This window comes from Lytechinus pictus, chromosome 16, assembly GCF_037042905.1.
Source record: "Lytechinus pictus isolate F3 Inbred chromosome 16, Lp3.0, whole genome shotgun sequence".
NCBI lineage: Eukaryota > Metazoa > Echinodermata > Echinoidea > Temnopleuroida > Toxopneustidae > Lytechinus > Lytechinus pictus.
The window spans coordinates 9,752,172-9,896,350 of NC_087260.1; the positions used below are offsets into that span (position 1 = coordinate 9,752,172).

Genomic DNA, 144,179 nt, shown 5'->3' on the forward strand with positions numbered 1-144,179 from the left:
ATATGCTGTATTATTTACCTCAGACATGTAATCATTATTTGTTATGTATTTTGAAATGACGTTTTTCATTAACGTTTTTCACTAATTATTCAATTCACTTATTTACCATATAAAAATATTTAAATACAATGTAAAATAACATAATATATAAATGCATACATGTAACAAGACTAACAACAAATAAATATACAACAAATAAATATAATTTATACATTCATGTAAAAGAAAAATCAACATATGTTCTCCTAATGTCGATGTATATATGTCTATTTGCTTTTATGTTTGCAAATCTGTAATTCGGCCTTTCAGCCACGAATGATTTTTGTTCAAAACACATTTCTATTTCTCTTTCGATTAATCCAAGGCAATTAATCAATACGGATGCTCCTGTCTTTGATGCATAAAATACATATATACATTACCAGACAATCTCATTTTTGATAACACTGTTCTTGAAAACGTTTCAGAGACAAGATCCTTCGATGTTATTGACAATAAACTATATTATGGAAACCACACATCGATAATATATGCAAAACAATTCCAAGAAACATTGGAATCATCAACAAACTCAAATTTTTCTTCAAGCTCGCACTTTACTTCCACTATATCATACCATACATTAATCATGCCATTTTGGCGTGGGGTTGTGCAATCCAAACACAATTACAAAGGATACTGTTGTTGCAGAAAATGGCCCTTAGAACATGTAAAATAATTTTTCAAATTCAATTCAGAGCACACACGGATATCCTATTTTTACGAAAATAATATTCTTGAAGTGAACGATTTTTACCTTTTCCAACTCGCCCAATTTATGTATAAACTAAGTACAGATGATCTCCCCACAATTTTAACTCTAACTAACTACCAATAAGTTTGTCAAATATTATATATATATTCTAAATAATGACATTACAATGCTCAATGACTTGTGCACCTGTCATGTTCCCCTTTTCATTTTAAGTTTTATTTGCACCACCCTTCTCTCCATCCCTCTTTCCTTTGCCTCTTTTTTTCTCCTTATTATAATTTTATACTTCGAATTTATCATTATTATTATTGTTATCATTTAAATCACTTTCTCTTATTTTTTGTAATCGCTTTATTTTAATTTGTTTTTGTAGATTACTTGTTTTTACCGTCTCCATTATTGCATATAGCTTTGTTAATTAGTATTGAAACTAAATTTAGGGACTTTCCTTTTATACAAGCATTGCTTTCTTGGCAAGTCAGTTAATTAATCTTGTATATTTGTATATATTTGTTATAAATTGTCATTGAACTGTCTACACTGTAAAAACGCTGTTTAAAATTTTAAGCACGTTGTTTAAGCCCGTAACTCTAATAACTATTGTTTAAACTTTTTAAGCAATTTAAACAAGTTGGTTAAAAGTTTAAACTATTAAAAAAAGTTTAAACAACTTGTTGTTAGAGTGACAGGCTTAAACAACGTACTATTTTTTTTTTACTGTGCATATTGTTTGAATATGTTCTATTACTTCGATTATATCTGTTTATTTTGTTGAACGGAAATAAATAAATCTAAAATCTTACCGGATCTTAAATGTTATAAATGAACACAACATAATTGTGTTGCAATCAATTCGGATTTAGACCACAACATTCAACTTTATCTGCCCTTATTGAATTTATTCATTATGTTTAATTATGTATCTAATGCTATTGACACCAAACAAACAACTATTAGCTTATTTCTCGATTTATCAAAAGCTTTTGACTACCTTGACCATAAATTATTATTGTATTGCTATGGAATAAGAGGTACAGCATTAAAATGGGTTAACAGCTATCTGTCGGGGCGTAAACAATATACTATTTATAAAAAAACCATAATTCTGAATTTAAGATCATAATGCATGGTGTTCCTCAAGGGCCAATCTTAGGTCCCCTTCTATTTCTAATGTATATAGATTTACTGCCAAAAAGTCGCATTATACAATATTTGCTGACAATACAACAATTTCCTTGTCGAATGATAATGTAAATAACTTATGTGAAAATCTCTACTAAGAATTAGTTCATGTAGAAAAACTGTTAGTCGAGAATAAACTCATAATAAATATTTCTAAGACAACATCAATTATATTTTCAAATCGCCACTTCAATCCAAATGATGATAAGATATACCTCAGCAGTAAGGAAATTCAACACACATCTTATACAACATTTCTTGGCTTATTTCAAGAAATATAGGTGTAATTAACAAATTAAATTTCCCTCCCCAAATAATATTACTCAACCGTTATTATACAATGGTTTAACCATATCTAAGTTGTAATGTTGTATGGGCCCCCGCAGCCAATAATAACCTAAATATGTTAAGATTATTTAAGTTACAGAAAAGAGCAGTAAGAATAATATGTAAAACTTAATTTTATGCCCACACTAGTGTCCCTTTTAAAAGATTAACAGTCCCAAGTGTATTTGACCTTTATAAACTATCCCTTGGATCATTGATGTATTCTTGTCACAAAAAGATATTTCCTGAATCATTAAGCAGATATTTTTGTCTCAATTCTACTACCCATTCTTACCAAACTCGCAGACAATCTGATTTTCACATGCCCTCCGTCCGCACTACTTTTACTCAAAAAAACAACTAATGTATTTAGGTCCCAAATTATGGAACTATCTTCCCCCTACACTTAAAAATAGCTTATCCCTTAATAGTTGTCTACGTCAGTACAAAGAAATTCTGTTAACGTTCCTATCCAATACCAACTAAGTAACATGACTATATAATTTCGGTGCTTGCCCTTCTACACTTATTCTCACTAATTTCACCTGTCGATTTTCTGTGACCCTCCACATACGCTAGTCCTTTACATTTTTTCAATCATTTTCCTAGAAAGGCAAACACTTCATTTTAACTTTGTTAATATTTGTTTTTCCCTCGTTTGCTTTTGTCTTCGTATGTTCATTTTGTATCCCTTCTTTTTCTTTTTTTTATTGGGCTGGAATTTCTAAGATCCAACAGATCTTTAATGCCAGTCCACACTCGAAGCCTGTTTTGTACACTATTTACTATATTATCATTTTCGTTACTTTGTTTTATTCTTTCTTGACATTATGTATTTCTTATTTACCTGTATATATTTTATTTCTATCGAGTGAAATAAAATGAATTGAATTGAATATAGATGGCACAAAATATTACTAAAAAAAGATCTGTGATGGGGGTGGGGCTTTCACGACCAAGAAAAAAAGAAAAAGAAAAAGAGGTAGGGAGAGGAGCAAAGGGGAAATATCCTCCTGAATATTATGTCAAGATCAATCACGAAAATTAGATTATGTATTAAAAAGGTAAACATTTTGGCTCATTGCGCTCCTTGGCCCCGTAACACAAAAGTTATAGCGATGATCGTAGAACACATTTTGCATTGACTACAATGTACAATCAATCGTAAAAATCAAGCGTACGATCAATCGTTATGCTTTGTGTTACGGAGCCCTGGTTATACTTTCAGTTTGAGGTAGATATCAATAGGCCTACTGTGCTTTTACCCTTGCATTTATCATTATTGTGAATGGTTTCCGATCCTCTCAAAATCAATTTGTAATTTCTTACCATTACAAAACACGTAATATTTTCTTCATGATTTAAATATTATGCATTGATTTTTATCCTTTTTATTATCACCCTTATTATATTTTTTTGAAAATCTTCATATTTAATAGGCAAGCCAAACCCCGCACAATAAGTTGATTTCAATAGAAAAAAAATCAAAAGCCTGTCATGACGTTAAAATCCTATCAAAATCGGATGAAAAAAAGAAAACTTACAGTATGATATCTTAAGTTTTGCTTATTTTTCACAAAACATTTATATACTTATCTCAGTGATGCTCAAAACGAAAGAGTCGGTGAGGTCACTGTCTATTTATATTGTATTTTATTCCATATTATGAAATATTTTGATTTTCTCCTTACTGTACACGTGAAATAAAGGTTTATTGTTCCACAAACATATGAAATTGCCATTAATTGTTTCATTGAACATTGTAAGGTAATGAAATGTATCCTTATTTTCCAATCTGTATATTAGTAATTTGAAATGTTGAAAGTATTCAAACGGTAAAAGCAAAATAAATAGTGAGTAAGTGCATACAGGCTGTTATGTGAATAAAATAAGTCAAACTTTGAAATGTCGTCACCTTCCTATTTTACATCAAATCTTGAAGACATATTTAGTCTGTCTTGTTCAATTTGTCTCCATTGATACAAATCAACCTTTTCTGAGGTGGACTTGACTTGTATAGTTGTATTATGTATGGATGCAAAGGGTAACAATAAAGACCACATGCTAAAATTATAATAAACCATTTTTGTTGATTGCAATAGATAAACCGATGGAATGTTCTTCAGAGCTCTCGTATTCTCCTGGCGGACAAAATGCATCCGGACTGGCTGGTGTTAACATATTTATTAATCTAACCGATCTCCTGGCTCCAAACTACCCGGATAACCGGCAAGATCTTGAAGTGACCAGTTCTTCAATAGGGACCTTCAACGTTTCACGTGCCTCGAGTGATGGTCCCCTAAACTCTGGCCGATCGGCTGGAATTCACTCCCCCGTTTGCATCTCATTAAAAGCTCTTGAGAACAACGATTTTAATTTCACCGCATCGTGCTATCAACCCTATAATCAGCATTGTAAGCATAGAACAAAGAATATTGTTTTTGCGTGTTTTAGGACTATCAGTCTAACTTTATACTGGATAAACTTTAACCATACACCAAATAGTATAAGAGTAACAAGTAGAGGTGTTATAAAACCATGAGTATTAAAATAACATCACACACGCACACAAAATACAGTAAATGTACACCGGTTAGTATAGGACATTTCGTGTTTGCTATGATTGTTCTTTGGTTTTGCTAAAACTGATATGACCAAAATAGTGGTTTTCAAACTTTGTCAAAAAAATTCCCTTTAACCTCTTCAAACCTATTCGTCGTGGTTCTCACCGTTTTCTTAATTGCACCAAGTTGCACTGATCCATATACCAAAACTATAGAATATGGGAAATTGTCAGATTTTACGCCTCCTGCGATGCGTAAAATTGGCTAGAATCGAAAAAGTAGTTGTATTCCAATAATGTCCAAAAATGCCCCCCAAATTCCCTACAAAAATATCCGTTTCAAATATTTAGTATAGGAAATAACTTTATGATGATTTTTAAAGGAAATACGAATCAGCAGCTCTATCTATAACAGCCCCATCTCAATACCGCAACTAGGCCTAAATCATAGCTGGCCAGGTTAATTACCCATAGTGCAACATTTTGAGCGGTGTAGTCTTGTATTTTTATAGGCCCATTTGAATGATAACACACTAATTCACTATATATACACCCATGCATGTCGTAGGCCTATTAAATGTTCCAAACACTATAAAAAAATATTGGATAAAAATGCTCCATGAGGGTTATTATGTGTCCAACCAACATTGGGCATTTCTTTCGGGCATTTTTATTTATCCAGTGTGCTGGAAATTATGCCCATTCTAAAGTAATTGCTGCTTATTCTTTAACCTTACTGGACAATATGCTTCCCGCATTGGTTAAAATACTATCCTCAAATCGGTTGGACACATAATTACCCTCGTGCTGGTTCAAATTTTACCCAATATTCTTTTACAGTGAAATAGCAAAGCAGGTACCTACTTCTTCTGAAAATAAATACCTTTTACAATTTCTTGATATAAATGAAATTATAGGCTAATTTTTTTTATAAGACTAGTAATTCATAACACACAGTCAAAGAAAGATAACACACATTACTGGTCACTGATTAGCTGTTTACCTTGACTTTATTTTCCAGCGGACCTAATAGCAGCTCGGTTACGTCATATCGTCACCCCTCCTGAACTTCAGCTATCGGTTAACGGCTCAGAATGGATGAATGTGTGTCATGAGGAAGACCAAGACCACGATACAGTTATGGCAATGATCTGCAAAGACTTAGGTTACCACGACGCGGCTGAATTTGAATCCATTCTGCGTGAAAGTAACAATCTCGACAGTCTAACCTTATATTGCCCAATTGGTGAGTTGATCACAACGCAATGGTCCGTATTCTGGTGTGTTGGCTCAATATATTTGGTAGAGCGTCCGTCTCACAACCGGGAGGTCGGGGGTTCAAACCCCGGCCGCGTCAGACCAAAAGACGTTAAAAGACGAGAGTTGCTGCTACCCTGTTTGGCGTTCAACGATTAAAGGGATAGAGCCTCGTCGATCTGGCGCTGCACTGCGGCTGCCGGGCCCACGATCAATTCGACAATGCACATTTTCGGAGTATTTTATTTCATGTAGTCTATTTCGAACAATAACAAAAAAAAAATATGGATTCTGAAGTCGGGTTTAATTTAAACTCTGATTTAAAGTTCCGATTTAATAACTATGGAAAGCTAGTTGTGACAAAGATCTCTATTTAGGAAATAATTGAAAAACTATCTGAAAGTAAAAACTAAAACAGTTTATTCTTCTTTAAAGCATGACGAATGAGAAGAGCAGGCCTGGAGAAGAGTAAATATATGCAAACAAAGCTATGAACTTTTGGCTTCCCATAATTTTCCCACAGTTAGACCATGACCCGAATTAAACCTGACTTCAGAATACAGGCCTCTCCATGCAACTCTTTGAAAATAGAAATGAGAAAATTGCATTTTGTATCCTATGGTTTGAAATATGTAACGTTTCTTACTCATTATAATGTAAACAAGTTTTATTTCTCCTAACATGTGCATTGGCTTGCCACTTTTATGAATAGTTTCTTTTGTCAAATCTACAAAAACGAAATATTGTATAATTAGAATGAAATACAAAAATAAATTAATATTTCTCGGTAATATCAATCGATTGTCAACCGTTTTATCTGGAAATACCATCCAACCTTCAATATACACATACGGTTGCCATAACTACGATAGCATTGAATTGAAAAAACAGTGAATGATTGACCCACTCTCTCACTCACATACCACGGTGTTGTGCATGTGTTTTGTGAAAAATAGCACAATTTTGAAATGTCATCACTTCCTCATTTTGCATCTGATTTTGTTAAAATTTTCAGCGCTAGGCTTGTTTCATATTTATTCATTCAATTCAAATCAAATCTTTGTCTGGGTCTACTTCCCCTTCATCATATTCAAGTTGATATTTTGTTTAGTTATTAATCTTATCCTACTTTGATTCATAGGTTCGTCCAGGATAACAGACTGCACTGCTGAGAGGATAGGAAGGTGTAAATCAAATAAAGTCATTTCTCTTACATGTGATGGTGAGTTGTGCCCTCTCATTCTATCTTTTAATTTTCCATATCTAATAATAATAATAATAATAATAATAATAATGATAATGAAAATATTAATACTAATGATGATTATAATAGTTTAGTCATAACAATTATAACAAAATAGCAATAGTAATTACAATTAATAATTAATAATGATACTAAACAATAATATAAATAATGTAACATTTGTATAGCACACGTATCGTATCCACCTTGCTAGGTGCTCAAGGTGCTCCTATATTAGGCCTACCCCGGCTAAGCTAGTCTACCGATTCCGGTGCGCAAAGGTTTTGAGGAATTACTTCCTGCCGGTACCCATTTACCTCACCTGGGTTGAGTGCAGCACAATATGGGCAAATTTCTTGTTGAAGGAAAATACACCATAGCTTTGAATCGAACCCACGTCCTTCAGATTGAAAGACGAGAGTCTTAACCACTAGATGACGACGTAATAGTAGTAGTAATAATAATAATAATAATAATGATAATAATTACAATTGTAATTGAGATGTCAATTTAGGTTGAAACCGTTAATGGTAGTAAATTGAAATAGCTGTAAGATTGGTGTAATCAATTAACGTAATAATAAAAAAAATGTATAAACCCTCATTGCCATTATGCGAATCAGAGAAGAAACTGTTCAATATATTTAGAAAATTAGTAATAAGCGTTTGGGTTAGACCAGGGCCCCGTCTTACAAAGAGTTGCGATTGATCCGATCGATCGCAACTATGGACGGCCAGAAATGTCAACATCTATTATGAATGTTTGTTCAAAATATTTTCTAGCTATGATGTATATTCATGCATTCATCGTTGTCTTGAAAATGCACTGTGCTTCTCTTTGTTTACAAAGGATATTGTGCACAGTTCCTGTAGAAAACATTATGACACTGATGGCTTTCCATAGAGATCCGATTGATTGGATAAATCGTAACTCTTTGTAAGACGGGACCCTGATGGTTATTAGGTGATCATGGCTATACAACCATGTGGATTACCATATCCCCTAACTGTGATTGTTTATTCTAGAAGGTTACACGGGCCTAATTACAACTGGCAATCAAAAGATATTCATTCGAGCCAACCCATTTTCAATTTTTAAATTCGATATTCTGATTGAGAAAAATGAATGAATATGACTGACAATCTAACAATGATTCTTGGGAGGGTACCTACTGAACTTCCTTTTCCAACTTGGAAAGATATATCACCACTTTGGAACTATTTTTTTTACTGTCGGAAGAATTAGGGCCATTTTACTCTCTCAAGCGATGAATTTGATCCTGTCAGGGGTAGTCTTCATAAATGCCGATTTATTTTTAAAATGAGCCGGTCGAGGTACCCTTTTCTGGTCAGATATGGCATGTCAGACATATATCCTATCCAATGGTAGTAAACATTCAACCCTCGAATTTCCTCCTTATTTTTATGAATATTTTAAAGTGCCACTTTAACACACGAGTCTATAGGAAATTATATAGGCCTGTGTTACCTCAAATATTATCCTGAGAAAAATCATAACAAAATGAAGCTGATGGCGCACTATCCTAGAATATCACTCAAATAATGCCAATTTTCACGAGCAATATTACAAATGTCAACCATCATGAGCAGGGGCGGCACCAAAGTACTAAAGGAGGGGGGGGGGGTGGCAACATAATCGTCATTTTCTTCATCAATTCAATAACAGGGGTAGTATATCGTCAAAACCTGATACCTCTTCTTTAAACCATTCTTTCCCATCTTTATTCATTTTAAAAGAAAATATATATATATAGAGGGGTCACCTCTCGCCTCATATTTCGTTGCCCCTGAGCATCGGCATATTCTCAACTATATCTCGCACGATAAGAATGATCGATAAATTTCTTTTCATAATCCAATTGTTCGTAACGACGTGTGATTATGGCTATCTGTTATGAAACACACCCGGTTCAAAAATACAATTTCCCTCTTAATTCGGCCTATCCAATTTCGTTTCGATTTCTAAGATTACTTTGGTATTTCCTTCTGGCTACATGGCTATGATTACATAGCCATGTAATCATTCTCGGGATAAAAAAAATGTTTAAAACTTTTTATGTGAAATTCGCTGCTTTACTAGCTGCTAGTAAGTTATGAAAAAGTAAAAGTAGATTTTGCAGGTAATATATATCATATGCGACACATCGACATTGATCGTTTCGTGTTTTCTTTTCGGGGGCGAAATTCGTCTTACACCTCAACCCCATTAATAATCAGCACATTATACATCTTTCCCATGACAGGTGCTGATATATATTGATGGGGGTGGGGGAAGGGGTTAGGACTGGTGGAATGTGACATCATTTTATTCTAAATAAAATAATAGTGGTATTATAATGTCCAAAAACCTCTCTTTTATTCTCTTCTTTCTACCATTTTCGTCATCTTTTCCCCCCTCTGTACCTAAACGATAGTGTTGGAGGGGTGGGGAGGCATACCTGGGGCCCATTTCATAAAACTTGTTACAATAACAAATTTGCAATAAAGATAAAAGCTACTGAAATCCCTTCTACAATCTGATTGACCTAATGATAGATTTGTTATGGATATTGTGCATTTGTTATCATAACAAGTCTTTATGAAACGGGGCCCTGTCCCCTTTGGAACAGCCTTCGATTCCACTATAATGTCCCTTAAACTCAGAGGCGTAATGACCCCCCCCCCAAATGAGGGGCACAGTATGGCGCATTTCTTTTAAGAAATGTCACCCTGGTCACGGGCGAGCAAAAATTTAATACATTCTTCTTTTTTTTTTTTTTGGGGGGGGGGGGGGGCAGAGCTCCTATCCCCCATCCCCTTATATGTACACCAGCAATTAAAATATTAAGAACATATTGTGACGGAATCGCTGGCGGGGATGGTCCGTGGTCCGCCGGCAGCTCGCTCTTGTCAGGATGCCTGCCGCCGGCGGGTGTCTTGCCACGTCGATTTCCAAACTTTAGTCGCGGATCCGTTTGGCAGAGATATACTGCCGCAGTTGACACTTGCACAAGCCTCTAACCAGCCAGTTCCACCACCAGGCCACCTCCAGACAGCTACACTCTTTATTGACAGCTCAAACAGCTCGCCCGACCATATGCATCTGATTCCTGTAGTTTAAGATCTCTCGACCATAGGTATGGGTTCCTCTGTAGTCAAGCTCCCATGACCATATATGGACTCTGCTCTACATATAATTTCCTCCGTCGTCTGCTCCAGACTTCCTTCTGTCTGCTTCAGACCAGTAACTACGTCAGTTCAGTACAGCAACCACGTCTGCTCCGTACTGCAACCACGTCTGAATTCCGTACTGCAACCACGTCTGTTCAGTACCGCAACCACGTCTGATACCGTACTGCAACTACTGACATCTGTTCAGTACAGCAACCATGCACGTCTGATTCCGTACCGCAACCACGTCTGGTCAGTACCGCAACCACGTCTGATACCGTACTGCAACTACTGCCATCTGTTCAGTACCGGAAACTACGTGTGGTTCTTCGACCATATGTATGGGTCCTTCTGCAGTCAGACTCTCACGACCATACCCATTGGCTCTGCTCTACTTGTAGTTTCCACCGTTGTCTGCTCCAGACCTCCGACCGTCTGCTACAGACCAGCAACCATCCGCTTCAGACCAACCCGTCTGCTCCGGACCACCAGCCGTCTGCTCCAGACTCTGAACCGTCTGCTTCCAGACCAACCAGACTACCAAAAGAGCGAGCCCTGGTATAGTCTCTTGCTGGCGAGCAAAAGACCGAACACACAAGGAAATCTCACCACAGTCGTCGCCTAGGACTAGAAGTCTATCTTATGTTTTCCCGTGGAAAGACATGCGAACAAAATTCATTTCGATCGCATCTAGCTTTATTTATCGGATAGCAAATCCAAATCAATCTGCATACTTTACGTGCAATGCACCCCGTGGGCGCCGTATTTCAACAGATTATCGGCAAAGCCTCACGAATTTACAAACTTAACGTACTTGAGCATTAATTATACAATTTTTGGTACAGTTAACTTCTGGTACAATCTTAGATCAGCTATAAATTTGCTCTCCGAAATCGGATATGCATGGATGACATATCAAATAAAAATATTTATTTAGATCAAGCTAGTGATAACCAAATTAACCAGCTAAACATCTTCAGAAAAAAAAATTATTCCACAAAAACTGTACAAAACATGCATAACCTTCATGTAACTATCTACATCATTATTAATAATAATAATAATAATATAGGGTATTTATATTGCGCACATATCCACCTTATTAGGTGCTCAAGGCGCTCCTATATTACCCGGCTAAGCTAGGCGTTCAAAGCGCACACAGCTTTTTAAGGAATTACTTCCTACCGGAATCCATTTACCTCACCTGGGTTGAGTGCAGCACATTGTGGATCAGTTTCTTGCCGAAGGAAATTACGCCATGGCTGGGATTCGAACCCACGACCCTCCGTTTCAAAGTCCGAAGACTTAATCCACTGGGCCACAACGCTCCACAGTTATTAGTGTAGAAGCTTGCATGTAATATCGCCAGCTACGACAAAATCATTATAAACCAACCAAAGATAATTTTCTAACACGAAATAAAACCCATTTCGTGACAATATATTCTCAAGATGATCAACAGGAAATGTAGTTTTGAAAAGACAGTTTTTATTGTTGTGTTTAACTTCTTATGTGTATACAAAATGAATTATTTATGTCAATATATCAATGTACTGTGTAATTACATTTATCAAATTTCACTGCTTTAGTTTTGACGAGCGGTCATTGTTTTAATTACTAATAAATAAAAGAAACTATATCAACAAGGCAATAAATTATGTCCTCAAGCTCAGATGAAAACAATTACAAATGACATTGAACTAATACCAACGAAACCCATATTCGATTAATCTAATTATCTCAATCAGTTAATTTAAGTGCCAAGAATCAGAGACGGTGCAAAGGTGTTTTGAAGAGGGGGTGGGGAAGGAGTGCAAAACGACAAATAGGAGACATTATAAATTTCTTTTTCAACATAAAAAACTTTTATCTCAACATAAAAAGGGGTATTTTATATGATTTACATCAAAAGAAAAAGAGAACCCCCCGGAAAAAACATGCAACTGCCGAGTGAAGGAAGACTGCCCTCTACGGGGAAATTGCCTGACCAAGTCGATAATATACAAAGCATCTGTCACACACGGCCAAAGAGATACAATCACCAAAGTGTATTTCGGCCTAGCAGGGGGAACTTTTAAAGAAAGATTCAGAAATCACACAAAATCTTTCCGAAACGAGAAATATCAAAACGAAACAGAACTATCTTAATACATATGGGATCTACAAAAGAAAGGGGAACAATACAATTTAAAATGGGCAATAATGAAAAAATCCAACTTGGCTATGCGGGGAAGTGGAATCTGCAACCTATGCCTAGACGAAAAACTCATTATCGCAACTCGAAGGTCCGAACTAATCAGTACATGCCGCCATAAAAGAAGGAACAAAGAACCACCGGACCGTGAAATGCATCCATTGCCCCAACCGAGGGCCCCCACCAAATCCAACTAGCTTCAGTGTCCTGATGAGCCGCCTGTGACCGAGGCGCGAAACCATTGGTAGACCAGAGGTGAGGAAAATTCCTATAACGCTCTGCTTCAGTTGAAACATCGAGCACTTCCCTGAACTTGATACATTTCAATTTAATTTGTATATATATATATATATATATATATATATATATATATATATATATGCAGCAATGGAGATACACACCTGAAAGTTGACCCTGAGTCAACCGACTTGAAGTCAATTTACTCAGAGTCATGTTCAGGACTTAGAATTTTTCGAGCTTAGAGAGTGTACTGCGGGCGGCAACGGAGTGCTATATCACGATTGTAGTTTCTTTCAGTTGATTTTTCTAACATGTTGTCTGTTTTCTTGATAACTGTTCAACTGGTTTGAGTTATTGCTTGGTTATTCATCTCTATTTGCGTTTCCTGTATTAATTATAATGCCTTAATAACAAAATAATGAGTCTAGATTTGTCATTGTAATGTTCCACGCAGAGCGATTAATGTGGGGTTGTGGTCGCTTATTAGAACAGCCACTATACGTACGTGCATAGACCTACTGCGTACTCTGCGGGGCGAGAGCCGATTTTGAGTAATTGTGTAGTCTTATTTCAGGAATAAATAAATAAGTAAAATAATAATTATAACAATGCTCTAAAATTGTTTGTTTTTGTTTTTGTTGTTCAAACTGTGGTGTGATATTATGGTTCGACGCTTCTTTTCCAAGATTCGTCAATTTGACATCCAATAAAGTGTACTGACAGTGGCGTAGGCCTACTTCTGATAGGGTTTGTGTCTTTGTGGGGCGCGCTGCTGTTCCCCCATCCCCCCGCCCATCCCCCTTATTTTCTTCAAAAGGTTTGTGTGTGAGTGTGTGTGAGTGTGTGTGTGTGTGTGTGCGCGCATGTATGAAAATATCGATTAATTTGATTTGATTTGATTTGTCAAGTTGAAAATGTAGATCTAGGCCGGATGAGGCAATTCTTGGTAGATCTATTGACATTGAATTGTACTTTTTCCAACATAATTAAAATACCAGATCTAGATCTATATGGTAACTATGTCAGATTTCGATACATATCACCCCGCAACGCTAAAAAAATCCACAAAGAGAGTCATAACAACTTGAGGTAAGATGAATACCACCATTATTGCCCTCAAGTCAGCAAACTAAAACATATCATCACTTTGAGTCGATTTTAATGAGGGATATCTTACTTTAGATACTTTATATATTTTAGGTCAGTTTCACGCTAAAGTAAGATACCAACTGCTCCACCCCCCCAAAATAAAAAAAAAATAAAAAAAACTATTATATTAAGATATGGACAGGATATAGGAAGAACGTAATGTTATCTTTTCCTGAAAATCCACAAAGAGAGTCATAACAACTTCAGGTAAGATGAATACCACCATTATTGACCTCAAGTCAGCTAAGTAAAATATATCATAACTTTGAGTCGATTGTATTAAGGGATATAAGGTAATGTTATCTATTCCTGAAAATCCACAAATAGAGTCATAACAACTTCAGGTAAGATGAATACCACCATTATTGACCTCAAGTCAGCAAACTAAAACATATATTCTCTTTGAGTTGATTATATTAAGGGATATAAGGTAATGTTATCTAGTCCTGAAAATCCACAAAGAGAGTCATAACAACACACAGTCCCATTCGCACGAAATCGCGTGGGCATTGCTGCGTTAAGTCTCCATTCTGCAGAACTACTGGCGAGGAATGTGCGTCTTTAAATATCAACTCCCCCCCCAAATAATAAATAAATAAATAAATAAATGAATAAATGGGAAAAAATAGTATGAGTAGGTATGATACGTGGATGTCGGACATGCCGGGATAAATTAAATGTCTCTAGACAATGTACACACATGAAAACCATAAAGTGACCCAAAACTTCAAGTAAAGTTAATACTACCCACAAAACCCTCAAGTCATCTAATAAAAAAACATGTCATCACTTTTAGTCAGTTACCTGAAGGAATATAATCACACGACTGAGGTTGTTTTATTAACAGTTTTATGCAAAATCATGATATCAATCCCCCCCCCCCCCCGCTGGAAAAAAAAAGTCATAGACAGGGTATGGGATGAGGTAATGTTATCTAAACATGAAAATCCATCAAGTTAGCATTAAAAGCATGAAAATAAGTACATCGCACAGTGACCTCAAGTCACCAAGCATATCACTTTTAGTCGATTACATGAATGAATATTATCACTGCTGTTTTATTTTTAGTTTAATGTTAAATTAACATATCAACTGCCCCCCCCCAGAAATAAAAATTAAGACATGGTCAGGATATGGGATAAGATTGTGTTATCTATTTCTATGGAAAACCATCAAGTGAACCAGAACAACTTCAAGTAAACTAAACACCAGTAATACTAACCTCAAGTTATTAACAATAGCACGTCCTGACTGATAGTCAACCCACTTTGGTTTTCATTTTTAGGGTGAATTTAAATATCAACTGCCCCCACCCCCCACCCCAAATGAATGAATAGATAAAGGGAGACATAACAAATGACCTGAGGCCGTATGATACACGGATCTCCGATAATTTAACTATCTAGTATAAATGGAAACCCATTATAGCGAGCTATAACATCAAGTAAAGTCAATAAGTCATCTTACAAAACCATGTCATCACTTTCAGTCGATTATATGAAGGACACTTCTGGGGTTGTTTTATTTTCAGTTTTATGCAAAATCATTGACTGCCCCCCCCCCTGAAAAAAATATAATTAGACACAGACAGGGATATGGGATGAGGTAATGTTATCTCAACATGAAAATCCATGAAGTGAGGCATAACAACATCAAGTTAAGTGAATACTACAGACAGTGACCTCCAGTCACCGTACAAAAACATTCCATTACTTTTAGTCCATTATATCAAGAAATATAATCATAATACTGAGTATTATGCTATATTAATATATCAACTGCACCCCCCAAAAAAAAAATTGAGACATGGACAGGATCTATGATATGTTATGTATACATCGAAATCAAGTCGATCTACCTTTGTTTTCATTTTTATTGTTAATTCAAATATCAACTGCCCCCAACTGCAGCCCTGGAAACTCTACTAATCTAGGCCTCAGTACACTTAATTGGATGTAATCCAAATTGAATTGAATGAACAAATATTTTGGTGATTAATCTTGGAACCATATTATTCAACTACAAAAAAAAAAAAAAAAATCAAAATTTTACTCTTTTTTTATAGTTATTTATTCGTTCCTGGAATAAGACTACACTATTTCACGAAATCAGCTCTCGCTCCGCAGAACACACAGCAGGTCTATGAATGTACGTAGTGGCTGTTCTAAGAAGCGATCACACCCCAACTGTGTTTCCCATCGTGAAAGCACTCCATTGCCGCCCGTAGTACACTCTTCTGGGCTCAAAAAATTTTATAAGTTCTGAACATGACCCTGAGTAAATTGACTTCAAGTCGGTTGACTCAGGGTCAACTTTCAGGTGTGTATCTCCATTGATGCATATATATATATATATATATATATATGTATATATATATATATACACACACACACATTTATATACATGTATATATATTATACGTATATACATCCTATTTTCTATTTTTTTTCTATTGCAGCTAATACACTCGGAGCGTTTGGCATTTCATGGTCCATATTCACCATATCACTAACCAGTGCCACGGCATTCCTTTTCTTCATGTTAATGGTGTCTCTTTCGGTTCATATCTGCAAATGCTGTAGGTGGAAAGGGCATTCAGAGGTATATTTTATATTGTAATTTAAAAAAACTTTCTTTACACCTGCTCAAGAATGGGTCAAATCAGTAGATAAGAATGATCCCCAGTAGCAATCAGATAAAAACAACAAAATTTAGCTGGCCGATGACACAAAAGTACCCCCAAAATAGAATACAATGAAAAATGGAATCAATAAATGAATAAAAATGATCAATGGATTACAGAACTAAGTAAAAAAACAAACATATAAAAGAATAAATAAAATGGAGGAGGCATTGATAGATCTCTGTATTGTACTCCCTGAGCCCATCATTCAAGTAAAAAAAACCCTGCTATTTGTTGTTTTCATTTAATAGTTAAAATGCAAATTAAGAATGATATTCAATAAATCGAAATATTCCCATTTTCATGAATGATGGATGGAACTGAAGAAAGTAAAGTTGTAATTACATTTCTATTACTTGATTTGTACAGGTACTTGTAACCTATGTCAATAAAGACAAGTCGTCTTTTCGAAGAGGTCAGTCAAGTAGAAGTCGAACAGCAGACGCCGATATCTTGTCGCAGCTTCCGACGATATCCTACGACGACGTCGATAAAGAGAGTCCCGGCGGCGACTCCCGTCGGGAGAAAGAATTCAGGAGTTCCGCGGAAGGACTTTACATGGATATCCCAGATTGCACGTTTATTCAATCAAAGGGCAAATCTGACGTGTCTGCTGATCAGATGTACCAGGTGGACGAAGACGGATACGCGAAGCCGCGCAATGTGATTGGAGGAACGACATCGGTGTTGATACCCGAGATTGGTCCAATCACAGACTCCCTTATCGGTCACGTGGACAGACCGGTGAAGAAGCCAAAGCCGACACCGATTCCCCGCTCTCGGAAGGACGGCCAATCTTCAACGGATAACGTCAAGTGAATAAATGCCCCAGTCACTCCGATGCGTCGCGACGCCAAACCAACCGATAATATGCCATTGGTACTAACGTTGTAACTTTTATCGGTCTGGAGTCGACTTAACCGATGTGACTGAGTACAGGGGACACGATGTTAAGGAGGCTTCAAAGACATGTCTTACAACTCAAGAACCCACTTTCCAACAGTGACTTTTGCAATGGTTGATTTATAGGTTGATATCGTCTCTGATAGATGAAACGCAATTTCTAGAAGAATTATGACACTTCAATGACATTGCTTGAGATTAACCGTATATACAGTCGGAGACCCTTGCTCAAAATTGTCAAAATGACTTTTTAACCATTAAATTGTCTTTGTAATTTTTGTATATTAAAGATACATGAAAGAACAATAACAGTCGTACTCGCTATTACCCACACTCACTTTTTGTTATGGTTTAGTTTTAGGTTGAACATGAAGACATTCAAAAATTCTATATCACTTTATTATTAACTTTGCTTAGTCTCGTTCTTACAACTGTTAAGACTGGTTAATCTAGTCACTTTACACACCGGAACATACAGATCCATACAAAGATATCAAAGTTTATAAACATCTTCTCTAGTAAGTATCATTTGAATGTACAAATATCTTTTCTTTTATATTTAAAGTTTTCAACCTCATCCTTGTTTGTTACGTAATGGCAAACTATGAATGATCTTCCCAACACCATGAAAACGAATTCCAAGAATTAAACAATGCATATTAAAGTTTCGATACTCTTTCTAGCACTTTAAATAGTAAGTCTCTCCATAAGATCCGTTCATCGTCAGAGCAGTCATAGACGGGCCAATATAATGGTTTAACCCGGAACAATTGCAACAAAGGGTTTTTGTTTCAACTTTTTCTGGCAGTATTTGACCAAAGGAGTAACAGAATAAAAATCTACCAAATTCGCATCAGGGAAAGTGGTTATTTTCAAGATGGCGTCCAAGATGGCCGCCATTCACTGAAAATGAATACAACTCACTCATTTTCCACCCTAGAATCTTATATCAGTTGACATTTCATGGTCCAGGGGTAAAAGAATTTGTTGATACAAGTTAGAGTGAATAAGACTCCAATGTACCTGGAAAATCCAAGACGGCGCCCAATGGGCTGCATTAGGCTAAAAATCCACAATTCATCTATTACTTATTTAAGGCACCAACTTATTTCTCACAGGTCGATATTGTACGAACTATGTCCACATTTATGTAACAACAGTAATTTTATAACCATTTTTGGAAGCCAACTTCGATTTTAAGACAAAATTGATAACTGCATATCACTGTACCCAGTCCCAAAGTGTTTTTGACCATTGAAACCCTAGTGTAGACACTAAAATATTATCCCCAGGTGTATTTTTAATGTTCTTTATCCACTTTAAAGTAGCAGCAGTCATTGAAGACCCCATTTTTAAGCCATCTTAGATTTTTGGACATACTTGGGCTATTCTCGGTCACGTGTGTGACCAAAATTATGAAAAAATCTTGACTTAAATTTGTTATAACTCTCAAAAGTTTATAAACTTAGCAAAGCAATTCGATGTTTATATGGCAGTAACATAATTGGTCAACTATCATTTGGAAATATTTCTTGGTGACAACAATATGCATGTTCAAGGTCAGAGGTCAAAAGGAGTGGGTCACGTGTGTGACTTCAAAGTGTCACACAAAGGGTCATATCCCCAAGGTGCATTTATAATGAACTATGACACAGCCAATTTAGACCACATTTATGGAAGCCATCTTGGATTTTTTAACATACGAGACCTCTGACTATTCTTGTAACTTGCCCTGGTGCATTACTGACCCTTTAAACCATAGTTTAGACATCAAACTCATATTCCCCAGACAGGTACTGAAGAAACCATATCCATTAACATCAGATAATTTTTACTCCATTTTTGAAAGCCATCTCGGAATTTTGGACATACTAGTCCACTGACTGCCATTGTATGTTATCCTCATGTATAATTTAACCCTTGAAACCATTACAGTTTAGACATCAAAATCATGGTTACACTTCGTAATTCCGAAGGTTCTTTATTCCGAAGGTTCGTAATTCCGAAACACGTAAATTGCCTATACCTCGATGTTCGTTAATCCGAAAACGAAAAAGGGTTCGTTAATCCGAACATTTGTGGCGTTATTCCGAAAACGAAATAAGGTTCGTTGTTCCGAAGGTTCGTTAATCCGAAAACGAAATAAGGTTCGTTGTTCCGAAGATTCGTTAATCCGAAAACGAAATAAGGTTCGTTGTTCCGAAGGTTCGTTAATCCGAAAAAGAAATAAGGTTCGTTGTTCCGGAGGTTCGTTACTCCGAAAACGAAATAAGATTCGTTATTCCGAAGGTTCGCTAATCCGAAAACGAAATAAGGTTCTTTATTCCGAAGGTTCGTTAATCCGAAAAATGAAAACTGGGTACAGTCAGACGGCAGGTCCCAAGAAAGTGGCTTCTTTCATCCAAGTGATATTCATGACTTGAGATGTTTTGCATATTTAATGAGCTTAATGCGGACCAAAACACCTCTTTTCATTCGGTCATTGCTGCTCTAATTGTGCATCGAATTTCATGAATTTGGTATCATTGTAAAGAAGAAGGATTTTTTCTTTCAGGTCATGTGTTTGAATTTATTCAACGATTTTGTAATATAGGTTAAAATTTTGATCTAAAATATGCTACAAATTTTTTTTTCACCTGACAAAAGCTGCTATTTTCACTCTTTATTTTTGTTTGAGTCCAACTGATTTTTAGATCATGATAAAGCTGAATATGTATGCTTTAAAATGATATAGGTTTCAAAATAAGAATTGGTTTAATCGGGTCAAGATCACACTTTTCATTTGCCAAGTACATAAAGCAGCTTAAAAACAAGAATACTGCACTCTGATTGGTCAAAGAGACCACACACTGGCAAATTCCAACGGTTCCAGTGCCTGGGTTCATGGGAAGGTCACACTTCCCATGTGGTAATCTCCTCAAATACCCCGCGCCTGTTGTTCTGTGAACCTTATCCAGCCAATCAGAACTCTGGATTTCATGCAAGTACAAAATTTCAGAATTCTCGTCTTGTACCTTGGTGGGAAAAGTGTGATCTTGACCCGATTAAAAGGTGCGCATATAAAAAGTGGCATTGTGAGAAACTACAGAAGTTCAGCTTTATGGTGATATATACACAACAAAAAAAGTAAGTCCCCCCTTAAACAAACATCAATAATTTCCGAACTAATGCGAGTTTTTGATATATTTTTACATGAGCGTGTAGGTAATTTTTATAAGCTACCCTCTGAGTAAACGTTATGGATCTATTTCACTTCATGCTTCAGTAGGCACAGTCAGAAGGCAAAAATGTCACTTTTCAAAAGTCACAAGCGAAATATCATGACTTTGCTTCCATTTTATTGGAACTAATTCCACGTTCTCATCATAAAAAATAGTCAGAAGGCTTGTAAAATGTACTCTCTAAAGGACGATACAACTTTTTTTGCTAAATTTCACGGTTGAATAAACACAAGTCCAAATTTGCTATAATTGGATTTTTACACATTTATATCAATAAAAATGATAGAATATGATGACAGTTATTTTTGGAAGAGTTTCTTCAACAATATTCATCGTTTCACGGTTCAATGAACATTTATTGAAAACAAAAAATACGATTTTCGAATATCTTAGGCAAGTATTGGTTCATTTTGGGAACTGAAAATGATCTTTTCTCAACTCTTTCGTTATGTTCACGACCAATTAACATGCTTCAATGATTCAAAGGCGTTTAATTAAACATTCACGCTTGAATAAACATGTGGAATGCGATTAGCTCTTTTTTACGTTATTGGAAAAAATGCAATTTGCTACAATGGATATCTGTCACAAACCTCCTTGCATAGTTCATTTGATTTGATTTTTATGAAAATCCCGATGTTTAATGCATCAGTGAGCACACAATATTCGAAAATTATGCAAATGAGAAGAAAGTTCAAGGCCTTGGCCACACTCTGTGTCGTATCGAATGGTTATTTTGGTGTGCGCGCCTTTTGGATAGTGTTACTTTGAAGCCATGTACGAAGTTTCATGAAATAACTATTGGCAGAAGTAACAAAAACCGTCCATGAAACAAACCCTCATTTCATATTTGTTAAAATTTTGACTTCGTCTCTCATAGACTTGTGTACATTATGGGTGCACATGTTTAAGAATAAGTAACCCCTTATTCAATATGGTGGAACTTTTTTTCACGGCAGTCCTTAGCAATGTCATTTGGCAGTAATGTTTATCAACCTATGGGCAGAATTCTGTGCAAAAATGAAATCGATTTGTCTATTTATGGATGAGTGAGCACGCATCAAAATGGAAAAATTTGTATTTTCAATGTCACAGACTCATTTTAAAGGGTAATAAAGTGAATATTGGGGGCAAATTCGGTTTCAAATACGACTTTAATTGCTATTGTTTTTATCATCCATCATTTTTATCACCACATACTTTCCGAACTTTAAACATTTTCATGGTTGAGCGAGCACATTCGAAAACTTAGGAATAAATACTCTTTATACTGCATAAATGTATTCTTTTCCTAACAATTTATCATGATCAGTTTAATTTATGGATAAATCAGTGATGGGTCCAGAATTTTAAAATGGGGGAGGGGTCTATAATTGGGGGAGCCACCAACATTTTAAAATTTTAACATGTTCTAACAAGTTGTAGAAGATACTACCATAAACCCTTATGATGATACATCACAATACAGGGGCCGGGGAAGGGTTTTCAAAGGGGGGGGGGGGGGCTGACCATGCAAAAAATCACAATTGTATGGTCATTTTTACATTTTTGTACATGCTTTTGGAAAAAAAGTGGGGGGATGAAGCTCCCCGCCCAGCCCCCCCCCCGCTTCCGCGGCCCCTGCAATACATTGTGCTCACTCAACCATGAATATATGATATCAAAATTGTGTGTGGAGTGGCTAAATGATGGATAGTAAAACAGCATAACACCATAAAATTCACCTAAAGACAACATTTGCCCAACTTTGTATGTGCACAATCTGAAAAACGACTCTTGTGACTTTCAAAAATGTTCATTTTTATTTCAATCTTTAATAACTCATGCATGACTCAACCGATCAATCTTATTTTTCTCCGGGAGTTGCCTAATGAGTGTAGAAAACCACCTACGGAATATCATATCTCAAAATAATTCCGTTCAAAAGTTACAGCAATTTGATTTAGGGGGGACTTACTTTTTTGTTGTGTATATATAGATATCATTGAGGCTCAAAATAAAAAGTTTTGCACAATTTGCAAAAGAAAACAGAGGAGGAAAATTTAGTTTTGAGGCACATTTTCAGGCCAGAAATTTACTTATTTAACAAAATATTGTATACAAAATAAAGGACCAATATGAAAGAATAACATTTACTCTATCTGATGGTGCAATAATATTTCATTTAACTTTAGGTTAAAACAGGTAAATTCTTAGAGAAAGAAAATCTCACGAATCACGAGATTTTGCAAGGAGGAGGATTCAGCCACGAGATGATTTGGATGAATCTGGCCTTTTTCAAGCAGGGGCGGCGGAAAGTATTTTCCTTTGGGGGTGGGGGGTGGGGGCAAAGCCAAAAAAGTTGCACTTTTATGACAAAACGGGCATTTTGGTGCAAACGGATATTTTCACCATGAGATTATCATCTGTGTAAAGTTGTATGTTTTGTAGTAATTAAGTTGAGCAACGTTTTTTTAATTGATTTTTGATTGATTAGATATATATTCAGGTTTTATTTTCGCGAGCAAGCGGTTTAGAAAAAAATCAAATCTGAAGTTGTAAAATTCGCTTTTTGGTCAATTTATTATGGACCTAATTACTGTTTAAAGGGCATCCTTGTGAGATATTGCGAGCGAATCACGAGCTCAAACTTTGGAAATATCATGTAGGCCTAATAAGACATAATAATAATAATAATGATAACAACAATAATAATAATAATATTGGTATTATCTACCAAGGGAAGCCATTTCAGTTTCGATAACTGTTCTCCCAGCGGGCCCTAGTTACCCCGGCTTTAGCTGGGCTGCCTAGGCGCCCAAATGAAGGCATTTAATTAATTTCTTCCTACCGGGTACCCATTCGACTCAACCGAGTTGAGTGCAGCAGAGTGTGAATAAATTTCTTGTTGAAGGAAATTACGCCACGGCTGGGATTCGAACCTACGACCCTATGTTTAATAGTCAGAAGACTAATCCACTGGTCCACAACGCCCCACATAAAAAGTAAACATTCCGAGCATTTTTTGTAATCATGAAAAAAGGATTAACATTGTTAACACTAGGCGTAACGATCAATAAAATTTATTATCATTTATATTCTTTATCACCACTTTTATTATGATCATCGTTTGGGATTATCATGATCATCATTAGTATTATTTTTATTTCCAGCAGAAGCTCTTATTAAAAATGACATCCCCTCCAATACAAATCCTATTATCTGGATGTTACTCGCACGCGACCGACACACTTAATCCCCTGCATCTTTAAACCATTTGCTTGGGCAGCAATTGCTCAGATAAAATCGAAATTAAGCGTATGCTTGATCCGGCCGCCTATTCTTAATGCAATACATGCTTTGGCCACAACACACACATGTTTCATCGTTCGTTATTTTATTATTGCATAATATCATGTTATATTGTAAGGACAACACCGTTCTTGTTACCAAAATGAATTAATTTCATTTTCGGAAATACAAACCTTATGTAATTTTCGGATTAACGAACCTTATTTCGTTTTCAGACTAACGAACCTTCGGAATTACGAGCCTCATTTCGTTTTCAGACTAACGAACCTTCGGAATTACGAACCTCATTTCGTTTTCGGATTAACGAACCTTCGGAATTACGAACCTCATTTCGCTTTCAGAATAACGCGCATGTTATTCCGAAGGTTCGTTATTCCGAAGGTTCGTATTTCCGAAGGTTTGTAATTCCGAGGGTTCGTTAGTCCGAAAACGAAGTGAGGTTCGTAATTCCGAAGTTTCGTTAATCCGAAAACGAAATGAGGTTCGAAATTCCGAAGGTTCGTTAGTCCGAAAACGAAATGATTTTCGGATTAAAGAACCTTCGGAACAACGAACTTTATTTCGTTTTCGGATTATCGAACCTTCGGAATAACGAACCTTCGGAATAACGCCACAAATGTTCGGATTAACGAACCCTTTTACGTTTTCGGATTAACGAACATCGAGGTATAGGCAATTTACATGTTTCGGAATTACGAACCTTCGGAATTACGAAGTGTAACCGAATAACGAAGCTTCGGAATTACGAATGTATGCGAAAATGGTTTCTCACAGGCGGATACAAAATGAGCTATGCCATTTTTAAGTGTCAGCAGCCATTTTAGATTCAATTTTGGAAGCCATATTGGATCTTTGGACATACTAGACCACTGACTGTCCGTATAACTTGTCCTAATGTGTTATTTGATTTTTGAAACCAGTGGCTTAGATACCAAAAGCACATATCTCTGGCCGATATGAAATGAGCTCTGTCCACTTTAAGTATTAGGAACCATTTCTGAATCAATTTTTTTGAAGCCATCGTGGATTTTTTTTGACATACCAGACCACTGACTTTCCTTGTAACTTGTCCCAATGTATTATTTGACTCCATGATATAGACACAAAAAGCATATTCCCGGATATTGAACAAATTATGTCGGGGCTTTTTAAGTAGCAACAGCAATTTCAGACTCCATCTTTTGGAAGCCAACTTGGATTTTTGAACATACTGGACCACTTACTGTCCTTTTAACTTGTTACAATGTACTAATTCACCATCAAAACCATTGATTAAAAGCCAGTTCAGCCACTTCAGTAAGTAATAGATGAATTGTGGATTTTTAGCCTACGACAGCCATTTTGGGTGCCATCTTGGATTTTCCAGGAAACCTGGTGTGATTATATTTACTCTGGCCTGAATGAAAACAAATATTTTACCCCATAAAATCAATATGAACCGAATTAGGATTGTAGGGTGGATTAGTGAGTTGTGTCCATTTTCAGTGAATGGCGGCCATCTTGGACGCCATTTTGAAAATAACCACTTTTCCGTTTACAGATTATTGTAGATTTTTAGTATGTTATTTCTGAGGTCAAATAGTACCAAAAACTGTTGAAAAAACATTAGTTGCAATTTGTCCCGGGTAAGGGTATTTTTGGTCGTATATTGACCCGTCTATCATTAAAAAACAAGCTTAAAACCTTTTCATTTTCTCAACGACATCTACTTTATATGTTGTTAGTAGTTCGGGAGTAAAGAACTGTTGATGGTTATTCAACATTGTAAAGCGATTAATTGACCATAATGCAGAAAAACGCTGTACAATTGTTAAAATGTATGAATGCATGTAAATGAATGGTGAATAAAAAAAAAAAAAAAATCAAAGCAAACTGTTCCAAGGAGTGTTCTTTGATCACTGACCTCACGCAGAGAAATCCACCAACCTCAATGACGTAAATCCTACAACCAAACGCACATAAGCCAACACCCTCACGCACATATATCCGCCACTCTCATATGCGCATAAATCCAACACCCTCGTGCACGTAAATCAAATATTGTCAGGCATATAAATCCGACACCCACAAGGACAGACCCCCCCTCATGCAGACGAATCAAACGCCCTAACGCATATAAAATCAACCACCCTTACGCACACAAATCAATTACCCTCACGCATATAGATCCACCACCCCATGCATGTAAATCCAGCAACCACACGCACATAAACCAACACCCTCACGCATATAAATCCACCATCCTCATGCGTATAGATCGAACACCTATATGCACATAAATCCATCATCATGCACATAAATCCATCACCCCACGCACATATATCAACCCAACCAACATCATGTACATACAGAGGCGTCGATCCGGGGGGGGGGGGGGGGGGGGGCGATCGCCCCACCAATGAAAATATTTTGGGGGAGGGCAAACATATCATTTTGCCCCCCAATAATTCCGGATGTGCAGAAATAAAATAAGATTGTAATGTTACACAGAAATTGGAAAGCGAGATTGACATACACAACTCGTTCTTTATTTAAAATCGTGCTCAAGATGTCCGCTTTTCAGATTGGAATATAAAAGTTTTCAGCTCGCACTTCGCGCTCGCATCATTTCTATAGCAAAACCCATACTTTTCATGATTAAATAGGTGAATAGAATGTTCCGTTTTCAGTTCTAAACCTCCCAAAAAACTCCCGCTTGATTTGCGATAATCGTTTATTAGATATATCTTTTTATTTTTTTTTAGTCTTTCAAACTGAACTTTAACATATCGAAATTTTCAGCTCGCGCGCTTCGCGCTCGCATCTATTGTTCTTTTTAGATACCCATCTTAATTATTGGTACCAAAATGCGTAGAATATCAAGCTCTGCAGGTCAGAATATAAAGAAATTTCAGCTTGCTCTCGGCACTCGCATTATCTGTGTAATGAGATATGTATCCTCCCCATGAGTCCCTACAAACAGTCCTAAACAGGTTCCCTTTTTCCTGTTTCAGGTCAGTATACTAAAAGATTTCAGCTCGCGCTTCGCGCTCGCATTGATTTGTTGGTGAGATATGTGTCTCTTTCTCACGAGTCATATATATCCATATATGTATATATGTGTGTGTGTATATATAGGCCTACGTATGTGTGGGTTAGTGTGTGTATTTGTTTGCTTGGTGTGATCGAGCGCCTTTGGAACGTTGATTCATGAATTTGCCCCCCCCCCCATCCGAAAAATGGATCGACGCCCCTGTGTACATAAATCCAACATCCTCGGGAACATATATCCAACATCCTCATGCACATAAATCCACCACTCACACGCGCACAAAAATAAACGCCCTCAAGCACATACATCCGACATTCTCAAGCACATAAATCCACCATCCTCACGCACAAAGATCAAACGCTCTAACGCGTATAAATCAACTCCATCACGCACATAAATCCATTACCCTCACACACCTAAATCAACCACCCTCATGCACGTAAATCCATCATCCCACGCATATTAAGCAAACACCTTCACGCGCATAAATCCACCACCCTCATGCTAGAAAATCCGACACCCTTATAGACATGTATCCAACATCCTCACGCACAAAAATTCAACACCCTCACGCACATAAATCCGACACCCACAAGCACAGAAATCCATCCCTCACGCACACAAGTCAAACGCCCTCACGCATATAAACTAGCCACCTTCACGCAAATAATCAATTACCCTCACGCACATAGGTCCACGACCCTCATGCACGTAAATACAACAACCCCACGCACATAAGCCAACATCCTTACGCACATAGATACACCACTCTCAAGCATATGAATACATCATTACGCACGTAAATCAAACAGCCTCAGGCACATAAAATCCAGCCCCCTTATACACAGAAATCCAGCCTCACGCACGCAAATCCACCATCCTCGTGCACAAATCCACCACCCTCATTGAAATAATTCATACAGGACCACGCACATAAACCAAACAACCCCGTGCACGAACCACCCCCACTCACATGAAATTCATATCCCCATAACTCCCCCCTTACACACACACACACACACACACACACACACTCACACACACCCTCCCTTGCATGCAAATATTCAGTGCAAATACCCTCTTACGCACGTACATTTCCCAAAATATCCCATATTGTTGACGCTTTTTGTACCCAAACACACACTCGTATATACCCGTTCATCCATACAAATACACCCACACACACCAACGCACACACAAATTAATATAGGTTACGTTTTCGTCACGGACAATGATATTTGCTTTCATGAAAATAAAGTATAATCTAGTTTATTGATTTGATTTATTATATATATTAAACAGATAAATGCACCATACCCGACACCACAGCAGCTACCCTTGGAAATGGACAAACGTCGGGATCAGTCGTAGATCATGAAACAATGATTGACTTTCAATGCAACGAAGGGCGGTACTACAATGATATCCAATATATGTCTTGCAGATCTATACATTAAAATCAATGTGTGAGCCAACTTTTATAAGAATTGGTTGATAACTAATAAAGGGGTTCAAACCACAAGATTTTCACATAATTTCATTAATATAATATGTTGTTACCTTGGCAACACGATTTCTGATACAGACAAAAATAGTCTTGCACATCTTCAACTCAAGACTAATTTGTGTGACAAATTTCATGAGCATTGGTTCGAAAAAAGTTGAAGGGTTTTAAACTACAAGATTTTTACCTTACTTTCGTTATATAATATGTTGTTACCATGGCAACACGATTTCTGATACAGGCAAAATATGTCTTAGACATCTTCAACTCAAGACTAATGTGTGTGCCAATATTTTAGGAGAATTGACCAGTTGAAAACTGATAAAGTAATTCAAATCACATAATTTTCATCTAATTTTTGTTATTTTATTTGTTACCATGGCAACACGATATTTTTTATAAAGGCATAAAATATATTTTGCACATCTTCACATCAATACTAATGTTTGTGCCACATTTCATGAGAATTGGTTAAAAACTAAGGAAGCAGTTGGAACTGCAAGATTTTTACATAATTTTGCCATAATATACTGTTACCATGGCAACACAATTTCCAACACATGCAAAAATGTGTCTTGCACATCTTTACCTCAAGACTTATGTCTGTGGCAAACATCATGAGAAATGGTTGAAAAATTATAAACTTGTTAAAACCACACATTTTTCACATAAATTTTGTTATTTAATATGTTGTTACCATGGCAACGCAATTTTCTATATAGGCATGAATTATGTTTTGCACATCTTCACATCAAGACTAATGTTTGTGCCATATTTCATGAGAATTGGTAAAAAACTGAGGAAGTAGTTGGAATAGCAAAAATTTTTGCCATAGTATACTGTTACCATGGCAACATAATTTCCAACACATGCAACAATTTGTTAAAATTTGTTAAAACCACAAATTTCTCACATAAATTTTGTTATTTAATATGTTGTTACCATGGCAACGCAATTTTCTATATAGGCATGAAATATGTTTTGCACATCTTTTGCTCAAATCCAATGTGTGAGCCAACTTTCATGAGAATTGGTAGAAAACTGATGAAGTATTTAAACGGCGAAATTGTGGCCATAATATACTGTCACCATGGCAACACAATTTCTGAAAAAGCAAAAAAAAAATATTCTACACCTCCATACCTTAAGACCAATGTGTGTTCCAAATTTCATGAAAATCAGTTAAGAACTGAGGAAGTAGCTCGAAATGCAATATAGGTATAAATTCTAAAAAATTGTTGGCCATGATTTGTTGGATTTAAACCAGGCTTAAACTACCCCCTGCGCGAGTTTAACTTTTTGAGGATTTATTACCACACTTAGACCAGGGTTAACTTAAACCTTACTATCGGAATACGAAACTTAAACCTAGGTTTAAATAGGGTAGTTTATTACCACACTTAGACTAGGGTTAAGTTAAGCCACGCTATCAGAATACGGGCCTATGCGTTTTATGTGTTAAAGCAAAAATCGCATCATAACGAATATCTAGATGGAGGCTGAGAAAAAAAGGAAAGCCAATTTTACTGAAGGAAAGAAAATCACGTTGATAGCCGAAATAATCGAGAGGGAAGAAATCTTGAGACCCAAGCTTAATTCAAGTATCACGTTTCAGGATAGAGAAAAGGCTTGGGCGGAAATTGCCTTAAATCTAAAACAATTAAGACAACTCACAACTGTCTTAAAGTTAGGGCTAAATTCTTAGCCATTTTGTATTTATGAAATACAGACTCTGCAGTTTTAAGAAAAGTTACTTAGCCATTCTTCCTATATCTGTCTTATGGGGTGTTGCAAGAAACATGCGATTGAACGCAACTCCCAAAATTGAGCGTAAGTCCTCCGATCAAACGCAAATCTGCAATTGAACGCAAGTTACGTTCAATCCTGTTGCAAGAAGAAGTTGCGTTTGATCAATTGAACGTAGATCAAGCGCAAGCTTTGCAATTGATTGCAAATCGAACGTAACTTATGTGAGATTTTGGAGGACGCGCAAAATTTGCGCTCGATTTACGTTCAATTGATTGTCCATAGGCTTGTGTACTGATTCTGCCCAAAATTTTTTTTTTTGGATTTTGTTTTGAAAACTTGTGTAAATTATACCAGTTTCAATTTCCCATAGGTTTTTTTTCAAGAAAAACTTGAAATAAGGTTATTTTCAACCTTCATAGGCCTCTATACAGCAATAATGCCATTATTTTCACAAAACTTCACTACATTCTCTCCTAATATCATTTTAAAGTGTGTCAATCACCAAAAATATTCTGCTCTCGTTATCAGAGGTCATGAAAATTCAAATTGTGATATCTGAAATAATTTGTATGTAGAAATAACTCTCCATAGGCACAAAAGCCACTCTTTATTAAAACACTTCATGCACTGGCAAATGTTTACCAATATTTCTGAGGGTTTGCAGTAAATACAACTCAGAATTTTTTTTTTGCAAGAGCACCAAATTGCTTTAATGCTTTCATTCATACATATCATAATGAATAACATGCCCAATTAAGTTCTTTTAGTTTGATTTCAAATTAAACATACATTTCAGGAGATTGCTACACTTAAAAATCTGAAGCTCTCTTGTTTCTCCTCTTTAATCATGAGATTGCATCGCAGATATATATCACACTTGCATACAGGGATGAGGTCGAGGCTGATTCTTCAGAGTCATGAGGCAGCTTGAGAGAACTTCCCAAAGATTCTGTACAGTGACTCGGACCAAGGCCAGTAAAAATGTTGCCTCGAGGTCAGCATTGACTACATCCCTGCTTGGAACCAAAAAGATCCATTGATCTGTGCACAAAAAAGAACACTGCTCAAGACATTCATTATTGATGGACCTTTTATTTTTATTTTTCATTGTTTCTTGCTCCCGAGGAATTACTTCTGAGATTCAGTTATACCAAATAAAATTTAATATCATCTTCATCAAGTGTTTCACCACCGAATGTCTTGTTTGAAATTGACGTATCTCATGCAGAAGACCACAGTCCTTAGGGTTGGCATGAAGAATCCATAGAAGTCCAGTAAGGAAAGCCACAAGCGTCTCTGCTTGAAGGAACAAATCTGGTTTCCTGAAGCAGTCTAATTTGAGATGAATTTGGAAAGCTCCATGGAGTAAATTTTTTTAAAGCTGCAACGCCCTCATTCTGAAATCAGCTCTTCCAATAATGTTACTACAGACAGGAGCAGCTCTGAACTCAGTTCTGATAATCAACCTGTTCATAAAACAAATAATAATAAGGAAATAATGCAAGCCCATAACCATACATAGCTTGGGTTAGTTCAAATTTTGTCCTTTCAGTGCAAGAACGCCCTTAGCAAAACATTTTTGTGCACCCCATCGGTGCAGAAATGCCCCTATGCCTGCTGGTAAGGGCGTTGTTTTCATCGACATGATAATATGATAGAGGGATTGTGGCTTACTCCTGAGACCATAGTAATTGGCAATTTGCCATGATGTAATCTAAAAAAGTGTGAACTGATTGTTTTCCCCCAAATAAATGAATCATGGAAATTAAAATATGCAATAAATTAAATCAATGAAAGCAAAATACACACTTTCATACAGTACACCTTGGATGAGCACAACAACCCCCCCCCCCCATCAATGGGGTGTCTTCATTGCTGAGAAGTCCAGTCAAGATAGGGATTTGTGTTTGCCTTTTTCATTTTGCATTATCCTTGGGTCAATGTGTACAGATTTCACCCCCATCTGCATTACGATCATGGTGAATTATTAATAATAATACAGTTTACATGTAACCTACCATTTAAGAGTTGATAAAATGAATCAATCAGCTGGTTGCAAGAACACACATTGTAGCAGACACAGTTAAGGTGGTTCTGAGGTTTCTTGTTTATTCCAGACTTCTTTGTCATCATAACTGTAGTAAGCAATTAAAAGCAAAAAGCAAAGAGATAAAACATGTTCATGAAATGAATATACAAGTTAAGCTCAGTTGCCAGTGTGTTAATCATTATAGAAGTCCCAGGGTGTTTTGATTAAAGTCACTTCTGGCCTGGGGAGGGGCACTATGGTTCCTCAGCCATGGGCGGCGCAATAACAAATTTATGAATCATACCTTTTGCTTTAATTTACTAAAAAAAAGCTTGAAATAGAATGCTAAACTTTGGTGTACATATTCCTTTCTAGAGCATTCCTAACAACTTTACTTTAAAAAATCTGGTATAAAAAAAAATCCTTTCATGTTTTTTTTTTAAATATTTTTTCTTAACTTCTTAAATGTATTTTTTTTGTACCTGGGAATTGCAAATTTGGTCTCAAAAGTTGCGTGAGACTTGAAAGTAAAACGCCAGTCAGTGGTGCGGTAATAAAATTTTGAGTGGCAGATTTATTCTTAAAAATGTGAAGGGGGACCATATGCCCCCCCCCCGAGTATTGTGCTTGATGTAAAAGGATGTAAAAAAAATCATGATTATGCATTCAATATTAATAAAATGATAATGATGCACCATATGAGACACCCTTTTACTGTAAGCACCTGGAAAAGCATTGTAATCATCCTTTAAACAATTTAAAGTGAAAAAAAATCTGTCATCTATATAGCACCTCATGTGCTTGCATAAAAATCAAGTTAAGACTAGAGTCAGTTACATAGTAGCCCGGGGGGGGGGGGGGGGGACTCACGAAATAATGCATATGGGGATGTGCCCGCTGGAATGGGTTGCCTTTTTGGAAGAAATCCCTAAACATGGGGTATGGTTTTATGCTGGAAAATCCCTAAACATGGCCCAATTTTTAGATACTGGCCTTAAACATGGGTCCATATACTACTCCAATGTCTTAGGTGCAAATACAAAATTACCTTACATTTTGGGCGATAACCTTTTTTTTTTTTTTTTGCTTGTCAAGTTTTCCAGGCGAAAATGTGCCCCCCCCCTTGTAGAAATCCTGGATCCGCCCCTGCAATGAATCCCAAAATGACCTGTAAATATGGGTACGGGTTTGAAACCTTCAGCCACACACCTTTGTCCAAACCAAATCTAAGTACCTCCCCCCCCCGGCATAGTAGACCTACATATTGAATCTAAAAAATAGATTTATTTAGGCTTACATGTATATCTTTTTATATTTATATGTGATGGATATTAAAACTGTGACTCATACGGCACATCATTACAAATCAACGACACAAATAGACTGTCCTTGCAAAGAACCTCTTGTGCAATCTGCCCGTAAGAAATTTTAAAAAGAGCCCCGGGCGGGCAACTCCCTATTCAATGTTAAACTTCCCCAAGAATGTGGCAGATGTGGCCAATAGGTTAGCCCGATAACATCTTTAAAATAATTAATAATATACATGTAGACCCCCTATACCTTTGGTTTTTTTTGGCCTGGCGAAAATTGTGGAGAACCCCCCCCTCCAAAAAATAAAAAATAAATGAATAAAATAATAATAAAAAAATTAAAAAAATTCCTCCAAAGTCAAGAGCAAAATTTTCATTCTATCCCAGGCCAGGCAAAGGAAAGTCATAAAAAGGGAGGTTAGACAGACTCTTAAAAAAGAGAGACTAATGGAGAGGATCTAATAATGGAAGTCTTTGATTTAAAGCCTAACGTTAAATTAAAAATCCTTTAGTTAAAAACAAAAAACTGCTTTCTGTCGAGTGTTACTCAAAAGTTGTGGCCATTCGACTGCATTGAATCCATTTACTGGATGGTTATTCGCCGTTGAAACTGATATAACTTAAAAATCATTTCAAATATGAACAATAATAATCTTTTAAGGTCATTTTCGATGTTTCATACATAATTAGCAGGGGCCGCGGAACCGGGGGGGGGGGGGCTGGGGGGGCTTCAGCCCCCCACTTTTTTCCAAAACCGTGTACAAAAACGTCAAAAATGATCATATGATTGTGATTTTTAGCATGGTCAGCCCCCCCACTTTGAAAACCGTTCCGCGGCCCCTGATTAGAGCCTACAAATTTACTTGCTTCAGGGTGATTTTTAACAGCACTGCACCGGGAATGTCCTGCCGTGTTGTTGGTACAACAGTGCATTACCGACACAAAAAGTCAAGAGTGGGACTGGGTTTAAACTGTGTGGTAAAAAAATGTTTGAAGGTGAAATTTCGACTGGCGATAAAGATACATTTTCACATTTTACAAAATAATTTTTTCCCTGACATAGGTCTAAAACATATAAATTCTCTGAAAACATACTTAATGGAGAAAGAAAGCTGTGAAAAATGAATATTTTCTACTTACTCTCTTCCACAATCACGATTATTGCAAGGATTATTTTGCTTCATCAGCTAGTCTTGTGCTGCAGACCCTGTTTACAGCTGCAAATCAGCTGCAACTTGCGTTCAATCGCAAGCCTTTTTCTTGCAACGCAAATTGGCGATTGATTGCTAGTTGCAGTCGATCGGAATCGGCTGCAAAGTTGCAGTCGATTTGCAATCAATTGCAACGTAACTTTCTTGCAACGCCCCATTAGTCGCGCAAAACCTCTTAGCCAAATTCTAAGACAAAATTCTTAGCCAATTCTTTATGGAATACGCATTTTGGCTAAGAATTTTGTCTCAGACCGAACTTAGACCGAAAATAAGACAAAATGCTTAGATTTTTGACTTAAGCATGCTTATCTCATTTATGGAATACGGGCCCTGGTTCCCAAACATGCAATAATGGCGAGTTCCCGAGCCCATTCGCCACATATTACGGTAAGAGAAAGAACATTAGGCCTACATTTCAATGAAGGTGAACTGGTGAAATATTTATTTTTAAAAAGAGTGATCTGAGTCATTGTAAATTTAATAAAATAATTAATGATAAAAATATTTCTAAAATTACGGTGTAACTGATATGAAACAAAGCAGAAAAGAAACACTTTCTTTATTCACCATGCAGGGACATAAAGGTTCATTGTCTGAAATACCCATTACACGAGTGATGACGAGGCAACAACAAAATCAGCTGATGGAGAATGGTGCAGAGCGCAAAGGAAAACAGATGTCTGATAGTGAAGTGAGTGATAGCCAAAGTAGATCATTGATAAAGGAGAAGATTAATCAACATGAAGCGCCATGGATTAATGTCTCTAAAGAGAAGAAAGAAAAAAGGAAAGCAGGGACTCCTAGGAGTGATAGTAAAGTAAAGTCTGCATACAAGGTACACGGTAGTGTGAAGAGTGGTGTAGTTCATGGGGCACCTCTGCCGAAGAGAGATTTCTTCATATCTAGAGTGTCGAAGGACACAACTGATGAGCAGATGTTGGAATATATAACGGGTCGAGGTGTTATTTCAGCTGAAATTCAGTGTGTATCCAATCCGAATGCTGCATACTGTTCATATAAACTCACTGTGCCCGTTATTGAGAAAGACAAAGTAATGGTCGGAGATATATGGCCTTATGGTGTTTGTGTTCAAAGGTGGTGGAGGAGAAGAAATCAGAACGATGAACATGCTGCATAACATTTCAATTATCTCTTATAACACACAATGTGCGAATGATGCAAAATTACCTTTTTTACAGGAGCTTTTTGGCTTAGCTGATTTTTTACTGTTACAAGAACATGGGTTGTGTAAGTCACAGTTTGGATGGTTTGATAAATTGCAAAATGGAATAGGAAAACATGGGGTTAGTGCAATGAAAGAAGATGTTTTACTAAAAGGGAGACCTCATGGGGGATGTGCAATCTTAGGGAAACGTGACTTAAAACTCAATGTGGAACCTGTTGTTTTAGAATCTTCGAGGTTAACAGCTGTAAGAGTTACTCTAGATGACGGGAAAATGCTTTTAATATGTTGTGTATACATGCCTTGTGATGATAGGTGTCTGAATGGAAATTTGGATGAATACAAGATCACGTTAAATGAGCTTGACTCAATATTACAAGGAACCCCCAATGATTATGTATGTGTATGTGGTGATTTTAATACAGATATCTCTCGAGACTCTCACCAAGCTACGACACTTTTGCAATTTTTAGGCCAGAATTCTTTTTACTTATGTCAAAATGATCCTTGTTGTAATTTTGATTATACGTTCTGTAGCAAGGGTAGTGGTGTAAGATCTCTAATTGATCACTGTATGTTATCGGAAAATCTAGTTGAGGCACTACATGGGTATGAAACAATTGACAGTGTTCACAATTTCTCAGATCATCTGGCAGTCAAGAGTGTGCTAGATATAAAGATAACAGAAATTGATCAGGAAACAGAATCAAAGGAAAGGGAAGGGAAAGTAAACTGGAAGTTTGCATCATCAAAAGATTTGGAGTTGTATAAACAAAAACTGGAAGAAAACTTCAGGCAAATTAAAATCCCTGTTTCAGCCATTCAATGTAGGGACAGGTTATGTAGAAAACATCATGACCTCATTAATGTATTTCATGATGATATTATCATTGCTTTACTGAGTAGTGCAGATGCTATGATTTCAAGTCACAGTTCTCAACAGTGTAAAGTGGTGCCTGGGTGGAATGATCATGTTGAGGCCTATTTTAGGAGTGCATTATTTTGGCATAAGATATGGGTTGAAAATGATCGTCCATCTCAGGGATTACTGTATGGATTAAGAAAGAAAACTAGGTCTGAGTATCATAAAGCTTTGAAATTGATGCTGAACAAATCTATGTCAGTTAGATGTGATAAAATGGCAAATGCATTAAAAGAGAAGAATAGCAGACATTTTTGGAAAGAGGTGAAGAAACTTTCAAAAAAGCCTAAGGGTTACCCAAACAGAGTGGATGGTGTTCAGGGGGAAGAAAATATAGCAGAGTTGTTTGCATTGAAATTTGGAAGGATATATCAAAGTATTGGATATGATGAAGGAAATATGGAAACGTTATTGAATCACATAAACTCCACTACACAGGAGAAATGTGAATGTAATGAGTGTTTACAGAATGACCATGTTATAGGAGGAGATGAAGTATCTAGAGCAATACTTAGGTTAAATCATTCCAAAAGTGATGGTGTAACAGGTGTGATGTCTGATCATATTATACATGGAAAGAAAATAATCAGTGGATATTTAGCAATGCTTTTTACTGCCATGTTATGGCATGGAGTGTCGCCAGATGGTATGCTCAAAAGTACAATGGTACCAATACCTAAAGGTCGTTGGAAAAATTTGGGCGATTCAGGAAACTTTCGTGCAATAACACTTGGTAGTATCATTGGTAAAGTTTTGGATTATGTATTTATGAAAAGGGAAGAAGGGAACTTGCAGACTAATGACCTACAGTTTGGATTCAAAGCAGGGTTATCAACTACACTATGTACTGCTATGGTTAAAGAAACTGTATCGTACTTTAATCATGAAGGGAGTAATGTGTATGGATTATTGCTAGATGCTAGTAAAGCATTTGATAGAGTTAATTATGTGAAATTGTTTGACATTATGCTGAGCAAAGGGGTCTGCCCAATGATATGCAGGCTATTGCTTAATATGTATAAGAATCAAAGGCTAAGGTTGAAATGGAACAATGCATATTCTGATTATTTTACAGTTAAAAATGGTGTTAAACAGGGTGGAGTTATCTCTCCTTGCATGTTCTGTTTGTATCTAGATGGGCTGATAGAAGAGTTATGTGACAATGGGATAGGGTGCTTTATGGGCAATGTCTTTGCAGGAGCATTTGGTTATGCAGATGACTTGACACTGCTGTCACCTAGCGTGACTGCTCTTCAAGAAATGATTAAAACTTGTTTAGATTATGCCATTAAATTTGATATTCTGTTTAACCCTGAAAAGAGTCAGTTAATAGTTTTCAGCTGTAATGGTAAACCAGTTATGGATCCAGAAATCACGATAAATGGAAGACATATTGATATTGCATCAAAAGTAACTCATCTAGGGAATGATATTTCTAAGAATATAAATGATTTTGATATCTCAAAGTGTGTTGGAGATTTCAATCGACAATGTAATATGTTTTTGTTTAATTTCAAATATGCTAACTCTCACATAAGAAATATATTGTTTCATAAATATTGTTCGAGTTTCTATGGCTCACAGTTATATCCTCTGTTTGATAAATGTTTTGATAATATTTGTAGACAATGGCGGGTTGCAATAAGAAGGGTTTGGAAAATTCCATGGCAGACACACTGTCATCTTTTGCCTTATTTAGCAGGTGTTATGGATCCAGAGTTATGGTTTGCAAAAAGATGTTTATCTTTTGTTGTGAAAGCTATGAATTCCAAAAATTATACAGTGGCACATATAGCTGGAATGGCCAGGTATGGAGCTCATTCTGTGTTGGGAGGTAACATAAGATTCTTGAATGATAAGTACTTCATGGATAACAATGAAATTCAAAAGCAGTGGGCTGTGCAATGCCAAGTGAATGATGAGACAATACGCATAGTTGAACAAGTAAAGGAATTGATCAACTCGAGGGATGATTATTTATGTAAGGGTTTCCTTAACCGAGAGGAGTGCGAGGAAATTATCTCGTATTTATGCACACTCTGATCTTACCCTGTTATACATGTATTTTGTTGTTGATTTTTTTTTTTTTTTTTTTTTTTTTTTTTTTTTTTTTTTTTTTTTTTGTCTTTACATATATTGTGAATGTGCCTATTTGTAGAATATATTGTATACATATTTTTTTTTTAATTTTATTTTTTTTTATATGTGCTTTTTAAAGCGAATAAAGAACTCTTGAATTGAATTATCTTATGACTGCAGAAGGCTAATGAGCAAAACAAATCTTGAGCGAGCAAGAAATAGCAAACGTAGCAAAAGTTCTAGAAAGATGCGTTTAATCGAAACGAGCGAGCAAATTAAATGCCTATTCAATACAATAATATAATTTTCAATAAATTTTGACATAATATTCAGAGTGTACAATGATATTGTCCTATTTGCCTCCATTTTTCTTTTCGTTCTCTTTTATTTTATTTTATTGTATTTATTGGGGGGTTATGGCTCCCGAGGTCCCCCGTCTATACGCCATTGATGCAGGATATGAGTTTGAACACATGCTTGTTTGAATGATATGGGTTTCTACAAATAAACTATTATGACCTTGGTACCAAGGGTAACATGAGGAGGATCATGTAATGAAAAGCGAACCGTGTTATAAAAATAATGGTGATGATAATCATGATAATAAGATAAAAATAACTAATAATTCAACCGTAATCATGGTAATAGACAGCAATTATGATTATAAAACAAAACGAAAACATAAAAAAGAAGAACAACAGTATTCATGATAATTATTGTTTATAAAATTGCGAAACTTGAATAATACAGAAAGAAGAAAACAGAAAAGAAAGTGAAAGAGAAGAAATTCAAGAAGAAGAAGATAAGAAGAAGAAGTATGAGAAGAAGGAGGAGGAGGCAACAAACATAAAATGAAACGGGAATAAAATAATATTGAAGTATATATTATCATGCAAGTAATAAGAGTGTATATTTGTGCTATTTATATGATACCCAGCAAACTGCACAGCAGCTGACCTTACCGCTCCAGCTTTTGCTCAGATGGAACCTGTAAGGTATGTGATTGTTTGTTTTCTACTTTTTGAGATAGATCTGGTAAAATCAAACTTAGTCTTGTTCTAAGCCTTCTCTTCATCAAAAGCTCAGCTGGTGTAAAACCAGTAGTTGATTGAGGAGTAGTACGATACTTCAACAGAAAATTGGCTAGTCTTCGCTTCATACTAAACTTAGAACTACCATCAAACACTTGCTTTTTCAAAGCTTCTTTCACTACTCTTACTGTTCTTTCTGCAGCTCCGTTAGATGCTGGATGGTAAGTGGGAACTAAAATATGCCTAATTCCATTTTGTTTCATGAAAGTTTGAAATGCTGCAGAACGAACTTGAGGCCCATTGTCTGAAACTAACTGTTCGGGTAAACCATGACAAGCAAAAATGGACCTGAGTTCATTCATTGTTTTCTCAGTTGTTGTATTAGTACCCATATGAATTACTTCTATCCACTTAGAGTGACTATCTATGAGAACAAGAAAATGCTCACTATCAAACTCACAAAAATCTACATGGACTCTCTGAAATGGTCTAGCTGGCCAACGCCATGTTTCTAACGGTACTCTTGGTGGTTTGCTTCTGACATTTTGACAAACAGAACATCTACTAGAAATTTGCTCAATTTCTTTGTCAATACCAGGCCAAAACATAAATCCTCTAGCAACAGCTTTCATCGCTACAACACCTGAGTGCTGAGAATGAAGTTCATCAAGTAACTTATGTCTCAATGACTTGGGTATTATCACTCTATGTCCCCATTTGACACAACCCTGATCACATGACAACTCAAACCTTCTACTGTGATATGGTTTCAACTCATCATTCATTGGTTCTGTTTCTGACCAACCATATAAAGTTTGTTCATACACTTGTTTCAAAACAGAGTCTTTCTGAGTTTCTGCAGCAATCTCTGTTGCTGTTACTGGAAAGTTACTGTCTACAACATCAGTAACATAGATACTACCTTCTGTACCATCTTCAGAATCTTCGTGAGGCAAACGAGATAACGCATCTGCGACAGCGTTCTCCTTAGAACTGAGATACTCTATGTTGTAGTCATACTGCGAAAGAAGTATTGCCCACCGCTGCATTCTTGATGCTGCCATTGTCGGAATCGATGACTTAGGACCCAACAAATGAAGTAGCGGCTTGTGATCAGTGATGAGCGTAAAGTTTCTACCTAGCAGATACTGATGAAACTTCTTGATACCGAAAATGATACCCAACGCTTCTTTCTCAATCTGAGCGTAATTACGCTCACTCTTCGTCAAGGTGCGTGATGCAAATGCGATTGGCTTTGTTGCTCCAGTATCCATTACATGACTTATCACTGCTCCGACACCGTAGCTAGATGCATCACAAGACATCTTCAATTCACGCCTGTTATCATAGTGAACGAGAAGTGCATCACTGGTTAACATTCGCTTGCATTTCACATATGCTTCCTGTTGGGCTTTCGACCATTCCCATTTCTGTTCCTTCTGTAGTAACTTATGGAGCGGTGCTAACACTGACGCAAGATCCGGTAGAAATCGCGAATAGAACTGAACCATCCCCAAAAATGATCTTAGCTCGGTCACATTCTTTGGCTTAGGAGCATTGATGATTGGCTCAATTTTCTCTTTGACTGGTTGAAGCCCATGTGAGCTTACTTTCAACCCTAGGTACACCACTTCACTTTCCACAAAGGCACATTTGCTCCTTTTTAGCTTCACATTATGATCATTCAAACGCTTCAATACTTGCGCGAGCACATCAAGATTTTCATCCACTGTGGTTGTAGCTATCAATACATCATCTTGATTACACAAGCAATGGGGGATACCTTGAAGAATCTTATCCATTGTCGCTTGGAAGATCTTCGGTGAGGACTTAATTCCATATGGTAGTTTTGTGTAGGAATACAATCCCATATGCGTGTTGATAGTAAGATACTGCTGACTTTGCTGATCCAAGTTGAGTTGTGCATACGCGTGAGAAAGATCCAACTTCGAGAAAACTTTGGTACCTCCCAACTCTGCATACAAATCCTGCGATGTGGGAAGAGGATAACACTCGTCATCAACTGCTCGATTGACTGTGGTCTTATAATCTCCGCAAAGACGAACACCTCCATCGGCTTTCGGCACCACTACGATCGGAGTTGCCCAGTCGCTGTAGTCTGTCTTTACGATGACTTTGTTTTTCTCAAGGTTTCTTAACTCTTTCTCAACTTTTTCTTTCAGTGCGTACGGTACTGGTCGCGGTCTACAGTAGACTGGAGTTGAATTCTCCTTGATTCTTACGTGCGCTTCCACACCAGAAATCCCTTCATAGCTGTCTTCAAACATTCCGCTATACTGTCGGAGTAGACTCTGCAATTTTGAAGACTCAACATGGAACACGTTATTCCAATCTAACTTCAACTTAGTCAGCCAGTTCTTACCCATCAGTGTAGGACGATTCGTGTAGCTTGTTACCATCATGGGCAACAATAATGTATTCCCTTCATAGGTGACTTCACATTCAAATTCACCACACAAGTCCAACTGCTGACCAGAATATGTTCTGAGTTCTAATGAATTTGGTCTCAAAGGTACATCACTGAAGTTTCTCTCATATGTGTCCTTACTCATAATAGAACAATCTGCCTGGGTGTCAATCCTCATAGTCAAGGATTTCTTGTTGATTACAACTTCTGTTTCAAACTTATTGATCGAATCTGTAGCATAAACACAATACAAATTCAAATTATGCTGCATAGAATTCTCTAGATCATCAGTTTCATCCAACGCATGAACTTCAGCATTGCCGCCAGATCGACGCGATTTACCTTTACTCGGTACACTAGACTTTCCTCTATTTGACTTGCAAGCTTTAGCTATATGTCCCTTCATCTCGCACTTGAAACATTGTGAACCTTTAAATGGACATTCTTGAGGTGGATGATTTCTGGAATTACAGCGATAACAGTTTCCATGCTTTTTACATTCAGCATTAGAGGGTTTGGGTTTACCTCCACGACTAGTTGGTTTAGCTTTACGGGTGTAACTTTTCTGACTATTCACACTTCCAGCATTATGAACAGAACGAAGTTCACGAGCATTTATTGATGCCATCTCCATCGACAACGCAATTTGGCAGGCTTTATCAAAATCTAAATCTTGAGTATTCAACAGTTTGTTCTGAATTCGTTCATCAGCCAACCCGCAAACAAATCTGTCTCGCAAAGCTCTATTCAAGAAAGATCCATAGTTACAATGTAAGGATAAATTCTTTAAGGCAATGATGAACTCACCAACTGTTTCACCTTGTTTCTGATTTCTCGTTCCAAACTTGTAACTTTCAGCAATCTCTAACGGCTTAGGATCGAAATGATTCTTCAACTTATCGATGATGTCGTCAAATGTTGCATCTTTCGGCTTGCTAGGCGCTAACAAATTTGCGAGGGTTACGTAGATTTCTGTTCCAATTTCAGTTAGTAAAATTGCCTTTTTCCGTTCCTTCACGAATTCAGCATTCTGGGAAGTTTCAACGATGTTATTGGCCATGAAAAACAGTTCCATACGTTCGACATATGAAGTAAAAGGTTCGCGAGCCTTCTCAAAGCTCCCTAACCGTCCGATATAGCCACTGGGCGTCGCCATGTTGTATCACGCATTGACTGAATACACGTGCGAATACCATGTGCGAATACACGAAGACTTCCTTCCTAGTTCCATCAACTGTACGACGGTAACTTTAACCAGAAAATGTCACTTTATGACCTCAAAATTAGGATCAAACTTTCGTCTCACAGATTAGCAGTCCCTTGAACAGCAAAATTAAGACTTTAAGGCTTTCGTAGACTCTTTTCTGAGCATCCTCGTCGCCAATTTGTAACATACTCAGGAGAACACGTCATGTCACAAGCTCTGCCAGTTCAAGTGTGTTTAATGCGCAATGCGACTTCGCTAACGCTACACAGTAAATTCAATCATGCGGACACCTGTTGGTGCTATGTCGGTAACCATGACAATCACATACCTTACAGAACCAGATTCACCGACTTACTATGACAAGACATCCGTTCATTTCTCCTGTGAGTCCGGGGTCTTGTCAGTGCCAAGTGCGACTGGTACTTGCGAAGACGGCATGTGGAACGTTCCCGGTTTTGAGTGTGTCCAACCACGTGAGTATCATTTGGATAAATTTAGAGGCCAGCTCACAATTAATGAACATCAATAATCATAGCAGTTCTACTCATGCATCCCTCTATTATTTTGTACCAATTGAGTATATGACTGTAAAACCAGTACATCTCTTAGCCATATTGAAATATTATTGTCAATCTTGGGTATAATGTATATCCCGGAATTCCACTCCAAAAATATACTTGTAATAGAAGAATAAATAGACAGTACTAATAAGACAATCACAACGGTGATTTATTATAAGTGATGCTAATACTTTATCCGTCTTATCTCTCCTAAAAAACATAGTGAATTGTTCCGATCCCGGTTCCCAATTAATGGTAGAGTAAATGAAAACGACTTTAGCCATGGTGCAGAGGTTTCTTTTACATGCAACGCTAATTTCACATTGGTGGGGCAGTCAAGTATATTAAAAGCTGTAACAACGGATCATGGAGTGGGAACGTGCCGACTTGTAACGGTAGGACTTGGAATCATTTGACTGTTTTGTCGTGATATCAGCTCTAGACTTTCACAGTTCATGATAACGTCTTGTGACCATGAAAGAGAGTTTACGATGGGCCCTACATTACGATACGAACGTTCGTGAGAATGTTAAATACTACAATAGAATTGAATAAGTTATTAACTACTGATAAAATATCAAGGCCAATGCTCGAAAATTACGATACGAACGTCCGTGAGAATGTTAAATACTACAATAGAATTGAATAAGTTATCATCTACTGATAAGATATCAAGGCCAATGCTCGAAAATGACCTTCAAGCTAATGATTACCGACAATACTTCTCATTTTCCCACTTTGAAAACAAGAAATGACACAAATGTATTATCGCTTATTCCCTGTAATAGAGAATCCTGATCCAGTAACCAACAGGAGCGTTAGTCTAGAGTGCAGGAGTGATTCAATCCGGGTCACCATTGAGCGATCTGTTTTGCCTGACCTAGCAGGAGATGTCATCAGATTTTAAAACGACCCGAATTGTACTGGTGTAATTGATGGAGACTAGATCGTTTTCACCACTATGTTTGACCAGTGTGGAACCACTAAAGAGGTAAGTATTACAAACAAGTTTGATACTGATTACAAGAATGGATTACCATTACTGGGAAGGAGGATTATTTAACACGATTACTGGGAGTAATGATGGTAATTCATGCATACCCCTCTCCAAACATGCCTAATCCGGGAAACCATTCAATAGTCATATCTCTCTGTATTTTATTTTGAATATTGCATTTGGAATTCCATTATTTCATACATTTTTAGTTAACACTGTTGAAAAACAGTGTACCTCGCTCTTTTGGCATCGTTGACATGTTTATGTTTCTGTATGGACCCACGGACATGGTGATACTTGGAGTTTTTTATTCAACGTAATTTAGCGCCATCATGCTGTCGAAAAAAGAAACGCTTCAGTTTAATACTTACGCACACTATTATGACATTGTAAATTGTTCAGGGTACTGAATGGCGAACAATTTTTACTATAATATTCTTCGCAAGTCTTTCTGAAAGACGTTCATAACATCGTTTCGCGTGACATCACAGTATCATTCCCAATAACCTGCTTCTATGAGCGCGTCCATCGCCTGGAATATGGTTACTCTGCTAGTGGCAGCGCGGGGGTTGTTCAGCAGGCTCTCGAAGAGACAGGCTCGTACAGGTAAGACTAAGTATGTGCAGTAGCTCGATCGCCAAAAACTGATGATACTGGAAAAAGTCCAAGGGGGATGGATTCTGACAAGAGAGAGACAAGTGGTGTCTTAAAGACAGTGGCGGTGATATCGTAATTTGTATTTGGTCGGGGGGAGAGGGGCGACCCTTTCCCATAGTCCTCTTTACATATTAAATTTTGGGGAGGGGCACATCCAACCACCACCCGTCCCTCGGTATCGTCGCCATGTCATCTTATTTCCAGGGTCACATTTGAATATCTATTAAAATTCATCCAACATTGAGGGGTTGGAGCTAAGCCTATAAGTCACATAACAGGGCGGTGCATCGATTTTCTTTTTCTTTTGTGAGTTTGTTTTAAGAATCGTGGAGTGTCTCTCTATGTTCACTTAAACATACTATTTTATTCTCCTTATCCCCCTTGTCTAAAGTGCAACGTTCGATTTTGCGATGTATACCGACGACACTTTCACGACAAAAGCGGATTTTCCTGCCACCAACGTACCCGTCAACCAGAGAGCTTTCTTCGGTGTAGAAGCCACGACCGCTGCCGATCAACGGGTCGTCATTGACTCATGCTGGACGACACCCACGAGTAACCCCGATGAAAGTAGGCGTTACAATTTAATATAGGATGGGTGAGTTTTTTTTTCGTATTTATAGTTAAATAGAAGTCTTAAGTCTTGTTCAGTCAATGTTAATGCTGCAAGGTGCAACAAGTCGAAACACCCTTCTGAAATTTATATTACTGACTGCGAATTACTAGTCCTGAGGGGCAAAGTATAAAATCAACGCATTAATAAATCCCCTTCAGTTGCCGGGGGGGAGTGCTTTGATTGCATCTGAGAGTAGTTAAGTGGGAAATCCATCCTCACATCAAAATTAATGAGGAGTGGTGTTTTTACGTTCCGTCTCATGTGAGATTTGCACAACCCATAATATCTCATGTAATTAACATTTTTTACAAGAACATACATTTATTTTACACTGTGCATTCGAGTATAATTTTCACAAACCATATCCAAAAAGAGGATTATATATCCGAATGTTACACCACGTCTGAGAATCAAAACCTGAACGTGGAGGGAGGGGGGAGCTGGTAAATCGGTTGTCTTTCCCAAACTTCTATGGAGAGCAACTGTTTTTCCTGATAGTCATTTCTCAACTACATGTACCGCATTATTATTGTCATTATTATTGCCAAGTATACTTGAACTTTATCACAATTTTCTCGCCCCATGGCGGGCGAGTGTATTGTATGAATGACCTGGATGTTGTGGACGTATATATAGTTGATGTTGATCTTTAGAAGACGTATATGTGGAGTGCGAATATGAAGTGGACATATATGTAGTTGACGTAGAGGAAGTTGACATAGAAATAGTGGACATAATAGTAGATGTAGTGGACACAGATGTAGTGGACGTAGATGTAGTGGACATAGATGTAGTGGACATAGATGTAATGGACGTAGATGAAGTGGACGTAGATGTTGTGGACATAGATGTAGTAGACGTAGATGTAGTGGCCATAGATGTAGTGGACGTAGATGTAGTGGACGTAGATGTAGTGGACATAGATATAGTGGACATAGATGTAGTGGACGTAAATGTAGTGGAAATAGATGTAGTGGACGTAGATATAGTGGACGTAAATGTAGTGGACATAGATGTAGTAGACGTAGGTGAGTGGACGTAGATGTAGTGGACATAGATGTAGTGGCCATAGATGTAGTAGACGTAGATGTAGTGGCCATAGATGTAGTGGACGTAGATGTAGTGGACGTAAATGCAGTGGACATAGATGTAGTGGACGTAGATGTAGTAGACAAAGATGAAGTTAAGGTAGATGTGGTGGACGTAGATGTATTGGACGTAGATGTAGTGGACATATATGTAGTGGACGTAGATGCAGTGGACGTAAAAGTAGTGGACATAGATGTAGTGGACGTAGATGTAGTAGACATAGATATAGTGGACGTAGATGTAGTGGACGTAGATGTAGTCGACATAGATATAGTGGACGTAGATGTAGTTGACGTAGATGTAGTGGACATAGATGTAGTGGACGTAGATATAGTGGACGTAGATGTAGTGGACATAGATGTAGTGGACATAGATGTAGTAGACGTAGATGTAGTGGCCATAGATGTAGTAGACGTAGGTGTAGTGGACGTAGATGTAGTGGACATAGATGTAGTGGACGTAGATGTAGTGGACAAAGATGGAGTTAAGGTAGATGTTGTGGACGTAGATGTAGTTGACATATATGGAGTGGACGTAGATGTAGTGGACGTAGATGTAGTGGACGTAAAAGTAGTGGACATATATGTTGTGGACGTAGATGTAGTGGACGTAAAAGTAGTGGACATATATGTTGTGGACGTAGATGTAGTGGACGTAGATGTGGACAAAGATGGAGTTGACGTAGATGTGGTGGACGTAGATGTAGTGGACGTAGATGTAGTGGACGTAGTTATAGTGGACGTAGATGTATTGGCGGAGCAAAAAAAAAAGAAAGAAAAAAAAGGACGGAAAGGAGAAAAAAAGAAGAGGAGGAGACGAGTGAATAAAGTAAGATGAGGGGAAGACATGGAAATAAAAATAATCTTTCATGTCACTATATTAACTTTTCGCTCGCGCTTCGCGCTCACATTGCCTGTTAGGTGATTTTCATATCTTGTTCAATATGGAGTTTAAATATCAAGTTTGGAATTCAATATACAAAGCATTGTAAGAAATGAGGTCTTACTTAAAATAAATATATCTGATTGACTCACCAGCACTGGGTTCCTTTATGCAAAGGCGAAGATGTAGAAAATCAAATGACTATAAATTCATCGGGATCCTTTAATGCGATGTCCATGAACAAGATAAATGTGAAATATATATATATATACAATAGATGGAGAAGAACGATGTCGCGATGAAGAACGACCGCGCCCGTGAGGCCTCAGCGAAACGCGTCGCGAATAGGGTGACACGAGATGTTCTCCTAGAGATATTGCACGCTCCCACTTGGATAACACAAGCGATGGATATATATTTACATATGTCAAAATCAAAAGGATGAAAATGAAGAACTTGAAATCCTGATGATGTAAAATAAATCCAGAGTATGAGCTATTTGTTGTGTTGCAAAAAAGATGACTAGCAGAAATTGTACATGTCTATACTAGGTGAAGACTTTCTACTGAGTGTGTTGGAGTGTACAAATTAACCATGAGGTTGCTCTCAGCTTAAATCTGACTGGCTAGTAGTTGCTAAGTGAGAAAAACATCCACTTAGAAATAGACAGGAGCATTCCATGGCTTAGAAAATGAACATGAAAGAATTCCTGGCTGTTGTGTGAACATCTTGAATAAAGGATGACTGGGCCAGTAGGTGCACAAAAGAATCAAGTTGAATAGGCTAACTGAGAAGTGCTCCATCAAAAGAATTAATTAAGTTGTAAATCAGCTGTCTTTGCATGATCAATGTAAACAAAGTAGTGATCAAGCTCTGATCATGTTGAAATCAGTGTTTGATGAAAAGAAAACCACTACAGTACTCCCCTCTTAGATCAACGAACAAGAGTTAAGTTGATCAATACAAAGCATTGGTCCCATGATAATGTAAGATGTCCTTTCATCCATTGGAAAACTGGGCAAAACGAGCTGGAAATTGGACGCGGCGACCTGATCTGGTTGTCCGCACCGGTGGAGTAGAGGTAGTAGGAGTAGGTAGCGATGAAAACGATGCATGATGTAGAAATGAATTGTCCATGCTTGTAGTAGATGGCAGATGAGCAACCTTGAGACGATCAACGCTGACGGAATCATTCTTCCCTTTCACATCCAAAATGAAAAACTTTGGCGTCCTACTAACAACTCTGTAAGGTCCATCATATTGCGGTTGAAGTGACGGCCGGACAGCATCACACCTGATAAATACATGCGAGCAATCTTGCAAATCAGGTGGAACATGCGATGTAGTAGTTTGAGAACGTGTTCGTGCGGGGTTGATGTCAATCATATAGTGGCGAAGGCGATGAACATAGTCGCCTGGGTTGGAGAAAGAGTCTGGAGTTGTTGGTGCCACCAGCTGACCTGGAACCTTCAGTGTAGTTCCATACACCAGTTCTGCTGGTGTACATCCAAGATCCTCTTTTACCGTTGTGCGTATGCCCAAAAGTGCGATCGGCAAAAACTCTTGCCATTTGCTGTGATCAGATTGCGCTCGAAGTGCTGCTTTGAGCTGACGATGGAATCTTTCCACAATACCATTGGCCGCAGGGTGATACGCAGTGGTGCGTGTACGAGAGCTCCCAAGAAGTGAAGTGAGTGCTTGGAAGAGTTGCGATTCAAACTGCCTACCTCTGTCCGTGGTGATGGTCGAGGGTGCGCCAAATCGGGAAATCCACTCATGCACAAGTGTCTTGGCGACAGTCTCTGCTGTAATGTCTGATATTGGGAAAGCATCGGCCCATCTTGTAAACCGATCAATACAGGTTAACATGTAACAATATCCATTTGACGAAGGCAATGGACCGACTAAGTCTACATGAATATGACTGAATCTGGCGTCTGGCGCAGTGTAGGTTCCAAGTGGTGCCTTGATATGTCGGTGGATCTTAGAGCGCTGGCAAGATAGGCATGAATGAGCCCATGTACGTATGTCCTTGTTCATACTTGGCCAAACAAAACGTGAAGTAATCATTGTTTGGGTAGAGCGTACACCAGGATGTGACATATTATGCAACGCTTCAAATACCATGCGGCGGTGTTTCTTCGGGACGTAAGGTCTCTCGTGGTCTGTAGAGACATCGCACCAAATCATTCCGTCGCTTGAAGGCCGTGGTACTTGCTTAAATGTCAGTGAAGTTGATTTCTGTATCTCTTCCCATTCATCATCAATTTGGTCGGCTGCAATCTGATCAAAATCAACAGTAAATGATGTGTGAAGAGCATCCACATGCAGTCGAGACAAGGCATCAGCTACTGTGTTGTCTACACCGTGTACATGCTGAATGTCTGATGTAAACTGCGAGATATAGTCCAGCTGGCGGATTTCTCTTGGAGAGTGACGGTCAGGCTTCGATCGCAAAGCGTAGGTCAACGGCTTATGATCCGTGTAGACTGTGAACTCGCGTCCCTCTAAGAAATGGCGAAAATGGCGAATCGTGAGGTAAACAGCTAATAATTCCCTACCAAAAGTGCTGTATCTAGTTTCGGTAGGTTTGAGTCGCTGTGAAAAGAACGCAATTGGCTTCCAAATACCATCAGCGTACTGTTGAAGGACGCCACCGACTGCTACATCTGATGCATCAACCATCAAGTTAGTTTGGAGATCTGTCGAAGGATGTACAAGCAAAGCAGCATTGGCGAGTTCTTCCTTCGCACGCTCGAATGCACTGATGCGCTCTTCCGTCCACTCAACTGCCTTGGTTGATCTCTTCGGCTGACCACGGAGCATGTCGGTAAGTGGTGCGAGGATAGCTGCTGCCTTGGGGATAAATCGTCGATAAAAATGGACAAGTCCTAGAAAACGACGGAGCTGTCGAATAGAAGAAGGACGGGCAAATTCGCGGATCTCCTCTACGCGCTTCTCGAGGGGTCGAATGCCATCTGCGCTGATGTGATGTCCCAAGAAGATGAGAGAGCTCACACCAAACACACACTTGGCAGGGTTGATCACAATACCATACTCGTGAAGGCGAGCAAAAAGAAGTCGGAGATGTTCTTTATGCTCTTCCTCTGTTGCACTAGCAACTAGCATGTCGTCGATGTACACAAAGACAAAAGGCAAGCCCCTGACCACTTCGTCCATCAAACGCTGGAAGGATTGGGCTGCATTTCGAAGTCCGAAAGGCATTCGCGTAAACTCGAAGAGTCCGAAGGGTGTGGTAATTGCCGTCTTCGGTATATCAGATGGTTCAACGGGTATCTGATGGTATGCCTTGACGAGATCTATCTTCGCAAAGATCTTCTTGCCATTCAATGATGCTGTAAAGTCCTGGATATGTGGGACTGGGTAGCGATCTGGTACAGTTCGAGCGTTAAGAGCACGGTAATCCCCACATGGGCGCCAATCACCTGGTGTAGATTTGGGAACCATGTGGAGCGGGGATGCCCAATTGCTGCTCGACAGTCTAACGATCCCCAGTTCCTGCATATGTTCGAACTCAGAACGTGCTATTGTCAGGCGATCAGCAGCTAAACGACGTGGACGTGCGGAACATGGAGGTCCTGCCGTTACAATGTGGTGCGTAACAGAATGTTTGACAGCTTTGGGGCGATAGTCAGGACGAGTGATGTCTGGGTACTCCTTTAAGATGGCGTTATACTCATCACTGCCTGTAGTCGATAAACGTGAAAACATAGGACTGACAGACTGCGTGTGAAGTGGAGCACGGATGCCGTAGATCGTGAGCTTTGTAGTGGGGTCAAGAAGTTTTCGATGCTTAACATCTACAACCAGTCCAAATTCATTCAAGAAATCGGCTCCAATAATGGGTGTAGGAAGATCGGCAATCACAAAAACAAAACGAAAAGTCCTTCGAAGGCCCAAGTCCAAAGTGATGGAGCGTTCACCATACGTAGGAATGCGAGACTCGTTAACCGCTTCCAATGTGAACTCTGAATGTGTATGCCGTTGTCTGTCAACTGCAGATGGCGTGATTATGCTGACTTCAGGTCCAGTATCTACTAAAAATTGAGTACCACTGATCCGATCATGAATGTAGAACAAGCGACCATTCTTATTCTTAGCACCAGCACGGGTCGTCGCTCTCAATCGCGGCTGGCTCTGTCGTTTCCCTGAGCATGGGTGTTGGAAGAAGGCTGTTGAGAATCACTCGAAAACAAAGAAGCTTGATTAAAGTTAAATGGCGGTGTACACTTGCGAGCTCCTGCACCATGCTTCCAGTGATACCAACAGAGAGGACGCTTTTGACTGCTACTCCTGCTACGTTGTCTATTTGGACGATGAGGGCGCCTATTTGGAGATCGACCACGTTCATGTTGAAGTTGCGTAGTCAATGATTGCACTTGAAATGTAAGTCTGTCTACTTGCTGTCTAAGTTGTGACAACTCTGAACTAGAAGTAGAAGACGAGGGCGAACTAACAGCAGAAACAGTACTTGTTGAACCAACCTCAATGGTTCTATCAGCCAAGTCTGCCAACTGTGTCACCTTCATGTCGTCGCAGCTTGACGCTAGAATTGTCTGGACATGATGTGGAAGTCGCTGCAAAAATAATTGTTTGAAGATTGTTTCATCAAGATGATCACTTCCAAGCAGTTGCTCCATTCTACGTAATAACTGGGAGGGTTTTCGATCCCCTAGTTCATCTTGGGTAAGTAGCTGGTGGAGTCTTTTCTGCTCTGAGACTGATGTCCTGCGAATCAATTCCGCTTTGAGGTGCGAGTACGGTGTGTCCTTAGGAGGGTTCATTAAAATATCCCTGACTTCCTGCGCAATCTCAGGTTGAAGTGCAGACACAATGTACGGAAACTGAGTCTCCTCTGAAGTAATTCCTCTCGTCGTGAACTGAGCTTGTACTTGAGCGAACCATACAGCGGGATCGTTCGGCCAGTATGGGGGAAGCTTTAAAGCGACTGCAGCGACATGCGATACCTCAGCAGATGGATTAGCTGATTGTTGATTCATGATGAAAATTGTTGCGACTCGAAAAACGGGGTCACCAATTGTAAGAAATGAGGTCTTACTTAAAATAAATATATCTGATTGACTCACCAGCACTGGGTTCCTTTATGCAAAGGCGAAGATGTAGAAAATCAAATGACTATAAATTCATCGGGATCCTTTAATGGGATGTCCATGAACAAGATAAATGTGAAATATATATATATATACAATAGATGGAGAAGAACGATGTCGCGATGAAGAACGACCGCGCCCGTGAGGCCTCAGCGAAACGCGTCGCGAATAGGGTGACACGAGATGTTCTCCTAGAGATATTGCACGCTCCCACTTGGATAACACAAGCGATGGATATATATTTACATATGTCAAAATCAAAAGGATGAAAATGAAGAACTTGAAATCCTGATGATGTAAAATAAATCCAGAGTATGAGCTATTTGTTGTGTTGCAAAAAAGATGACTAGCAGAAATTGTACATGTCCTTACTAGGTGAAGACTTTCTACTGAGTGTGTTGGAGTGTACAAATTAACCATGAGGTTGCTCTCAGCTTAAATCTGACTGGCTAGTAGTTGCTAAGTGAGAAAAACATCCACTTAGAAATAGACAGGAGCATTCCATGGCTTAGAAAATGAACATGAAAGAATTCCTGGCTGTTATGTGAACATCTTGAATAAAGGATAATAATAATATAATAATAATAGCGGCATATTTACCCAGGGTAGCCACTTCAGTTCCGAAAACTGTTCTCCCAGCGGGCCCTGCTTATTACCCCGGCTTTAGGATGACTGGGCCAGTAGGTGCCCAAAAGAATCAAGTTGAATAGGCTAACTGAGAAGTGCTCCATCAAAAGAATTAATTAAGTTGTAAATCAGCTGTCTTTGCATGATCAATGTAAACAAAGTAGTGATCAAGCTCTGACCATGTTGAAATCAGTGTTTGATGAAAAGAAAACCACTACAGCATATTTCATCTCGAAAATCAAACTTTCATTATTTTGCGTAATTTACAAATTGATTTTTAAAAATTGCTCTGTAAATATGACAGTTTTATGGTCTGAATATTAACATTTTCGCTCGCGCTGCGCGCTCTCAAATTTCAATTTATCTGGGGGGTGTTTCACAAAGATTTAAGTATGACTTAAGTCGCACCTAAATGCCTACGCGTACATGATATGGAACGCGCGATCTTATTGATAGACACGCAGTAGTGCGCGTCCTCATGACACGATCTGACCAATGCGGTCAAGCCTTTCATACCGTAGGCAACTCGGTATTTAAGTGCGACTCTAAGTCATACTTAAATCTTTGTGAAACACCCCCAGGTACCTATTATTTTCGTGTATTCCATAAAGTTTTCAAAATATCCCTTTTCAGGTATGATTGTCAAAACGTATCAGCTAGCGCTCCATGCTCGCATTTTGATTGTATGTCTCAATATTGATTATACAATCCCCTTTTCATGACAATGTATACAAGGATTTAGGCTCGCAATTTGCGCTCGCATTATTGTTAAAAATGTATTAACTGATGCATCCTATTTATAATTACAAATATGCTTGAAATGTCCAGTTTTCAGGCCATAATATCATCAGACTTCGCACCCTCATTAGGCATTAATGAATAAGATATTAATTTAATAATTGAATTGTCCCTTTTGTTTCATCTCGCGCTTAGCAAGAGGAATAGGAAGACAGTCATCATTTTCATATGATGACATGTCCTACATGTCCTAAGGATGTACCGGTTATATGTAAAAACTCAAAGTAATTATAATGAAAAAAATCAGCTCTGTGCGATCCATATCCACCTTACAATTTTCTTACAAAGTGCTTGAAATATAGAGCTGAAATTGACTCTTTTTTTCAGATCGGAATATCAAATAGTTTAAGCTCGCGCTTCGCGCTCGCTTTGATTTTCATGATAAAAGATGTATTTAGAATGCCTAGATTCTAGGTCTAAATATGAAACACGCGCACGCATGTTTATTCATATATTCAACTTGTTCTCTATTTAATAATTATCCAGTTTCAGATCAAAATATAAACAATTTTCTGCTCGCGCTTTGTACTCGCATCATTAATGTAGGAATTACTCATTCTTTTCAAAATTTACAAAACATGAATAGATTGTCCCGTATTTAGGTCTAAACCCGATTTTTCCGCTCGCGCTTTCCGCTCGCATCAATTGTTTAGTTATATAGCTATCCTATTCACGATTACAAAAACTGATTAAAATTTTCCATTCACTATGTAGAAATGTCATTTTAGCTCGCGCTTCGCATCAATTGTTTATTATATACCTCTTCTGATAAGTTACAAAAAGTCCTTAGAATAACGTCTTCATGACTAACTGCATGCAGTCTTTAACAGGTACATTTTCCACCAGTTCATTTCTGCTCGCGCTTTGCGTTCGTAGTAATTATTTATTTGCATATACATCTTTTTTAGAAAAACAAACATTGCCCAGAATCTTCAAATTTTAGGAAAAAATACATAAGATTTCCAAAAAAATTTAGCTCGCGCTTCGCGCTCACATTATATAAATAAGGATTATGATGTTATATATTTATGTTGATTTATAAGAATAAAGCTAAGAAGACTACCTCTTCAAAGAAACGAAAAATCATCTTCGAGCGGCCGATTGGGGAAAATATGGCTGAAAAATAATTCCGGCCCCCCCCCTATTGGCGAAGGCTGGATCCGCCCCTGGAACACCTAACAAGCAATGCGAGCGCAAAGCACGAACGAAAATTATATATAGTGACATGAAAGATTCTTTTTATTTCCATGTCTTCCCCTCATATTATTTTTTTCACTCCTCTTCTTTTTTTTCTCCTCTCTTTTCCCTCTTTTTTAAAAATTTCTTTCTTCCCTTTTTTCCCTTTTTTGCTCCGCCAATAGGGGGGGGGGGGGGTGGGCCCCTCGGCCCCCTCCCCCCTCGATCCGCCTATGCATATGGGTAGCAGTGGACATCGTTCTGTCGTTTCAATGGTTTATTTTCAATTGGTCTAATGCCAACTCGTAATTTTTGGTCTACCATCAGTTCGTCCACTATACACATGGTCTAACTGCCATTTCGTCTAATAACCAAGTTGGTCCAATTGCCATTTATTCCATATGCCATTTTGTCTAATTGAACTAAGTGTTAATTTGGCGAAATTAAGGAAAATAAAATTGATATTAGACTAACTAGTTATGAGATGAAATGGTCATAGACGAACTGGTAATTAGACGAAGTGATGACTGGACCAAATGGTTATTGGACCATATGGTTGTTAGGCGAAAAGTTAATGGACAGAATTGCATTAGACTAAGTGAATGTAGACCCTGTTGTGAGTGGAGGAATTGGCAGCAGACGAATTGGTTCAAACCCGCATACCGCCCAGGCAAGCAAAACAAATTCACGACGAAATTCACGACGTTGTGAATTTCGTCGTGAATAATTCGCGACGAAATTGGCGACGAAATTCACGATGTCGTGAATTTCGTCGTCAATATTCAAATTGGCGACGAAATTGGCGACGTCTTGAGTTCCGTCGTGAATAATTCGCGACGAAATTGGCGACGAAATTCACGACAAAATTGGCGACGTCGTGAATTTCGTCGTGAATTTTCGCGATTTGGTCAATTTGCGATGTCCCTTCATGGCCACCATACATAAAGTCCCAATCAATGATAATGATTGGTGCCGAATGGTGACGAGACGTCGCGATACACCTAAGATCAAATTGAAAGAGCTGAAGAAACGTTTTAGAAACGCTATTTGAAACGAAATTGTGGATAAATGAGGAGCCCATTTGATAATAATTTTACGTTAATGGCAACGGTATCCTTCTTCGATTTCAGCAACGATAACCGTTGCGGAAATTTTACAATAATCACAAGTCTTATGAAAAAAGGCACTCGAAGTTGTATCGCACAGCAAATTTAGAAGTATCCTCTCAACGTAAATCATACGTTTATTTGTTCTTTTCTTTCCATTTTTGATCAACAATTAAGGTGTGTGGTTGAACAGACAGTTATGCGCCATGATCTAGGGATGAATGGGCTAGCTGCATTCAGTCTCTCGGGATTTACCTACATCGATACTACTCAGGTTGGTTGTGAAGTTATTCACATGTTGTAAATAATAAAGAAAAAACCAAATAAAAAAAAAGGTTAAAAACAACTTCTCAGTTACATTTAATGGTGATTATATATATCAATTTAGAAAATACACCGATCTGCTCCGATCGCTACCCTTATTATCCCGTGGCAAGTGGGTTGCCATTTTCTCTACTACGCTACAATTCTGCAATGGAATAACTAAGAGTCAAAATCAGACGAAACAACATTATGATGTTACTGGCAAGAAAATTGAGAAATCCTGCTTGGTATTATTATCATCTCCATAGCTTTACTTTGTTTATTAAAAGGTTTTAAATAATAGTTCAATGTGAAAGGTTTTATTCATATGGACCTAGGTATGGAAATATGTGGCTTTAAAGTAATTGATATCCACAGATATTGGTGACACTGAATTTCGTTTTAGCGGACCACCGAAAGAAAATGCGGGTGGTCACCGATACAAAAAAAAACCCGTAAGAACTCAGCCCTTAGAAGAATAATACCAATTATGATTATGATGATGTTACTGATGATAATGGTGATTACAATTATGATAATGATGATGATTAGAATGAAAATATTTGATAATTTTGATAATCAGTTGATTTTTTTTCATTCTTAAACAGAGTTGTTGATGTTTAACAGTTATATGTAACAGCTCCATGGACTTCATTTTACCCAAGCCTTATTTAAAACGAATTTTAGCACCTTCAAGCACTTCAGATAAAAATAGGGATGATAGAAGGCGAAAAATGAGAAAAGATAGAAGCTTGTGCAAATTCACATACATACGATTTGACATCTCTCCTCTTTGATCTTTCTCTATCTCTCTCTTTCTCTCTCTTTCCTGACAGATCTCTCTACTGAAAGGTTGCTATCTGTTTAGATAGCGACACGACTGGTGAGTGTGCACCGTGTGGAAACCAGGCCCGCCGGAGGAGAGGCGTAAACTCGGGACATCTGAAGGATCTATCGGTTGGACCAGTGCGCTGGGTCAAGCAAGACACGGATGAATTGATGGATATTGGGATGGCTCTGAATAATGATGGTACGTTAGTAATTAATAATAATCATTATATTATTACTATTATTATTGTTGTTGTTATTATTATTACTACTATTGTTGATGTTGTTGTTATCATTATTAATAATTATTACTATCATTAGTATTATTATCATTGTTGCTATTATAAATATAATTTAAAGATCGCATTATCCAATTGACCTAGGAAATCATGATGTTAATACTATCCATATTATTCGTAATACTTATGATTTTCAGTATGATAAAATACATGATATTGAAAAGAATAAAAATAAAATAATAATGAAATTAATGATACTTCTAAATATGATAACAATATTCTCCCTGTTTCGCACACACACACTTATCACTTATCATTTCCCTCTTTCCCCATTTATCATTATCTACTTGGTTTGTTTTCAGAAGTTCGAGAGTGGATCACCGGAGAAAGGAAACTTTCAAGCTCGGAAGTTAGAAGTACCGATAATTGTATAGGTAGATTTTATTAAATCTGCATAATCAGAAAAAGCAATGAAAAAGCATCATAAGTATGCTGCAAAATACACTTTAGTCAGTGGCGTACCTAGGATTTTCAACAGGGGGGGGGGGGGCAAAATCGGCCGCAAAAAAAAAAAAAAAAAAAAAAAAAAAAGGTCTTCAATAAAAAATAAAGGTTATTGTACCAGAAAAAAAATTGACAAGCAAACAAAAAAAAAAAAAAAAAAAAAAAAAAGGTCTTCAAGCTCGTCAGGGGGGGGGGGGGGGGCCTAAAAGGTCTTTCAAGCTCGTCAGGGGGGGGGGAGGCAGTGATATGTATTTTGTATGGGTTGTGGCTCGTCAGGGGGGGGGGGGCAGAGTGCCCCCCTACCCACCCGTAGGTACGCTAGTGACTTTAGTCAAAAACATTATTTGACTCAATTTCTTTACGATTCGATTAACTAAATCTAATTATCGTTCAACATTCATGCCTTGATCTTTATGACAGCTATTTTATGTATTTAAACTGAATTATGTTTATATGTAACACCTTATAATAACTCCTTGCTATGTTGTCATTTAGAAATAAATTTGTTCAAACTAAAATCAAGTCTTCATTGACTAATTATTTGTGTACTGAACTCTCTTAAAAGATATAGTTCCTTTCGTCTAAATATTAAATGTAAACATTCTTCAAAGAATTCAGTACCTCTGATGACTCTTAAAATTTCATGAGTCTGATAAGCAGTAAAATAGGGCTTATTTTATGTAAAGTATCGCCTTATATCATTTGCTCTCAAAGTCTTATCTAATCCATTCTCAATAGTCCTAAATGGTTTTGTCTTTATAAAACCCTATGAGAGCTGATAAGCTACAACTAAAATCACCCTCATGCTTTGCACATAAACTGCCAGCTACATCACCATCATGGTTTATGAATTAATGCAAAATGTTTATATATTCATTCCTCACTTTAAGCTAAAGGTCAATTTCTCCTGATAGGTCATAAGACTTCTTTATCTAAACCTTCAATAGCAGAATCTGTAATAAACTAACTTCCATTCACCAAATACGGTTTGTTTACATCTCTTACGCCCTCTACGTCTTTACGCTACTATACTCATTAAACTGGGCGTTGTGGCGTGCGCCTGTAATCCAAGCTATGTGGGGAAGTTACAAATTGATGCAGAGGTTTGAGGTTCGAGCCCTGGTCACGTCTTTCGGATGGTGACGTTAAAGGTCGGTCCCAGACGTAAATAATCATATCTGATTGATACACGTCTGACAAAACTCAAATACACACACACACATAGCATAATTCGCCCGATTTACTTTCATTGACACGTAAACACTCTTACGCTAAATTGACCTTGACTTTCTATGAAATGAACCAAAAATAATTTCCCTTTTTTTACATTAACTAAACAAAGTATCATTCTTTTTAAGACATATACAGATACAATGAGTATTAATTATGCAAACTTACTTCTTGTTCTGCATTCTAACTGCTTCAGTTTGGGGTAATTTATGGCTATTCTGACATATCGTCGAAGAGAAACATTCGCGTTTTCTAGCTTTCGGCAAGTGCGCTTACCTCATGTGGTCGATTTAAAAAGCCAAATCTAAAAGGAAAAATCTAAAGAAAAAGGTTTGCTCGGCAAACCAGAGAGGAAGGTTCAGTTGGTGGGAACGCCCGACCCTGGATGACAGCAGTGGTTGTCATGGCAACTGCTATGGGCGTGATGTTTGTGGCGATTGTCGTACTAGTGAGGAAGAACAGAAGACAGAGCCCCCGCTTCAACTAACAGCATGCAGTTGATATGACTATAATGCAGTGGCGTAGCTACGGGGGGGCATGGGGGGCACGTGCCCCCCTGAAAAAAATTGGCAGAGCAAAAAAAAAAAGGGAGAAAGAAGAAAAGAAAAAAAGAAGAAAGACAGAAGAAAAAAAAAAGAAGAGGAAAATAAGAGGAGGGAGACGAGTGAATGAAATAATGTAAGGGGAAGACTTGCAAAAAAAAATCTTTCATGTTACCATATAACATTTTTGCTTGCGCTTCGCGCCAGAATTGCCTGTTCGATGAGATTCATATCTTGCTCAATAGGCTGATATGGAGCAAGTTTTGAAGTCTATATACAAAACATATTTTAGCTCGGACATCGAGCTTTCATTATTTTTTTTTTCATTTAAAAATTTAAGTGCTCTGTAAATTGTCAGTTTTTATGGTCTACATATCAGCATTTTAAGCTCACGCTGCGTGGTCACATTGTTTGATTTGCCAAGTTCATATTGTCTAGGTGTATTCCATAATGTTCCATTAAACAAATGTATTCAGAATGCCCAGATTCTAGGTCTAAATCTAAAACATGCGCGATAGCCTGCATGTTCTTTATTTAAAATGTACTTAAATTATCCAGTTTCACATCAGAATATCAATAATTGTCTGCTCACGCTTCATGATCGCATTATTAATGATACCCAATTAACTATATCCTATTTATGATTTACAAAATATGAATAGAGTGTCCCGCTTTTAGGTGTGAAATCTCAATTTTCTACCTCTCGCGCTTCGCGCTCGCATCAATTGTTTAGTTACATACCTATCCCATTTATTAATACAAAAGGTGCTTAGAATGACAATTTTTAGGTCGGAATGTCAAAAAAATTTGCTCGCGCTTCGCGCTCGCATTATTGAAATATATACCGTCTTCGTGGGTAACTGTAAGCAGTCCTTAACAGGTCCCTTTTCGATAATGCTAGAACAGTTAATAAAAATTTCTGCTCGCGCTTGGCGTTCGCAGTAACCATCTAGTTACATACGAATCTTGTTCAGGATCACACATAACATTGCCCAGAATATTAAATTTTCAGGACAAAATACATGAAAGTAAAAAAAAAATCGCTCGCGTTTCGCGCTCGCACTTTTTATAAGGCTTATGAGATTATTTCATGTTAATGTTGTTTTATAAGAATAAAACTAAGAAGTGACTTATCGGGGAAAATATAGGTGAAGATAATTTCGGGCACCGTCCCCTATTGGCGAAAGTCGGATCCGCCCTTGTGACACACACACAAACACACACCGAAAAAATGGTGCCCCCCTGAAAAAGCAAGGACCCCCCAGTGCCCCCCCCCAGGAAAAAATCCTAGCTACGCCACTGCTATAATGGCCATAGCCGTACTCAGCGGGGGAGGAGGGGGTCGGGGGTCGGGGGCAGGGGGAATGGGAGCAATCCCTCCTCCGGAAATATATACATAAAAAAACTACTCTTTCAACAGTTCAGCAACAAAAAGGTCAATGTGCAGGGCGCAATGGATCCTTCTTGATCCAATTGAATACTAACAAAAAAAAAAATCGAATTTAAGGAAAGTCCAATCGCCTCGCTCCCTCGCATACATGTTTCGCACATATTACAAATCCTCCATAAAAAATATTTTGTCTATGACCATACTCCATAGTGACAGTCACACTTATTAAAATAATTCTATGACAGAGCAAAATATTATTTCACAATCAATTTATTGGTTGAAGTTAGGGATATGTTATAATTTTCTTCAACTCGCTATTCAGCACCTGGATAGCCTTATCATACAAACTTTTGTCTCGTCCTCAACTTTCTATAAAAAAGTGATTTCATTTGATATTATATCGAAACATTTTAATACTGAAAATGTTATAGTTGATTACAAAATTCACATTCAGTACTGATATGAATGTGTATAGCAATGTATCAGTGTTTAACAATATCCTAATTTAATGTTCCTTTTTATTTGATATGTTTCTATTTCCATTGTCAAATGAATAATTGATATAATCTATGAAACTTGATTAAATTTTCATGCAAAATCTTATTGTTCTTTTTCTATTAATTTGATATTTCATGATATCAATACTCAATGCATGTTCTAAGCGTGATGTAATCTAATTGATATGTAGGACTATGAAGTGCGACCCCCTCCAAACATGATCAGACGGAGCAAAAACCAGAAACATCTTTGATCAGGGCATGATGGGGTGTATAAACATTTGATATGAAGTATTTCCTCCCTTTGGGAATAGATACGTTTTCAAATACTGCATGATCGGGAACAACCTAACATAATGATAACAAATTTGTGTTTTTTATGCATGACCCCGGTGCATGACTGTCCCATTTATTTGTGTGGTTTCACCCCACCACACAGACACACACAATAGGGGGGACAGCTTAGACTGTTGTGCAACAATTGGTTTAGCAATTGGTCCCACTCTATGGTACTTCTATAATGTCTTTGAACTTTCCTCTTTTAGCAAATATGGTGTTTCTATGGTGGGGCAAGGGTCACGTGGCCTGGGCAACACTCTCAGAGAGTACTGCCCAGGCCATAGTGAAAATGAAAGGGAAATATAAAAAAATGGTAAGGAAAAGGGAAAAATTATTACAAAGGAGAAAGAGAAAATGGAAAAGGATGACGAAAAATAAATCTGGAGAAGAGATATGATGCTGATGATGACGATTATGTGGATGATGATGATGGCATGGCGATGATGACGTTGTTGAGTACGGTGATGTTTATGGTGATCATGATGATGGTAAAGTTGTTGATGGTGTTGATGATGATGATTATTATTATCATTTATAATGATGATGGTGGTGGTGGTGGTGGTTATGATGATGATGATAATGATGATGGTGATGATAATGGTGATAATGAGGATGATGATGATAATGACGATGGTGATGATGATGATAATGATGATGATGATGGTGATGATAATGGTGATAATGAGGATGATGATGATAATGACGATGGTGATGATGATGATAATGATGATGATGATGGTGATGATAATGGTAATGGTGATAATGAGGATGATGATCATGATGATGATGTTGATGATGGTGATGGTGATGATCATGATGATGATGATGATGATCATGATGATGATGTTGATGATCATGATGATGTTGATGATGATGATGATTCTCATCATTATCATGATGATGATGATGATGATGATGATGATGATCATGATGATGATGATCATGATGATGATGTTGATGATGATCATGATGATGATCTTGATGATGATGATGATGTTGATGATGGTGATGATGATGATGATGTTGATGATGGTGATGATGATGATGATGGTGATGACGATGATGATGATGATGATTTTTATTTTTATTTATTTATTTTCCACTCGTGGGCTGGATGACCCTCTTCAGCCACAGGCTGTTCTTCTGAGGGGTCCAGTATGATGGTGATGATGATGTTGTTGATGATGATGATGTTGATGGTGATGATGATGATTATGAGGGTGTGGATGATGAGGAGGGGAAGCTGCTGCTTTTGATGATAATAATGAAGAGGGGTGTTCATAACACACTATCTATTCAACATTTCTGACATGTGATCTCCCAATTGTGTTTCTGTGATGACTAGGGAAGTAACTCATGTTACCGTTAGCATGCCGAGTATGAAATATAGCTGCGATGAATATTTCCACGCAAAGATACAGTAGAAAATCGATATTACAGGACGACAAAGCATCCCGCTGAATGTAGATGCTTATGCCGACTTATAGAATATAGGCAGATACCCTTTGCTGAAAGATCTTAAAGAATAAACAGAATATTCAACTCGTTCAACAAGTTTGCTGATGGTGGTGGTGGGATGATGGCGATGATTAGGAGGGAGTAGTTGACATTTAATCATCCTCCTTAGTCATTTTGATCTCGACAAGTTTGATGAGATTGAAGGCCTAACAAGTGAAAGCAGCTCATAAAGAAAGGGAACGAAAATACAAATAAATGTTCGTGGCACTTTTGAAGTTGGGAATTGATTTAATACGATCGAATATATTTTATTTGAATGTTATAGCACAATATTATGGAATTAGTACTGAAAGTTTCAGATGTCATAGCACAGTGTTGGCGCTATTTCACAAATTGACGCTTGCACTTAGTTATCGAACATTCCTGAAGCGTACGTAGATTTTGGTCTTATGCACGCGACTTTTTATGACTATTTTTTTTTTACATTTTCTATTTATTTTTTTAACAGTAGTGCTATTAAGGTACAGGGGCGCGGAACGGATTCGAAAGTTAGGGGGGGGGGGGGGGGGGCTGACCATGCAAAAAAATACCAATCAGATGGTCATTTGTACGTTTTTGTACACGATTTTGGAAAAAAGTGTGTGGGGGGGATGAAGCCCACCCACTGCCCCCCCCCCCGTTTCCGTGGCCCCTGTCATTCATAGTAGTATAGTAGTAATAGAAGTAGTAGTAGTAGTAGTAGTAGTTTAGTAGTAGTAGTAGTAGTCGTAATAGTAGTGGTGGTAGTAGTGGTAGTAGTAGTAGTCGTAGTAGTAGTGGTAGTAGTGGTGGTTATGGTGGTGCGGAAATATGATATTCATTAGTTTTACAATTTCATATTATCTAGACCTAGAAAATCCAAATACTAGTAGCACATTTTAACGAGATAAATGAAAACACTGGTATTTAGCTGACTTTAAGTCTGACAATCAACAATTCGCAATAACACAAATATAATTTAAGATATCCCAAGTGGTATAATTGTATGCAAATTACGAGTAAGTTTGTGATGTATAGGCTAACTTGTCAATGTAATAGCTCAGTTGGTAGAGCGGGGGTTTCGGATTCCGGTGACCCGGGTTCGATTCCCACTTGGAGCGCTAGTGCCCTTTGGTAAGGCATTCATCCTCATTACCAGGTCCCTCGGAGAGGACATTAAGCCGTCGGTCCTTTGGTTGCTTATAAGCATTTATGCTTTGTTAGCAATCAGGTAAAAAAATCACCACCATCATTTATTTTGTCGAACTGATTGCGAAAATACACTCCTCGTAGTAGCATATTAAGGAAAACTCCTTAACAACGTAAGTTGCAGTGAAGTTGTTAATACAGTCGACTAGGAGTTAATTCATTCTTTACTTTTTTCGAGGAAAAAAATAGATAATTTTCTTATAAAGAAAATGCAAACGAAAAAGAGGCTTCCCAAATCCTTATCCCAGCACTCACTACATACATCCCCAATCGCTCTATTGTCATGTGTCTATTTCTTAATATAGGATACACATACTATCAAACTTCTGCTAATTTATTTTTTGTTGCTTGTTTTCCGTTGAAATTTGCACTCGTTTGCTTGTATAATCCAACCCAATATTTATCATATTTACTCACGAATCTAGACGGTACATGATCAGCCCCAGTCCCGCTTAAGAAATGAAAATACCAAGAACAGAATAATTAGAACTCAATAAAACAAGTCTTGATGACACATAACATAACGACATAAATATTCATGAAGAATGCAAATTTTGATATGGTTCAAAATGATTCAATTGATGATGGTAAAGAAATCAAATGAAATTGAGTAACATGAACCGCTGAATATCTAGTGCATTGCTTAAATAGGCTCCTTTAATTTGACACAAAGATGGAATAAAATCCCTTTTCATGGAAACGTTTGGTATTCTAATTCATTTTGTTACGTCGGTTATGCCTAAAAACGTCACGCACTAGCAAAACACATAACAATGGTTTACTTCTGACCTCCTCCGACCCAACAAAATTTATATCTTCCATTTTTCCAGACAATAAATTGCTGCAATCATACTTCATCTTAATAATAATAATAACGGTTATTTATATGCGCTATACACGAAAAAGTATCACAACGCTTAAAATTGTCAGAAGTAAAATATAAATATAAATCTTAAGTAACAAAAAAGTATAGAATTGTATACATTAAATTGCATCAACCAACAGCTGCTATTATTCAAATTCGCGCGGAAATTTTTAACATGTTTAAAATTTCCCGACGATTTGAAAAATCGTTGGTCATCTGTTTGAATTCGCATCTCTTATTTTGTCTGCGGTATTCGTTCGTTTATCGTTCGTGTGTTTTTGTCGCGCATAGTCCCCCTTCGCGCTTTTGCCAAAGTGGACCGATCTCGAAAGAACCTGTAACGAAGCAACACGATGACACAACGAACAAGATTGCCTGATCTATTCCTTCGTCTTCGTTTCTAATCGCACGCCATATCAAACCATTGCTCACTGTTCATTCGTCTTGTTCGGTTATATCAACCCTTCGCTCGCCTTCGGCAGCAATTTTCTTAAAGAGGTGAACCGAAAAATCGATATCCTTTGCAGGCCATATTTATCCTTCGCTTACCGTTCGTTGATAAAATTTGACAATAGTTACTGATCGAATGATTAGACGGAAAATTTCGTTGAATTCGCGTGCATTTCGTTCATTTTCCCATTCGTCACCCTTCGTCCGCCTACATTCGGTCAGGTGTGAGGGGGCTTTAAAGGCCCCCTCACACCTAACCGAATTGCCTAAGATATGCCTTGCGATTGCTGGCGGAAGGCATTTTCTTAAAAATCGTTTTCAATGGTAACTGATAGTAAATCATATTTACCCTTCGTGTTTGGGTTCATACATCTTCTGAACTAACAGCTGCGATTATTCAAATTCGCGCAAAAATTTTGGACATTTTTAAAATTTCCCTACGAATTGAAAAATCGTTGGTCATCTGTTTGAACTCGCATCTCTTATTTAGTCTGCAATAATCGTTCGTTTATCGTTCGTGTGTTTTTGTCGCGCATAGTCCCTCTTCGCGCTTTTGCCAAAGTGGACCGATCTCGAAAAAACCCTAACGAAGCGGCACGATGGCACAACGAACAAGATTGCCTGATCTATTCCCTCGTCTTCGTTTCTAATCGCACGCTCACTGTTCCTTCGTCTTATTGGGTTATATCAACCCTTCGCTCACCTTCGGCCGCTATTTTCTCAAAGAGGCGAACCGAAAAATCGATATCCTTTGCATGTCATATTAATCCTTCGCTTACCGTTCGTTGATAAAATTTGACAATAGTTACTGATCGCATGTTTTGACGGAAATTTTATTTGAATTCGTTGAATTCGCGTGCATTTCGTTAATTTTTCCCATTCGTCACCCTTCGTCCGCCTACATTCGGTCAGGTGTGAGGGGGCTTTAAGGGACAAGCCCGGTCAGCACATCATTCACAGAAGCTCTAGTATATCACTTGAGGCCACCAGGCCCCAGATGGGTTAGCCAAGTCAAACCAAACAGTGATAGCAAAAATCATCAAAACAAATACATATTAAATAAATGAAGAAAAAAAAAACTAGATATTTGGAAAAAGATATGACTTGAGTTGTCGTTTGAAAGATGATATGGTCGGTGTTGTACGGATGGTAGAGGAAGGGGAATTCCAAAGTCTAGATCCAGCTATACTAAAACGTTTTTCTGCTATGGAGAGGTTTGTTCTCGGAATAACAAGTTTCGTGGTATCATTCAGGGAACGTAGATTACAAGCAGGTGTGTAATGAGCAATTGTGTTTACAAGATATGAAGGACCAGTACCATTAACCAATTTATAAATGTACAGACAAAGTTTGAACATGACACGTTGAGAAAAAGGGAGCCAATGGAGTTCCCTAATCAAAGGAGACGTATGTACATTGCGACCTACTGAAAACACTAAACATGCGGCACGATTCTGAACACTTTGAAGTTTTTTTCTGAGCTTTAACACAAAGAACTGAAAAGAGACTGTTACATTAGTCAAGTCGAGAGAGTACAAGTGCCCTAACCGCATGATGGCAAGTTTTTTCATTGATAAATCTTCTAATGCGCCACAGATTCTTAAGATGGAAATTACAGGTACGTACAGTATTACTGACATGAAATGAGAGTGTATAGCACGAGTCAATACATATGCCAAGGTTCTTAACTTTAGAGGATAGTGCAATTTCATTATCACATACATTGAGTTTTACGTTGGATAGATTTTCATTTAATTGGTTTTTCCAAAAAAGTACAGTGAATTTAGTTTTAGAAACATTTAGTTTGAGGAAGTTTGAAGTCATCCACATGTATATCTCAGCAACACATAAAGAAACTCTTTCCAACACTTCTTGCATACTTGATGGTGAACGAGGAACAAACGCATCATATAATTGAATATCATCGGCATAGATAAGATAGAAAAGATTGTGCTTACGAATGATAGTTGAGACAGGAGTGATTTAAACATTTAAGAGTATAGGGCCCATAACAGACTCTTGGGGGACACCGTATTTGCAAGTCCAAGGAGCTGAAACTTGCTCTGATATTTTAAGTTGTTAGTGGTGAGGTATTCAACCAATTAAGACGCTGCAGTTTTCTTAATAACTTTAGCTACAAAACTTAGATTACTGACAGGTCTATAATTTTTCAGATCTTGATAATCTAGTGTAGTTTTCTTAAGCACAGGTGTGATTAAGGCCTGGTGACATGCTACTGGAAAAACCCCTGATTGTAAAGAGGCATTGACCACCTTGGGGAGAGCCGAGATGTGATATAAAACATATTTCTTTAAATGCCACGTTGGTTCAACGTCCAACGAGCAAGAAGCATGAGACATTTTAGTGATGATAATCTTTAAATTTTCTTCAGAGATAACATCAAAGGCAGAGAAGGAGCATGTATTGTCACTCTGAGGGCATTGATCAAGTTCCTGATTATTGGTACTGTCATGGCTCTCACGAATCCTAACAATCTTTTCAACAAAGAGTTCTCTGAATCTTGTTACCAAGGACACAGGAGAACAATTCTTACTTGGAAGAAGTTTCTTGTCCCTATCAAGAATACTATTGAGAGTAGAGAAGACAGTTTTAGCATCAGCATCAGTGAGTCTATCATCTAAAAAAGACTTTTTAGCATGTATTATTGCATCATTGACAAGTTTATTTGCTGCAACATATAGTGAACGGTTTTCATCTGTCCGATGTTTCTTCCATCTTCTTTCAGCTTGCCGCCTAGACCTACGTGCAGAGAGAACATCCGCATTGCGGATTGCGGATACGAATGGACTGCACATACGATTTTTGAGGTGCATGCTTAGACATTCCTTAACTGCCGTAGTATAATCCTGCAAGAGAGCATTCACGCCACCACTGTACACAAGTGTTTTAAGATTGTTAGAAAGCATCGAAGAAAAACTATCAGGGTTAATATCTTTGAACTTTCGGACTGTGTGCCGAAACCTCTCAGCTGCAGGAATTTCCACCGGGCTATAACAAAAATGTACACAATGATGATCAGAGAGAAGATTCTCATGTATAGTAACGTCGTGTATCTGACGATCAATCAAAGTGTTATTGCAGTTATCTTCTAGTACACAGCAACCAGGATTTATGAGTTCCCTGGACATTACAAGATCTAAAGTGTGGTCAAATTTGTGTGTTGCGCCATTAACATGCTGGATCATACTACCAGTTTCAATGATTGACAAGAATTGTTTGACATCGGACCTGGATGGATCATCAACGTGTACATTGAAATCACCAGCCATAATAACATGACCAGATAAAAGAGAAATCTCATTTACCAGGGTTTCAAATTCAACTAGAAAATCACTAAGACGGAGACCGTTTGATGCTGAAGGTGGAGGCCTATAGATCACAAAGATATGAATGTTACCAGTTTTGTGTCTATAAACCACATGGGCAAGTTCAAAGCTCTTGAACTTATTTTGAATGTCAATGGGGGCTTGAGAATTCACAGTCAAGTTCAATGAGATTTATATAAAATAGCAATTCCCCCATGGTGGTCAGTAAGTCTAGGTCTGCTGAACATGGCATACCCAGGGGGTGTACATTCATTAATGACTGCTGGATCATCAACATGGAACCATGTTTCAGTGATCATCATTATATCCAAGTCATATTCTAATACATAATCGTGGAGGAGAAAAGTTTTGTTTCTTATTGAATGAGCATTCCACAAACAAAGTTTAATATTTGATGAGTTACATGGGTCAACTAGCTTGATTGGTACAAGATTATTCTTAACAACATCACGATGAATAGACGGTCTATAATAGGTGGAGTCAAGGAGACAAGCACTGGGATCTGACGTTGCTTTCTTTGACCGCCACGTTTACCCCGATGCCTATGTTTCCTAGGTTTTCTTTGTACACATGGTTTACGAGATATACCAAGTAGGTTAATTTCATCAAGTACTTCACGCTTAAGCATACAATGTAAGTGTTTGTGAGAGAGGTAGTTGAATTTTAAACAAGGAGTCCCTGTCATAGGATAAACGATGTATATATGCATTGTTCTCATCAACCTGTGAATTGTGATGAGAATTATTCTTAGTAGTTGGTGGTCTCAATGGGCCAAGATTTGACTGTACATCACCCGACGTGAGGAGACTCAATTGAAAAGTAGCAGTTGTATTGGCGTAATTGGGACCTTTCGCAAACCTCACGGACGCTAATATTAGTGTCCCCTAACACAAAAGTTAACGCTTAATCATACACTTGATTTTTAAGATTGATTGTACATTATAGTCAATAGAATCAAATGTAGAAAACTGCTCTACAATCAATGCTAAGCTTTGTGTTACAAGGGGGTTACAGGCCCTACAGATCTGCTTTTCGTGTGCAAAACTATTTCCCGCGACACCCGCACCATACATGCATGTACATTACGACTGATGGCTGGAGATATTCTAAATGCAGGACCTACAATAGATTATGACATGGATAAGAAAGTGGTTTTTCAAACAAATCGAGTACATATTGAGTGAGGAAAAAGTTACTGAATTAAGGCTTAGATATAGATCATTAGTCCATCGAATCGATATTGCATTCAATGTGGATTATTGGTGGATCTCTGGCAATTGATTCCAAGGGTCAAATCACCTCTCCAGCAGAAACCATTTCGCATGCGTTGATTATGTACACAGCATGTACACGTCTGAACAAGGAGTTACCTTGGTCTGAACACGTACCAGCCGAAATTTATTTTGTTTACTCCTACACAAACGATATGCCTCTAGCACACAATGTAATGGGCATTATGTTTTACTTTCCCCAAAAATGGGGATTAGATTCGAATTCCCGGGGGGACCACTTCCATTGATGAGTGGATACCAGGCACGACCATGCGGTTTCGAAAAGCACCCTAAACAAGGGACGCAAGGCTTTTCCAGATTATGAAAATGCATCTTTTAAAAGTATTTAGCTTGTGAAACCCTACAAGTATTGAAAACATATCCTCTTTTTCAGTATTTTAAACATCGTTTTTGACACCCTTATAACGTTACATAGGCCTATAAGTAACGTACTTGCCCACTCTTTCCCTTTTTGCGCGTGGTCGCGCTTGGTATCCACTCTTCAATGGAAGTGGGCCCCCCGAGCGGCCTCTCGAGCTCTGGGAGGAACCAAATGTGGATTTGGAAAGTCGTCCTAAATCGGATATATCGCTGTTACCATAGTAGCAACCAGAATTTTGCACACGAAACGCAGATTGAATGTTTCCGTTGCAGATGCGAAACGAAAAAAAATCTCATGTCACACAATTTGCATTGCAGGACAGAGTTTTACGACCATGGCGACGGGCCCAAAAGTCTCTTCCAAAATCAACTACCGTCGGAAATAAGTAAGGCGGGACCCAAGAAATTTGGTTGGTTTGGTGTGTAATATGCCATTAGCATACTGCTGCAAGTTTATACAAGGGTAGTATAGCACATGAAGGTGAACCTGGGCTACGCATACCTTCACAACAGTACACAAAAGAAGACAGAGGATTAGCTTGGGTAATCCCATTGTCCGAAGAAGGATCAATTTGCAACTGAAAAGTCTCAGGCACAATAGAGCTGAGGACTAGTGAACATAAACAATAGAGGACAAATTCAATGGCAGGAGAAAGTAGTATGGAGGATATGGATAAGATACAGTTTACCTCGAAAATCTTTCCACCGTTAGTGTATCCTTTCCAAGAAATAACATTTACTGAAATCAGCCTACCAGCTTCCACAACACCCACACAATCCACTAGTAAACAACTGAAGACAGATAACTCCAAATAGACACAACAAAATTCACAAAACCAAGAGAGCTCAGAGGGGCGACCTGTCACGCGCCAATCATCTGTCTATCACAGATATCGATCTATATCAATCACGGATGTTTAGTCATAATAAACACAAATAATTACAGCTTACTGTAGGGATAGGCGACCTCAGAAAACAAATCACACCCTCTGTCGAAGTTATTGGTTAATAATTAACCAACCAAAAGAAGCATTATATCTACCCTTTGTAACTTCAAATTGTATTGAGTAGTTTTATGAATTCTTTGGTCGAAGTTTCCTTCGTTTGTTTTAACTGATAAGGTGTGCAAATTATCCCAGTCAGTCTGCAAGCCCCTTTGTTAATGGGCAAATGAGCAAGATTTATCCAAGTCCTCTCGTGGCTGAATTCAGGTCCCTGCAAAATCTCGTGAATTGTGAGACTTTCTTTCTAAAAGAATTTAACCACTTTCTCCTTAAGTAATATTGATTATTTTTGTACCATGAGAAAGAGTAAATCTTACTCTTTTATATTGGTTATTTTTTTTCATAAAATATTTTAATAAATAAGTGAATTTTTGACCTGAAAAGATGCCTCAAACAGAATTTTCTTCCTCTGTTTTCACTTGCAAATTGTGCAACATCTTGTGTTTTAGGCACAAACATTATTTATATCATCAAAAAACTAAAATTCTATACTTTCTTACAATGTCACTCTTTATATGTGGCATCTTTTAGATGGGTCAGCAGCCAGATTTTTCCACCAAAATGCAAGACGAGATTTCTGAAATTTCTGAGTAGCATAAAATCCAGAGTTCTGATTGGCTGAATACTGTTTTAAAAACAAACAGGCGCGGGTAATTTGAAAAGATTACCACATGGTGAGTGTGACCTTGCAGAGGCCCAGTGTGGGGAACATTGGAATTTGCGTGGGTGTGTGGTCTCTATGACCGATCAGAGCGCATTATTCTCATTTTTGAGCTGCTAAATGTACTTGGCCTATAAAAAGCAGGCTGTTGACCATCTAAAATACATCCTCTTATAAAAATTATATCACATTAAAGCTTAAATCTTCAGCTTTATCACAATCTAAAAATCATTTGTGCGTAAACAAATATTAAGTTTGAAAACAACAACTTTTGTTGCATGAAAATAATATTTTTTTAAATGTTTTAGATCAAAAGTTTTTCCTATATTAAAAAATTATTTTAAAAATCCAAACACATGACCTGAAAGAATGATTATTCTTCTTTATAAAAATACCAAAAACATTAAATTTGGTCAATATTTAGAGCAGCAATGGCCGAATAAAAAGAGGTGTTTTGGTCTGCACCAAGCTCATTAACAATGCAAAAACCCTCTAGTCATGAATATCACTTGGATAAAAGAAGCTACTTTTTCAGGGCTTGCCGACTGACTGATCCCCATGAACGACACCACGTAAGTGCATGACCAAAGTATATGTCCTTATCTTTAGTAATGTATTTGCCCTGTTTTTTTTTCTCGTTGCATGTCAATATTCTTTCTTCAAATCATATCGCTTAGTAAAGAAAGCGTAGCTCGTAATCGATCAAGAGTCGGCCATTTTTTTTTCAAATCTGCATTTAGCAGATCCTACAGCATTTCCTATTCCTGGATTTAAGACTAATAATGTCGAATTTAAGCGTTCTCATCGGATTTGTGCTTCTCTGGGGTGGATTGATTTCTAGTAAGTATATAAATTTGATTTTTTTTAATATCTCCATTTATTAATGTTTCTTTTTACTGAACAGACTTAAGTAATCCAAAACGCAACCTCTGTGGAAATAATTGATATCAATAAACAGGTTTCGCTATACATATCTGAAGAGATGGAACGATGTAGGGGAATATTACGATTAATGACATGTTTTCAATTCAAATAAAACATCTATTTTCTTACATTTCACAAATTTCCACATTTATCGTAAACATAAATTCATATAAAAATCAGTTTGTTATGAAAAATACAAGTATGTACATTTTCGGTTTATAGAAGAAGGTGTATATCCTAAAAGCAAAGGCTTGTGGCGGGATACGACACAATGTAATGTAAAGAATAGGAAATAAATACACGTAGGCCTACTGAAAACAATGATAAATGGATGAAGTAATTAATGTTACTCGAATTGGTCGTTTGGCATTTGGAATTAAGAAAGACTTTGTATAGCACTGTTTCATGATGTGGAAATATAACAATTTCGTGTCTCTTCATTTAGTTTCAGGTGTAAAGGGCAATTGTGCTACCGGTGAGTATAATAATGATTTTTTCGTCATTTCGTCTAAGTTTTACACCAGCCTTTAATTTTTTTTCATAGATTGTCACTAAAGACAATAATACATTCTATCTGGTAAATAAATAAGAGTATTATAGAATTTCACCTTGTGGATCACTCTCATATTGTTTTTAACCAACCAAAAAGTTGGTTCAAATTTTAACCTATCAACACTTAGCTAAAACAAAGTTACATGCAAATTGAATTTGACCAAGTGTTAGGTTGATTGAAAACATTCCGAGAGTGTATAATCATTGATCTAAGTTTTATTGCGCAATATTATTTTTCTAATAATAGCAAGGGTGATATGTAGAGTGTTTTTGTGTCATAATCTCTTGAAAAAAATCAAATGGTTATACAGTATTGTTTTATTCTGGTGACTGTCTTTGAATATATTACAGTTGATAATAATAATTATCCTTGATTATAAATATAGTGCTTAACACTTACTTTGTCTGAAGTGTCTGGGCTTAAAAGTAATGCAACAAAATTACACTGGTTAATGGTTAATAGTTTCGGTGATGATTAGGCATCTGTTTGATTGGCAATATGTAACATCCTTGTAATCTGGTCAAAATCTGACACCTTTTACATTGTCAAATATTCAAGAACAAATAACAAGGTAATGTATTTATTCTTTTTAAGGGAATTTGTAAAATCAGAACGCGAGATAAAAGTATTTGAGCAATACCCTGTATTTTACTACTACTCTGGTCACCATAAACCATCTTTTGAAAATTGAGGCTTCATATCTTTCTCCAAAAAAAAAAATCAGTTTTCGAATACTCTTTTTTGAATTTTATTTCATCTCATTTTCTAGTTCCTATGCATTAATGAACACAATTATTTATTTCGCGCTTAAAATATGATTTCATTTCAACTGAATTATGCAACGTATTAGGGGAACAGCGTCTCAAATTTCACGTTATTTTGTAGAGGATCGATGGCCATAGCTGTATTATTTTTATACATATATATTTGATTTAATGACAGGCACTAATCTACTCCCTTTGTGTAGAAATTGGACACTATTCCACCTTTAAAATGAAGATAGAATAAACATTATTCTAACATATTGGAGTGTTAAAAGTATATGTTGTGTTCAAAACGACCTAAAAGGGTAAAACGTCCATCATACAACGGCAACACGCACTCTGCAGGCTCTGTTTCGTGTTTAATATTGTTTGCCTGATTAAGCTTGATTCTTGATCCCTTTAGTTTAATTAATTTCTTTTTCACAAACATTTATATTAATTCTCATTTTTTGTGTAATTTTCTTCATACCATAACGTGTCTGGACAAGACTGCACTGCATCAGGTAAGATGTTTACATTCCTACTTTCATAAGTACTTTTTAAGTACAACAAACGTTGTAAGTGAAACAAAAATGGTTTCGTTCATTATATCCCTCCACCACAAGGGCAATCCCGAGGGGCTAATTGCCCACTCTGCAAATGTTGGCCACTGGAATAGGTTATATGCTATGAGGACTGCTTCGTTCATGTGATGTCTCGGTCTTTGTTGACTGTTCTCCATGTTAAATGTGATCTCCCCTTCCCAGTCTCCTTTTTCCCCTTTTTCGTCCTAAGTGACGGGCGTCATGACAATTCTGGCCTTCCTTGGGGCGTGACCAAGTCTCATGTCAGCCTTCGTAACAATCCCCTGGTTTTATGATCATGGCTGAGCAACTTTTGGTTTGCCTTACTCCTCTTTATTTCTGTAATGTGGTTCCACTCTGAGATATTCAATAACCATCATAGGGATCTGTGATAGCATGGAGGTCCATGGTGATAGAAGGCATCTCTCTTTTGCCCGCCTCTGGCGATGATTTCCAAATTTTCGAAAGCTTATAATCCAGGCGGAGGCTGAATCCTTTGCATTTGCCTTGGCGAGTCTGTTATATGTTTGATAAGAAAAGGAAATCTACGAACAGTGGCTGCTATTAAATGTTCCCTTTCACTTCATTGTGTCGTTTTGTACCAGGGTGGGACGCAGGATTTTCCAAGGGGGGCACATTTTCTAAAGGGAAATTAGCTATCAAAAAGGGTACTCACTTGTGTATAAATGACATATTCCCATAAAAAATATATGTTGTGGCTCTCAAAGGTGGGGGGGGGGGGGGCACACCTGTGTATTAACGACATATTTACATAAAAAAACCATGACTCTCAATAGAGAGGGGGAACGGGCCGGAAATGCCCCCCTTGGATCCGCCAATTTTGTGTACCTATTTACTTATATATCAATCAATCAATCCGGATAGGCATGAATATATTGCCATTGTCTTATGATGACTTTTAAATAAGGACCCCAACCCTATGTGTTTAATTTTTGTGTGGAGAGAAAAATAAGATACAATATTTTACAATATTACAATATAGCTCTTACTATGACCTGTCCTGTTCAAACTCCCACGTAAACCTCCCGAATCCTGTTCTCCATTCAGACAATCATGAACTAGAAAACAAGCCACACCGTGTCAAATCATTTAAAACACAGTTTATTTACAAATATACACATGACGATTCCGATTCACAAGTCCGTTGTTCACATAGCGATATATCCTTTTCCTAGTCTGTACTCCAGACTTAAACGTGTATTATTATCTCGTCACACTCCCTTCCTTAAAAACATGCTTATAATTGTTCAAAGAAATTGCAATAAGTATGTTCGCAACTCAAATTTTGCTTGTTAATATTAACGAACATTATCACAATGAATATAGCGCTTAACCAAACACAGTTAATGCATTAAAACATATCGAAATGCCTTTTTTCAATTTCACGCTCTTTGTGCAGCAATTTTGCATACTTTGGCAAAAGATAAGCATACTATAATATAAAACATAGTATAATGAAATGAGTAAAACAGATATGTATTGATAGCGCATGCATGTAGTAAAACTTATTCATCAAAAGGTACACGCATGTTCTGAAATACATGTATGTTCGTAATAAACATAGTCATAATAAATTTCACATGAATAATCAACATAGAAATACATGATAGTACTTCCAAGTTATGAGGAAAGCAATATAAAAAGCATTGCTTCACTGAGTCCAAAAGTCAATAATATGAGAAATCATTCAAGATGTAAGTTCAAACTTTTGATTTCCAATATCTTCTTCCAATTATAGTTTCAGTTCAACGAAGTTCAACATCATCGCTTCAGTTAGGGTTCATTGAATGTTCATGAAGATTCACAGTAGGTTCAGATTAATTGATCCAAGATATAGTGTAAACATGAGCACAGTTGGCATCCAGAAATCCAGAAAAACACAAGTTCAGTTCACTTTCAGATCAAACATGGTAGAGAGTCCATTCTGGAGTATCAATTAAGTTGAGATGACAAGTAAGCATTTAGGTATAAATTCACATGATGATATAAGTTTCAATTTCAACAGTTCACAGAAAGTGCAGTTTCCAAATTTCACCTTGATTATACACAATATCAAACGTTCACAGTTCAAATGTCACGATGAATTAACACGCTGTCAAATGTTCACTGCTCAAACGTCACGATGACATAACACGATGTCAAACGTTCACTGTTTATCACATTGATGATATCAAACTTTCATTGTCCGAATTTCACATTGATACACACGACGTTAAACTTCCATTGTCCAAACTTCAAAGTTCACACTAATTCGAAGTTATCAAATTGTTCAAAGTTAAGGATTCAGTTTACACTCGCGACAATGTGTCTGCAATAATGTTGTCTTTTCCCGGTAGATGTCTAATGTTCAAGTTGTACTCTTGGAGCAGTAGACTCCACCTCGTAAGTCTTTGATTTTTGTTTTTCATCTTACTTAGAAACGTCAACGGATTATGATCTGTCCATATGTCCACTGCATGCTGAGATCCACTCACATAGACTTCGAAGTGTTGCAGTGCAAAGATTAACGCCAAAGTTTCCTTCTCCACAGTGGAATAATTTCTCTGACTGCTCGAAAACTTCCTCGAGAAGAACGATATGGGCCTGTCTGTTCCCTGTTCATCTTTCTGCGTAAGAACAGCTCCGGCACCCACATCACTAGCGTCAACCATCAGAGAGAATGGCTGACTAAAATCTGGAGCCACCAGTACAGGATTGGTAGATAGGAGTGCTTTCACTTTGTCAAAAGCACTCTGACAGTCACTGGACCAGATGAACTTCACCTCCTTGCGTAGTAGATTGGTCAGCGGGGCGACGACATCAGAAAAGTTATGGCAGAACCGTCTGTAGTAGCCTGCCATGCCAAGAAACCTCATCAGTTCCTTCCGGTTGGTTGGAGTCGGGAACGCCAGAATAGCTTCTACCTTCGCTGAGAGTGGTCGAACATGACCTGAACCAACAACGTGACCCAAGAAACTAACAGTAGCACCTCCAAACTCACTCTTTGCCAAGTTGACTGTCAATTTGGCATCAGACAATCTCCTGACCAAATCTCTGATTCTTTGTACATGAACTTCCCAATCTTCACTATACACAATCAAGTCATCTATGTAAGCTTCACAGCCTTCAAGACCAGAGACAAGACTATTCACAAGTCTTTGGAATGTAGCCGGCGCGTATTTCATACCGAATGGCATCACAGTGTAATGGAATAGGCCTTGGGGTGTAGCAAATGCAGAGATTTCTTGCGCTCTCTTAGTCAAAAAATCTGCCAATAGCCTTTAAGCAGATCGAATTTGCTCACATACTTCGCCTTGCCTATACGGTCAATACAATCATCTACGCGCGGTATCGGGAAATAATCGGTCTTTGTACTCGAATGGACTTTTCTGTAGTCGGTACAGAAACGATACGACTTATCCGGTTTCGGAACTAAGATGCATGGAGACGACCATGCGCTGCTAATTGGCTCGATGATGCCATTCTGCAGCATGTACTCTATTTCTTTTTCAAGATTCTTTATCTTTACTGGGTTCACACGATAAGGTGCCTGCTTGGTTGGTGCGGTATCTCCCACATCAGCATCATGTTCAACAACATCAGTACGAGATGGGATATCTGCAAATAACTGCGGATACTCATTCAACAGCTCTTTCACATCCCTCCTCTCCTTCTCAGACAAGTGGGTTAGTTTGTCATTGATGTGTGTTAGAACCTCTGAATTCTTCAATTTCACACATGGTTCATCTCTCTCAATGTTACACATCTCTTCACTTTCATCATTCAGCTCAGATTCTACAGCACTCAACACCGGTTGTGCTCTCTTTTCATCATCTCTTCGAACATAAGCTTTTATCATATTCACATGACATTTTTCCTAGCGACTTCACAAGCACGATGCAATAGATCACGGAAAGACGATACGTAGTCCAACATATTTACATCTTCCTCATCTGACAACAACCTTTCACTCAACAACCTGAGGGGTCCACGGACTTCATGTCCATACACGAGCTGAAATGGGCTGAAACCAAGAGATTCTTGAACAGATTCTCTCAAAGCAAATAGCAACAATGGAATTCCCTCATCCCATTGTTTCTCTGTCTCCAAACAATATGATTTGAGCATGTTCTTGAGTGTCTGATGACACCTCGCAAGTGCTCCTTGCGATTCAGGATGGTATGCACTAGAAACTACATGTTCAATCCCTAACTGCCCTAGCACTTGCTTAAAGACTTACGACATAAAGTTTGATCCTTGATCAGACTGAACGGTACGCGGTAATCCTACAGTCGTGAAAAACTTGATCAGCGCCTTACTCACATTGTTTGCGGTGATGCGTCTAAGTGGAATCGCTTCGACATACCTGGTACTTGCGCACATAATGGTAAACAGGAATTCATTACCCGCTTTTGTCCTCGGAAGCGGACCTACGCAATCTATGATAATTCTTGCAAACGGTTCATCGAACGCTGGCACTGGTTTTAATGGCGCGACTGGTATTTTCTGATTCGGTTTACCTACTACCTGACATACATGACAACTTCTGCAATAGTTTGCAACATCCTTTTGTAAACCCGGCCAAAAGAAATGAGAAAGGATTTTCTCCCGAGTCTTATAGACTCCCAAGTGACCTGCAAGTGGTGCTTCATGAGCAAGACTAAGTATTTCTGGCCTATAAGTAGAAGGAACTACAATCTGGTGGACCTTTTTCCAAACTTCATCAGCAGGAACATCTATCGGCCTCCACTTTCTCATCAAAACACCTGACTTCGTATAATAACAAACAGGCACGGTCAATGCCTCCTCCTCAGAGATCGCTCTGTCAAACATGGATACTAACTGAGGATCTTTTTGTTGCTCCTCTAACAACTTAGTCTTACTTATCGACATTGGTTCACATTTACTTTTCTCTTCTGTACTTTGAGTTTCTCCTGCACCCTCATTCACATTTGATTCACATTCATCATCAACCAAACGACAAAAGAAAGAATCTCCCAAGTTAACCTCATCTATCTCACTAGACTTCGATTCAGACTCTACTTTCTTTGCCATCGAACGAGTTACAGCACAAGACGGAAACACAGTAGGAAATTCTGCAACCAACTGCTCTGTTTTACTACTCTCACACGGAATAGCACTCACAACTGGACATGGCACAACTTTATCACCAGCAAGATCATTCCCTAGAATGATGGAAACATCTGCCATCGGAAGTGATGGTCTCACAGCCATTTTCACACTACCAGAAACAAGGTCTGATTTCAAGTCTACCACATGAAGGGGTGCTTTTACAAAGCCATCTCCTATTCCTTTGAGCAAAACACTAGCTCCAACACAAGATTTCTCACCAAAAGGCAACACACTCTCCAAGATCAAAGACTGAGAAGCACCAGTATCACGCAACACTTTCATCTTTCTTGCTTCGACGCTACCAGCTAGGGAAACATATCCTACAGAAACAAACGGTTCATATTGCATTTTCACTTTCTCTAAGTTAACTGGCTCAATCCTACTCTCTGAACTTTGCAAATTTTTCACAAATGCATTTGGATGTGCATTACTTGATTCACTTGTTTTTCCTTTAAGTGTAGGACACTTTGCTTTAAAATGACCAACCTTGTGACATGCACATCATTTCTTTTCTTGCTCGTCATCTTTAGATTGTGGTTTTACTTCTTTCTTGTTGTGTGCTGAAGCACCACTTTTTGTTTTTGTTTTTCCACTTTCCAGATTTGTTTGTCTCATCTGATTTTTTGTTTGTGATTTTGTGCGTTAGCGCATAATCATCTGCAAGTTTCGCTGCTTCATTAAGCGTTCCTATTTGCTGTTCTTCAAGATGCAACCTAACATCGAAATGCACACTACGCTTAAACTCTTCGAGAATAATTATTTCTCTAAGCTTATCAAAGCTATCTGCATGGAGTGACGAACTCCATCTATCAAACAACTGTTGTTTGCGCCTTGCAAACTCAAGATGAGTTTCGGTCTCATCTTTGCGCGTTTTCCGAAATTGTTGACGGTACGCCTCCGGTACAAGCTCATAAGCACGCAACACTGCTGCTTTTACAACTTCATAACGACCCGCATCATCAACTGACAAAGCTAAATAAGCATCTCGAGCTTTACCCTTCAACTGAGATTGTAACAAGTGCAACCATTTTTCTTGCGGCCAACTCAAACTAACAGCTACCTTTTCAAAGTGAAGGAAATATTTCTCTATCTCCTCCCCCTCCTGAAAAACAGGAACCATTCGAACATGTTTCACAACATCAAAATAAGACTTTACTTGCCTAATCTCTTCTCTTTCTCTAGCATTCTCATGCTCCCTTCTCAAAACTACTTGTTCTCGTTCAAGTTCAACTTTCGCTATCTCTAGTTCCAACTCTTTCAAACGCAATTTTTCTGTCAAGTCCACATTCACAGACTCAATCGGAACCTTAGATAAAGCCTCAAGTGGAAGGACATCTTCCTCTTCCACTTACCACTGAATTACAGCTTTCAGAATTTCTAATTTACGCCAAGTATTCCTTACCTCAGCAACCTGGTAATGATGAGCAATCTCCAAGAGATGAACCTTCTTCAGAACCAGCAACTTCTCAACACTGGGAGAATCAACGAAATCGTCCAAGGAAAATTCCGCCATGGTCAACAAAAGACCCCTAATCTTCACCGCTGAAAAGACTAGAAACAGCTAAAGAAAAACCTTTAATTCTTAGCCAAGACAATAACCAATACGGTTACCACAGTTGAAAATTATATCAACCACACAAGAAAATGTCAACCTGACCTGGCTGACCCTGTAGATATGACCTCAACCTACAGAAACGGTAACCTGACTCGGTCACCCCAGTTGAAAATTTTTCCAACCACACTGTCAACTTGACTCCAGTCGACACTGTCAGTTTCCATCAACCGACACAGCAACCCTTAAGAAATGGTTAACCAGTTGAAATATTATCAACCCAAATTTCATTCAACTCTACGTGAACAAAACACATCGCACAGCGAGACACACTGAAATACATGGAATTGCCTCATGGAACAAACGGCTCGCCATACTCAACCTTGTGCGCTACCACACAGCGTCACACACAACACTGACAGCGATATCCACACAGTGGCATTACATCTACGTGTACACACACCCATGCAAATGTATAATGACAATCCTCACGCTGAATACGATTGCACACGCATCGATAATAGTTCATGTGACTTTGCCGGCGCTAGCATTATACGGTATACGGTACTTCGATACAACTTACGCCGAGAGTTCTGGTTCGACTCTCACCAAGCCCCCACAGTTACGTTTGCTGGTCCGGACAAGCTCTTACTATGACCTGTCCTGGACAAACTCCCACGTAAACCTCCTGAATCCTGTTCTCCATTCAGACAATCATGAACTAGAAAACAAGCCACACCGTGTCAAATCATTTAAAACACAGTTTATTTACAAATATACACATGACGATTCCGATTCACAAGTCCGATGTTCAGATAGCTTTTCTTCTTCTTCTTCTTCTTCTTCTTTCCTTGGTTGGCAACCAGTCAGGATTGACTATTTTTGCCACAGCTTTTGTTCATTTTCAGTAGCTTATTATAATTTTTTTTTCCTTCTCTCTTTTATTATTTTTTTTCTTTTTCCTTCATTTTCTTTTCTGTTATTTTCTTCTTTTTTTTTTCTTTTTCCTTTTCATGTTATTTTTTTTTCTTTTCTTTTTTGTCTTCTCTTTTCTTTTTTTCTTTTCTTTTTTTCTATTTTTTTCTTTTTCTTTTCTTCTTATTTTTCTTCTTTTGTCTCTTTTTTGTATTCTTTTTCTTTTTCTTTTTTTCTTTTCTTTTCTTTTCTCTTTTTTCTTTTTATTTCTTTTTCTTTTTTTCTTTTCTTTTCTTTAGCCTTTACCAAAGCTTTTAACATGCCTGCCAATCTTCAATGTTTCCTACCTTCACACGTTGGAGCGATTTATCCTTTTCCTAGTCTGTACTCCAGACTTAAACGTGTATTATTATCTCGTCACACTAGCCAGTTTTAACTTCCATGTATACTTTGAGTGTGTTCTTATGGGTCATTAATTTAATCTGAGGAAATGCGTGAAAGGAAAACTATTCTTCTTACCTGTAAAACACCAAACATAGAGTAATTATCTGAAATAATTATCTATGAAAAGAAATTAAAGCTCCGAGTCCGTTAGTATTTTCTGACACATTATTCAACTTCCTAGTTATGGTTCTCTTTGTTAAATATAGAATGCTGTTACGATGCCATACCAGTTCCATTAGGAGACGTAGGTGGCATAGAGCCTGTACAAGTCTGCTATACCAGTGGAAGTACAGTGAACTACACCTGTACCGGGAATCTAAGAGGCCCCCCTAACCAGATTTGCAACAATGGAGCATGGTCTTATCCATTCGCTCCAACGTGTGAAGGTAGGAAACATTGAAGATTGGCAGGCATGTTAAAAGCTTTGGTAAAGGCTAAATATTATGGTATTTTATCATCTATAGAGTGTAGACCTTAGATCGATTGAATTTAATGGACTTGTATAGTCAGTGGCGTACCTAGGATTTTCCACAAAAAAATGTACAAGCAAAAAAAAAAAAAAAAAAGGTCTTCAATAAAAAATAAAGGTTATTGTACCAGAAAAATAATTGACAAGCAAAAAGCTCGTCAGGGGGGGGGGGGGGGGGGCATAAAAGGTCTTTCAAACTCGTCAGGGGGGGGGGCAGTGATATGTATTTTTTCCCCCTGCCCCCCCCCCGTAGGTACGCTAGTGTGTATAGTGAATTATTATTTGCCTCCCTAATCTTGCAAAAGTATATCGGCTGTTATATCACTTTTTATTGATTAACCCCCCTCATTATTTATAACGATATCACAGTAAAATAATTTTCATCCATTTCTTTAATCAGTGCCGTTTGAATAATTATACACATTAGAGGTAGAAGTTGTATGCAAATATTTTTTTTTTTACTTTTAAACATCTAACCCGTTTCCTGCTTGAGGGGTGATACAGAAACGACATATATGGATTTCTTAAACATATTGTTTATCGTGGTACTGAATTAAGTAAATTACACATTAATTATCAATTGTAAATTCCTCCCTAAAAATATGGGAATATAGTAGTTTACAATTCTTCTCAGAGCCCAGTCTACACAGGCTCCGCTTTACCTGCTATTTATACCGTGATTTTAAATTTCTTGGGGATCAACCATTCCATTAATTACCATATTTTTTTTGGATCATGCCTCATCCTTATAAATTTTCCAAATATATTCATGATGCTTTCCTTGTTGGCATCCTCAAAATCTCACTGAATACCAGGTCATTCGGACAAGATTTTTGCAACAGTTGCCTTCTATTTTCTTTGATTTTGTTCCTATGTCAGTTCTGCACACATAATTATGATAGGTATCGGCGCAAAATGCCAATACCCGTGTTACAATTCTTTTTCATCTGCTTTACATTCGCTCGAAGCAAAGCGTTAACACCATTTTGTAGTAAATAAGATATATTCAGTTTGTTTCATATTAAAAGATGTACAAACAATCATACAAAATGTCGGACATCTTTATAAATATTGCATTTTTTCGTTTTTTCGAATATCAACTATAGTTTATTTTTTATGCTACAGAGATAGATATTACCCTAACTTTTTTGCATTTCAATAATTTCTTTGTTAATTTTTATTCAAATTATATGATATATATCATCTTATTGATTTATGGATTGGGTGGAGGGATAGATATCAGATTAAAAATATGTTTCATTTTTGCAATTGCCATACCATAATAAAACATTATTGGGCAAACCGTTCATGTTGTTTAATACTGTAAATATCTTGTACATGATATTATATATATCTTTCGTATTTTACAAAGGATGAATAAATCATTAAAGAGAACCGTGCTTACCATAAGCATGTCACATCAATAATCAATGATCAAGGCTTATCTTTTACATTTTTCATGATTTAGGTGTGACTTCATGCCCGCAGCCTACAGTACCATCAGACGGCAGTATAAATCCGGATCACACTCAATATGATCTATATACACGGATCTATTACGCCTGCAACGAAGGTTTTTCACTGGTAGGTCCCGACGAAGCCGTCTGCGAATCGGGTGGGACATGGAACCCTTCTACGACACCTTCCTGCGAAGGTAAGATTTTGTTAAGAAGAACCTGAATATTATTAGATTGAGAGATCTGCTACACCTGGTATTTCTTCATGTTCTCTATTTCCTTTTCCCTACTTTTATTATTTGTCTTTTTTCTTCATCATCTTCTTCTCCTCCTCCTTCTCCTCCTTCTTCTTCTTCTTTTTTCTTCTCCTTCTTCTTCTTCCTCCTCTTCTTCTTCTTCTTCATCATCCCCGCCTTCTTTTCTCTCGCTCTCCTTCTCTATGTCACTTGTAGAGTACAATACAAATTTGCAATTTGTTGTATTTTATGCACAAACTGCGTGCAACAATCTTTGTATTAATACATGTATTTACCTTGACACGCACAATCCTTTACAAACCTGATCCCATATGCATGCACTCGGATGCACTCATTCGCTATATGATTTTGGAAGTGTTTTATAATGTTGTTAAATCGTTTTCTATTCATTGTTTCTTTAACAGCAAGTTGTGACAAACCAACTTTAGCAAACGGATACGTTGATCCTGATAAAACATCTTATATGAATGGAGAGGTACTCAACTATGAGTGCAATACAAATTATACACTGGTCGGAGTTTCTACAACAACTTGCCGCAATGGGGTCTACGATCCTTCAACGTTACCAACCTGCTTCAGTAAGACTATGTTCTTCTTTATAAGTAGAGAAAATAATACACTATTCATGCTATTGAAAACGCTTATTTGCGACAGCAAAGTTGGAATGTACTGTGTCTTAAAGTTGGTGTTTAATTTTGGAGAGCCGGTCGTGACATTAATCTCTAATAGTACATGTTTAATGTATCAGCTATTTTGACTCTTGCATCATTATTAACTGTCTGTGGGAACGATTGCTAAGATATTTATCTTCATCATTAAGGAATTGGTAAAGAGCACAGTATTGGAAACATGCCAAGTAAACAAAATTTTGACATTGTTTGTTTTCCATAATTTTAGCACAACGTTCGACCTTGGTTTAAGATAAACCCGACTTCGGGATACGGCCATAGAGTGTGAAATGAAGATGTACTGTATAATTATATCATTTTACATTATTCTCCAGGTATGTGTAGTCCACATGTGGTTGAAAACTCGGACTACAATGTGCAACAACCACCGGTCGACCACGCCTCCACGATTACGATAGAATGTGACCAGGGATACTCAACCGGAACCGGTACCGACCAAGACTTGACATGTAATGACGGCAATTTTAACGACGATCCGCCAGTATGTTATGGTAATTATCCTTTCCATTATTTTGCTGCTCGTGTCATTCTAAAAAAAAATCTATCGAGCTAGAAAAAGTAGATCGCGAATGGTTCTAAAGTTAAAGGCCAATATGGTAAATTTACAACCCAGCGGCATGTAATCCTTGATTTTGATTGGCCATGTTGGCTCTTGCGCAGCTTTATCATCTTACTTATAACATGTTTAATAGGAAGTTGAAGAAATAATTTTAGAATTTTTATGGACTTCGACCCAATACCCCAGTGATAAGAAATTCTGTTAATCAAGAGCGATCTTAGGTACACAGACTTTTAACATCAGATATCTTCAATGACCTGATGGTGGACACAATGTTTACGTTACACTGAGGGCGAGGGTGTTCAGTTCAACTTTAATCGAATTGGATTCGAAGCTCGGCCCCCAGTTACGAAAACCAAATCATCATTGGCATCTGTCTGTCTCGAGAGACAATAGAGTTTGCGCTGATAGTTTCTATTATTTACCTAATTCATACAGTGCAGCTCCTGCGATGACTAGATAGTCCAATCCTTGAGAGGCAGATCTTGTTGCAGTTGCTGCATACAAATGTCACTTGTGGCTGAGCTGTTGGAGCCATGGCTAACTGTCGTCTTAGTTGTCTTTTCTCCTCCCATTGTTCTACTCTTCTCTGTTCGCTCCTTTGGATGCCCATCTTCACAGCATGTCTCCATTTAGGGCGATCTGCAGCTAGGGCTTCCCAGTTTGTAGTGTTGATTTCACTGGTCTTCATATCCCTCTTGCACACATCCTTGAAGCGGAAGACAGGTCTTCCAACAGCCCTGGTCCCGGTCGCTAGCTCTCCGTACAATATGTCTTTCGGAATTCGGCCGTCGTCCATTCTAGTGACATGCCCAAGCCATCTCAGTCGTCGTTGTGTTAGATAAGCATAGATGGTTGTCATTCCTCCCTTCTTGAGGACATCCTTGTTTGGGATGTGGTCCTACCATTTGATGTTCAGGATTCGTCTCAGACAGCGGAGATGGAAGATGTTCAGACGACGCTCCTGGTGTGCATACAAGGTCCATGACTCACTGCCATACAGGAGAGTGCTGAGCACACAGGCCTGATAGATCTTCATTTTTGTGTTGGTGGTTAGTGAAGTGTTCTCCCAGGCCCGCTTTGAGAGTCTAGACATCATAGTTGCTGCTTTGCCAATGCATACGTTGAGCTCGGGATCAAGGGAGAGTTTGCTGGAAATCATGGAGCCGAGGTAGGTGAAGTTTTCAACCACTTGAAGGGTGTAGTTTCCAATGGAGATATCTGGAACACTGCGTACATCCTGGCCCATGATGTTTGTTTTCTTGAGGCTGATGGTGAGGCCATCAATCAGCCCTGAAGGCCTTCCTCGGATTGGGATGAGAGAGCAACATCATCAGCAAACAGCATGTCTCTAATCAGGATTTTCCTCACTTTCGTCTTAGCCCGAAGTCGTGCAAGATTGAGTAGTTTTCCATCGCTTCTTGTGTGTAGGTACACACCGTCCTTAGTGTGAAAGCAGCACAGAAAAGAAGATCCCAAAGAGCGTAGGGGCAAGCACACATCCCTGCTTGACTCCATTCTTGATTGGGAATGGGGCAGAAGTAGAGCCGTCATACTGGCTGGTGCCCTGCATATCATCATGGAATGATACAATCAGCTGAAGCAGTGTGGGAGGGCATCCTATCTTCTGTAGCAAATTGAAGAGAACCTTTCTGCTGACTAGGTCAAAGGCCTTGGTAAGGTCGATGAACGCAATGTACAATGGCTATCTCTGCTCACGGCTTTTCTCCTGCAGTTGGCGAATGGAGAATATCATGTCAATGGTTGATCTTCCAGCCCGAAATCCACACTGTGATTCTGGGTACACACGGGCTGCAAGCAAATGCAGTCTGTTCAGGATCACTCGGGCGAATGTCTTTCCAACAGTGCTTAGGAGGGAGATTCCGCGATAGTTGTTACAATCACTGCGATCCCCTTTGTTCTTGTACAAAGTAATGATGTTGGCATCGGGCATATCATGCGGAATTGTTCCCTCTTTCCAGCATTGAAAGAGAAGTTCATGGAGGTGGCGTAGAAGATCAGTGTCCTTTCCGGCTTTGATTAGGTCTGGGGGTATACCGTCTTTTCATGAAGTCTTGCCGGAGGTCAGGGAGTTCACAGCTTTTGTAAGCTCTTCTTAGGAAGGTACAGTATCAAGATCTTCCATGACAGGTAAGATTTCGATGCTCTCAATTGTAGCTTCGTTGACCATCACCCCACGCGAGTAAAGCTCTTCATAATGCTCGACCAATCTCTCCATTTGAAGCTTCTTGTCTGTAATGATCTCCCCAGTAGTTGATTTGAGTTGTGATGTCTTTTTGATGGTTGGCCCAAAGATCTTCTTTATGCCTGCGTACATACCGCGGGTGTTGCCGTTATCTGCAGCAAGCTGGATGCTCTGACATAGGCCTTACCAGTAATCATTGGCACAGCGTCTAGCAACCAGGTTGACATCCGTCATCGCCTTTCTGAGGGCTGTGAGCGTCTTCATAGATGGATCACTCTTGTAGTTAGCGAGTGCTGCTCGTTTTGCTTCAAAGACAGGCTCCAACTCTGTGATTCCAGCTATGAACCAGTCTGGGTTCTGTATTTCTCTCTTGCCGAATACTTCCATTGCTGAGTGATGGATTGCATCGCGAGTGAGATTCCATCTTTCTTCAGCAGTAGCAGAAGGACAGTCCTGGAGGGCCTGTTCGATGGAGTCGGCGAAGAGATCCTGCAGGTCACGACTTGATATGTTTGCAGTGTTAATGCGTGGGCGAGCTTTCTGCTTTGAGCAATTTATACGCTTGGGCTGAAGGCGCACCCTGCTGTCAACCAGTGAATGGTCTGTGTCACTGTCTGCACTGTGGTAACTTCGGGTAACTTGGACGCTGTTCAAGGATTAGTTTCGTGTGATGACAAGGTCTAGCTGGTGCCAGTGAAGAGATCTGGGATGTCTCTAGGATACCTTGTGGCATAGTTTTGTGGAAAAAAACGTGTTGGTGATGCAGAGGTTGTGGTAAGAGCAGACTTCCAAGAACCTTTGACCGTTTTTATTCAGTTTACCAATGCCGAAGTGTCCGATGCATTTGGGCCAGGAGTCATGATCCGCTCCCACCCGTGCATTGAATTCTCCTAGTAGGAATAGGTGCTCGTTGGCAGGGACGTTAGCAATGACAGAGTCCAGATGCTCATAGAACTGGTCCTTTGTCTCTGCAGAGCTGCAGAGCGTTGGGGCATAACAGCTTAGGATGCTCACTAGACCGGAGGAAGTTGATAGACAAAGTGAAAGGATGCGTTCTGTGCCTCTATTTGGTGGTTCAATCGAGGAGAGTAAGGAGTTCCTCACTGCGAATCCAACGCCATGCTGTCGCCGTTCCTGTGGCTCTCTCCCCTGCCAAATATGGTGTAGTCCTCTTCTCTGATACTCCCCTCTGAGGGAAGTCTTGTCTCTTGTAGTGCCGCAATGTCAATGTTGAGCCTCTTTAGCTCACGGTCGATGATCGCTGTCATGCGGGTGTCATCGACCTCTTGAAGATTGTCTGAGATGCCAGGACACATATTCCTGACGTTCCAGCTTGCCAAACGCAAGGCTGGGGTTTTCTTTATGTTTCGTTTATTGCTTGGTGCAGTAGTTTCAGTCCGCTTGTCGAGTCAATTCTCTAAGCTCCAAGCATCCGATGGAGCAGGCGGCCTGTGGCGGGTCAGCACCTAACTAACTGGGGGCTGCCCTGCTTGAGGTGGGCGGTAGCTGACCAGTGGAACACGAAGATCCCTCCCACCGACGGAAGCAACCAGTAGCGCCTGAATCCTACGCCAATCGGAAAAGGCTTATAACTCGTGACTGCTGCTTCCCGTGTTGTTTCTTCCACTTTTGACGGTGGCACTGAAGTGTCCTCTCCAGAGCGCAAGCCTGGGCTCTTTCTATGGATATCCTGGGTCGCCCAATCGTCAGAATCCCCCTCTCGGCCTCACTGATGTAGTCCAAAGGAGAGCAGAACAATACATTTGACACCAGTTTGGCTGCAGGAGCTGCTGGAAGAGTGTCGAGACGAACACCAGACCGCCTGCGGGGCTCCACACCGGTTTTCAATGAGGTTATCTCCCTAGCTATTTTCCCATAGCTGGATGTCCGTCACCCTGGACAGGGGCCCATACCGGGACTCGTGTCAGGCAGGGTCGTCACGCCCTGAAGCAGTGAAGTAGGTCACTACCCACTACCAAAAAAAAAATAATAATAACTCTCTTGTTAAAAAACTTTCCTAATTACCTCATCGATGGCGGTGTAGACAACCATACTTCCCTTGTAGATATTTTATTTCGATCTATTATTCGGTGTCCTCTCAATGTCGCTACATTTCTCCGATTTAACAATACTCTTTACGAAAAAGATATTCATATAGTAAAAGCGCGGTTCAAATGTTATTCAACGCTTTTTTTTTTTTTTACTATACCCGAACTTTACATGAATGGATTCACAATTAAACCACCGTGCTTAATTGATTGAAGATGAAATTTGGAAAGATTAAACTTTAATTAAGATTTTAAACACCATTTTTAAAGTGTTAAACAACTGCTGAAAAGTTCGTACAGTAAACAAAGTTGCATACAAATTTTAAACAGCGTTTTTATGATTTGACTGTAATTGATGCAGAGAACTGTCCACCACTGAGTGCAACATTTGACAACGGTAATCGTTCTGGAGACACTACACCTTTCTACCACGAGGAACAGGTGTCATACCGTTGTAACACTGGCTACAGCTTGGTTGGTTCCCCCGTCATTACATGTAACGATGGCAAATGGACTGATGATGAACCTGTCTGCAAAGGTAAGCCGTCTGGTTGTAGCTTGCGAAAATACACTCCTCGTAGTTGCATATTAAGGAAAACTCCTTAACAACGTTAGTTGCAGTGAAGTGGTTAATACAGTCGACTAGGAGTTAATTCATTCTTTACTTTTTTTCGAGGAAAAAAATAGGTAATTTTTTTATAAATAAAATGCAAACGAAAAAGAGGCTTCCAAAATCCTTATCCCAGCACTAAGTACATACATCCCTAATCGCTTTATTGTCATGTGTCTATTTCTTAATATTAACTTCTGCTAATTTATTTTTTGTTGCTTCTCTTCCGTTGAAATTTGCACTGGTTTGCTTGTATAATCCAACTCAATATTTATCGTATTTATTCACGAATCTAGACGGTACATGATCAGCCCCAGTCCCGCTTAAAAAATGAAAATATCATGAACAGAATAATTATAACTCAATAAAACAAGTCTTGATGACGCATAACCTAACGACATAAATATTCATGAAGAATGCAAATTTTTGATATGGTTCAAAATGATTTAATTGATGATGGTAAAGACATCAAATGAAATTGAGTAACATGAACCGCTGAATATCTCGTGAATTGCTTAAATAGGCTCCTTTAATTTGACACAAAGATGGAATAAAATCCTTTTTCATGGAAACGTTCATATGGAAAAGTTTGGGGTGGAAATTCGCATTTGCTCAAAATGACCGGGTTCCGCGGGTCACCGACGTACGCCGCCCGCTTCATGAATTATTCATGAGCTCTCCGGTCCAATGCGCACGCCAGTTTACGAAACTACGATACGGACGCGTCCATTATGGAAAATGGGTAAATTATCGTAAAATCTACATGCATACAGAACACTGTAGGCTTGATGTTTATGGCATTTTCTTTCGTTTTTTTTTTTATAGTGGGCAGATCTACATGTAAATACAAAAGTTGTTTATGTTGTTTCTGCATATTGTTATGTGAACGTCCTGTCAAGCTGGAATCCCCCCGTAGACACAAATGGTGCTATCCAACCTCTCTTTGTACAGTTATGAGAATGGGCGATCCTGAGCCGACATTGTAGAAAAAAGCACAATTCTCCTCGTTCTGTTCTTAACAATACATATAAATGAAAGTTTCAGACTCTTTGCAGTCTTATGTCACTAGATCAAAATCCAATTTAGCTAAATACCCGAAGTAAACCTCAAATGTTGTCTGATTTTCCGAGAATGTCAGGCCGCGCTACATGTAAAATCCACCATGATGAAACTCAGACGTCTTGATACGTCATGACCCGGTATGCTAATGAGGGCAGAGATCGCACTGACGGCTGATTGGGTGAACAAATGAAGGGGTCTTAGTTTTTCTTTATTTCCGTAGACAATTTTTAACCAATCAGCATCATTCTTACATGTATTGTAGAGAAATATATTCTGCACAGATTGGCGGGAAACCGGCTTTCGTACGATGTTTGGTTCATGAGATACAGTCTTTGACAGACCGTCCCACCTCGACACAGCGTGTGCAAACAGGGAAATTTACGTGTAATAATACGCAAATCTGGTGTGGGAGAAGCTCAAACATGTGTTTTATAAACAGCAATTCCGTGGAGCCTGAATCTCTAATTTCTTTAAAATTTGGTATTATCATAAAAAAAGGTGTAGAAAATAGATTTCCACTCAACCGAGCTTCGTAGGAATTTTACTTTTGAGTCAATTCACATTTCGGCCCCATTACAACATAATTTCGTATCTAGAGTGCCATAGCTTCTGTACACGTACGCGCGTTCGGTCGCTGCTCGGGAGCAAATGCGACTACTTTTCCATATGGGTATTCTAATTCATTTTGTTACGTAAGTTATGCCTAAAAACGTCACGCACTAGCAAAACACATAACAATGGTTTACTTTTGACCTCCGACCCAACAAAATTTATATCTTCCATATTTCCAGACAATAAATTGCTGCAATCATACTTCATCTTAATAACAATAATAACGGTTATTTATATGCGCTATACACAAAAAGTATCACAGGGCTTACAATTGTCAGAAGTAAAATAAAAATATGAATCTTAAGTAACAAAAAAGTATAGAATTGTAAACATTAAATTGCTTCAACTATTGATGTTCTCAACTGCACCAGATGAGGCCTGGTGGACTCTTGCTTGCTGCTTTGTTCACCAACAATTTAAGGGACAAGCCCGGTCAGCACATCATTCTCAGAAGCTCTAGTATAGCACTTGAGGCCACCAGGCCCCAGATGGGTTAGCCAAGTCAACCAAACAGTGATAGCAAAAGTCATCAAAATTAATACATATTAAATAAATAAAAATAGAAAAATAGATATTTGGAAAAGATATGACTTGAGTTTTCTTTTTAAAGATGATATGGTCGGTGTTGTACGGATGGTAGAGGGGAGTGTATTCCAAAGTCTAGATCCAGCTATACTAAAACGTTTTTCTGCTATGGAGAGGTTTGTTCTCGGAATAACAAGTTTCGTGGTATCATTCAGGGAACGTAGATTACGAGCAGGTGTGTAATGAGCAATTGTGTTTAAAAGATATGAAGGACCAGTACCATTAACCAATTTATAAATGTACAGACAAAGTTTGAACTTGACACGTTGAGAAAAAGGGAGCCAATGGAATTCCCTAATCAAAGGAGACGTATGTACATTGGGACCGACTTAAAACACTTAACGTGCGGCACGATTCTGAACACTTTGAAGTTTTTCTGATCTTTACCACAAAGAACTGAAAAGATACTGTTACAATAGTCAAGTCGAGAAAGTACAAGTGCCCTAACCGCATGATGGCAAGTTTTTTCATTGATAAATCTTCTAATGCGCCACAGATTCTTAAGATGGAAATTACAGGTACATACAGTATTACTGACATGAGATGAGAGTGTAAAGCACGAGTCAATACATATGCCAAGATTCTTAACTTTAGAAGATGTGCAATTTCATTATCATATACATTGAGTTTTACGTTGGATAGATTTTCATTTAATTGGTTTTTCCGACATAGTACAGTCAATTCAGTTTTAGAAACATTTAGTTTGAGAAAGTTTGAAGTAATCCACATGTTTATCTCAGCAATACATAAAGAAATTCTTTCCAAAACTTCTTGCATACTTGATGGTGAACGAGGATTAAACGCATCATATAATTGAATATCATCGGCATAAATAAGATAGAAAAGATTGTGCTTACGAATGATAGTTGAGACCAGACTGATATAGACATTGAAGAGTATAGGGCCCATAACAGACCCTTGGGGGACACCGTATTCGCAAGTCCAAGGAGCTGAAACTTGCTCTGATATTTTAACACGGGATGTCCAGCCAGTGAGATATGAGTGCATCCATTGTAGAGCTACATTTGACACCTTGAAATTTGATTCAAGTCGTTTTACCAAGATCTTGTGGTCAACCGTGTCAAAGGCTGCACTCAAATTCAGCAGCACAAGAAAAAGCGCCTTTCGTTGGTCGAAATGAGATAATGTCATTTTGAAACTTAAGAAGAGCAGTTTCAGTATTAAAATTCACTCGATAGGCTGATTGCATATGATTGTATAAGTTGTGAGGTATTCAACCAATTGAGACGCTGCAGTTTTCTCAATAACTTTAGCTACAAAACCTAGATTACTGACAGGTCTAAAATTTTTCAGATCTTGATAATCTAGTGTAGTTTTCTTAATCACAGGTGTGATTAAGGCCTGGTGACATGCTACTGCAAAAACCCCTGATTGTAAAGAGGCATTGACCACCTTGGTGAGAGCCGAGATGTGATATAAAACATATTTCTTTAAATGCCACGTTGGTTCAACGTCCAACGAGCAAGAAGCATTAGACATTTTAGTGATGATAATCTTTAAATTTTCTTCAGAGATAACATCAAAGGCAGAGAAGGAGCATGTATTGTCACTCTGAGGGCAAACATCAAGTTCCTGATTATTGGTACTGTCTAGGCACTCACGAATCCTAACAATCTTTTCAACAAAGAGTTCTCTGAATCTTGTTACCAAGGACACAGGAGAACAATTCTTACTTGGAAGAAGTTTCGTGTCCCTATTAAGAAGACTATTGAGAGTGGAGAAGACAGTTTTAGCTTCAGCATCAGTGAGTCTATCATCTAAAAATGACTTTTTGGCATGTATTAATGACTGCTGGATCATCAACATGGAGCCATGTTTCAGTGATCATCATTATATCCAAGTCATATTCTAATACATAATCGTGGAGGAGAAAAGTTTTGTTTCTTATTGAATGAGCATTCCACAAACAAAGTTTAATATTTGATGAGTTACATGGGTCAACTAGCTTGATTGGTACAAGATTTTTCTTAACAACACCACGATGAATAGACGGTCTATTAGGTGGAGTCAAGGAGACAAGCACTGGGATCTGACGTTGCTTTCTTTGACCGCCACGTTTACCCCGATGCCTATGTTTCCTAGGTTTTCTTTGTACATATGGTTTACGAGATATACCAAGTAGGTTAATTTTATCAAGTACTTCACGCTTAAGCATACAATGTAAGTGTTTGTGAGAGAGATAGTTGAATCATAAACAAGGAGTCCCTGTCATAGAATAAACGATGTATACATGTATTGTTCTCATCAACCTGTGAATTGTGATGAGAATTATTCTTAGTAGTTGGTGGTCTAAATGGGTCAGGATTTGACTTTACATCACCTGACGTGAGGGGACTCAAATTGAAAAGTAGCAGTTGTATTGGCGTAATAAGTAAAGCAGGACTCAAGAAATTTGGTTGGTTTGGTGTGTAATATGCCATTAGCATACTGCTGCAAGTTTATACAAGGGTAGTATAGCATATGAAGGTGAACCTGGGCTACACATACCTTCACAACAGTACACAAAAGAAGACAGAGGATTAGCTTGGGTTATCCCATTGTCCAAAGAAGGATCAATTTGCAACTGAAAAGTCTCAGGCACAATAGAGCTGAGGACTAGTGAACATAAACAATAGAAAACAAATTCAATGGCAGGAGAAAGTAGTATGGAGGACATGGATAAGATACAGTTTACCTCGAAATCTTTCCACTGTTAGTGTATCCTTTCCAAGAAATAACATTTACTGAAATCAGCCTACCAGCTTCCACAACACACAAACAATCCACTCGTAAACAACTGAAGACAGATAACTCCAAATAGACACAACAAAATTCACAAAACCAAGAGAGCTCAGAGGGGCGACCTGTCACGCGCCACTAATCTGTCTATCACAGATATCGATCTATATCAATCACGGATGTTTAGTCATAATAAACGCAAATAATTACAGCTTACTGTAGGGATAGGCGGCCTCAGAGAACCAATCGCACCATCTGTGGAAGTTATTGGTTAATAATTAACCAACAAAAAGAAGCATTATATCTACCTTTTGTAACTTCAAATTGTATTGAGTAGTTTTATGAATTCTTTTGTCGAAGTTTCCTTCGTTTGTTTTAACTGATAAGGTGTGCAAACTACCCCATGAACGACACCACGTAAGCATGACCAAAGTATATGTCCTTATCTTTAGTAATGTATTTGCCATGTTTTCTATTCTCGTTGCATGTCAATATTCTTTCTTCAAATCATATCGCCTAGTAAAGAAAGTGTAGCTCGTAATCGATCAAGGGTCGGCCATTTTTATCAAATCTGCATTTAGTAGATCCTACAACATTTCCTATTCCTGGATTTAAGACTGTATAGAAGCATGGCCTAGTTATGGAATAAAAGCAAAGTATAATGATAATAATGTCGAAGCTTAACGTTCTCATCGGATTTGTGCTTCTCTGGGTTGGATTGATTTCTAGTAAGTATATACATTTGATTTTTTTTTATATCTGCATTTATTAATGATTCTTTTTACTGAACAGACTTTAGTAATCCAAAACGCATCCCCTGTGGAAATAATTGATATCAATAAACAGGTTTTGCTATACATATCTGAAGAGATGGAACGATGTACGGGAATGTTACGATTAATGACATGTTTTCAATTCAAATAAAACATCTATTTTCTTACATTTCACAAATTTCAAAATTTTTCGTAAACATAAATTCATACAAAAATCAGTTTGTTATAAAAATATAAGTATGTACATGTTAGGTGTATATCCTAAAAGCAAAGGCTTGTGGCGGGATACGACACAATGTAATGTAAAGAAAAGAAAATAAATACACGTAGGCCTACTGAAAACAAAGATAAATGGATGAAGTAATTAATGTTACTCGAATTGGTCGTTTGGCATTTGGAATTAAGAAAGACTTTGTATAGCACTGTTTCATGATGTGGAAATATAACTATTTCTTGTCTCTTCATTTAGTTTCAGGTGTAAAGGGCGATTGTGCTACCGGTGAGTATAATAATGATTTTTTCGTCATTTCGTCTAAGTTTTACACCAGCCTTTAATTTTTTTTTCATAGATTGTCACTAAAGACAATTATACATTCTATCTGGTAAATAAATAAGAGTAATATAATTTCACCTTGTGGATCACTCTCATATTGTTTTTAACCAACCGACAAGTTGGTTAAAATTTTAACCTATCAACACTTAGCTAAAACAAAGTTACATGCAAATTGAATTTGACCAAGTGTTAGGTTGAATGAAAACATTCCGAGAGTGTATAATCATTGATCTAACTTTGGTTGTGTCCCTCATTGCGCAATATTATTTTTCTAATAATAGCAAGGGTGATATGTAGAGTGTTTTTGTGTCATAATCTGATGAAAAAATCAAATGGTTATACAGTATTGTTTTATTCTGGTGACTGTCCTTGAGTATATTACAGTTGATAATAATAATTATCCTTGATCATAATTATTGCGCTTAACACTTACTTTGTCTGAAGTGTCTGGGCTTAAAGGGGAATCCAACCCAAATAAAATCTTGTTTTTATAAGGAAAAAGAAAATCAGACAAGTTGATAGGTGAAAGTTTGAACAATATTGGACAAACAAAAAGAAAGTTAGGATTTTTTAAAAGTTGTAAATATTGGTAATCACTACACCCATGGAGACCTCAAATTGGCCGCATATGGGATGTCATAGTGATGTAAGGCAAGGACTACTCTTCCATGTACTCCAATACATATTATGGCTAAAATGTAATTTTTCCTAAAAGTTTTATTTCAAATTATATTTTTCTTTCATGAGGACATAAAACAATATACTACCTGGGTTATATTTAGATTACTGCCCCAGGGGAATGGGTACTTAAGAGAAAACCACAAATCCCTGATAATAAAGTACACGGCCTATGGGAAAGTTGTCCTTGTCCCTTGTCATAATTTACTTACCCAGTTGCCAATTTGAAGTATTAGTGATCTCAATTTTAAAACAGCTATAACTTATTACTTGTCCGATTTCTTTCAAACTTTCACCATTCTGTTTAATTTATTTTTCTCCTTCCCAACACAACATTTTATGGCCAAGGCTGGATTCTCCTTTAAAAGTAATGCGACATAATGACCCTGGCTAATGGTTAATAGTTTCGGTGATGATTAGGCATCTGTTTGATTGGTTATATGTAACATCCTTGTAATCTGGTCAAAATCTGACACCTTTTACATTGTCAAATATTCAAGAACAAAGAACAAGGTAATGTATTTATTCTTTTTAAGGGAATTTGGAAAATCAGAACGCGAGATAAAAGTATTTAAGCAATACCCTGTATTTTACTACTAAGCTAGTCACCATAAACCATCTTTTGAAAATTGAGGCTTCGTATCTTTCTCAAAAATAAAATCAGTTTTCGAATATTCATTTGTGAATATTATTTCATCTCATTTTCTAATTCCAATGCATTAATGAACACAATTATTTTTTTCGCGCTTAAAATCTGATTTCATTTCAACTGAAATATGCAAGGTATTCGGGGAACAGGGTCTCGAATTTCACGTTATTTTGTAGAGGATCGATGGCCATAGCTGTATTATTTTTATACATATATATTTGATTTACTGAAGGCACTAATCTACTCCCTTTGTGTAGAAATTGGACACTATTTCACCTTTAAAATGAAGATAGAATAAACATTATTCTAACATATTGGAGTGTTAAAAGTATATGTTGTGTTCAAAACGACCTAAAAGGGTAAAACGTCCATCATACAACGGCAACACGCACTCTGCATGCTCTGTTTCGTGTTTAATATTGTTTGCCTGATTTAGCTTGATTCTTGATCCCTTTAGTTTAATTAATTTCTTTTTCATAAACATTTATTTGAATTCTCATTTTTTTTGTGTCATTTTTTTCATACCATAACGTGTCTGGAGAAGACTGCACTGCATCAGGTAAGATGTTTACAATCCTACTTTCATAAGTTCTTTTAAAGTACAACAAACGTTGTAAGTGAAACAAACAAAAATGGTTTCGTTCATTATATCCCTCCACCACAAGGGCAATCCTGAGGGGCTTAATTGCCCGCTCTGCAAATGTTGGCCACTGGAATAGGTTCTGGGCTATGAGGACTGCTTCGTTCATGTGATGTCTCGGTCTATGTTAACTGTTCTCCATGTTAAATATGATCTCCCCTTCCCAGCTCCCCTTTCTCCCTTTTCCCCTTCATTTGGTTCCTAAGTGACGGGCGTCATGAAAATTCTGGCCTTCCCTGGGGCGTGACCAAGTCTCATGTCAGCCTTCGTAACAATCCCCTGGTTTTATAATCGTGGCTGAGCAACTTTTGGTTTGCCTTACTCGTCTTTATTTCTGTAATGTGGTTCCACTCTGAGATATTCAATACCCATCATAGGGATCTGTGATAGCATGGAGGTCCATGGTGATAGAAGGCATCTCTCTTTTGCCTGCCTCTGGCGATGATTTCCAAAGTTTCGAAAGCTTATAATACAGGCGGAGGCTGAATCCTTTGCATTTGCCTTTGCGAGTCTGTTATATGTTTGGTAAGAAAAGGAAATCTACGAACAGTGGCTGCTATTAAATGTTCCCTTTCACTTCATTGTGTCGTTTTGTACCAGGGTGGGACGCAGGATTTTCCAAGGGGGGCACATTTTCTAAAGGGAAATTAGACAATCAAAAAAAGGATACTCACTTGTGTATAAATGACATATTCCCATTAAAAATATATGTTGGATCTCAAAGGGGGGGGGGGGGCACACCTGTGTATTAACGACATATTTACATTAAAAAACTATGACTCTCAATAAAGGGGGCACGGGCCGGAAATGCCCCCCCCTTGGATCTGCCAATTTTATGTACCTATTTACTTATGTATCAAGCAATCAATCCGGATAGGCATAAATATATTGTCATTGTCTTATGAGGACTTTTAAATGAGGACCCCAACCCTATGTGTTTTATTTTTGTGTGGAGAGAAAAATAAGATACAATATTTTACTAGCCAGTTTTAACTTCCATGTATACTTTGAGTGTGTTCTTATGGATCATTAATTTAATTTGAGGAAATGCGTGAAAGGAAAATTATTCTTCTTATTTGTTAAACACCAACATAGAGTAATTATCTGAAAAAATTATCTATTAAAAGAAATTAAAGCTCCGTTAATATTTTCTGACACATTATTCAACTTCCTAGTTATGGTTCTCTTTGTTAAATATAGAATGCTGTTACGATGCCATACCAGTTCCATTAGGAGACGTAGGTGGCATAGAGCCTGTACAAGTCTGCTATACCAGTGGAAGTACAGTGAACTACACCTGTACCGGGAATCTAAGAGGCCCCCCTAACCAGATTTGCAACAATGGAGCATGGTCTTATCCATTCGCTCCAACGTGTGAAGGTAGGAAACATTGAAGATTGGCAAGCATGTTAAAAGCTTTGTTAAAGGCTAAATATTATAGTTTTTTATCATCTATAGAGTGTAGACCTTAGATCGATTGAATTTAATGGATTTGTTTAGTGAATTATTATTTGCCTCTATAATCTTGCAAAAGCATATCGGCTGTTATATCACTTTTTATTGATTGACCCCCCCTCATTATTTATAACGATATCTCAGTAAAATAATTTTCATCCATTTTTTTAATCAGTGCCGTTTGAATACTTATACACATTACAGGTAGAAGTTGTATGCCAATAATTTTTATTTTACTTTTAAACATCTAACCCGTTTCCTGCTTGAGGGGTGATACAGAAACGACAGATATGGATTTCTTAAACATATTGTTTATCGTGGTACTGAATTAAGTAAATTACACATTAATTATTAATTGTAAATTCCTCCCCAAAAATATGGTAATATAGTAGTTTACAATTCTTCTAGGAGCCCAGTCTACACAGGCTCCGCTCTACCTGCTATACCGTGATTTTAAATTTCTTGGGGATCAATCATTCCATTAATTACCATCATATTTCTGGATCATTCCTCATCCTTATACATTTTCCCAATATATTCATGATGCTTTCCTTCTATTTTCTTTGATTTTGTTCCTATGTCAGTTCTGCACGCATAATTATGATATGTATCGGCGCAAAATGCCAATACCCGTGTTACAATTCTTTTTCATCTGCTTTACATTCGCTCGAAGCAAAGCGTTAACACCATTTTGTAGTAAATAAGATATATTCAGTTTGTTTCATATTAAAAGATGTACAAACAATCATACAAAATGTCGGACATCATTATAAATATTGCATTTTTTTCATTTTTTCGAATGTTAACTATAGTCTATTTTTTATGCTACAGAGATAGATATTACTCTAACTTTTTTTTGCATTTCAATAATTTCTTTGTTAATTTTTATTCAAATTATATGATATATATCATCTTATTGATTTATGGATTGGGTGGAGGGATAGATATCAGATTAAAAATATGTTTCATTTTTGCAATTGCCATACCATAATAAAACATTATTGGGCAAACCGTTCATGTTGTTTAATACTGTAAATATCTTGTACATGATATTATATATATCTTTCGTATTTTACAAAGGAGTAATAATTCATTAAAGAGAACCATGCTTACCATAAGCATGTCACATCAATAATCAATGATCAATGCTTATCTTTTACATTTTTTCATGATTTAGGTGTGCCTTCATGCCTGCAGCCTACGGTACCATCAGACGGCAGTATAAATCCGGATCACACTCAATATGGTTTATATACACGGATCTATTACGCCTGCAATGAAGGTTTTTCACTGGTAGGTCCCGACGAAGCCGTCTGCGAATCGGGTGGGACATGGAACCCCTCTACGACACCTTCCTGCGAAGGTAAGATTTTGTTAAGAAGAACCTGAATATCATTGGATTGAGAGATCTGCTACACCTGGTATTTCTTCATGTTCTCTATTTCCTTTTCCCTACTTTTATTATTTGTCTTTCTTCTTCATCATCTTCTTCTCCTCCTCCTCCTCCTTCTTCTTCTTCTTCTTCTTTTTTCTTCTCCTTCTTCTTCTTCCTCCTCTTCTTCTTCTTCATCATCCCCGTCTTCTTCACCCCCGTCTTCTTTTCTCTCGCCCTCCTCTATGTTACTTGTAGAGTACAATACAAATTTGCAATTTGTTGTATTTTATTCACAAACCGCGTGCAACAATCTGTGTATTAAAGTTGAATTAAGAAGGGGGTGAGTTTCCATAAATATAGGTTCTACATACAATATATAGTATATATAAGTTGTTCAAACACATAGCATGTCACAATAATCCTCTGCCTTCTCGATATTTTGCTTTGAAAGTCTATGAAATTAGCCACCTGTCAGAGCCCGAGAGACGAGTGTACAGAAAAGTCACTCGGAGTGTGACGTCACCGGGGGGAATTTAGTATAAGAGGTGCCTGAATGTCATACAGAAATGCTATGCAGAGAGAGAAAGATATTTTACAATTTTTTTTCAAAGCAACTCAAATCAAACAAATAGGACTGATATGTACAAATCTTTACTTTCCCTGTATAAAAAACAGTATGAATAACCACCATGAACTCTTCAATCATGATGTAAGATAGCAAACAGTGAGTTATTGAATGATATTTTCACTATTTCTCATTTATTTTATCACGATGTTCAATCAAGTGAGTAGCTGGAAAGTAATTCCGGCGGCTAGCTCAGCGCGCGCTGAACGCATAATACTAGTACCAAGGAGCTTCCAACACACCCAGGCATTGAGTGTACTGTTATGGTCTGGTATGTCGACTTAGTTCATGGCCGTGCAGCGATCCCCTGGCGTTTTTTCTTCTTTTCTTTTGTCTTTGACTCCACTTTTATATCCTCTGGATCATTTCCACTCATAGCTCATTCCACAGAACAATCTTGAACCAAACGTATAGTAGGCTTTCTCGGCCTTCTGAGTTGTTTTCTATATTTGATTACGCTAGGGGTCACCGTCACACATACAAACGCAATTCGGAAGTGAATTGAAGACAGAAAGATATATAGTAATTAGTATACATCTCTATGGTTGAAGACAACAAGAACGGTACGGTAGCTCGACAGCTAGCTGCGCCGGAGCGGGCGGCCGGTCGGCACAAAGCAATTCCGCAACCAACTGTGTTTTTTTTGCAAGAGCCGCGTCACACGCGGATAAATATGTCATAATAACACGTCTGCTACGTTATCGACTGGTGAGAAGATCTCGATCAAATTTCATATTATTCACCTTGAAATTATTCCTTTAGGGTCTATGGTATCATTCTGAGGGAATTCACATATTTGGAATAATAGTACGGCCACAAATATTTTAATCATTTCCTCTTTGCAAGTTCTATGGCTCGCAGATACAACTTCAACTGCAGTTATTCCATATGAAGGAGTACGTGCATAGTACACAAAACGGCACTGCCTTGTTTACTACACCGGGACCGAATACCCCCCGGTGACGTCACACTCAAAGAACACCCGTCTCGGTAGGCATTGCAGGAGCGAACTCAGGGAAAATGGGTAGGGATAAATCGTTCAAATTCACTATTTTGAAAAAAGAAAATGGGGGGTCGAATCACCTATTAGTGTTTGGGGGGTTGTAAGGTTGCTATTAATGTAAATATCTCAATATTTGGAATCGTCTTCTTAATTCAACTTTAATACATGTATTTACCTTGACACGCACAATCCTTGACAAACCTGATCCCATATGCATGCACTCGGATGCACTCATTCGCTATATGATTTTGGAAGTGTTTTATAATGTTGTTCAATCGTTTTCTATTCATTGTTTCTTTAACAGCAAGTTGTGACAAACCAACTTTAGCAAACGGATACGTTGATCCTGATAAAACATCTTATATGAATGGAGAGGTACTCAACTATGAGTGCAACACAAATTATACACTGGTCGGAGTTTCTACAACAACTTGCCGCAATGGGGTCTACGATCCTTCAACGTTACCAACCTGCTTCAGTAAGACTATGTTCTTCTTTATAAGTAGAGAAAATAATACACTATTCATGCTATTGAAAACGCTTATTTGCACCAGCAAAGTTGGAATATACTGTGTCTTAAAGTTGGTGTTTAGTTATGGAGAGCCGGTGGTGACATTAATCTCTAATAGTACATGTTCAATGTATCAGCTATTTTGACTCTTGCATCATTATTAACTGTCTAGGAACGATTGCAAAGATATTTATCTTCATCATTAAGAAATTGGTAAAGAGCACAGTATTGGAAACATGCCAAGTAAACAAAATTTTGACATTGTTTGCTATCCCGCATAATTTTAGCACAACGTTCGACCTTGGTTTAAGATAAACCCGACTTCGGAATACGGCCATAGAGTGTGAAATGAAGATGTACTGTATAATTATATCATTTTACATTATTCTCCAGGTATGTGTAGTCCACGTGTGGTTGAAAACTCGGACTACAATGTGCAACAACCACCGGTCGACCACGCCTCCACGATTACGATAGAATGTGACCATGGATACTCAACCGGAACCGGTACCGAACAAGACTTGACATGTAATGACGGCAATTTTAACGACGATCCACCAGTATGTTATGGTAATTATCCTTTCCATCTTTTCGCTGCTCGTGTCATTCTAAAAAAAAATCTATCGAGCTAGAAAAAGTAGATCGCGAAAAGATATGAAAAATGGTTCTAAAGTTAAAGGCCAACATGGTAAATTTACAACCCAGCGGCATGTAATCCTTGATTTTGATTGGCCATGTTGGCTCTTGCGCAGCTTTATCATCTTATATCATGTTTAATAGGAAGTTGAAGAAATAATTTTAGAATTTTTATGGACTTCGACCCAATACCCCAGCGATAAAAAATTCTTTAATCAAGAGCGATCTTAGGTACACATACTTTTAACATCAGATATCTTCAAGGACCTGATGGTGGACACACTGTTTACGTTACACTAAGGGCGAGGGTGTTCAGTTCAACTTTAATCAAATTGGATTCGAAGCTCGGCCCCTAGTTACGAAAACCAAATCATCATTGGCATCTGTCTGTCTCGAGAGACAATAGAGTTTGCGCTGGTAGTTTCCTTTAGTTCCTAATTCATACAGTGCAGCTCCTGCGATGACTAGATAGTCCAATCCTTGAGAGGCAGGTCTTGTTGCAGTTGCTGCATCCAAATGTCACTTGTGGCTGAGCTGTTGGAGCCATGGCTAACTGTCGTCTTAGTTGTCTTTTCTCCTCCCATTGTTCTTCTCTTCTCTGTTCGCTCCTTTGGATGCCCATCTTCACAGCATGTATCCATTTAGGGCGATCTGCAGCTAGGGCTTCCCAGTTTGTAGTGTTGATTTCACTGGTCTTCATATCCCTCTTGCACACATCCTTGAAGCCCAGGACAGGTCTTCCAACAGCCCTGGTCCCGGTCGCTAGCTCTCCGTACAATATATCTTTCGGAGTTCGGCCGTCGTCCATTCTAGTGACATGCCCAAGCCATCTCAGTAGTCGTTGTGTTAGATAAGCATAAATGGTTGTCATTCCTCCCTTCTTGAGGACATCCTTGTTTGGGATGTGGTCCTGCCATTCGATGTTCTAGATTCGTCTCAGACAGCGGAGATGGAAGACGTTCAGACGACGCTCCTGGTGTGCATACAAGGTCCATGACTCACTGCCATACAGGAGAGTGCTGAGCACACAGGCCTGATAGATCTTCATTTTTGTGTTGGTGGTTAGTGAAGTGTTCTCCCAGGCCCGCTTTGAGAGTCTAGACATCATAGTTGCTGCTTTGCCAATGCGTACGTTGAGCTAGGGATCAAGGGAGAGTTTGCTGGAAATCATGGAGCCGAGGTGGGTGAAGTTTTCATCCACTAGAAGGGTGTAGTTTCCAATGGAGATATCTGGAACACTGCGTACATCCTGGCCCATGATGTTTGTTTTCTTGAGGCTGATGGTGAGGCCAAAGTCTTCACAAGCTTCTGAAAAGCAGTCAATCAGTCTCTGAAGGCCTTCCTCGGATTGGGATGACAGACCAACATCATCAGCAAACAGCATGTCTCTAATAAGGATTTTCCTCACTTTCGTCTTAGCCCGAAGTCGTGCAAGATTGAGTAGTTTTCCATCGCTTCTTGTGTATAGGTACACACCGTCCTTAGATGATCTGAAGGCGTGTGAAAGCAGCACAGAAAAGAAGATCCCAAAGAGCGTAGGGGCAAGCACACATCCCTGCTTGACTCCATTCTTGATTGGGAATGGGGCAGAAGTAGAGCCGTCATACTGGCTGGTGCCCTGCATATCATCATGGAATGATACAATCAGCTGAAGCAGTGTGGGAGGGCATCCTATCTTCTGTAGCAAATTGAAGAGAACCTTTCTGCTGACTAGGTCAAAGGCCTTGGTAAGGTCGATGAACGCAATGTACAATGGCTATCTCTGCTCACGGCTTTTCTCTTGCAGTTGGCGAATGGAGAATATCATGTCAATGGTTGATCTTCCAGTTCATGGAGATGGCGTATAAGATCAGTGTCCTTTCCGGCTTTGATTAGGTCTGGGGGTATACCGTCTTTTCATGAAGTCTTGCCGGAGGTCAGGGAGTTCACAGCTTTTGTAAGCTCTTCTAAGGAGGGTACAGTATCAAGATCTTCCATGACAGGTAAGATTTCGATGCTCTCAATTGTAGCTTCGTTGACCATCACCTCATGGGAGTAAATCTCTTAATAATGCTCGACCCATCTCTCCATGTGAAGCTTCTTGTCTGTAATGATCTCCCCAGTAGTTGATTTGAGTTGTGATGTCTTTTTGATGGTTGGCCCAAAGATCTTCTTTATGCCTGCGTACATACCGCGGGTGTTGCCGTTATCTGCAGAAAGCTGGATACTCTGACATAGGCCTTACCAGTAATCATTGTCACAGCGTCTAGCAACCAGTTTGACATCCGTCCTCGCCTTTCTGAGGGCTGTGTGCGTCTTCACAGATGGATCACTCTTGTAGTTAGCGAGTGCTGCTCGTTTTGCCTCAATGACAGGCTCCAACTCTGTGATTCCAGCTATGAACCAGTCTGGGTTCTGCTTTTCTCTCTTGCCGAATACTTCCATTGCTGAGTGATGGATTGCATCGCGAGTGAGAACATCTTTCTTCACGACTTGATATGTTTGCAGTGTTAATACGTGGGCGAGCTTTCTGCTTTGAGCGATGTATACGCTTGGGCTGAAGGCGCACCCTGCTGGCAACCAGTGAATGGTCTGTGTCACAATCCGCACTGTGGTAACTTCGGCTAACTTGGACGCTGTTCAAGGATGAGTTTCGTGTGATGACAAGGTCTAGCTGGTGCCAGTGATGAGATCTGGGATGTCTCCAGGATACCTTGTGGCATAGTTTTGTGGATAAAACGTGTTGGTGATGCAGAGGTTGTGGTAAGAGCAGACTTCCAACAACCTTTGACCGTTTTCATTCAGTTTACCAGTGCCGAAGTGTCCGATGCATTTGGGCCAGGAGTCATGATCTGCTCCCACCCGTGCATTGAATTCTCTTAGTAGGAATAGGTGCTCGTTGGCAGGGACGTTAGCAATGACAGAGTCCAGATGCTCATAGAACTGGTCCTTTGTCTCTGTAGAGCTGCAGAGCTTTGGGGGCATAACAGCTTAGGAAGTTCACTAGACCGGAGGCAGTTGATAGACAAAGTGAAAGGATGCGTTCTGTGCCTCTATTCGGTGGTTCAATCGAGGAGAGTAAGGAGTTCCTCACTGCGAATCCAACGCCATGCTTTCGCCGTTCCTGTGGCTCTCTCCCCTGCCAATATATGGTGTAGTCCTCTTCTTTGATACTCCCCTCTGAGGGGAGTCTTGTCTCTTGTAGTGCTGCAATGTCAATGTTGAGCCTCTTTAGCTCACGGTCGATGATCGCTGTCTTGCGGGTGTCATCGACCTCTTGAAGATTGTCTGAGATGCCAGGACACATAGTCCTGACGTTCCAGCTTGCCAAACGCAAGGCTGGGGTTTTCTTTATGTTTCGTTTATTGCATGGTGCAGTAGTTTCAGTCCGCTTGTCGAGTCAATTCTCTAAGCTTCAAGCACCCGATGGAGTAGGCGGCCTGTGGCGGGTCAGCACCTAACTAACCGGGGGCTGCCCAGCTTGAGGTGGGCGGTAGCTGACCAGTGGAACAAGAAGATCCCTCCCACCGACGGAAGCAACCCGTAGCGCCTGAATACTACGCCAATCGGAATAGGCTTATAACTCGTGACTGCTACTTCCCGTGTTGTTTCTGCCACATTTGACGGGGCACTGAAGTGTAGTCTCCAGAGCGCAAGCCTGGGCTCTTTCTATGGATATCCTGGGTAGCCCAATCGTCAGAATCCCCGTCTCGGCCTCACTGATGTAGTCCAAAGGAGAGCAGAACTATACATTTGGCACCAGTTCGGCTGCAGGAGCTGCCGGAAGAGTGTCGAGACGAACACCAGACCGCCTGCGGGGCTCCACTCCGGTTTTCAATGAGGTTTACTCCCTAGCTATTTTCTCATAGCTGGATGTCCGTCACCCTGGACAGGGGCCCATACCGGGTACTGTCAGCCGGAGCCAGCTGAGCCCGGGACTCGTGTCAGACAGGGTCGTCACGCCCTGAAGCAGTGAACTAGGTCACTACCCACTACCAAATAAAAAAGACCCAAATAACTCTCTTGTTAAAAAAACTTTCCTAATTACCTCATCGATGGCGGTGTAGATAACCATACTTCCCTTGTAGATTTTTTATTTCGATCTATTATTCGGTGTCCTCTCAATGTCGCTACTTTTCTCCGATTTAACAATACTCTTTACGAAACGATATTCATATAGTAAAAGCGCAGTTTAAATGTTATTCAACTTTTTTTTTTTTTTTACTATACCCGAACTTTACATAAATGGATGAACAATTAAACCACCGTGCTTAATTGATTGAAGATGAAACTTGGAAAGATTAAACTTTAATTTAGATTTTAAACACCATTTTTAAAGTGTTAAACAACTGCTGAAAAGTTCGTACAGTAAACAACGTTGCATACAAATTTTAAACAGCGTTTTTATGATTTGACTGTAATTGATGCAGAGAACTGTCCACCACTGAGTGCAACGTTTGACAACGGTGTTCGTTCTGGAGACACTACACCTTTCTACCACGAGGAACAGGTGTCATACCTTTGTAACACTGGCTACAGCTTGGTTGGTTCCCCCGTCATTACATGTAACGATGGCGAATGGACTGATGATGAACCTGTCTGCAAAGGTAAGCCGTCTGGCTGTAGCTTGCGAAAATACACTCCTCGTAGTAGCATATTAAGGAAAACTCCTTAACAACGTAAGTTGCAGTGAAGTGTTTAATACAGTCGTCTAGGAGTTAATTCATTCTTTACTTTTTTCGAGGAAAAAAATAGATAATTTTCTTATAAGAAAATGCAAACGAAAAAGAGGCTTCCAAAATCCTTATTCCAGCACTCAGTACATACATCCACAATCGCTCTATTGTCATATGTCTATTTCTTCATATTGTATACAGTTACTATCAAACTTCTGCTAATTTATTTTTTGTTGCTTCTTTTCCGTTCGAATTTGATCTCGTTTGCTTGTATAATCCAACTTAATATTTATCGTATTTATTCACGAATCTAGACGATACATGATCAGCCCCAGTCCCGCTTAAGAAATGAAAATACCAAGAACAGAATAATTATAACTCAATAAAACAAGTCTTGATGACACATAACATAACGACATTAATATTCATGAAGAATGCAGATTTTTGATATGGTTCAAAATGATTTAATTGATGATGGTAAAGAAATGAAATGAAAATGAGTAACATGAACCGCTGAATATCTAGTGAATTGCTTAAATAGGCTCCTTTAATTTGACACAAAGATGGAATAAAATCCTTTTTCATGAAAACTTTGGGGATTCTAATTCATTTTGTTACGTCAGTTATGCCTAAAAACGTCACGCACTAGCAGAACACATAAGAATGGTTTACTTTTGACCCCCTCCGTCCGAACAAAATTTATATCTTCCATTTTTCCAGACAATAAATTGCTGCAATCATACTTCATCTCAATAATAATACTAATAACGGTTATTTCTATGCGCTATACACAAAAAGTATCACAGTGCGTATGAATCTTAAGTAAGAAAAAAGTATAGAATTGTATACATTAAATTGCATCAACTATTGGTGTTCTCAACTGCGCCATATGAGGCCTGGTGGCCTCTTGTTTGCTGCTTCGTTCACCAACAATTTAAGGGACAAGCCCGGTCAGCACATCATTCACAGAAGCTCTAGTATAGCACTTGAGGCCACCAGGCCCCAGATGGGTTTTGCCCAGTCAAACCAAACAGTGATAGCAACGTTGCCTCAACGTCGGCAGGCAAACGTTGCATCATCGATAGAAGTGCACGCGCATACATCGTCAGGCCAACAACATTTCCAACTTTAGTTCAACGTTGTCCAGCAACAATGTTCCAACGTTGTCTGGCAACGTTGGCTAAATAGTCAAATACAACGTTGCTACAACGTTGGTAAGCAACGTTGCATCATCGATAGAAGTGCACGTCCATACATCGTCAGACCAACAACATTTCCAACGTCAGTTCAACGTTGTCCACCATCAATGCTCCATCGTTGGTATAATGTCGGCTGAGTCATCAATAACAGCGTTGCTGCAACGTTGAAGCAGCGATGGACGTGCTCGTGCATACATCTTCAGTCCAACTATGTTTACAACGTTGGTTCAACGCTGTCCAGGAACAATGCTCCAACGTTGCCTGGCAACATTGCTCCAACATTGTTACAACGTTGCTCCAACGTTATTCCAACGTATGGCAGTAATTAACAAAACATTAATTGGTTTCAAGGTGAAGTCCACCATTACAACTCTACACTCTTATTTTTATCATCATGTCTTATCCTATCCTAAAATCCTACATCCTAATCCTACATCCTATCATCCTACACCTATCCACTGAATCCTGTCATTGACTCCTATATATAGAGCAACTTTGCTATACTTGGCAAAATACAGTTAATATCATTTTCCACACTTAACCTTGAAAATTTCACTTAGAATAATATGTTTTGATTATAAATGATATGGTAATGGAGCCACTTACTTTTCTGAAATTTTTCATGGTGGAAATATTGAATAAACATAGATACTCTAATTATTATAGCAATATTACCTAAAATTTTGGTCATTTACTGATGTAATTAATATTTATGAGTGCATAATTATTATGTCCAGATGAGGCAGGTATGGCAGCGTTGGTCCAATGTTGGTCCATCGTTGGGTGAGGTTGATCCAACGTTGGTCTAATGTTGGTCCAATATTGATGGAAAGTTGATTTAACTTTAGTCCAATGTTAGTCCAACGTTGGCGTAAACGTTGATTCAATGTTTGTCTAATATCGGTTAAATGTTGTTGTAACGTTGATTCTTTGTTGGTTCAATTTTAAACAAATCCAACGATGCGACAACTCCATCAAACAGTTTTCAACACTGTGCCATCATCATCTTTAACCTGTTCATGATTCTGTCAAAAAACATTACAACTATTATTACAGCTATTCATTTTTATTTCATTCTTTCTGTTACAAGTCTCTTCACATAATTAAGAGGAATCAAGAGAATTACGTGTGATATTTATTGAGGCCTTTGTAACATTAAAACTTTTTTCACATCCTCTTTTTCTCAAACAAGACTAATACCAAAAAAAAACATATGCATATGTAATAATAATTAAGATGTATTACATTTTCTTGCGAGTTGCAATCTCTGTTTCTGTCTACAACTGTTTAATGACTCGGTATGCAATGCCAATTGCAACGTCAGTAATCATCATAAAAACTCACATGTGTAATTGCAGTCTCTCAGGAGGTCGCGTAACTTGGCCTCACTCAGAGTAACGTAGCTACTGCCTACTGTGACTAAAGAGCGCCTCTGTGTGATTAAGTTAGAAGTCAACTGATATCTCAATATGCATGGCCATGGCCTAGTCTCGCTCGTGCTATTAACTCTTAAATGATATTTCAGCGTCAAGTGTAAGCATGCCTCACGTAGCAACTACAGCCTGTACAGGTTTGATTGCAGTTGGAAAACATTCGGTCCAGGCTAGGCCAGGCAGGACCGACCAGGTCAATTCAAGGCAGCGTACAATAAATAAGGCAGGAATGCCAGGTAGCAATTAAGTAATTGGGTGATTTCAAGTACCGGTGTACGGTGTTGAGAGCGCGAAAGGGCTGCCGCAACTGAGCTCCAACACCATGCGTAATATTAGTTTTCATTGAAATGAATTAAAACTCTAATGATTTGCTCTCATCTTAAATGTAAAAGATAATTTTACGGAGATGGTTCGTCGTGTTCGCCCCTGTTCGTGAGCTACAGTTCATCAACACCAACACTGAACTTTAAATCACGATAATCCCAATCTCTGGGGGTCGGTGTTGCTGAATGGGGAAATCGCACGTAGATCATCAACACCATGCAGCTGCAGTGCAGTGTTGGGTTCAGTAGATGACAATCAACACCAGCCTTCAACACAAACTGCCGGAAATACACCACATTTTCCGAGGTCAATCTCAACACCAGGCAGCCTGATTCAAGTACGGTGTTGTTACAACACCAACACCAGATTTCAACACTGTACTTGAAATTATTGAAATCGCCCAATGACTGTTGCCTTGCCCTTGGTATCGTATACTCGTTTCCACTCACACGTATTGCGAGGTTAGTATTAGTCACTCACACAAGTACGATGTTAGTTAGTATGTTATATACTGTGCAGTGACTGGTATTAAGTACTTACACGAAAATACTAGCGTCGGACTGTACGCGCACAGTAGCTGACTCCGGGATCTTTCGGAGGGGATCAACGGTTGCAGTTACCGATTATCTGCAAGTGCAAAGAACTTTCCACTGTAGATTGTAGGTACTAAATATGCAGCTTATAAGTACTGTTCCAGATCACTAGATATTTAGAAATTTACTGAATTGTCTATATCCAGTCCAAATTCTGCCAGATTCTTCAAGTTCAAAATTGAAGGAAGCAGACTACACAGAAGAAGGAGTCCGACGTCGCGATTAATTCTGCGCATCAGAATAGTATGGTATTTTGAAATAGGCACATTTGATGCTTGTATTTCCTTTTTCAATTTCTTCTAGTTATGTGACGGTAGGCCTATATATATCTCGTACTTACTGTGAGAGGCCTAGCCAGCTGCAAAGGACGAGGGTGTTTCTGGAAATTCTGGTCTTGAACTACATTTGTTTTCTTGTTTTTCTCCTTTATTTTCTATATTAAAGGACAAGTCCACCCCAACTAAAAATTGATTTGAATAATTAGAGAATAATCAAACTAGCATAACACTGAAAATTTCATCAAAATCGGATACGAAATAAGAAAGTTATGGCATTTTAAAGTTTCGCTTATTTTTCACAAATCAGTGATATGCACTACTCAGTGACAAGCAAATGAGTCAGTCGATGATGTCTATCACTCACTGTTTCTTTTGTTTTTTATTGTTTGAATTATAAAATATTATTTTTTTTCAGATTTGACCATAGGGACCGACTTTACTGAACCATAAAGTATTAAACAATGCTAATTCCACATGTTCAGGGAGGAATTAATCACTGTTTCACTTGACAATTTCACATCCGATTTTGATGAAATTTTCAGTGTTATGCCTGTTGGATTTTTCTCTTTTTATTCAAATAATTTTTTTGTTGGGGTGGACTTGTCCTTTAATCGACACATTTGCATCCCCCGGTGCATGCAACCTCTCTATTCTACCCCATCTTTATTTTTATTTTCCCCTTAGTTTTAGTTCCTCTTTCTCTTCCAATTATTTTCCTTCTCTCTCGATTTCTTTTCCCCTTATTGCTGGGGGATACCAATGGTGACATGGATAGACAAGCAAACTTACTTGATCGACCCCCCCCCCTTGGCCCCATTGGAAATTATGCGAGTAGTCGTCTGTACATCAATTCTCCAATGAACGTTCTCAACACTGTGTATATTATGCCGGGATATTATGTTGACTGTCAAACAAATATCCAACAAACTATAGTTTCCAACATTGTGTCAATGTTAACTGTCAACAACTCTCCAATAAACTATTCCAATTACGCTGCCCACGTTGTGCCATTGTCCGTTGTTCAACAACTCTCCATCAAACTAGTTTCCAACTTTGTCAACGTTGTGCCTTTGCTGGCTGTTCAACAACTATCAAATCAAACGGGGTTTTCAACGTTGTGACATAGTCGACTGTCCAACAACTCTCCAACAAACAAGTTTCCAACGTTGTCAACGTCGTGTCATTGTTGATTGTCCATCATCTTTCCATCAAACTAGTTTCCAACGTCGATTCAACGTTAATCCATCAAATTTTTCCAACGTCCAACGACTTTCAAGTTTCCAACGTTGAGCCAACGTTGGCTTGTTACCTGGGAAATACATATTAAATAAATGAAAATAGAAAACTAGATATTTGGAGAAAGATATGACTAGAGTTGTCGTTTGAAAGATGATATGGTCGGTGCTGTACGGATGGTAGAGGGGAGTGTATTTCAAAGTCTAGATCCAGCTATACTAAAACGTTTTTCTGCTATGGAGAGGTTTGTTCTCGGAATAAAAAGTTTCGTGGTATCATTCAGGGAACGTAGATTACGAGCAGGTGTGTAATGAGCATTGTGTTTACAAGATATGAAGGACCAGTACCATTAACCAATTTATAAATGTACAGACAAAGTTTGAACATGACACGTTGAGAAAAAGGGAGCCAATTGAATTCCCTAATAAAAGGAGACGTATGTACATTCGGACCTACTTAAAACACTAAACGTGCGGCACGATTCGGAACACTTTGAATTTTTTTCTGATCTTTACCACAAAGAACTGAAAAGAGACTGTTACAATAGTCAAGTCGAGAAAGTACAAGTGCCCTAACCGCATGATGGCAAGTTTTTTCATTGATAAATCTTCTAATGCGCCACAGATTTTTAAGATGGAAATTACAGGTACGTACATTATTACTGACGTGAGATGAGAGTGTAAAGCACGAGTCAATACGTATGCCGAGATTCTTAACTTTAGAGGATAATGCAATTTCATTATCACATACATTGAGTTTTACGTTGGATAGATTTTTATTTTATTGGTTTTCCTGACATAGTACAGTGAATTCAGTTTTAGAAACATTTGGTTTGAGGAAGTTTGAAGTCATCCACATGTTTATCTCAGCAATACATAAAGAAATTCTTTCCAACACTTCTTGCATACTTGATGGTGAACGAGAATCAAACGCATCATATAATTAAATATCTTCGGCATAGATAAGATAGAAAAAAGATTATGCTTACGAATGATAGTTGAGACCGGACTGATATAAACATTGAAGAGTATAGGGCCCATTACAGACCCTTGGGGGACACCGTATTCGCAAGTCCAAGGAGCTGAAACTTGCTCTGACATTTTAACACGGGATGTCCAGCCAGTGAGATATGAGTGCATCCATTGCAGAGCAACATTTGACACCTTGAAATTTGATTCTAGTCCTTTTACCACGATCTTGTGGTCAACCGTGTCAAAGGCTGCACTCAAATTCAGAAGCACAAGAAAAACCGCCTTTCGTTGGTCGAAATGAGATAATCCCGACCTTTCGTTGGAGAACGCGAACGCTTATTTGCGACGGTAGTTGATTTTGGAAGAGACTTTTGGGCCCGTCGTCATGGTCGTAAAACTCTGTCCTGCAATGCAAATTGTGTGACATGAGATTTTTTTTTCGTTTCGCATCTGGAACGGTAACATTCAATCTGCGTTTCGTGTGCAAAATTCTGGTTGCTACTATGGTAACAGCGATATATCCGATTTAGGACGACTTTCCAAAGCCACATTTGGTTCCTCCCAGAGCTCGAGAGGCCGCCCGAGGGGCCCACTTCCATTGAAGAGTGGATACCAGGCGCGACCACGGGTAAAAAGGGAAAGAGCGGGCAAGTACGTTACGTATAGGCCTATGTAACATTATAAGGGTGTCAAAAACGATGTTTAAAATACTGTAAAAGGAGGATATGTTTTCAATACTTGTATGGTTTCACAAGCTAAATACTTGTAAAGAGATGTATTTTCATAATCTGGAAAAGCCTTGCTTCCCTTGTTTAGGGTGCTTTTCAAAACCGCATGGTCGTGCCTGGTATCCACTCATCAATGCAAGTGGCCCCCCCGGGAATTCGAGTCTAATCCCCCATTTCTGGGGAAAGTAAAGCATAATGCCCATTACATTGTGTGCTAGAGGCATATCGTTTGTGTAGGAGTAAACAAAAGAAAAAAAACCCGCACGTATACATGCTGTGTACATAATCAACGCATGCGAAATGGTTTCGGCTGGAGAGGTGATTTGACCCATGGAATCAAATGCCAGAGATCCACCAATAATCCACATTAAATGCAATATCGATTCGATGGACTGTAATGATCTATATCTAAGCCTTAATTCAGTAACTTTTTCCTCACTCAATATGTACTCGATTTGTTTGAAAAACCACTTTTTTATCCATGTCATATTCTATTTTAGGTCCTGCATTTCGAATATCTCCAGCCATCAGTCGTAATGTACATCATATGCATGTATGGTGCGGGTGTCGCGGGAAAACATTTTGCACACGAAAAGCAGATCTGTAGGGCCTGTAACCCCCCTGTAACACAAAGCTTAGCATTGATTGTAGAGCAGTTCTCTACGTTTGATTCTTTTGACTATAATGTACAATCAATCTTAAAAATCAAGTGTATGATTAAGCGTTAACTTTTGTGTTAGGGGACCCTAATATTAGCGTCCGTGATGATTGCGAAAGGTCCCAAATGTGTCATTTTGAAACTTTAGAAGAGCAGTTTCAGTACTAAAATTCATTCGATAGGCTGATTGCATAGGATTGTATAAGTTGTGAGGTATTCAACCAATTGAGACGCTGCAGCTTTCTCAATAACTTTAGCTACAAAACCTAGATTACTGACAGGTCTATAATTTTTCAGATCTTGATAATCTAGTGTAGTTTTCTTAAGCACAGGTGTGATTAAGGCCTGGTGACATGCTACTGGAAAAAAACCCTGATTGTAAAGAGGCATTGATCACCTTGGTGAGAGCCGAGATGTGATATAAAACATATTTCTTTAAATGCCACGTTGGTTCAACGTCCAACGAGCAAGAAGCATTAGACATTTTAGTGATGATAATCTTTAAATTTTCTTCAGAAATAACATCAAAGGCAGAGAAGGAGCATGTATTGTCACTCTGAGGGCATTGATCAAGTTCCTGATTATTGGTACTGTCTAGGCTCTCACGAATCCTAACAATCTTTTCAACAAAGAGTTCTCTGAATCTTGTTACCAAAGACACAGGAGAACAATTCTTACTTGGAAGAAGTTTCTTGTCCCTATTAAGAAGACTATTGAGAGTGGAGAAGACAGTTTTAGCTTCAGCATCAGTGAGTCTATCATCTAAAAATGACTTTTTAGCATGTATTATTGCATCATTGACAAGTTTATTTGCTGCAACATATAGTGCACGGTTTTCATCTGTCCGATGTTTCTTCCATCTTCTTTCAGCTTGCCGCCTAGACCTACGTGCAGAGAGAATATCTGCATTTATCCAAGGATTGCGGATACGAATGGACTGCACACACGATTTTTGAGGTGCATGCTTGTCAAGACATTCCTTAACTGCTGTAGTATAATCCTGCAAGAGAGCATTCACGTCACCACTGTACACAAGTGTTTTAAGATTGTTAGAAAGCATCAAATAAAAACTATCAGGGTTAATATCTTTGAACTTTCGGACTGTGTGCCGAAACCTCTCAGCTGCAGGAATTTCTACCATAATAACATGACCAGATAAAAGAGAAATCTCATTTACCAGGGTTTCAAATTCAACTAGAAAATCACTAAGACGGAGATCGTTTGATGCTGAAGGTGGAGGCCAATAGATCACAAAGATATGAATGTTACCAGTTTTGTGTCTATAAACCACATGGGCAAGTTCAAAGCTCTTGAACTTATTTTGAATGTCAATGGGGGCATGAGAATTCACAGTCAAGTTCAATGAGATTTATATAAAATAGCAATTCCCCTTGGTGGTCAGTAAGTCTAGGTCTGCTGAACATGGCATACCCAGGGGGTGTACATTCATTAATGACTGCTGGATCATCAACATGGAACCATGTTTCAGTGATCATCATTATATCCAAGTCATATTCTAATACATAATCGTGGAGGAGAAAAGTTTTGTTTCTTATTGAATGAGCATTCCACAAACAAAGTTTAATATTTGATGAGTTACATGGGTCAACTAGCTTGATTGGTACAAGATTATTCTTAACATCACGATGAAAAGATGGTCTATTAGGTGGAGTCAAGGAGACAAGCACTGGGATCTGACGTTGCTTTCTTTGACCACCACGTTTACCCGATGCCTATGTTTCCTAGTTTTTCTTTGTACACATGGTTTACGAAATATACCAAGTATGTTAATTTTATCATTTAATTCACGCTTAAGCATACAATGTAAGTGTTTGTGAGAGAGGTAGTTGAATCATAAACAAGGAGTCCCTGTCATAGGATAAACGATGTATACATGTAGTAAATTGGCCATGTACCTGTAGTACCCTATATGTATTAGTCTGTGTATTAGTCTATGTATTAATCTATGTCCATGTATATTAAGTCTGTGTGTATGATAAGTGTATCTTGGGAGCGCTCTGATTGGAGCAGCCATAATGTATGCTCCTGTATTCAATTGCCTGCTACGTGCGTGCGTCACACAGCACGCACATAAGTTGGTGCCTGGTCAGTATGAGAGAGATTGGAACCAGACACCATAGAGAGAAGACCCCGAGACGCCATCGAGTGTGGACATGCATCCCAGCTGTTCCCCACAAGGCGCCATGGTCTGTTACTAGCTAGAAGCATCATAAAATTAGTATACCTGTATATCTACCGTGTGGCATCGTTTGTACAAGTGTCAGGTGAGTATTAGTTGTTGTCACTGTTTTTGTACCGTGGTAATCCATTCGTGATATTCGTGAGTCGTAACCATCGTCAGTGTAGTACTTGTATGTAAGTTTAACCACTCGCCCATCGTATCGTATGTGTCTCGTGCCATCACATTAACACACCCTCACACTAACCCAAGACGTACACCCCGCATCCACCAAATTTACTACATTGGCGTTTGCGTGTTTTCGGATCGTCCTGTGCGCCTGTCATTTTTATTTTCACCATTTCATACACGTTCGTATTTCATTTTTGCTCATAAAATTCATTTGTGAGTGATTTTGAAGTGTACAGCGAACGGAGAGTGAGTGAGAAGTTTTCAGCTCTCTACCGAGAATTGTAAATTGCGTGGATTCGCATGCATCTCGCACACATCTTGTTTTAGTTTTACCATTTTTCCGTACATGATATAATTTCTTGTTTGATACAAGTCGGTTTTGATATATTTTTGCCATATCTGGGAAGTTATTTCATGTCCACTACGTTGCATTTTCATTGCAACGCACGTGGTATTCTCTGTGCACACGCCCTAAATTCATTGTTTGGTTGCATTTGCGTTTCTGATCGCATTCTTCGCGAGTCTCTTCTATTGTTTGGCTCGATCGCTGTCAAGAATTTCGTTCCTTGCATATGTTTGCGGCGCTTCCCATCTCGTTGCTTTTGTTTGTGAATTCTTTGAAATCTGCTTCTAGGCGAGGATATTTTTAGTCCGCCATTGTCTCAAAGCTTTCTTTCGAATTCGGAACATTCACACCATACCACTTAAAAAAAAAGTCGGATGTGAGTATTTGGTGGATTTTTTGGATTGAAAAAGTTAATTTGAACTTGAAATTTGAGTTCTCTCTCGATCCTAAGTAATTATTCCAGATGGTATAAGTTTCCTAGAATTTCATATTCTTGCATATCGGGCAGTGCACCAATATTTTGAGGGCGTAGAGTTGCTGTTCATACATTTCTATACATTTTCCAGTATATATTCTCTATCGACATTCAGCAAGTGTTTTTACAACCAGTTCTGTACACATTGAGTGGCAGAAAGAGTGTTAGAAGTTATAATACTCCTGGTTGCCGAGTTAAGTAATAATCTGAACTTACTTCAAATTTTTACTCAGCTCGAAATTACACTTGTGTCGGTGGTACGTCAGAGGTGGGTTTTTTCTGAACTTCAGATCTTACCTGTTACAAGAAAAATAGGTGGGTTTTCTGAGCTTCGTATCTTACCTGTAACTTGAAATATATACTCTTGATTTTTGTTTTTAATTAATACACATTTTGTGAATTTTCTTCAGTGCATTTCATTCACCACATCTGATATTGTGATTGTTTCTTCACTTTCTTGTATTAATAAATTGTGATTGTCATTGTCTAAAATTCAATAAAAGTTATTCCTTGTGCTTAATTGTTCACCCACTCGGTAGAATTGTATGAATATATAGACTTCTATAAATAATTCCAGTGTCAGACCTGTTGGGACTGAAAAAAATAGACGTCTGAATTGTGTGTGAATAGACTTCTATTAATAATTCCAGTGTCAGACCCGTCGGGACTGGAAAATATATAGACGTCTGAAATATTTATGTGAATAGACTTCTGTCAATACCAGTGTCAGACCCGTTGGGACTGGGAAAGAGAAGTCTGAATGATTTTATCTTCCCTATCAAATAATTGGTAGTTTGGGCTGGTTGGGTGTAGGCTCCATAATTTTTTGAAATTATGTAGTTTTGCAGAGAAACCGGTAGGTATTAATTTCTTGATAACTTAGATATATTATTCTCTATGTTCTTCATGTTACATGTTTATATGTCGTTTTGATTCGAACTAAAATTGAATCAACACTATTGATTAATCTATGTGCTGATGGTGATTTCCATTGCTTTAGAGATTAATCTATCTTGAAGTCAAGAAGTAATAGATGGTTTTTGACGAAAAATTGACAATCTTCCCTCGATCGCCTAGCTCGCTCGGCGGAACACTGCCGAGCCGAATCACGTGACTTCTATATTTTTTCACGAGACTCTCGTTGAACTTGAAGTAAACACAACAGTCGATCAGAATTAGAATTTGCTAAACTCTGATTTTATACGATTATCGTGATTGACCATTGATTAATTTTAAAGATTAGTTCTAAGTAGGAACTCGTAGAAGTTGATTTTGTAATTTGATCGTTCTTTATTAGTTAATTTTAGATCTAACGTCGCGCGGTTTCCAACCAACCCCAGCGCAACGCACCTCTCTGTCTGGTCTGTAACTCCAGGCAGGGATAACGTTCACGAACCAGCTATCGTCGCCGTGAAGGCAAATTCTGAACGAGTCTTCTTTTCGTCAATTTTTTCTGACAATTTGCTGGATTTAGCTGTCAATCGTCTCTGACTCAATATTTATGCGAACAGAGCTAAATTCCTTGTTTCCATATTGTCATATTTCTTGTTCGTAGATCTAACCTTAATTTATTTCGCCAAGCCTTGTCTCGTGTCAAGTACGGTACTAGTCACCAGCCAACGACATTTTCGTTAGCAGTACGGTATACCGGTACTACTATACTACCTGCGTGTGAGTGTCTGTGCAGTAGCACTAGTTTGCATTTGAGATAGTCAGTTCGAAAGTCTAACTGGAAACTTAACATAATTTATTTAATTAATCTTCTGAGCTTCAGATTATTTGATCTTCACAATAAAGAGGTCTAGTCTTTTTGGATCTTTAATTTTCTTAGTGGATTAGTAAATATGCATTGTTCTGATTACTAAAAGTCTTGGAAGTTCAATAATTTCTAACCCTAAAATACTTAATTTAGTTCAGGTTAGAAAAATCCTTTTGTCTGAATTTGATTTCAAATTCCATTATTACTTATGATTTTTAGGAATCGTCTTTGCAGCCGATAATCTTGATTTCTAAATAGTCATCTTTAGGCTCATTGCCATTCACTTTCATTTTAAGTTGGTAACTTATCCTCATTCTAAAAAAAAAAAGAAAGAAAGAAAATCGGATGTGGGATAAATGGGTGTTTGACATTTATTTATTGCATTCATCAGGAGTAAACGATTATTATTGAATGCTCCCTTACAAAAAATTCCTGTAGTACTCTGTGATATGTACTGCAGGAAGTATCGCAGGAAAGTACTACAGGAATTACGTGCACGTAATTTGGGACGGTATGACAGAACTGTACAACAGGAGTACAACAGGTCCGTGTCCTGTGATACTTCCTGTGGTAATTACCGCAGAAGTATGGCAGGAAGTATGACAGGACATGATCACCACAACCGCTACAACCGCTACAACAACTACCACACTACTACTAGTACTACAGGACAGTATCACATGAATATCACAGGATAGTATCACAGGACAGTATGACAGGACAGTACTACAGGAATTCCGCAGACCAGTATCACAGGGAAGTACTACAGGACAGTATCGCAGGACAGTACTACAGGAATACCAGACCAGTATCGCAGGACAGTACTACAGGAATACCGCAGGCTTCTGGTACTGTGTCCTGTAGTACTGTCCTGTGATACTGGTCTGGTATTCCTGTAGTACTGTCCTGTGATACTGGTCTGGTATTCCTGTAGTACTGTCCTGTGATACTGGTCTGGTATTCATGTAGTACTGGCCTGTGATATTGGTCTGGTATTCCTGTAGTACTGTCCTGAGATACTATCCTGTGGTGATGGATAGTATCACAGGACAGTATGACAGGACAGTACTATAGGAATTCTGCAGACCAGTATCACAGGAAAGTACTACAGAACAGTACTACAGGACAATATCACAGGAGACTTCTACAAGAATATTACAGGGCAGTACTGCAGGAATACCAAGAGACCTTTACCGCAGGACAATTCCTGCAGTACTGTCCTGTGGTATTCCTGTGATACTGTTCTTTGATATCTTGTGTGGCACTATTGGTCTCATCCTGCAGCCTTCTTGTGATACTTTACTGTGGTAATCCTGCAGGGGTATTCTTGTTGATTTCCTTTGACAATCCTATGGTATTGTCCTGTAGTAGTCTGTGTGATTTTCTCACGACACCGTCCTGCACTGGTTTGTTAGGCGTAGTAGTTTGTAAAAATTTCCTGTGATCCAGCACAACAACTTTGACATCTTGACTAATGAAAAGAGGGGTGAAAAAAAAAATTTTGCAAAGACGTTAAAAGCATATTTACATACCTTTATTATGTATGAGTTGTACTATGCACAGTATAAAACATCTTTGATATTATAAATGACTACTAGAATAATGCAGTAACATTTCATCTTTGGGATAATACATGTACAAAGATTTATATCCACCAACATTGAGATGCCACATGAATTACTTTCACTATTCATACATTGCTGCCATTTTGAGATCACATAAAAAAAGCTAGATTCGACCCAGAATCCTTCCCTATAACACAACAATAAGCAAGTTTTATTAATACCTCGGTCACATTAGCTGACCGGTTGCCTTACGGCGAGACAAAATCAGCAGTTTTAGGTATTCCTGTACAAACCACCTACGTGTAGCTGGTACAAGGATGATTAAAACGGCTAATTTTGACTCGCCGTACGGCCACCAGCCGGCGAATGTAACCAAGGCTAAACCAGTATTATGGTTGTAAAAAAACCTGTACTAGCTGAGCAATTGCATTTTCCCCTTTTTGTCAACACCCGATTGGTTTAATACTAAAAGCAGAACATCCTTTACTCAACCATGTTATGAAACAATGGATAACCACTTGTGCATGTACAGATAATGCATGGTGCATGTACAGATAATGCATGGTGCACATACAGTAAGGGATGAAATTATGATGTGTTGATCACCAGTATAAATTTAAAGTACATGAACGTAATCATAATCACTTCATTTTGCTCAGTATTCACTTAAGTCCATAAATAATGAAAGATATTTTTGAATGAATTTCACATGATTTAGAATGTTCACCATAGGTTAGAAAAAATATGAACATAAAATTACTTTGCCGAAATGTAGATCAAATCTATTGAGACATTAATCTTTTTGACATTGAATAGGCATATCATTGTTTTGCACAGTCTTCTTGTCTAAGAATTGCTCCAACTACGGATTGAAGGGTTATACATGAATGTAAGCATGAGCCCATCATAAACACGAAATTGCGGCATGTAATTTTATTTGCTACATGTCATAATTAATAACTAAATGACGTTCAATACTTGATGTTGCTACATAAAATAATTAAGGTCATCTGGCAACGTGAATTCATAACTACTCGAGTCATTTAGTAATTTCAATTAGTATATGACCTAAACAATTATGACATATAGCTCAAAATTGACTTGAATAATTATGACCAATTTGATTGACCTCAATTATTTGAAGTAGCAACATCAATTATTTAACATAAGCACGCTCAATCGACGTGGAGTAATTCTTCTTTAGGTCATGTTACTATTCGAATTGGAACATGTCATTGTTTAGGTCATGCAGCAATTCAAATTACTTGCTCAAGTAAACAATTACAATTGTAATATCACGCAAGAGCAATTAGCTGTACATGGCATAATTATGTTTTTGATGGGCTTATGCTTCCATATGTTAAGTAAATAGCTTTAATTCTTAATGATTATCCAAAAATACATATACATAAATAAACCAATATGAAGAGCATCATATCCAAAGTGATCACCAGTTCACCCAATGTTGCAGTACAAAAATAAAAAGCAGCTGATTTTCTTATGTACTTTCACACACGTTATACATGTGCACTGTATGTCACTTGACCCTGGCAGACAATAGAATTGACAAGCAGTGAGTCCTACATGTACATGTAGCTGCCTGGTTTGCATACTTTAATGTTATATGAATTTCAATCATGGCCATGTGCTGTTTATACACTAAATGGAGGGATCTTGTCATAATGTTATGTCAATTAAAAACTGAATAAAATCCCAATTATCCTGAATAGACTAGCCCCCTAGCAATGGACATTGTAATCTTGTTTTCTTTTACCTTTCATTCTTTTTGAAAATTTTCATACAACTCTTTGGGTTTTTTAATACTTTATTAAAGCTTTTATGATTATAAATGTAATTAAATAATTTGACTTTAATCTTGATAAATGTATATTACTGGTATACTAATTGTGGATTTTTAGCAAGAAACACTATTTGTGTTGGATAAGTACATAAAAATGTTGCGAAATTTCGGAATACCATACCCAGGCATCGCAAATTTGGTCTCAAAAGATGTGCAAGACTTGAAAGTAAAAAGGCAGCTAACAGCCTCCCAGTTATTAACCCTTAGTTAAATTGGACCAATTTGACCCCCCCTTCCAAAAATTTTGCGACCATGCTGTCGCACAATTTTTTTAAAACATGCCACCAATCTTGTGTCACCCGGTACGTGGTTCTGAAATAACGTGACATTATGTAAGTACATGTCATACCAAAAATTGCTCAAAAACGTGATTTTGTGTAAAAAGTCAATGCAAATTGTGTTTTCAACCAAAAATCATGACTGTATTATTGTTTTTGGTTTTACTGGTCTAAATGTATTTTTCTTATGCTTTTCATGATCGCAAAAGAGTCCCCAACAAATTTCATTGAAAAAAACAATGAAAAAAAAGTAAAAAAAACAAAGAAATACCTAATTGCAAAAAACAATATAATACATGGAAAATGATTTGATATTGCAATTTTGTTCATGTATACTTGCTAAGAAACCACAAAGAGTTTCCATTCCAAAAATTAGAACATTTGGAGCTTTGTTTAGGGAGTTAGAGGAAAAAGTATGATTTTGTATTCTAATTACGCATAAACTAGTATTATCACTTAATAACAATTTGCGTGAAATAATTTACAATTTAATTTTGTAAATTATGTCCTAGACAACCCATGTGCAAATCTTCGACGCGATTGTACGGTCGAGATCTCAAGGGAGGGGGGGGGGGCCTGGGAGGCACCCCCCGGCCATATGAACTCCCAAAATACCCTGGCCTTGATAACAAATCGACTTTCTGGCTCCTCTTGAGTAGTCACCATTCATTGGACAGCTTGTTTCGGCAGCCTCCCTAAGAAGTTTTTATCCACGTCTGTATAGCACGAGGCAGCTTAATCTGTAGAAAAAAAACAAACACACGTACCATTACGATAACATGAACAACATTAAAATAAAAGAAATAAGGTGTTTTGCCACCATCTAGATCTCTTTTCACAAGTACATACCTATCGGACCATGAGGTCCTTGCGGCTATCTCTCTTAGCATATTCTTGCTTATAAAGCAAACTAAGCCGAATATTCAAGAGTGACAAACAATTTATAATGCAAACAAATTGTCATAAGCACATATTGAAACTCTTTAATAAAAAATGAAGAATAAATTTACCTCTCCTAACAAGGATTTTCAACTATACTGTATGCCACTGCATGAATACAATCTGCTTAATTTTGCAATTATAATATCTACTGTAGTGAATGCCTACATAATCACCTTTTATGAACTCCAACCGTGTCTTGTACATGAATATGGCCCTTTCTGTGAACACCTGTACAAAATAGTCTTTGTGCCTAGTCTTTTCTATGTAGTGTCTCTAATACGTAGATAAGTCATGCGTCCTTTAGCTAATTAGACGAACAATTTCGGAAATTAAAGACGGATCCATATTTAATCAACCGGAAGAGAAATTAGCGCTTAAATGAAGCTATTTGAGGGATATTGATGATATTTAGGGTGAATTGACTTCACATCTTTTCGTAAGTTTGTCATGTTTATAGAAGGCCGGACTTGCTTTCATAAAAACCTCTTTTAAATTTGCGGGATTGCCTACCTCGAGCGAAGTTCGTGCAGGCTCCACTCCACTTCCCTATTGCTACACTACGCTCCACCTACCCAAACTTTGAGACCGTGAACTGGATCTGATATTCCGAGTGACAAAAAGTGGGATTTTATGGGGGGGGGGGGGAATATAAAATTCATGCAACATCACGCTCTTTGAAAAAAATTAAACTGATATTCTTACTGCACACAAAGTTTCACTTCTTCTTTCTCCATGCCTCTATCCATCTCAAAATTGGTGATTTAGAGCCAACATGAAGTTCCTCACACGTATCAATATTCAATACATCGCATGCGCGTGAGGCCGGTCGGGTCTGAGCTCAGACCAGACCCGGCATCTCGCGCATATTGCATCCGCATGCAATGTTTTGAATTCGGCAGCGAATTATGAATATGTGTGAGACTGATAAAAACATGGAAAAGAAATGAAACTTTGTGTAAAGTAAGAATATTAGTTTTAATTCTTTTTAAAAATCAAGATGTTGCATGAATTTTATATTCCCCCCCATAAAATCCCACCTGTCACTCGGAATATCAGATCGAGTTCACGGTCTCAAAGTTCGAGTAGGTGGAGTGTAGTGTTGTGTAGCGGTAGTTAAGTGGAGCGGAACCTGCACAAACTTCGCTCGAGGTAGGGATTGCCATGCAATTGTTGAGATTGTACACAGCGGCACGTAACACACCCATCGGTGCTCTCTTGGAGCCTCTTGGCTTTCCATGTGATGCCACTACCGTCTATAATTAAGAAAGAAGCAGCGGCGTAACAGGGGTCGGTGGCCAGGGGGGGCAAGAGCCAAAAATTTCCCGTTCATGGAACAGGCAATGGCTTCATAAGGCAAAAAATTGAGGGGGCGATATGGCGTATCGGGCAAATATATATATATAAGCGAGCGAGCAAAATTTTTGACATTTTTATTGAAAAAAATTCAATTTTGTGATAGATTTTGACTTAATGTTAAAAAGATGATATCATATTTCATCCTCCTCTCTTTCCTTTTTTCTCTCTTTTTTTGTACGCCACGGTGAACAGAATTTTTGTTATGATTGTGAGCATCAGGGCGAAGCTCTATATGCTCGAGGGGGCCGAGTATGACGCTTCTTGCAATAAGTAGCTTAATATAGGTCCCGAGCGAGCGAAGCGAGCGAGATAAAAAAAATCACCTTTTCATGAGAATCTAACATGAATATAGATTTTTAACGTGATATTCAGAAAAAATATAATACACTTTCCTTTCTTTCCTCATTTTTTTTGTTTGGTTGTAGAACTTTTGGGGGCCATGGTCCAAACTCATCCATATAACAGTGCTTTATGGGTGGGGTCTAGGGCAGAGCCCCGGAACCTCTTGATATCAAAGCCATTTTAAACCTTACAGATGGCCACTTATTCTAATCAAATTGCGTGTATATTTATATAGCTTTAACACAACACATAAATTCAATGCAGTTGTGTATCGTAATCATCCAAATATTGTGAGGGGCACACCATAGCAAATGTGGAAAAATTTGTAAAAAGTCGCCAGCGAGCAAAGCGAGCCAGAAAAAAAATGGCCTGTTAAAATGAAATTCTAATTATGTGATAGATTTTTACATCATTATAGCAAATATCATGTCATATATTTCTTTTCATTCATCTCATTTCGCTGCCTCCTTTATTTTCTTTATTTCCCCTTGGCTGTGGACCACCCCCTGGTACGCCAGTGCTTCAACGTAAAGCTTAATGCAGGAAGGGTCCATATAGGGGCCCGTTATAGAACCCATTAAAGGTTACAGATGAAGAGCCCCCACTGCTCGAGGTCTTGACTCTTGGACAGATCCTTTGGAGATCTAGCAAGTTTATGATAGACTTTCATACGACATTATGCTATATATATACCATCCATTTTTCTTCCCGCTCGTTATCTCAATCCTCGGCAGCCCGGTAGTGTACGTTATCTTGTCCCTATTCTTTATTTTCCAATTCAGATTTTGGCTAATTCCATTCTGCCTTTATTTCCCGCTTTTGTTTGCCTTTTTGTCATCTTTAATTTATTTCCCTGTCTTACTAATCATGCTAATGTATTTGTATATCTGGGCGAATCGTTCTTTCTCACTTGTTCTTTTTCCTTCCTTTTCCCGTTATCTTTCCGTTTTCCCTTTTTTATGTTTTTTTCTTAGTTTTCTTTTCCCTTTTCCTTTCCGTTTCCCCTTCCCCTTTTTTCTTTCCTTTCCCTTTCCCTTTCTTCCCCCCTTTTTTTTATTTTTCCCGTTTTTTCATTTTCCCGGTGAGCTCCGCCAGGGGGGGGGGGCAGCTTGCCCCCCCCTGCCCCCCCGCCTGTTACGCCACTGGAAAGAAGTTGACAGGTTGAAGGTTTGGAGGTGTCATAAATATTTACTATTTAGTTAGGTTGTCGTCCCCGATCTAGCGCTAATGCAGTTTCGCACCGGCCGATTACCAGCATACCTAATCACCAATACTTGTTCCCAAATGTCATGACAAGTCTCTCAGTCACATTTCAATGTCAATATACCCAATGCTTTACAAAATATCGTGATCGGCCGAGAACGGCTGTATTTCGGCTTCGATCTCGACGTCGTTGATCTAATTCGTAGACATCGCTTCGCGGATCGCTTGGATTCGCCGTGCGCCGTAATGTTGATATGGACTGAAGTTAGCAACCAAATCATGCGAACATGTGGCAAAGAACTGGCAGCATGCCGCATGTGAATCTTTTGGTCGCATAACTTCAGTCCATATCAACATGACGGCGAGCGGTGAAGCCAAGCGAAGCGATGTTTGACTGAGGATTCGAACGATCGATGTCTTCAAGATCGCAGTCAAAATACAGCTGTTACCGCTAGCAATATTTGGAAAAGCGGCGCTAATGCAGTTTCGCACCGGCCGATTACCAGCATACCTCATCACCAATATCTGTTCCCAAATGTCATGACAAATCTCGCAGTCACATTTCGATGTCAATATACCCATACCTGCCAACCTTTGATAATAAAAAATCAGTATCAAAGCTACGACGGCACCGAGCGGGTGTCCGACCCGCTCCAACGGTAAGGACTCTTTGCATTTACACCATGTAAAAGTAGCATTTCCCTACACCCTTTCAAGCAAATTTACCCTCATTACCACACCAGAGGATGGCCTACATGTAGTCGACCTTAATTTATCAATTAAAAATTTAGAAAAGGTATTTAAAATATCACTTTTGTGACAAAAACCCACCTAATTTCATTCAGGTGTGATTTGTTTTCATCTAAATCTGTAAGGAATAATTTTTCTTGTTCACCAGATCTCTCAAAAACTTTAATTTTAAGCATATTTTTGTGAGGCCCTCTATTGGTGGAAAGAGATTGATGCAGATTCTCTTTTCAATTAGAAAAAAAATTATTTCAAGAATTCAATTGAATTTTGGGCCAGGGCATATTTTTTATGATAAATTTAGATTTAAGTTAGCCCTACTTTATTAAAAATTGATGTGCCAAAAAATCAAACATCTATTTATCCAACCTACATCATAAATGCAATCATGCATCAAGTCAAGAGGAAATAAGCCAAACATTGACAATCTTATTTCACCACACAGGGGTTACTGACCGAGGACAAGGTTCTATCATAAACTACAATGGATAAGTGTTTGTTGGTATAAGAAAGCAGATTTTCAACCATGATAAAAACGGAGCTGAAACTAACGGCTGCATGCGCCCGACCCGCACCCACCACAGCACTTGCGGTGCGCCGGCGAGACGGGAAGGCTGAGGCGCAGCAACTCGGCGGGCGCCGGGAGTTTAGGCAAGCGAGGCAAGTAGATTTGGTGTTTGACTTCGAAGGCTAAATTGAGATCAAAAGTTGAAAATCTCCTTTCTTCCTCGAAAATTTGACAATTATTTGAGAAAATAAAGTACAGATCAATGTTAAATTGCGTTGGGATAAATCTATCTAAAAGTTAGAGTATTAAACTGCGTCGGTGTGCGGCCATTACTTCAGCGCAGCCCAGCAGACAAGCAATATACCACTGAAATCACCAACACACTCTAGACATGTACACTACACATTCTCTAACTCACTCCCACACTACAAAATCATCCGGCGACATGGGCAATACTTCAAATAAAGTGATTTCTTCTTACCTAAATCACCATATTTCGCATAAAAAATATCACCATCGGTGATTCTTAACATCGTAGTTAGGAAACAAGGGGTCTAAAAAAGTGAAATTTTCACGGTTTTTCCGATGTTCGTGGATTGTGAAAACATGTCCTCACTAAAAACTGGCACTTTCGCGAGCCGATATCAGCCGCCATTTTTTTCCGGAAGTCAACGATAACATCGAAGAATAGCGTGTACGCTCGTTATTTTCACATGCAATTGCAATGGAACTGCGCACTTAGCAGTGTTTGCGCGCCGTTTACTGTGTATTTGCGTAGCCGTGTGCTCCAGTCGTTTATGCGTTAGTCGCATCTTACAGCCGTGCATGCGTTAGTCGCATCATACAGCCGTTTCAATAATTTCAACACTAAATTTATTACCGGGTAACCCAAAAATCGGAATTTTGGTTTTAAAATTCGGAATTCGGAATGGAGGTCCAAAAATCGGTATAATTCCGCCAAAATCGGAATGGTTTGCAGGTATGTATACCCACTGCTTTTCAAAATATCGTGATCGGGAACGGCTGTATTTCGGCTTCGATCTTGACCTCGTTGATCTAATCCGTAGACATCGCTTCGCGGATCGCTTGGATTTGCCGTCGCTGTAATGTTGATATGGACTGAATTTAGCAACCAAATAATGCGAGCGAAGCGATGTTTGACTGAGGATTCGAACGATCGATGTCTTCGAGATCGCAGTTAAAATACAGCCCGTTACCCCTCGCAATATTTGGGAAAGCAGTGGGTATATTGACATCGAAATGTGAACCAAGAGACTTGTCATGACATCTGGGAACAAGTATTGGTGATGAGGTATGCTGGTAATCGGCAGATGCGAAACTACATTAGCGCCGGAAAAGCAGTGGGTATATTGACGACGAAATGTGACTAAGAGACTTGTCATGACTAGCCTGGAGGCGTCTGGGGAGTAAAATTATTTCTACTATACGTAGGCTTAGCACATAAATATTTAATGGCTAATGCAAGTATTTTACAATTCACGATTATCATCGGCCAAAAATGTTTTTTTTTTAATTGGCACTACTCATGATATCGTCGCCCTCTCTTATACGCGTCTTGTAACTAGGCTACGAACAAAGAAGGAAACATGGCGACAAGATCATCGGCGAGTATCTGCTCATCTTCTTACATGATTTTTCTTTATATTTGTATTATTTTTCGTGTAAAAAAAACTTTTTAAGTGCCTAATGGGGGGAAATGAACTTATTTTCCATTTAAAAAATTGTGTGATAAGCAAGTTAAATAAATCAAATATTTTGGAGCAACATTGTTTTCTCCAAAAACTCTCCTTCGTGTGGCCCAATGCCTTGCCGTGCCAGGCGTCATGGGGAGTAAGCCTACGTATAGTAGAAATAATTTTACTCCCAGACGCCTCCAGGCTAGTCATGACATGATTTGGGACCAAGTATTGGTGATGAGGTATGCTAGCACTGTAAGTTAATCGGCGGGTGCGAAACTGCATTAGCGCCCCCGATCTTGGCTTTCTTGGGCGGCTTAGCAAGGAGGGCTTCGTGAAACGGTTAGCGGACAAGTAGCTTACTATCTTTGATTTAGTCATGAAGTTAGACTTACGACGGTGTTGAAAAACGGGCCCCTGACCTGGCTACAATACAAACATCCTCACCGCCGCCATCAGTACTAGCCAGCCGTTGGCCGTCCCCGGCCGCGCACACCGCAGATCAGCGCCGGGATCGGGAACAACGCCAGTGCAGTGGCCGTACGGTATAGATGATTAAAAAGTCGAAGAAATTTAAGTGCATGCCGCGCCAAACTACGAAAAAATGGATCTAACATACTGTTTAGCCTGTTGTGTGAATGTGTTAGAAGTCGTTGTCCGAATCTGATCCATATTCTGTTAGTTTTTGTTAAATTATTGATGGCCTTCTTCATCAAGCTTCAGGTTCAGCTGAGCAGTTACGAAAGGTTTTTTTTTCAAATGGCGGAACCGGAAACACGTGTACGCGTGCAAATTACTAGTTAGCCGCAATCCGTGCGTTTGTACGGGGATGGGGGGGGGGGGGGGGGGTTCTTACTTTTAACTTGGCAACCAGTCAATTTGACTATTTTCGCCATCATATATATCATATTATCAACGTAAAGTGATTGAATAAAGTGAAATTCAAATATTTATTTCTTCTTCCTTTCTTTTTCTTGTCTATGTCTTTTATTTTTTTCTTTCTCTTTATTGCTTTTTTTTAAATATTAGGATAGGATTTAAAAACATGTCTCACAATTTAAAACCAGGGCTTTTAATGAAAATATGTTATATAGGCCTACTAGTATATGCAAGTAGGATGGAGATGACAAAGAAAGAAATGAGGAAAATCACAGTTCCAATCCTATGTATTTTTTTATTTTATTTATTTTCAAAAAACACACATTTTATCCTGTCTTGCGATCGAAGGAAAGATCCCTTTATAAGTTTCAAGTAGTAAAAGAAAATAATCTTAGATCAAGTGCCGGCAGGGTATTTTGATAAGGGGTGGAGGAGCAAGACAAGCAAATAAAGATACCATTTTGAAGCGAAACATAAGAAAGATAATAAACTTTGCCAACTAGGTAAAAAAATAATATGACATCGATCGTGACACTTTAGCCTAAGGATGGAAAATAGTTTAAAAATATATAGATACAAACTTCATACAAATTAGAAAAAAAGAAGCAAGATAAACTGGCATCATGATATGTGAACAGAGATACAAGATTGTTCTTGCAATTAAAAAACATATTTGCAAACTATATAGCCTCGCATCATAAAAATAGATTGAAAATATACAAATTTATTTGATTTAAAAAGAAATAGATATAAACCAGCCTGGCTAACATATTGCAAGGTTGCAAAGATATAAACCGGGGATATAAAGCAAAAAATATAGTAGGCCTAAAAATGGAAATTAAATATCCTATTTTTAGTTCAGCCTATTTCACCTGTAAAATAGCAAAAAATAGTATGAATAGGAGAACAAAAAGTGAAGCAATTTCATTTGTAAAAATATATTTGTAAGAAAATAGGCCCTTTTTACTAAAAAAAGTTAATTAAAAAAATTGATGGGAAATTGGAAAAATGTATTTTCTTGCAACAAAAACTTCAAGGGGCCAGTATCACATTAAAACTTGGTTATCAAACATGTAAAACAAAATCCTAGATGGCATTTTAACTGAGATTTATTTTTTAATCAACATTCAACGCTGAATTTTCTTATGTTAATTGTTATGTGATGAACCTTAAAGGGGTGGTCTGGGCGCTGAAATATTTATTCTAAATAAATAGAGTGAAATTCACAAAGCAAAATGCTAACAATTTCATCAAAATCGGATAACAAAATAACGAAGTTTATCAATATTTTGTGAAAACAGATATGTGCACATCGTCATGAATATTCATTTGGTGGGCTGATGACATCCCCATTTTCCTTTTTTAATGTTAAATATGAAATTATGATTGTTTCATTTTTTCAATTCACGTAAATAATGTGTCTCCATTGTGATGAAGTTGCTGCATTAAATAACTAATGCGGTTAATCAGTTATCATTCCAATTGTTTAAGTTCTTGGTAGAAATATGTTGAATAAACCTAATTTCATATAATGTACAAAAGAACATGGGATATGACATCATCAGCCCATCTAATGAATATTCATGAGACATGCCTAAATAGAACTGTTTCATGGCAATATTGCAAATCCTTAAAATTTAAGTTAACTTATTTGTCATCCGATTTTGATCAAATTTTAAGCATTTTGCTTTGTGAATTTTACTCTATTTATTGATATATATGAATATCTCTAGCCTTGACCTCCCCTTCAATTATTTTCTTGTATCGTTAGAAAGAGATGGATGAAGTGGAATAATACGTTCATGCTTAGGTTTTTATTCATTACAATATCTCTTTGAAATTCAACCCGGCTTCCTCGCAACCAATAAGCTCTAAGGGTGTTAGGTGTGTCCTGTATATTTTAACACGTACCCTTTTAAATGTAGTCACTTTTTTATTCTTTATCCTGTTTTTATGAAAAATAAGTGGCGAACAAACAAAACAAATGATAATTGAAATTTAAAAAAGCGCATTAAAGAGAAATAACACTGAAAACGAACAAGAGTCCTCAAAATATAAGTTGCCCATTTTGGGGTCAATAATTTTTCGTATTTTTCAGTTCGCGCTTTGCTCCTAGTTTTGATCTAGTACGTATAGTACCCTTTCTCGTAGAAATAGGAGCTATCAAACTTAAAACCTCTAAGTCTCAGTAGGCATAACCACCACCCCCTCGCTGATATAGACCTACACAATGGGACTTAGCTTTGGGGACCACGGACCCCCCAAAAAGTTTCACAACAAAGAAAGGAGAAAATAGAGAAAAGGAAAAAAAAACAGGGTGAAATATAATTTTCAAATAGGGCCTATGTCAAAATCTAGCTATCACAAAATTAAATTTTCATATAAAAAATTTTACTTTTTAAAATGAATGGTGCCCTTTTAAGCCATATGGCCTCCTAAAAATATAAGACTCAATACGCTACTGACCTCTCCCGAAACTGAAGAAAAAAGATAAATCCCTCACTGGAAATAAAACTTTTTTTAGTCTGTGGTACAAACAGGGCTTCCATGCAAGTTCTGAAGGAAACTAAATTTTTCATGTACCACAGAAAATACACCATAACGTCAGTGATACAGTTTCAGTCATATTTCTGGGGTGGCTGCATGAGAAGTACCGCAGGAAATTTTTAAAGTACAGCACTGGGGTTGCCATATAATTTTAGAAGTGCCTATAATGAGTCCTGCAGGAAATTTCAAAATTTCCATGTACCACAGAAGTATCACAGGGTTTCCATATAAGTGCCTTTATTAGGATCGAGTACTGCAGGAAATTTCAAAATGTTCATGTACCACAGAAGTATCACAGGGTTTCCATAGAAGTGCCTTTAATAGGAGTACTGCAGGAAATTAAAAAAAAAATCATATACCACAGAAGTATCGCAGGGTTGCCATATAAGTACTGCAGTATATTTTAGAATTTTCATGTACAACAGAAGTACGACATAAGTATCACAGAGTGATACCACAGAACGTCTGTCGTTATTCTGTATACAGTAAATGTACAACAGAAGTATCACACAGGTACGACAGAGTACCATTAAGGTATGGCAGGAAATTTTCATATTTTCATGTACCACAGAAGTATGACAGAACTATCACAGAGTGATACTACAGAACGTCTGTCGTTATTCTGTATACAGTAAATGTACAACAGAAGTATCACACAGGTACGACAGAGTACCATTATACTCGGCAAACAAAATGACAAAACAAAATAATATGCGATTATGTCGTGGCTTTATTCAATAGAGATGAACGCTTTTCCGAATCTGGTGTCACAATCACATAAATATAAAACATGTATATGAATACCTCTGATTAGAGACTTACATTCATGTATGTCTGGAACCAACCGATAGCCTTGGTTTAGCTCCCCGAAGGGGGGTTAAACCCCCGGCTAGAAGGCCCCCCTCCCAGAAAATTCAACGTTAAATATCGCGGCTGCTTTCCCACTGGTTCTCTGCTAGCCGGACAGGAATACCAGGACAGCTATTAACTACATGTATGAGCTATCGGCAAATCGGTGGATTACAGATGGCATACTTATATCATATAATATACATATACCAGCCTTCCCGCATGAGAACTTGGGTGAGGCCTAAATTTCACGAAAAATATAAATGTATACAGAATACCAGCCTCCCCGCCTATGAGATCAGGTGAGGCCTAAACTGAAAGTTCGAGCGTGACACCCTTACATTCAAATTACAATTGCGTTGCTAAAGTACTATGTAAAGTTATAAATAAATCTATAAATGTATACAGAATACCAGCCTCCCCGCCTATGAGATCAGGTGAGGCCTAAACTGAAAGTTCGAGCGTGACACCCTTACATTCAAATTACAATTGCGTTGCTAAAGTACTATGTAAAGTTATAAATAAATTCCCTTCGTCTAGGTACCGAATGAGGACCCGATTCAATATGAAATATTAATCAACGTACATGGCATCAAAGTGGAAAATATAATAACTAGAGGCGAAAATATCATTCACTGATTTAAACACCTTGTTAAAGAACATATGCCATGCCAATATATCTAATGACAACAGTGTTTAGGCGGCATAATTTGACAAATTACCGCCAAACGAGAATATATTTTATATATATGATCGGCCGCCAAAACACTTTATTCATTTTAAGCCTTTATTCATGATTTATTCCAGTCTTGCGTTAGCTGGCCAAGCTAAATCAGTTATCATGCATATGTTGCCAAGTAGGCCTCCAAGCCCTGCATTAATAAATTTAAATGAATTTAAAATATACATCTTTGTACAGCCTTGATGTCGCTGTCTCCCATGACACAATTACCTGAAGGCTGACATTCTTTGCCTCTAGTTATTTTTCAATTGTCTGGCTGATATAAGAGTGATAATTGTCTTTGAAGTATACCTGCTTTTTATCATAGACCAACATACTAGCAACCTTTTAAACCAACATGAAATGACAAATACCTTGCACATGAATATTTCACTTATTGCATTCCAAAACCAGATAGAAATATTAAATTCAAATATCCATCTCAAGTATAATGATATCATGAAAAACACTTCAATTTATTCAGTTGTTGGAAACAATCTCCCAATAGAAATACATTAAACATAACCGTGTCAGAACTTCCTTCACAATTAAAATCTGATTACCATGCACAAAACTAAGCAAAACATACATGTATGAAGGAAGACAAAATAATATGCTAGTTTAAGTATCATGGTTTTGATACAAACCTATTGCAAGCTTCAAAATTGAAATTCATTGCATCACTAATTTTGATAAGTTATCAATGGTGGCCGAACGCCATCAGTTTGACCATATACTTAACAAATACTAGCATCCCAACATTGCTAAACCAGCAATGCATGCCGCACTAAGGTACTGCCACTTTCTTGTTGCCCCGTTTTTCATTTATAACCGTGCATGATTTAACCCTATGCACACAAATGATTCAATTGTGGACAATCGATCAATAAAATCCAACCACGGCATTTAGTTAGTCACCTTATACTTAATTCCAACAAATACATATCATACCATTCCTGAGTTATAATTGTATTTTTATGGATTTTGTATACTGTTCTGTTGGAAATGACAAAAAATCTGACACTGAAAACGTGAGTAACATCCGCGGAATAACCCCGTATAACCAATGGAGTATAACCATGATAACTGAAGGTACTGAAATTAATTTGATGGCAGAACGCCATCAGTTTGATCATGTAGATAACACATACTAGCATCCCAACGTTGCTAAACCAGCATTGCATGAGGTACTGCCACTTTCTTGTTGCCCCATTTGCCATTTATAACAGTGCATGATTTAACCCTATGCACACAAATAATTGAATTGTGGACAATCGATCATTAAAATCCAACCCCAGCATTTAGTTAGTCACCTCACACTTAATTCCAACAAATACATATCATACCATTCCTGAGTTATAATGGATTTTGTATACTGTTCTGTTGGAAATGAGATAAAATCATTTAAACTGAAACTGAACACTAGAGTAACATCCACAGAATAACCTCATATAACCAATGGTGTATAACCATGATAATCGAAGGCACTAAAACTAATTTGAATATGAAACCTTCCCGATCAGGACTATTCGGTTATAACTACACTCCTCAATTAAATCTGCTGCTAAAATAAGAACCAGTTAACGTAAACTCGAATTTTACCCGGGATGTTTCATTTCGATAATGTATTCACATATCAACGTAAAACATAACTTTATTGTCTTACCATCCTCACCACATCCATGAAATAATTGTTTATTTCAAAATCTATAACATCCAAACGAGAAGTCCTTCAAACGGTAATGAATAAGATTTTAAGTGCCTTATATATTTATACATTCATATATATTTATCCTGAACAATATGTTCTATTCTTTTTGGCAAAAGCATACACAAAGGGGCAAAGGGCTTTCTTCATATATGTTCAAGTTCCAATCCCTTTCAAGTGAACAATATGGGGGACCTCGTAAAAAGTTTGAAAATGAAATCATGATGAATTCATCCACATATTATATGGACTCATCATTCAAGACAGCCTACTGTATCATGATGTTTCAAACATGAAATGGTCTTTCCCCGCTGCAAAACTATTGCTTGAAGGCTAAGATGTTTGCTCACCAGTTTTTTGACTGAAGACAACCTCTATTCCTTGGACTACGTATTATAAAACCACACCTGTCGGTAAATTATTTCTATGAAGATGAAGACGTTGACCACTGCTCCAATTAGGGTCATTGCCAGCAGTATAGTTATCAGGCAATTAAATGCAGCGATATCCAGTTCAGTTCTATTTATTATAAGCGTATTAACGCCCAAATGACATCCTTTACCGTGGACTCTAGGCTATCTGGTCAGGAAATAGATCCAACCAAAGGGAAACTCTTTGGTAGCCAGACTCGGAGCGTTCTAGGTCATACTATAGTAGGTCTAATTGACATCAGACTTTCCTGCCAGCCTATCTTGCCTCGCAGTAGCCCGCTTGAATCCCTTTTATCCAGAGAGCCGGCTCTGCAAAAGAAAACAAGAAAAAAGCCTGGGCAGAACACCAAAGTATATATATTCAGTACCAAAACGGGTCTGTCCCTCTGCTATCTTTTTCAATTTATCACTCTTGTCCCTCTCCGCACCTTGTAGGCCCGAAAACCGGAGGACGTATGCAACACAAGTTATTCGGACCCCCTGAATGATAGCTATGCCTATGGGGCTGTGCAATTTATTCAGAAACAACAAAATATATATCACTCGCTTTATCCTAGCTTCCAGTACATGCGTACTTCAGTTTGGAGCTTAATACGAAATAACTGTTATTTTCCCGTTCCTTACAGTACAACCCCAACCAGCGATGCAATATCATATGCATACATGTACATGTGCGAGTCGCAACTTTGGCAATATTTCAAAACCAGATTAAGCTTCAAATAATCTGTTCCAAAAGACTATAACTTTTCTTATCATTTTTATTATTTATTATTCTTATTTCAGTATTCGGTTTTACCTCTATATCACTGCAGAAATAATCAAGCCAAATTACTGCATCCAGCCCATTAGATACATTTTCATAATCAACGGGCCACCAACACGAATATTTCACACGCAGTCCAATTCCAAGAAGAAGATATACTTTTTGGAACCTGGTTTCCGATTGAGCAATCGGTAAATTTCGTTTGATTGGTCAGTATACATATAGGCCTATGGTTTATTGCATTAAAGGCATCCGTATAGTGTGTCCCCCGAAGCAACAATGGGGAAATGACAGTATGGTACAAGATTTCAGACACTTTCCAACACAGGCCCATGCAACATGTCAATCGACTACATTAATTTCCATTGAATGCCTTCAAGGAATTAGCTCATAATTATAAGTTCATCATCATTATTTATTATTTTATTTGCCGCCTTGATCATGTATACCAAATCTATAATATATTGTCATTATTTTAAATGATACTATCGATATTATATATATATATATCTTGAACCATGAGGTGTAAGGTTCAATTCTGAAGCGCTTTGAGCGGTTAGAGGTTGATAAAGCGCTATATAAAAACAAGTAATTCAATTCCAATAGGGCCTAAGCATTTATATTCTTTCATTTCCACAAGATATAACCCATACAAAATTTAAAAAAAAATCAAGGTTCCTTATTAGGAGGCCCATAATATTATAACAACTGCTCGTTGAACCCCTTGACTTCAATGATCAATCTAAACTAAATTGGGGATTCCAAGCTAATTCGAAATTACATCCGATTATTATGTGCATAGTAAGTTTAATTTTCCAAGTACCATCTTTCCTCGAAACTCCGAGCTCACAGTTCTACCAAGCATCGGCATTTAATTCATGCAAAGTGAATTCCAAAAACCAACCTCCTTTAAACAAAACTGCTTGGTGCAAGTGGAGGTATTTATTTTTATAATGATTATCAAACTGTATTATTAAAAAATGCTAATCACATAATCATAATGATAAGCATCATCCGCTACTTTCCAAAATAATGACTGATTCAACAATAACATTTGAAAGCTGAGTAGAATCTACCGGTCTATCCACATAATTTGGCGACCAAGAACACAGCTCTCGCTGGCCCATAATCCAAAAAACGTCATAGAGGTCAAATACTACTTTTATAGGCCTAACTGAACCATCTGTTAATAGGGTCTATCCCCAAGCAGACATGTAAAACCGCGTCTACTGTACGTAGATCTAACGTTAGGCCTAGCCTAGTTTCACTCTGTGGTGTCACCATTAAAATGTAGTCCAAGTACCTGCACTGCTGCAGTGCAGTAGACTACTTGTAAATTTATAACAAAGTGACATTTCCCACTCAATTATTTATCAATAATACCGAAAAGTTTGAATTTTTCGTCAATCACTAGTATAAAGTAGTAGACCCTCTATTACTCTAACCATTTTTCAAAAACGGTGGCTTAAAATTAACCATGGTCCTAAATAGCTCTTTGACTTAGGCTAGTACATAACTACTAAACTAGGCCTTAAAATAAGCTGTTAGCACCAATTTTATATTATAGACTACAATTTCCTTTTGATTTTCCGTCGTATATACATATAATCGATACTAGCCGAAATTTTTAAACCGCAATGTTGGCATTCACTGGGCCAAATCCGAACCCCCGGCTTCGAA

General features: G+C 38.1%; 4 protein-coding genes, 1 long non-coding RNA gene and 1 pseudogene across 6 annotated transcripts; 4 read left to right on the top strand and 2 right to left on the bottom strand.

Annotated features, from left to right (window-relative positions):
- The first annotated feature begins 16,617 nt into the window (after positions 1-16,617).
- Positions 16,618-17,775, top strand: LOC129279298 (uncharacterized). The gene is made up of 2 exons (XM_054915393.2): positions 16,618-16,680; positions 17,132-17,775. Exons 1-2 carry the CDS (start codon positions 16,618-16,620, stop codon positions 17,579-17,581), a joined length of 513 nt encoding a protein of 170 aa, XP_054771368.2. The 3' UTR covers positions 17,582-17,775.
- Positions 17,776-27,023: 9,248 nt separating this feature from the next.
- On the top strand, positions 27,024-46,668 carry LOC135157094 (uncharacterized; annotated as a pseudogene).
- Positions 30,792-35,166, bottom strand: LOC135157048 (uncharacterized). Its single transcript, XR_010296130.1, has 3 exons — positions 34,941-35,166; positions 32,480-32,596; positions 30,792-31,927 (listed from the first exon to the last, which is right to left on the bottom strand). It is a non-coding gene; the product is annotated as an uncharacterized LOC135157048 (long non-coding RNA).
- A 1-nt stretch (position 46,669) lies between the features above and the next one.
- On the top strand, positions 46,670-49,107 carry LOC135157095 (uncharacterized). Its single transcript, XM_064111597.1, has 4 exons — positions 46,670-46,673; positions 47,345-47,719; positions 47,755-48,527; positions 48,940-49,107. The coding sequence occupies exons 1-4, from the start codon at positions 46,670-46,672 to the stop codon at positions 49,105-49,107; spliced, it is 1,320 nt and encodes a 439-aa protein (XP_063967667.1).
- A 15,366-nt stretch (positions 49,108-64,473) lies between these two features.
- Positions 64,474-73,162, bottom strand: LOC135156993 (uncharacterized). Its single transcript, XM_064111254.1, has 2 exons — positions 69,402-73,162; positions 64,474-65,401 (listed from the first exon to the last, which is right to left on the bottom strand). Exon 1 carries the CDS (start codon positions 70,661-70,663, stop codon positions 69,476-69,478), a length of 1,188 nt encoding a protein of 395 aa, XP_063967324.1. The 5' UTR covers positions 70,664-73,162; the 3' UTR covers positions 64,474-65,401; positions 69,402-69,475.
- A 1,541-nt stretch (positions 73,163-74,703) lies between these two features.
- Positions 74,704-112,321, top strand: LOC135157012 (sushi, von Willebrand factor type A, EGF and pentraxin domain-containing protein 1-like). 2 transcript variants are annotated; one of them, XM_064111340.1, is made up of 15 exons: positions 74,704-74,877; positions 75,407-75,436; positions 76,767-76,781; positions 85,092-85,271; positions 86,823-87,008; positions 87,473-87,646; positions 88,072-88,248; positions 92,932-93,108; positions 99,421-99,450; positions 101,373-101,390; positions 102,672-102,851; positions 104,104-104,289; positions 106,234-106,407; positions 106,834-107,010; positions 111,486-112,321. In XM_064111340.1, the coding sequence occupies exons 1-15, from the start codon at positions 74,820-74,822 to the stop codon at positions 111,728-111,730; spliced, it is 2,007 nt and encodes a 668-aa protein (XP_063967410.1). In that variant the 5' UTR covers positions 74,704-74,819; the 3' UTR covers positions 111,731-112,321. The 2 variants fall into 2 exon arrangements, with proteins under 2 accessions (XP_063967410.1, XP_063967411.1); XM_064111341.1 differs by having other exon boundaries at positions 101,376-101,390.
- Positions 112,322-144,179: the final 31,858 nt, after the last annotated feature.

Bases quoted from the DNA above. Each gene is read 5' to 3' on its own strand.
- LOC129279298 (XM_054915393.2), top strand. From the start codon at position 16,618: ATGTTAATGGTGTCTCTTTCGGTTCATATCTGCAAATGCTGTAGGTGG. The intron at 16,681-17,131 runs GTATATTTTATA...TGATTTGTACAG, and splicing joins GGTGGAAAGGGCATTCAGAG to GTACTTGTAACCTATGTCAA.
- LOC135157095 (XM_064111597.1), top strand. The intron at 47,720-47,754 runs GTGAGTGGACGT...ACATAGATGTAG, and splicing joins CATAGATGTAGTAGACGTAG to TGGCCATAGATGTAGTAGAC. The intron at 48,528-48,939 runs GTATTGGCGGAG...TATATACAATAG, and splicing joins TAGTTATAGTGGACGTAGAT to ATGGAGAAGAACGATGTCGC.
- LOC135156993 (XM_064111254.1), bottom strand. From the start codon at position 70,663: ATGGCTGGTGATTTCAATGTACACGTTGATGATCCATCCAGGTCCGAT.
- LOC135157012 (XM_064111340.1), top strand. From the start codon at position 74,820: ATGTCGAATTTAAGCGTTCTCATCGGATTTGTGCTTCTCTGGGGTGGA. The intron at 85,272-86,822 runs GTAGGAAACATT...TTCATGATTTAG, and splicing joins ATTCGCTCCAACGTGTGAAG to GTGTGACTTCATGCCCGCAG. The intron at 88,249-92,931 runs GTAATTATCCTT...TAATTGATGCAG, and splicing joins CGATCCGCCAGTATGTTATG to AGAACTGTCCACCACTGAGT.